Source organism: Semicossyphus pulcher, unplaced genomic scaffold, assembly GCF_022749685.1.
Source record: "Semicossyphus pulcher isolate SPU_LCO1_2020_fin unplaced genomic scaffold, fSemPul1.0.p SCAF_2, whole genome shotgun sequence".
In the NCBI taxonomy this organism is placed as follows: Eukaryota; Metazoa; Chordata; class Actinopteri; order Labriformes; family Labridae; genus Semicossyphus; species Semicossyphus pulcher.
In genome coordinates this window covers 5,205,351-5,349,529 of record NW_027211693.1, presented here as the reverse complement: position 1 = coordinate 5,349,529, position 144,179 = coordinate 5,205,351, and the positions used below count along the sequence as shown (strand labels likewise).

The 144,179-nt window shown below is 42.0% G+C and overlaps 2 protein-coding genes and 2 pseudogenes across 2 annotated transcripts; 1 reads left to right on the top strand and 3 right to left on the bottom strand.

Moving 5' to 3' along the window:
* The first annotated feature begins 60,203 nt into the window (after positions 1-60,203).
* On the top strand, positions 60,204-73,014 carry slc25a48 (solute carrier family 25 member 48). Its single transcript, XM_069670489.1, has 7 exons — positions 60,204-60,258; positions 62,513-62,556; positions 63,253-63,324; positions 65,085-65,337; positions 68,203-68,490; positions 70,836-70,969; positions 72,910-73,014. Exons 1-7 carry the CDS (start codon positions 60,204-60,206, stop codon positions 73,012-73,014), a joined length of 951 nt encoding a protein of 316 aa, XP_069526590.1.
* A 13,462-nt stretch (positions 73,015-86,476) lies between these two features.
* On the bottom strand, positions 86,477-140,619 carry LOC138598364 (complexin-2). Its single transcript, XM_069670147.1, has 4 exons — positions 140,499-140,619; positions 99,508-99,687; positions 87,709-87,884; positions 86,477-87,599 (listed from the first exon to the last, which is right to left on the bottom strand). The coding sequence occupies exons 2-4, from the start codon at positions 99,536-99,538 to the stop codon at positions 87,402-87,404; spliced, it is 405 nt and encodes a 134-aa protein (XP_069526248.1). The 5' UTR covers positions 99,539-99,687; positions 140,499-140,619; the 3' UTR covers positions 86,477-87,401.
* On the bottom strand, positions 116,671-119,421 carry LOC138598093 (tripartite motif-containing protein 16-like; annotated as a pseudogene).
* On the bottom strand, positions 123,815-124,849 carry LOC138598094 (E3 ubiquitin/ISG15 ligase TRIM25-like; annotated as a pseudogene).
* Positions 140,620-144,179: the final 3,560 nt, after the last annotated feature.

Below are 144,179 nucleotides of genomic sequence, written 5' to 3'. Positions count from 1 at the left end.
AGCTTGCAACCTCTCCTCCTCCTCCTTTCTTACTTGTTTCCAGTCTTTTCTCCCCCCCACCTCATTATCCTTTCCAGTATCTCTTTTCCTTGCTCTTTTGTCCTCTTCTGTTTCTCTCTTTCCTCCTGTCCTCTCCAGTGCCTACATTTCTGTTTCCGTTTCATACATCTTTATTGCTCCTTCCTTTACTGTCCCCTCTTCCTCATCTCTCCTCCTCCTCTGCCCTTGCTTCTACGATCCTGCCGGCGTCTGCATCCTACGCAGCGTATAAATCACCTTTTACCACCGAGAGTCGCCGCTCCCTCCGCCCGCTGGCCTAACTCCGTCAGAGGACAGAGGAGGAGGAGCGATCGTGGTATGACCCATTTGGGAAAAACCTCAGAACAACCTGCTCGACTTTTTTTGCCTCTGTTTCTTTCGGTTTTGTGTGACTAATCTTTCTGTCTGTTGTGCGGGGACGTTTCCATGTCTTTGCACTAGCTCCTGTGACATCAACGACTTCACTCCCTCCTGCACTCTCAATATAAAGGGTTCTTTAGAGAACCACAGAGCGGTTCTTTTGGCTTCTCTAACAGCGAAAAGCTGCACGGTGCTGCAAAGAATTTCTAAATGCTTGCAACAAAGAATATCTGGTGTAACACAGAAGGTCCAGGAGGAGTTGGTCTCAATGGATGACCAAAGGCATCTTGAAATGTTTCAACCATGCAAACTAACATCTGATCAGCACCATTAGAAAAAACCTTTTTCTATATAATTATTATTTTAATATTAGAATATAAGCCTTTGTGGGTCATTAGTATGCTAATAGATGTTAAGCATGTATATGTCAAGGCACCAGTCAGTCAGTCAGTTTAGAACTGAAGAAGCCGTCAGAGTTATGTATATTAGAGTTGGCTTGACCTGGATGACTGAGAACCTTCAGACATGTTGATATGTAGGGAAATTGCAGTGTTTTAAACCGATTTAATCTGCGGTACAAAAGGTTTTGGAATTGTTCCAGTAGTTTGCTTCAGCCGGCAGCCTTTAAACAGGCTGTGACGGCTGCAACAGAATCTTTCACACTAAATTAATGTGCGTCCAGTAAAAGTATTTGACCCTTGACAGGCTGAACTAGTTTTTAGAACTGTCTGAAAACACTCCATAAAGGTTTGCTAAAGATATCACATTATAGAATGCTTAATAAGATGATGAATTTGCCGTGAAGCTCCAGCATGAGTGAGACACATAGCCTGTGTGATTGTGCAGAGTCAAGGATCCACTCGATAAAATACTGCTCTTCTCGTGGTCAAAACTTCATTGACACAAATATTACGTGGATAAGGAAGGAAAGGATTCACTTCATTGTTAAAAGCAGTAAAAATGTACTTTGAGGACCCAGAATCACCGTTTGTTGGTTAATTGACTTTCTCCCTTTGACTCTCATTAATCCTCCTCTTTTAACTAGAGCAGAACTTCTTAAAGAACTTAAAAGAATAAAAACAATCATGTGATTGTAATTTAATGATGTCACTCAGGCCTTGTTATTCTTGTTTTCAGTGTAGGACACATGTTTAATAATCACTCTGTAGAGACTCATTTTCGGAAGCCAAACCAAAGAGCGTTGGAGGAACCGTCCTTCTTAAGGGTGTAGGCTTGGCTCTGTCTTGTTGCCATGGCTATGCAGTATTTACGGGTGCAGCTCTCCACACCGATGCGTCTTGATGAGCTATGGTGCTTTAGCATAGGTCGTGTTTCGTCAACATATTGGAAATATGCCTCGCAGAAGAAGGCGGTTTATTAGTTAATGTAGTTTGCAGCTCAGGCGGGCTGGCGACACCAGTTCACAGCACCTCAGAGAGGCGTTAAGTGAAGCAATCGATCGGGCCAACTGGCAGCGGTGCTGTGAGGAGAGGGCGCCTTCAGTATGCATGGAGACCCCCCCCATTCCCCCTTCAGGACAGGACCAGGGGATGTGTACTAAATTGTTGTTTTTGTTATAAATCACAAACATCACGGACATTTATTTATAAACCCATTCTGTGTTTGGTTTGGTTTTAAAGAAGTACAAATGTTTGTTTACGTGTGTCTCTATGAGACCAACGTGGGACTCTATTTATCGTCATGTATGTAATGTGAAGTTCAGATCAACACCAGGATACATTTTTATTCTTTAACAAAGTCGGTATGGAGCCTACATATGTTGTGGACTTCTCATGTGGTGTTCATGGTTGTGGTAATTTGAAGTCACATAAAGGTTGTGTTGTTGTGGTGTGTTGCGATCTCAGCTACACGTTGTATCTTGGGTATTACAAATGTGTTGTTCTGTTCCTATCAGTTACCTCACCATTACTTCTGTTCTTTCCGTATCATGAATAACTGTTGTTTTGGCTCGGGGATCACCATCCTGTTTTCTTTTTTGAAAACATATTTTCAATCGCCCACCAGCTCCGTCCTCCTCCCCACATTAGGGAAGCATTTTGTAGCATTAATCACTCAGTGCTGACATCGCTTTCACACCCACACTGAAGATGAATCGCTCCAAAGACAAATGGCTGATCAAAGCAGCAAGAAAACTTCCATCTGGAGACTCAGGTGTAGTTCCACGTCCTCCTTTGGTTTCCCTCCTCCTCTGTCTGCCGAGTCACAAGTGGCCACCAAAGATGAATCCCCTGGAACTACAACACAGGATGCATACAGCCAGCAGCCTCGGCTGCAGAGGCAGCGATGGAGCTGGAGTACCTGAGAGAGATAGCGACTTGTGAGAGAAGGAAACATATTAAAACTGAGGTGTAGCTGAAAGTGCATGGAGACAAAGAAAGGAAAGAAAGAGGTGGTTAAAGAAATGAAAATGCTCAGCAGGAAGAGGAAGGGCACAAAAATGTGAAAGAAGATGATGAGGATGAGAAAAACAACAAGATGAAGTTTCTTAGATCCCTACAAGCACACTTTCAGTCACAGATAAATTCTGTTTGTACAAGTATGATTACGTGTAATATAAAAACGGGACTACATTGAAAACCTAAGAACATTTATTATCTATTTTTAAACATTGCAAAGCAGTTTCTCTTATTGTTCCCGAATCCAGAGGTTTAGCATGACCGTGTAATATCGTAGAAATACGACGGAAAAGTAGTCGCCCTCTGGACTGAAACCATCAGTGAACAGGACAACTTGCAAAATTACACCCTAGCCTCCAAAACGTTCTGAAAAGTGAGATGGGCTTTCTGCAAAAATGAAGGCAATTTGTGTCCCAACGTGGAGAAGAAAACTGTCGGCTACTGTTTTAGTTAAACATTAACATTTACCTTCAACTTACATCAGGAACATCATACTTCTCCAGAGATTTTAGAAGGCGTGTTGGGCCTTTCATGTTACAAAGAGGAACAAAGCACACATGGCTCTGTTTGCTGAGATGGTAACGACAGACTGATGAGCTCCCGCACTGAAGAGATTTTAAATTCATATCTCAACATCTTTGGGAAAACATGTATTTGCTTTCCTGCTTAGAGTATCAAGATCAAGATTGATCCCATCTGCACAGACAATATGAAGCTACCAGCAGTACTTTGCTGGCTATCCTTCACATTAAGACTGTAAGCAAGGGAAAACAGCTAGCCGCCTCCATCCAACTGTCAGAAAATACACCAACCAGCACCACTTGTTGTCGATCTATTTCTTGGTTGGGTGCGTTGACGTTCTGGATTCTTGTCAGGACGTCTGCTGTTGACCACAGCCCACTTGGAATCACTCTTTCACAACGTTACATCGCCTAACATTGCTTTTAATTTTCACATGCGAGTTGGAAGATGGTATTTAATTGGTTTGTGTTGTCGACATACTACCATCAAAGCCATTGGTACTGCAACTTTCAAGTTCTTTGTTGCCAATGCAGGACAGTGATTAAAACCATGTGACTGTGATCTCTCACAAACTCGTCTTCCTGTGTTTTATTATTATTTTCAAATCTACAGCTTAAAATGTCATCTTGGAATTCTACACCACCAGCACCGACATAGCACATCTCAGCCCCTCTGTTGCTGTTGTGTTAATAATTGAAGTTTATCTTTTATATTTTATTTTGTTGTACTGAGTTTTTATCGTCTATCAGAAAGAAAGCTGCTCTGAGCGTGCTCTGTGTGTATCTGACTCTTAGCAATCATTATTTCATACATTATATGAACTGGTTTATTTGCTTATACTGAAACTGGTTGCCCAAACTTCACTTCCATGTGACAAATACAAGCATGTCCCAGCTCATGCTCTGGTAGTAATTTCACATGGCATTATCATTTCATGGTGGTGGATGGAAACCTAATTCAAACCCGCACCACATAAGCTGCCTTTTGGGGCCATTTTTCCCACAAAATTTCATGACTGAGTTTAACCCACAGCTGTGTGGGAGATAAAGACCCAGTTTATCGGAGTTAGGAGAGAAATGAAACATTCAGAGAGATCTGTGGGAGCCATGGCCTGTAGCTCTGCTGCATACAGAGGATATAATAATACAATATTTAGATTCAGCGAGAGTCCGCTCTAACAGCAGATTATGAACTGTCTTTAGAAACCACGGGAGACTGTCGGCTTTGATTAGCTCAAACTTCACATTTTCTGAGCTGCAGCCAAAACTGGCCAGTAGCTATTAAACCATCACTGCTTTTAGTATTCCAGCTCCCACTCGACCCACAACCCAACCGCCCTTTAGTTCTAACTTGATGCGAGGCTGTATAATTGCATTGTATATCAGCAGTGAAAGCCGGGCAATCAGAAAAACCATGAAACGGGCCTCAGTTTCATTGTTTTTCCATTCAGATAGCTGCTTTTTGGTTTTCATTACTCTCCGGCAGGCCGCATGCTCGCTAATTACACAGAGGCTCAGTCTGAGGTCTCTGTTCGACTGTTACACTCATCTGGAAAAGACTTCGATAAAGAGTATTTGCTGGAGTTCAAGATAGCTTTGTCGCAGTACAATAAAGTCCAATAAAGACTCATTGCATGTAAATTGTCGTGGAAATCAAATTAAAAAGATGGCAGTGAACAGACTCTGTGATAACTTTTCAATCAGGAACAAATTTGCTCATGCTTATATTATGATGTTCTTTTTCCCCTTCATCTCTTCTATATCACTTTCATAACCTCTGTGAGCCAGTCATCTGTCCAATCAAATGTTCCTGCTTCTGCTGCTTTCAGCTGTGCTTTCAGTGCAGGTTGTTCTCATTCACTGTTCAGACTTATACCTCCTAAAGTAAACCCCTATAATTCTCATACAGCCCACATAATAGTGAGCTAATTTCCCGTCTGCTTGCCTTTGCAGACTTTTGAGTAACTCCAGTGTAAACCCATCTGTACCCTTATTAAACATTCAAAGCGACTGTGCCGGTCCTCAGGCATGTTGGAGTCAGGTGACGTAGTTTAAAAGTTGCTTGGTGTGATGGATGGCTCAAAACATGCAGGACTTGTGGCACTGGTTTAGCTCAGGTGGTAGAGAATGTGCCCCATATACAGAGGCTACAGTAGCGCCCACAGGTGCGACTCCAGCCCTCGGCCCTTAGCTGCATGTCATCCCCCACTCTCTTCTCCCCATATTTCCTGTCTCTCTTCAACTCGCCGATCTAATGAAGGAAAAAATAATTCAGGACTTTCAGCCTTCACCTGGGACCAGGATCAAGTCCCAAGTGAAGCAAAAAAAATCCATGCTAAGTCGCTATTTAACCCACACCACATTCCTAAACATGTTTTGTGCCTAAACACAACCCACCAGACAGTTTTTCACCAACAGAGCGTTGGTATTTAGCGTCCGGGGGTCAACAATGCTTTGGAGATTTGTAGGATTATGCCAAAAAAAAATATACAAACTGTTTCTCAGTCAGTTTTTCAGTGTCAGATCAATACGAGCAGCCTTTTCTGTTGGCTCTTGGTCACTCCACCCTCACCACCACCACCAGTGTCTACACTGCTTCAGGGGGATGTTCCTGTATCGCTCATGATGTGACTACTTTTTTATTACTCACGTTAGACTGCTCATGTTTGTCTCTTTTCCCCTGTAGTGTCACTGTTTCAATCAGTTGATCAAAACTATTCATTGAGCACATCCGAGACAATTCAAATTACATGATGGTCAAAACTAAGTTGGAGACTAATTAACACCAAAATAACCAAAAAAAGCTTAATTAAATATGACATAAATAAAAACAAACAAACTATAAAATCATGAAATACTACACACAATAAATAGATCATAATACAGTAGTCGTAACTCAGCACCAGCTTCAGTTACGAATTAAATTAATCAATTTGACAGGTGAAGTTTCAGATGCTTTGTCTGCTCTTTAAGAATTATTTGTGTTAAAGAATTCCAACCAACCTGAAGAATAAATTAAAGTCTTAAGTCAAGCCTGAAATTTTAAATAACAACTGCTTTTTGTGGCACCATTTCCCCAAAGTCCAAGTTTGTTACTGCAAAAAAACTGAACTGAAAGATGAGAAGAATTTGTGATGCAACATGAGGAATTCTACAAACAAGGTTAATAAAACATGTTACACATGAATGAGGAGAAAGCTGAGGGACGGTTCAAATCTTTTTAACCTATACGGTGACCTTGTTTTGTAAAGCAGTGAGCAGTTAGTGGACCAGCCCACGTACACACTGCCCAACAACAGGCCCAGAGAGAGCATAAAACAACAGGGACAGATAAGGAGGGAGATTTGTCGTCTTATAGCCAGAATAGTATTTTTTAAAAGCTCAAGAGGGGCAAGGAGGAGACACGCTGAGACATAAAGGACGGCACTGAAAGAGTCTGCAGGGGAAGGAAATGAGAAACATTCATTCACAGAAAAAGGCAAAGAAAGAGGGAGAGAGGGCTGGCAACAGATGGAGAGAGAAGGAGAGAGAGGATGGGAGGAAGACAAGAGGGGAAAAAATGGCAGAAGATTCAGGACATAGTGATGGAGGAGAGGAGAGGGGGAGATAAAAGTCGCTGAGGGGCCCGGCTCTTTCACCATCCATCTCCTCCGTGCTGCAGAGAGGGAGAGAGGCAGTCACAGGCTCGGCCGTCAAGCACTTATTGACAGTACTGCAGCAGCCACACACACTCACACACACATGCACACACAGTAGAACGGCAATTACGACAGGCTTAGAGCTCCCAGGCAGGCCGAAGGGAGGACAGGCCACTCTGCCAGTGGTGTAGCTGAGGGGAGCTCCCACACTTATCTTAGAAAAGGTCATTTTGACGTTTGTGAGTCCAAGATAATATATATTAATTTCCAAGCTGAAAAAGTTTTGTAAACAATTTGTCTTAGAAAAAGCTGTTAATGTCTTAACTTTGGCTTTTATGAGCAGCTGAATATATTCTGTTTTATCGTGCCATTAATCTTTATAATGTCCAGCTTTATGCAGTAAGACTGGATTGGACTGCAGACGTATGAGGACTAAAGTACAGAGTTCAGTACTTCAGAACAATAAACATTGTCATCTTGGGCTTCTACGTTCACTCTGGACCTTAACAAGAGCTTTCAACCACATGGCATGGTCTCCGTCAGGTGCTTTTTGGAGTTAGATCAGTTGCGGTGAGACCTATACCTCGATAACATCCAACCACAACTAAAGACACGGCTAAATAGAAGGGGAATTCAGAGAACCTGGGCCAACTCTACATGTTTTGGATTTGAAATGACTAATAGGTCCAAAAAGGTTTGAATTGCTCCAGTAGATTGCTTCAGCCAGCAGCCCCACATGCTATAATGGCTGCACTGTAATCCTTTGGGGCAATTGCACCTGATCAACGCGTTTCCACAGAATGTGCTTGTTTTTGGACCTGACAGGCTCAGATTGTTCTGAGTGTCTGACAACAATAAAGAAAGGATCCCTACAGAGATCGACCTTTGTTACAGAGGAAGATCCGGTTTTATTTCACCAGAAACAGACCTTGCATTGTTCTTTTCAAAGCAACCAAATCCATTGATTATTGTATTTTACCTTGCAGAACATGGATGTTTCTTGTCAACTGCTGCCTCGAACAGTTGGGGTTATACAAATCTATTACTCAGACCTGAAAATGTATTAAAATAGCACCCAGGTTGACACATGAAGAATTGTGCAGAACTTTTCCTCTTACAGATTGTTCTATGAGGATATGTTTCATTGCCCCCCCCCCAATAAGCCCTCTGGTATATAAAGCTTTCGTACACTCTCTCTCTCTCTCTCTCTCTCTCTCTCTCTCTCTCTCTCTCTCTTTCCTCTCCATTTCTTTCAAGCATTTTCTCTGATTTAATTCACTTGTTTACGTGCCTTTCACCTTTTGAAATGTTATTCATTCAGATTTTTTTGCTGTCGACCTCTGACTTGCTCCTTGACCAAGTTAAGTCAGTTTAACCTAATCTGCCACTGAGGCCTACATTTTGGTGTCAGCTCTTCGACCAGAAGCAGGCGCAGCCTGGCCTTCAGTCACTCTGAAGGACACTCCTTCATGGGCTGCGTCCTTTGACAGATCCAGCTCCTGAACTGGGACATGGCTTGTTCTGTTTCTCCTTGCTTGTCATTCTCACTCGATCGTCCTTTTATCTCTTATTGAGGGCAGAACACACACATGCCATGACGTAACTTTAGGTGGTGTTATCTCACTGCTAAATAGAACACCAGATGTGTGGTACAGACTGCTACAAGCTACAGCACACCAGAAACGTCAATCCAGGGAGTGAAATGAATGAAATCATGGCTTTTCTGGAGCTGGAAAATACAAAAATGATGATGCACGTCATGCTGCCTGGATGCCATGTGTGGGCTTCCGTATGAAAACAATATGCTCAGGTTTTTGAATGCACATTGTCTGCCAGCTGTGTTATTCCCTCTGGCTTTCTCTCCATTGATGTATTTGCATATTTTCTTTCTTTTTTCTCCCCGTCTCTGTAGTGTTTGGTATCGGTCCAGTGTTCCTCCTTCCTGTGGATCCCCCTCTCGCTCATTTCCCAACCTCATTCTGTCACTTGCCCCGCCCGCCCGGCCCGGCCCCACATATACATCAAAGCCGTACTATAAAGATGCGGTGCAGCCAGCATGGAGGAGGTGCTATTGGCAGAACTATAATGGAGACAACGATTTATGGTCAGAATCAGGTGTGTATACATTTTGGTGTGTGTGTGTACGTATGAGGAATCACACTCTATAATCTAATAGACTTTTCCTAATTTAGATAAGGGATGGGAGAGAAAGGGTGAGAGAGACAGTGGGGTGCAATGCTTTGTTAAAGTTGGAAAGTGAAAGGATAAAAAGCAGTGGCTCCCTTATCAAAGAACAATAGAGGTGGCGTGTTTACATTACTTCATCGATTTGATTTTGGGGGAAATAGTTGGAATGCTTTATAACTTCAAGGTGGTCTGACATTGCAGAGACCAAAAGTAGTGGCGCATTTTACGATGGAAGTGCCAACAAACTAAACATCAAGGTTTACGCGGACAGCTGTTATTCACGTCCTCCTGTGAACTCTCAGACGCCCCCTTTATGCAATCTGAGCTGTGGCTGATGATCACATAGCACAAACTATGAGGAAATGGGACATGGTCACACGGAAGTCTATTAGGTGTCGTATTTCAAAGGTTTTGAGTTTTGACAGCCACGTTGTCCTGTTATAACCTATTTAATCTTGATGTGTACTTCACCAGCCTAGGTCACTTCTTTTTAAATATGCAGAATTATGAATTTCAAAGTTATAGATAGAAAGATCCTTCGATTTTTTCTTTCAAAATTATCACGATATAATGTGTTTTGTTGTTGTTTAGCGTATTTATGTGTCTTTTTGCTAATTGCAATTGTGGTGCTCCTCAAGGCTCCATCCTTGGTCCTCTTTGGTTTTCATTAAGAGATACAGGTACCAGGCTAGCCACCGTGAAACAGTACCAGTCATGTAATGGTAATGATGAAGCTCAAGGAAATCTCCCAGACGTGGTCATTCTTTTCCCACCTGTACTACTTTAATGTAGCCTAGGCTGATATTAGTCAAAGCTCCTTTGACCTTCTCCAACCTGCGCAGAAAGCTGCTGCCTTAATGTTTACTGGCACCAAGAGATATTAACACACTCCACATTATATCAATGATTTATTGACTTTCTATGAGTCTGGGTCTCCCTAAAATCAGTGGATACCGCTTTGCTAGTTGTTCTACATCCCGGTTTGTTATCAAAGGTGACTGGGCCTGGGCTGCAAGAGTTCCCAGTCTGTGAAACACTTTCAGGATACGTCTTTAGCATCGTAACTAAACTAGCTAACTAATGAAAATCCAGGTGAGGGGAGGTGCCCAATTATAACCCTGTTGATGTGGCTCTTGCTGCCCATGTAACTACAAGTTTGAGTTGTGGGGGCCATTAGAAGCCATGTGGTAGGGTAGGTAGTATCAGCTTAGGGTTACCTCCTACCCTAACCTTAAACCCCCATCTTCCTTAATCTCTCTTCTCTCCTCTCTTCCCTCATGAGAGAGTAGGGGGAGGTGGAGCGTACGGCCCGATCCGCCGGGAGTGAGTGCAAGCCCCGTACAGGGCACCTCACCCTGGCTCTGCCTTCCCCGTCTTCTTTCTAACACACCTCTCTCTACAAACTCTTCTCTCTATCATTCTCGCTCTATTTTTCTCTAAGTCTCTGTAGTATCAGCATTGTCAATACCCGGAGCTCGCATGACACAGCCTGGGATTGTTGAAGATGACAATGCTGTTCATTGTAAGTATTGGGATGAGGGCACAAGAGGAGGGCTTTGAGCGCTTATTCTTATCATTAGGGCACAAGTATCTTGTGTTTAATTTAAAAAATCCCTTCCTAAAACATTCTCCTATAGGACAGATTTTCTGATTATTTTTATGGGTTTATTTTTAATTCCCTTTATCTTCCAATCAATAAAGTATGTTTACTCGCTTATCATTCAGATAAATATTTAATATGGACGTGGACAATTTCCTAAAAAGGTAAAAGTAATTTACAAATGTGTGACTAACAATCATAGTCCCTGAAGAAACACATTGGTAGTTATATATATGTTTGTGGAACTTTTAAATTGAGCAAACAGTCGCAGACCAGATGAGTTATAAAGGGAAGAGAGACGGATAGACAACTGTGAAAGAAGATAAGGAGAATTGGAAGGCAAAGGCTCTCAGACTCCCTGGTCAGTCAATCTTCTACTCGTTCCACAGTTCATCTGAAATGCGTGTCCCTCATATGTTCCGGCAGATTTTGTTTATTGTATGTACTGTGTGGCAGCCTTTGCTGCAAACCTAATTTCAAGGACAATAAAGTCTGAAACTAGATTTAGTGCAAGAGACAGCAGGAGAAGAGAGGTGCTAAAGGTGAATCGTTGAATAATGGAATACTTTGGGAGGCGAGAGAGAAATAGAGTGATGGACGGAAGCAGATAAAGGTAAGTGAAAGAGCAAAGGAGGTCAGTCTGGTTTCATGAAATGTTGGCAAATGAGTTTAAAATGTTGAAATGCAAAGAGCTAGGTGTGGGAAAATAGAGGAATATGTTTCCCCTACAAAAAAGGATTAGAAGGAGGAGAGTAGATTGAATTTAAAACAGGATATTGTGTGGAGTCCATAGGGAGCTTAGAAGTTTTATGCCTCATACCTTATATGAACTTTTTTAGCAGTTGTGGTTTCACAGAAACATGTGAAATGACCACAGCGTTCTGTCCTCACATTGACAAACGTATCCCCAAACGGTTGTTTAATACTTTGTGAGTGATCCTACAAATGTCCGAGCTTTTTCAACCCTCAGTCATAAAGTAGAGCGTCTTTTAAGCCTGCTTTTAGGCAGCCTTTAGTGTGTGTTTTCTTCCTTTCTTACAAAGTTATAACTATAACTAACCTCAACCATGGTCTCCTGGGTGACGTCTTTGACATTTTTGACCCATACATCTGCCCTGACCTCCAATCTGAGCAGACTTTATCTGTTGTTCTGCTGTCACCCGACTTCCCACCTCCTGGACAAGTTGCTCTGTGATCTAATATTGCCACGATGGGTTTACATTATGAAAGCCCAGTGCAGCTCATGAGCATGCTTAAGGGTAGCTTGTGCAACAGTATGAGGCGCTGAGTGGGAACTGGATTATGCAGGTTTATATATGCATTATATTTCATTAAGTTTAGTAGATATATAACGAACAGTGAAAGGGAGAAACCTGCATATACTTAAACTGGTCCTCCTAAAGAAACAAGCATATATACACGACTGAGCACGTGTGCACTCACACATGAACACAGGCATCAACAGATGCTCATATATGCTGTCTACACAGGTACAAGGGTAGGTACACACAACTACTCTCTGACACTCCAATTATACTATCCTTACACACACAAGTAATTCCATGGTTGTGCTGAAGCCACAATGGAACATGCATTTTCACTCACACGGGTATAATGTATGTACACGCACACACACAAAACATATGCTCTCACACACATTATACAGTATATTCCTACCAAGCCATGCATATACACACAAGCACCTACATCAAATGGAAACACACACACAAACTCAGTATATATGAATATACTGTACATACCCATAAAGGCATATAGTATCAGGAAATACACGAACACACATTCTCACACTCAGCGAGGGGCAGAGAGATGTGACACACAGGCGCTGATGCAGCTTAATGACCAGAATAATTTAAAATAAAGCTTCATACTTACACCCCCATCAAACACACACACACACACACTCAGCCCCCCTCTCACACTCCACCACCCACAGTGCTTAGCTTCCACACTCATCCGGCTCACATGAATTTTTAAAGGATCGCTTTTATTACGCTTTGGTTTTATTTGCGAACAATAACGGCGCGGTGAGTAATACGCCCGTCCGTCTCTGAGCAGATATTCCAACGGGGGAGTTTATGAGTGTGCACGCCGCAGCCCGCCGGAGATATTTGCTGGATGGCAATTAGATTTCAGCACGGTTGTTGGTTTGCATGTGAAGGTGCAGCCGTGATGCAGAGATCTGACAGCGAGGACGGTGTCCTGCAGTCAAATGTTGTGTTAGTGCTCTCGCTGCAGTGCTTTTCACCTCATCAGTGAACAGAGGCATGAGGTAGATAGTTTAGAGAGTGAACAAAATTACAAGAGCTGGAAAATTAACATTTTCCAGGACAGTGCCCGAACGGCTCTTAAAGGTTTTAATGGTTTGTTTTGCATCAGAGAGGGAGGGTGTCCGTTATAGGCGTTTTGTTATCATGTTATTGAGCCCTTTCCATATATGTGCAGGCGTGTCCTGACGTTGTGTTCAGACCATAGACTTTATAAATAGATGGACGATATGACAGCTCCCTAAAAGTGAAGCTAAACACATTTCAAGCGCCCCCTGCTGACTGGCTGCAGTATAGGTCATAAAGCCCGCCTCCTCCATGTTAACAGATGGGACATGGGTCAAACTATAAAATCAAAATACACGTCTAATACATTTTTCTCAAACATGGTTTCTGTCATCATAGTTAGTTCTTATCATGCTGATTTACGTCCATGTGTTCATTTTTCTGACAAGTTTATTTTTAATTAGTTATCTGATGCTATAAAAAGGATGATTGACAGCTCTGTTGACAAATCAGGCTCCTGCAGCCAATCTGTTCCGGATTAGCAGAGTGGAGGACGAACGGCGAGATGAGACTTAACTAAAACAATCACAGTCATTGAAGTTTCCATTCCTGTGAACGTTAACCTCAGACCAACACAGAGAAGCTGTTCTGCTGTTAAACACGCTGGCGAGCGAGATCCTTGCTGTTTTTCAGTAAGTTAAGTGTGTGTTTCGGTTAGCGGAAGTGGCTACGACGGCATCACTTTTGTACAATGGGAGCAGATGGAGACGCGTCGTCCATCTGTATATTCAGTCATTGGTTCAGACTAATTTTTGCCTCATGTTACTCTTGTTTGACAGCAGGATCGTTTGTGCTTTAGTGTTAGTTAAACACAATGGGCACATATTGAACCTTCTAGATATATCAGAAATCTAATCGTCCTCATGTCTGGATTCATTGCATCACCAGGAGGCACATTTTTCAGTCTGGTTTATTTCAGTGCTGTTTCAACTTGTGGTTGACCAGTGCCAGGTTTGAGGACCAGGATCAGTTACAGGATTTCCAACACTTTCCATCTGTCTCTGGCGAGTAGTATTGTCAGTGTATCTGTTACACTTTGGCTACAATCTGGTTTACTACAGGAACCCAAAATGAACAGATTTGGTGGTGTTTAAACAGGCCCAAAAGATGCCAAAATAAACCATTGCTATCAAAATATTTAGTTAATTTACATGTTTTTAAGGGCGGTAAAAACATGCCGAAGAATAGGGAACCTTCACACAGAAAGACCGAGCCCCAGCCAGGTTTGGAACCCACGATCTTCTTGCAGGAGCACTGAGCCACTGTGCTGCCAGGGAGGGGGGGCTTGCCATCATGAATAGCAACTTTTATGGTGGAAAACCCTTTGCATAAATCAATAATCAAATACTGGGCTCAATTCAAAATTCTGTTCATTTACACCTGGAGCCAGCCTAGTAAATCTATCTCCTCCAGAGTAGGGAGGAGGGGAAGAAGTGTCTGCCGTTCTCATCTAGTGTGCCCAGAGTTTTCCAGGTAGGATTCAAGGCAATTCACATATTTATAACCCAGGCCAAAGCAAACTGCAACACCTACCAGTCAGAGCCCAGAGATGTCATACTGTACGTCAGCGGCTTCCTGGTGAATGTTCAATTACTTTGCTCGGCATCCCCTGGAGTGCTGCATGATTGCTCCTTTAAGAGAAACAATTTGATACTGTACATTACACAGGGAGCCAAAGGCCATAGCTCTTAGCAGAAAGGAACACTTGGTAAACAGGATGCAGAGCGGTTATGGAGGAGAAGGGAGAAGTTAATTTACTGCTTCCAAACCAATGCAGCACTCGTAACTGCTGCATGACTGCACCAACAGGACGCAAATGCTTTCTGTTTCCAATATGATGAAATGATGGTGGTGTTGCTGACTGATCTGTCTCCATCGTTTATGATTCATGCGCTGTCAAGTATCATACACTGGAGACATTAAAACAGCATGGACAATGAGGTCACTTAGCCCTGCAAAAAAAGTACAATAAACCAATAAATATTATTATTATCATTTATTATTCTAAAACATTGATGTTGCCTTGAGTAACTAGAAAGAGCTAAACCATTGACTGTGGAGAAAAGCAAAGTCATCATCATCATTTTAGCATGGTTTAAAGCTTGACCAACAAGGGACCTCCAAAATGTCCCCTTATGGCTGCTTGGTCCCCTCTTGGCGAGTGGTTTACGAAACCAAAGTCCACTGTTTGATAGGTAGGTGAGAACACACACACAAGAGTAGACACAAATTGACTATTTTGACAATATTGCAACATAGTCCAACACAGTTTATTTTGACTGTCCACTGCTGCTCTGTTGTACCCAATATAATCTCCTGCTGGGCCCGCAAGCACCATGGGACCATAATCTTGTTCAATTATTTTTTTAAATTAGATGTTAGTCTCCAGTTGCAGAGAAACAAAAAGGCATCAGAAAAAGGGTGCATGGGATTTCAAGACAGTAAGAGTGAAAGTTCAAGACCTTCTGCACCAAAGTAGCGCTTAATAACGTTGATTGAGTCTTCACGCACCAGTGGGCAGCTGAAACCGGTCTTTTAGAGAAAGTCTGTGATGCAGTGAGTGGACGGACAGCATCAGAAGTAGAAGAGGAGGAGGGTGACATCATTTGTGGAAAGCCTGTCAAGGCGATCACATCACCAATCTCTCTGACCTTTGAGACCGTGCCTTAAAGAGTGAAGCTCAGGCTGTTTCCTCTCCTTCCCGTGTGATGGACGGCTGTCTAATCTGCTCTCAGATGACTCAGTCAGCCTCAGGTACCCGGCTTCAGACCAGAATTTCCCATCTATTCCGTGATTAACGTTGGCTGTCTTTGATTTCTTCACTGTTAAATGTTATAGTATTTCATTATAACTCAGTGTGATTAAATATGTTTGTCAGATCATGGCAAGTCAATGTACAAATTCCAGTGGCCACCTTCAGAAGAAATGAGGAGTGTGACTTTATTTACACCTTGTCAAATTGGAAATATGGTGACTGATGATATCACTGATGTTACCTCCAGCGCACCGATGCACTCTATGCAGAGCTATGCGCTGTCTTCTGGGTGTGCATAAAAACGCCCTAAAACTTGTTATTTCTGGTGACATGGGCTGGGAACCATGTGAGGGGCAGCATAAGGATGTTGTTGACTGTGGAACAGATTGATCAACATGTCGGGTAACAGACTAACTAAGCACATCTCGTGCTGTCAGTCAAATTAAAACAATACAATTGATCTGAAGAAGTCTTCTATAAACCAAAGTTAAGAACATGTTGTTTGATTAAAGAGATTTACCAACCACCCTGGACCTCACTCGAGCACAGAGGTCTGTCTGAGCCCAGCTGAGGTGTGGTGTCCTGCCTCTGGCTCTGGAAACAAGGCAAAGGATTGTTTTTCATACTTTATTTGTCCTTGCTTGACCTGTTTTGAGGTGTAACTGTTATTTTGTGCTGCTCTTGTTTGTAGTGTCTTGTAAGCCCATGTGGGCTGGGCACCTTTTTGTGCATGACAAGATGGAATAAACTAAATAACTAACTAACTTAAAGGGTAGTTACATTATTGCTCAATCTTGGCCCTGCTTGACATATTTCATGGTCTGAATGTCTTATTGTTACAAAAAGTGTTGGGAAAGCCAGAATACCTCTTTAACAAAACCCCTAAAACCATGTTTTCCACCTGTGTGTAACAAAGACCAGACGAGTTTCAGACCTTATTCATATTTTAACATTTTTTTAATCAGTATTTTCATGTTTTACATCTTGCAATCATCTTTCATCATGACCCTTTGAGTTGTATTCAGGGTATTTGTAATATTAAATGCAACAGGGGGCCGTGCTGTTTGGGTCTTTGAACTGCTTTGAATTTGAGGCGAACACGAAACCTGCTGGGAAACTCTTCCACTTTAACTCGAGAAGTCTATTTTCAGTCTGTGACGACGAGTGCACAGATGATTCTGTGATGAAACTTTGTTCTGTGTTCTTATGGTAAAACTGCTTTTACTCAGCCCTTGATGATTTTCAGTAACCTAAGAGAGAGCAGCTTTTCTATTCTTCTTGCGTTTCCATCACAGAGGTTGACACGAGTTATATAATAAAAGATTTCAAAAAGAAGTGTTTCTCCTTATCTCACAAACCCAACCTGGTTTGTAGCTGCATTGCATTCTGGTCTATTTCCTGCTCTCTGATCTCTCGTGTGAAAGCCTTGTTCTTTGAATGTGAGGGACTGACAGCCAAAGCTGATGTTTTCAGGTCACTGTGTCACAGCCTCTGCCTCCCCTCTTTAAATCTGGTTTATTTTAACACCTCCTGCCATTTTCCATCCGTGTTTTTCTTGCATTTTCCAGTCACATGATTGCACACCTAACCCATCAATCATTTATCTCAGTAGATCACTTACCCATGGCCCAGGTAAGTGATCTGTCCAGCCAGGTGTTGTTCTACATCGCTTTCTTGTACCTCCTGTCTGTCCCTCTGTCCTGGCCTAACATTCTGGTTCAATGATTTATATTGTATATTTTTTTATTTATATTGTTTCTGTTGATGTGTAACATTACCAATTCAAATCCCAAACAAACTAGGGCGATGTGCTGTTTTATTTGGTCTACTTAATGAAATTCCTAAAACACGCTTACTGGAGCCAAACAAGAAAAGATCGAGGACGACAGACGATGAAACCAAACCGAGGACGCTGTTTAGAGTGAGCAGCAACTAAGAGGTTGATGATCTGCTCATTTGGATATCATTCCGTCATTTTTGTGCTTCTACCATGGCTGAGTACACGACTTAATTATAAGTGTTCTTTTTCCAAGATTTCAGTGTGTTGTTGTTGTGAAAACTGAAAAAACAGGAGTCTGTACCGGTCTGTACATGGTGTTTTATTTTGAAATGACCGGATGCTCTATGCTGTTTTCATGTGTGACTTCCTGTTTGGAACGATCTGCTCTGTTCAGCTTGATGCGTACTTGAAGCGGCCTCCATCGAAAATAGACCCGGGGCAGAGCGGAGAGACGCTTCTGTCTCCGGCGCGTGCTGTGGAGTCACGAGCATTGACTTGAATGGGTATGATCGACTCCGGAGGTCGCGGGACACACGGAACACGCCGGAGACGGATCCTGTGGAATTTGAGGGTTCGGAGGACATACTTTGATCGGGGCATTTGCCTGCAGGGATTATGTTACAGCCATTACAGCCCGTTTCCTGGCTGCAGGCTTCAGTGATCCTGTGGAATTTGAGGGTTATTTGTGTGCTAACTTAAAAGAGAAGAAGTGGAAGTTAGCAGCTAACCTCCAGTGACATGTTGAACTGAGGGGACGACAAAGTAGTTTTCCTTACTCTCCAAGCGAAGGACAAGCTCAACGCTCATATAACAAAGACGGTAAAAGACCATAATTCTTTAGGAAGCAATGTCGACGATGGTGGTGTGACATTATGCACATTAACATGCCATCTTAAATCAAATACTGGGGCAGCAATACTTTGGTTCACTGTACCAAAGCGAAGCGGTCATAATGATGTCTTCTTCAGGCGTTATTGCAGGATGTCTGTGTATGGGTCAGCCCTGGAGCTCTTCTCTTCTTGCCCATTGTCCGATGTTATCTGCAGCAACTCCAAGCAACCATGAAAGACAAGCAGTTGTTGCTCATGGATGGAATGATAACAATATTTGTTTCTTAATTATAGTGGAGTAAAAGAAAATAGCAAAAACTGCAGTAAAGTGCAAGTTCCTTAAAAATGATATGTTCAGCTGATAAACAGTGGCATTAAAATGGATGTTTTTTGTCTACTAAACAAAAGTGCAAACTGGTTCAGCAGCTTCTCCACAGTTTTAATGCGCTATGAGTTAAAACCCAGGGTGATGATAAGACGTAGGGTTGCACCAGCATTATTATTATTAACACACACAAACACCCACACACACACACAGTTAACATCTCCTCAGAGAGTGCCCCCCCTGCAAAGAACAGTTGTAAGTACATGATAGACTGACTTTCATACTACTAATTAGTCCCTGCTTGTTTTCCAGTTGGTCCCGAGTGACTGACTGTGTTAGAATCACACAGCGCTTTCTTTACTTTCTCTCTCTCTCTCTTCTACTTACCTGCATCCAAGGGCATTTTCTAACGTCCAACTATCTACACAGATTTCAGCTTGTGTAAGAACAAAGAAAACAAACCGACAACAAGGATTTTAATGTTTGTTAAAGCAGTAACTACGCTCACAGCAGAGGCTGTAATAGCCGCCGATAACAAATTCTTATTGTGTCTTTGCCATCTGCTCTCAATAAACGAAGCGGAGGTCTGCCGGCGACGCCTCAGCCTTTCATTCCTCAAATCTGTCGGCACCAGCTGGCACGCCGGCCGCGTTTAGGTGTGCGATGAGAGCGGACCACCAAACTGGCAGTTTCAAGGTCACACAGGACCACAAATTAACAAGAACACAGAGCATGTATCTTTTTTCTTCCTGAGCTAATTCCAGATTTGTAAGAGTTTACATCCTAAGTGTTTGATGCTGAAATCAAACATCCTTTAAAGGGTGACGCAGAGAGATAACAGCACTCAGGAGGAGTTAGCTCAGTACTTGGTATTCAGCGAGGATTAGAGGTAGCTAATGCTGACCTTTAAAAGTCAAAACCACTTCAGTTATGAGTCACTCTGCTCTTTTTCTTTATATGGTCCATGACCTTGATGTTTCATTCAGCCTAATAAAGCAGAAGTAGTGATGGAGGCCGCAGGTCTGACACATTGTAGGAAATAAAAAGAGGGGAACAAAAGGCTGGGAAATGTTGGCTGTTAACGTTTTCCCTTTTGTATTTAATTCAAGTCAAAGCTGTCGGGTCTTGAAACGTGATGTTGTTACACTGGTTTAAGAATAATGACATTTTACAAAACTCCACATTTCACAAACTATCTGTTTCAGATAAAGAAATAAAAACAACACCCTCCTCAGTACTATTTTCCTGTAGTAGAGGAGGCTGCATGTTCAGGACCGTGTAATTAGTTGCAACAGGAAGTTATACTTATGTAGAATAAACCATTAAATTATAGGTAGGTGGAATACTACCTTGATTACTTGATTTGCAGTCATACAAATGCTACACTGTTGTGAAAAACTAGGGTCCTAGAAATAAGGGACTTTGGTTCTGTTCGATTACAAACATGAAGTGCTGTCCCATCTTTGCCGTAATCTGAAATGTCGCAGTGTTTTGACCTTTAGGGCCACCTGAAAGTGATATCTTGTGTTGATTTGACACCATATGGCTTCAGATAAAATACTTCATATTAAAAACATCCAGTTATGTCCAAGAACAAAGGCATTTGATTCTGCCTTCTTTGGAAATGGCTGCTCAGCTTCTCCCTTGTGAGTTAATGAAACAGTACAATGGGGTTTATTTTCTGATGATGAAGCAAAAGCTCCTGCACATTATTCACACTGTATGACCAAAGACATTCATCATGTGACGTTCAATATTGATCTGAGATTTCATTTATGAGCGCCTGAGAGATGAATAGCTGTTGCATCGAGTCACGCAGCTCCTCGTTCAGAACCCTGACGGACACTAAATGTTTAACTTCGACATTATATTTTTTACATGTATCTTAAGACAAGATAAGGATGGGAGGCAACATGTACAGCCCTCTTTGTGTGCAAACATGCATTCTTAGCTCCAGCTGCTATAAAGCTTCAAGGCTTCATTCTGACTGTGATAACTTTGTGCATAAAAACAACCTACAGCATATAATCAACTTCTTCTTTTGTCATGTCATCCCACAGGATGCAAACAAGTCACGACGTGCAGGCATCACAAAACCTGACAGGGGGTCGATCATAGCTTGACAAGGTGAGGGAAACTTTGATTGACCCTTGACCTGCGACTACAGTTTCCCTGTCCGTCATTATTGCATGTATGTAGATGGGTTATCATGGCGGTTTGTGAAAATACGTGAGGGTCTTCCCTGGTCTTTATACCTGCCAAGAGTTTACAATTTCCAAATGTTGGAATAAAATAAGAGTTTTTGAGTGAATTGAGACGAGCTCCTGTCGTCTTGGCGGCTGTAATGTCGTCATGGAATATTTTTTCCCGTCTTGACCTTCGGATAAAATCAAACATGTTTTTAAAAAACTGGGTCATGTCTTGGCTAATGCAAACAGAAGCTCATGACGTGAACATTGTCGAAAACCAATAGAAGCGCTCTATCTTTAGCGCATCACAAAAAAGCATCAGACCAGTTGGACAGCGTACCTGGAGGAGGCGAAGCCGTGCGTATTTAAAGGCTGCTGTCACTAAAAGGTATGGTTGGACACTCACTTGCTGTTGGGTCACGATTGTAGCGCAGCAGCGACTAGCTCTGGTGAACCAGTGAAAGTCTGAAGAGGAGGAAGGAAATGCCTTCTAGCTCATAATGCTAACCAAGCTAACGTTAACAGTTGCTTCTGTTATCCTATATTATTGTTTTTCTTCGAGGACATTTCCACCAGGAGCATGATGGGAAATAATCTCAACAGGAATCTAGTTGTAGGCTTGTAAATAGTGACACTGAAGCCGTGGTTCTCAACTAGTGGGTCGGGACTCAAAAGTGGGTTGCAGATGTGAACTTTTTTTTTTCCCAATCTATATCACAATCAGCCTTAATACATCAAAATGGAGAGAGAAAGAAAGAAGGAAAGAAAGAAAGAGAGTATGAGGGGACGAATAAATAAATAAAATGAAATAAAAATTAACGATATATTGACAAATAAGATCAAATTTAGAAATATCTGTATGATATTAGCTGCATACAAATAATCGAGTAGGGTCTATGACTAAGTGCGTGTGCAAAGAAGATCTTTCACTTTGTCAGTAAAGGACGCCCAGGCACTGATGGGAGATCGTTTGGCATTATGCATTCTTACCACTGACATCTCCATATACGAGATCCAATAAAGATTGTAGCCAATGATTACGGGACAGAGAATGTGGAGGCTGCCAGCGAAGGGCTAACATTTTTTTGCTGCTGTCAGACAAACAAATAGCACAAGCTTCTGATGAAATGAGAGAGCTAAAGCGGATGTGACCTTTAATATGTACACTTTTATTTTGAAGGACATGGGTTTCCTATGACGTGCGTGCAGTGGTAGTGCAGTTTATGTGTAGCTACAGTTCCCTTTACATTCTTGAGACTGGATGAGCCTGACAGTAGTTGCAGCTCTGCAACCTGCTGGTCATTCTGGTTGATTATACTCGAGTGTTGTGATGCTGACATACTGTGATGTTTAGCTCTGTCTCAGATCCAAACTGCACCTTTTTTTGTTAAATAAATTTGGGTCGCGATTTGTCATCAAGGAGTCGGTGGGTCCTGAGGCTAGACCAGCTGAGAACCACTGCCCTAAAGGAAACCCGGTCTTTGAAAAATCTTAAAGGCAGGGACCAAAATGTCTTAAGGTACAGGTGTCAGTCTTCCAACATCCTTTCAAAGTCTTCTAAAACTACTGTACTGTTTGGTAGACAACAGTTCGTCCTCAATACAACATGCAACTAGTCATGTTGGTGGTACATCTAAGTCAAAGATGAGTACATGATGATGACACAAACCAGCACAAATGCCCGGATCTCTTTACTGGAGGTTCATTCATTTCCGACACCTACTGTTGTTTTTGCTCCTCTGTGTTGGCTCTCTTATTGCTCCACACCGACCGATGAATTAAAATCTTCCAGGCCTCCCCGGCAGATTTAATTTCCTGACTATCTCTGAGAATATTTTGTCTTCTCTCTGTGTGTCGGTCGTTTTGCCTGCAGTCACATTTCTTAATCAGACTCTCAGATGTGACGGTGAGCTGCATCAGGATTTGGTGTTTTGGTTCTGTTGTGCCGCTGCCACTTCCTTAGGATGGGAAAGTGGACGAGACCTGACAAGGTGGGGGAGTAAGAGAGAACAAACACACATGTGAACTGCATACATGTGCATACAACTGCATACAGGACACTGGTCCTCAGAAGTATAGAAGAAGAGCATGCACACAATAAGCAACTTACACATGATGAAGACAGAGTGATTAATGGACACATAACAAGGACACAAATGTATGCACGGACACACACACACCCTTTTGGTCCTGGCTTAGAGCCAGAGTGACCATATCCTCCCCCTCTGAGGACTGACAGGACATTAACACCTGAACACCTCTGGCAGATGGAGAGGAGGACATTTTGTTCACGAGAGAGGGGACAGGGCAGACTATTTAAGGCTCTTTATCTTTTTATTTTGGTCTTCAGCCCTTTAATTGTAACCCAGAGAGATAGGAAAGTATCAGTGTGACCAGGAGGACATCACAAATCATGCGTGCACACGTTCTTGACATTATAAAAGCTGTTTTCTGATATCATCTCTGGGCAGCATTCGGTGATTTGGTCCTGAACATTTTGCAGAGTCGCTTTTTCACACATGCAGCAAACAGGAAACTTTGTCACCTACTGGAAACACTGGTTTACGCCAGGGCTTCACCTCGGTAGGGCTTAAAGGAGGAGGAGGAGGTGTTCAACTACACTGTGAGGAGCTGCATAACAGTTTAGGTTACATGAATGATGAAATTAAACTGTTAAGGCAGCAAAGAAATAATAAGATTAGGCTTGTATATAAATAAGAATGTGATTGAACACGTTAAAAAAAGAAAGAAGCATTTAGCCTTCAGCTCCAAACATTACAACAGGAGCAATGAGAGAAAAGGAGAGGAGCTGCTGCTGCATCTGTCCCACTGTCCCCCAGTGAATCATTTTTACTGTCCAGATGACAGAATGAAATTAGTGACGTTCGTGCTTTTGAGTTTATCTGCAGGCTAAATCAAATTACCAGCCTCCCGTGGAGACGGCTGTTTGTTTCATAAAACTCCTGCGGTCCTGGAGTTAAAATTATAATGCTAATTACTTGAGCTCTTCCATCAATACTAATGCCATCTGCAGAGGACTGAAGGACGGTAGTAAAGTTGGGACAGCATAAATTACAACTTGTTGCTGGAGGCAGAAAAAGTGAGCGACATCATCAAAAACAGAGATCCAAATGAGTTCAGAGAGCAAAATGTCCCTGCGTGAGAAAAGGTACAACTGCTGAGGCACCTCGCTCCAGGCTTCAGTCTCAAAAGTTTCATGATTTTTTTTACTGCTTTAGGGCTCCGACTCTGCAGTCAGAGGCACACAGCATTAACAACTCTTTTAAAGGCCACAAATTGACATGTTAGAAAGTCGAAGATAAATAAGCACCTTGTTGTTATATGACTCACTTATTATCTCACCTGTTCTCACTCACAACTCGTCAAATAAGGAGTCTTGGTCAGTGCTTGATCCAGGTGCCCCTCTAGCATCATTTCAGGATGCTTTCAGATATGACGTAAGACCAGTGCAAATGTCCGCTCAGGGTGGCAGCTGGGCCGATGAATGGATCGAACAAACACCTGGAACACCTCCTGGAATTTAATCCTGGAGGTCAGGGTTGTAAAATGTTGATGTTTTGCAGAAGTGAACCTTACCACGTCACTTCGCCTACACAGGGATGTACTGACGCCTAACCATGATCTCGTCCTAAACAAAACTAAACTGCTACATCGTTGAACACGTCAATTTTCACACATGCAAAAAATGAAGCTTTTATTATGAAAGCTTGATAATCAAGCTTTGCTTATTTATTGGTACTAACTTGACTGATTTATTTTGAAAGTCTAACCATTCATTGAATATGTAGGCTGCAGCGTATCATCCGCTCTGTGGGGTGATTGGCTGCAATCTGCCACCTCTCAAGGACCTGTACACCTCCAGGACCCTGAGGCGTGCAGGTAAGACCGAGGCCGACCCCTCTCGCCCCGGACACAGTCTCTGGCAAGAGGCTGCGCTCCATCAGGACCAGAACCTCCCGACACAGGAACAGGTTCTTCCCTTCTGCTGCCCCCCCCCCCCCCACGTGACATGGACTCTCATCCAGCCCCTCAGTCACTCACCACTTAACGAGTGTTAAGTCTGTAATTCGGACCATGCGTTACACTAACGCACACTGAACTCTTACATTGTCTGTACACTGAACTTTTAATTTTATACTGTAAGCTCTTTGCACTGCTACTCTGATTGCTAACTTGTTTGCAGAGTCGTGCATGTGCAAAACTCACATTAAAATGATGCCTAGAGCTTCAGAGTTAGACGCCTTGGGCCACTGAACGAGCTGCTTTAACGAGTAGGAGTGAAACCATGTTGTGTTAGCATACAAGACAACTACAGCCTGTGCATACCTGTGTCTTAAATAGGCTTATTCCATTTTTAAGGACACAGACTTTGGACACAGAGAAGATAATTTTTTAGTGAATTGCAATCCTTCAAATGTCTTTAAAGAAACTGGATTCATTTTGACTTTGTGTCTTTGTGTTTGGTCGCTGCTTTAGCCCTGTTGTGACGTCTTACTGTCCTCAGCACTGCTTGAATAGAACCCGATGAAGCTAAAACACGGTGGTTTAAAAATAAAGAAATATTAAAACAGCCGGAGCTAAAGGCAGAAAACCTCTGACACATTCTGCTGTCACTTATTCCTTTAGACACGTTTGACATTTGAGGGTGGGAGGGTTATATACTCTGCATGCATATATTCGCACATATTATACAGTTGGAGCCGCTCAGTACGACCACAGGCTTCACTGCTGCAGCTCCATTAGGAGTTTAAACGACTCGTTCAAGGACACTTTGATGGCGGCCATTAAAGGAGAGACGGAGAGGCTCATTCTGTTTCCATAATCAGGTTCTACATTTTGGAATGGAAAGAACCAAAAAGCCGTATTACCACACACACACACACACACACACACACACACACACACACACACACACACACACACGCACACACGCACACACAGAGAGAGCACAAATCTGAAATGGGAACACTAAGGACTATTTAATGTCCTGCATTAGGAGAGCATAGCTGCAGGGGGAGACATTATACAGCAAAACAGAGGCAGCACACACACACACACACACACACACACTAACACACCAACTCTTCCTCTCACTTATAGCTCCTCTACTTGAGCTATAAGAATTAACTTTTGATTGATTGTATTAAAAGTAAGAAATCTGCACAACATGCAGAAAAGAAGAGGATTGCATACACATAAAAAAGAGTAAAGTATAAAGTCAGGGTCACACGCAAAAACATGCTCGAAAAAGTGTATATCAAATTTGCAGACGTTGTGTTGCACAAACACAAAGTGCACAAACACACTTGTTCATAGAGTGACTCAACTCTGATCGTTATCTGACTCCTTTGTGACACAGTGGCCTTTGTGTGGTTGAAGAGTGTGTTGCTCCACAGATTATATTCATCTTTAAATGCATCAGAAAGAGGCTGTGAGAGGCTGTGAGGGGCTGTGAGAGGCTAGGATGCAACGCAACGCAGTAGTTCGGCCTCTGTGCTAATATGTCAGGAGCCAGAGCAGCGCTTTAGTCAATCTGAGCTGAATCGTTTCAGAGTCAAAGTGTTGTCACATCTCGTCCTGCTCCTCTGCTCATGTGTTTCATTATTAAGTCATTCCCTGTTTTATTTTGTCATCTCGCCTCTCCTCTTGATTTTGACGCTCCTCGTCCTGCTCTTGTGCCCCTCCTGCCGGTGTGAGTGTCTGCCACGCCCTGACTGGTTTCACCTGAGCCTGGTAAGCCAGGTGAGAGTGTGCTCATTCCTGGTTTTTTAAAGAGTCATTTTGAGTGATTTCACAGCCTTTTATTGTGTAACAACTCTGATAGGAAAAGTCTTGTTGTGCATCATGTGATCCTGCAGTATCATCTGTGGTAACCAAGTCTGCCCAGCGTTGTTCCTGGGTTCAAGAAGTTCATGTTTACCTTGACAATGCTCAGGGTACTGATGGTAGACGTCTAGCCGTGAATGGACATAAAAAGCTATTGGTTCAATCATTAGCCCAAACAATGTACAAACTATAGGCTTCTTTATCTAAATGTGCAAAGCTGCATGCCTGTGCACATAAAACTTGAGTAGACAAGGCAAGAAGCAAGCCGCATCCCAGTAAGAAACAACCAGTCCTAGTGCTAAAAATGCTGTTTTAGATGCAACTTAAAACTGACATCCCAAACACTTAGTGATGTATATATAGTTAAACCATCCAAAGGACTCTTGTGTTTCTATATTAGAATAACTAACACTTTTGATTCAGGTTATCAAAGTGGAAATTCCGAAAGGAAAATCTTATCTGCATTAATTCGTTCCCCTCTCATCCCGTCTCATAAATCTGTAATCTGCTGCAGTTTGGTCCAGAATATAAAGACGAGCTTTGCAGTAACAGAAGCCATTTGGCAGACACATTCTCTGAAGGTGCCCCACAGGACCGTGACAGCAAACGTATTAGGCACGCCTGACCTCAGCGGACAGCGAACCTCTAACCCGGGCAGTGTTAGTGCCTTGCTCTCCTCTCTGCCTTCAGCAGCACAGGCGCATATGAGCTGATACTCAGCAGATGCTCTGGGAGGCTTCAAATCGCCCTGATTCACGGCTCCTAAACCCTCAGACCCCCACTCCTCTGTCTCAGGAGTGTCCTGTATTCCCTGACAGGTGTATGAAGTTGGCTCCTGTTTGCTGCTCAAATAGAGGCAACTGTGCCACACGTCATTTATAACAAAGATGTTGTGTTTTCTGATGGATTAAGGCCAGAAGAGGAGGAGGAATGAGCAGGACTCGTTTACACTGGACAAATGTACTGGACCCTCTCCTGAATCAGGTAATGGATATGCTAATTGTAGAAGATTTCAGTAATTACATGAAGCCTAATAAGTGAAAATAGAAATTCAACTCAAACTAGATTATGAAGAAAAACAATTCTCAGAGATAGACTTGTTTTTTTAACCTAGCGCTCGTGTACACAACCGGCTGTGATTCTGGCTGGACAGACGGTGGACAGAACATACCGTCGGCACTGCTTTCACTCCGTCTCTCCAACATGTTCCTCCGTGCACGGACGTAACGGTCCCGGACTTGTTTCCATTCAGTTTTGCAGGTTTCCACGTCGACTTCTAAAACAGAACTTATCTGTCTGCAGCTTTCTGACGGGCATGTTCGTCTCTGTGCAGTGGCAATGACACATCGAACAGATGTGGATCATTGACGGCGCAATCTGTCAGCTTGTCTTGACAACTTTCTGCCATCATTGTCCCTGCTGCTGTGTTGACCCTGTCACATCCCCTCTGCCTCTACACTGCCCCTACTGTTCATGGGCATACTGCATCTTGCGACCATGTAGCGTTCATTGTTAAAGACGTGCACACCCAACGCTCCGAACAGTCAAAGCAACTATATATTGTATCTATGATTCAAAATCACACACTGGAAACAAACATCAACAATCACTGTAGCCACAAATTTAAGGGCTGTAGCAAAAACACAAATATGTTACGGATCAGATCACGCCTGATATCAAAGCGTTCAAGCTAACTACCAGTTTAAAATAAAGAAAACCTAAAACAGGGTCCCTTGAATTAACCACTAAACAGACATTAACTTGTGCATCTGTGTGAGAAACCAAATGGGGACGGTGACAAAGCTGCGGTATTAGACTACCAGGGATGACGTTTACGTTCTCAGGTCTCCAAACCTGTCCGATCGATGACTGTATAAACTGAGCTGTATGATGGACTGGAAGTTTCATCACGTTACTAAAGCAGCCCTCTCAAATTCTGCTCTTATATGTATTGGTTGAAGGGATTGTCTTTCAACAAGTACTTCGGTTGAAGCAAACTAAACCTCAGCTCTGCTCTTATGCCTTTACATGCCTTTACAGAGATGGTATAGAGACGCCTTACGAACAATCATCCAAAGCTTTCAATCATGATCCAGGGAAACTCTGCAACAAAAAGACAGACCCTGCTGATCTTTAACCCGAACAGAAGCTGTCACACATCTCCATCATCCTGGTTGGCTGGAGAATCTTGGCAGAGCGGACCCCTGGGTGCGTGTGGATTTATTTTAGCCCCACTCACACACATAGTTCAGTCACATCAAGCAAAGATAACACAATGTGCATCTGTCACAAGCTATCAGTCCAGCTGTGTGATTGATGTGTGATATTGATGAACGTTGTCTTAAAGCCAAAAAGAAGAGATACGCTCCGTCTTCTCCATTTACCTTGTCGTGTGACTGCTGACCGAAATGAACTGGAGCTGACGAAGGCTGAAAGATCGATTACCTCGTGCCAAATCATGTCTCCTTTCAAATGTTGCTCTTTAACAGGAAGCAAACCTCTCTGACAGGCACGTATGCTCTGGACCTGACAGACAGGCTGCTACAGGACATGAGGTGTGGGTAAGCGGTTACCAAAAGGGGAGTCATGCCCCTCATGTTACCTAGTAGTAGCTTGGTGAGCAAGGAGCATTTCTTACCCATGTTAACTGTGAAATATTTTTCTAAATATTTTTTGGCCTCTTTTGACAGAGAGCAGTGGATAGTGTCGGAAACAGGGGAAGAGAGAGTGGAGGATGACACGCAGCAAAGGGCCGAGGGCGGGAGCTGAACCTGGGGCCGCCACATCGAGGACTATAGCCTCTGTATATGGTCGGCAAAGTAACCGCTAAGCTAAACAGGCGCACTGTGTCATATTTTTAACAAAACGTACTTACCGATAATTTGCCTCAATGTGTCTTTAAGTACAACCTACCTGCTGGGGTAACACTTGTCAGTCACAGGTAGCAACGACCCAAAGCATACCCTGCTTCATCGTCTGTTTTTCTTTAAATGCGACCATAATTGGTCATGACCATAATTTACTAAATGTTGTGTTTGGTGAGACTTGAATCTAGAGATTGAGACCATAAACTCATTAGGAAAATGTTTACTGAGGTAATAAGTCAAATGAGAAGTAGACATTTTTGTTTATTTATTCAAACACAGTTGGACTTCTTCGTCGCTCTCGCCATTACATCCAGTTCTTATAGTGTGGTCCTTTCTAACAGCAAACTGTCTGCTCATTAAAATGTCTTATTTTATCTACTCACATGTTCTGAGCAAGAAAAGTAAAAGATAAGCTTCATTCAAACATTTGAAGAGTCCTCAGAAAACCATGTAGGACGTTTGGTTGCTGGTGTTGACCATCTGTAGAACATTGGTAAATGAAAAGGAATGAAAACCTGCAGTGAATGGGTGAATCCGTTGCTGATTCAACATGCTTAATCAGCTAAGCTGCTGTTGATAAGAGTCAACCAGAGCCAACCGTGCCAGACACTGACAAGAACTGCAGCCGAAGGTCACGCCTGATGGCTTACTGTGATGGTGTGTCAGGGCCATTAAGGTCACAAGTGGGAAACTTTGGACCGCAGTGTGAAAACAGCCGGGAGCTTAATTTATGCTTGAAGGCTCAACACTCTGTTCGTCTCATCTCTTGACAGAAACTTCGTATTTTCAGCTGGAAAAATTGTCACAGTGCATGATCGTCAATGACTCGTACACATGAAGTTCTGTCATGTCGTAGGCAGCGTCAACATCTCTCAGCACAATCCAAGTGAACATCAGACATGGCGGGAAGGGAGAGGCTGTCAGGAGCTGAAAAATCATCACTTACATGACGAACATGAGTGAAAAGACAGCAGTCTGCCGGAGCCGGCGTCTCAGGAGAGGTTAATTGTGTGATCACCTCACTATGTAGCTTGTCTTTTCCATCTCATTCTTCTTTCTGTCTTCGTCTCTCTTTCAGACTTCCGATGTGAGTAGCAGCTTCCTGGCAGCGGAGTAAAGGAGCGTCAGAGATTTCCAGACAAACTGCAGCAGACGGGCAGGTCTGAGCTGGAGGGTCAGAGCTATTCAGATTAACCAAGAGGTGAATGAACCCTCTGATTCAGATTGATAAACCACTTCGTCACAACTTTGCAGTTTATCAGGTTTTGCCCAATCAGAGAAATAATATGTGACACACAATATGTAAGCGATTACAGACGACATGTAGACACATGAAATGTGACATGACATGACATGATTTAAAGAGACACGGAGTGACATTTCCTCAACTGAACCCATTTTTTCAGTATGAGAACACCTCGGTGTGTTCACCATGAGCGCCAAGAATGTTAAAGAAAATATTTTTGGATTCAGTTAAACCCAGAAGTTTAATATTTTTATTCCTGCAAGTAATGGGCAACTAGTATTTTGTCTTATTTGTCCGTTTTGAGTGGTTGTGTAACATGGCCTTGTGTGAACTGCTGCTGTGCACAGTGGCAGGGAAGTCAACTAACTTTCACCAAACACAAGACTCGTTTTCTTTTCATAGCTGCGCTATTCCATTAAATGGAACATATTCTTAATGCATCTGGGTCCTCTCCCTTTTGTTAAACAGTAATAAACAAGTTGACAGTCTGTAACTGATCTGTTGTCATGACTGATACTGGAAGTTTGAGGTCAAAATGATACCATATTTTGAAGAAGAAACACAGTGGGTGTTACGTTTCTGGTTGAAACAAAAAGGGAGGAGAGGACCCAGATGCAGACAAAAGGCAAAGAACAAAAGCTTACTAATTCCAGGTTACCAAAATCCAACAGAAGGTCTAACTGTAAACCCAAAACAAGGGAGAACACGAGGAGAACACAGAAGAGTCCCAAAATCAAACTAAGAAAATCCACAAGAGAGAAAAACAACTAGAGTAAGGGTCTTACAAAGTTTCCGGACAAAAGACGACAATGAACTGACAATGAGACATAATAAACTTGGGAGGTGATGCTAGTTACAGACAGGTGAGACAATCAAGAGGCAGGTGAAAGCAATCAGGGCAGGGCACATAATCATCCATCCATCCATCCATTATCTATACCGCTTATCCTGTTCAGGGTCGCGCGGCAGCTGGAGCCTATCCCAGCTGTCATTGGGCGAAAGGCGGGGTACACCCTGGACTGGTCGCCAGTCAATCACAGGGATCACATACTCAAACAAGCAGGAAAACACACAAAGGCAGGAAGTGGATTATCACAGGAGACAAGGACTGCTTCTCATGTCTCTTTGGCCCAGTCCCAATCTCCACACTCACGGACTCACAGACTTTGAGGCGCGTTCCCGGTGAGTGTGTGAGTGCTTGGTGCTGTCCCACTGTGAGATCACAGAGTGTGTGAGGGCTCTGATGCAGACTTCTTTTCAATGCATGTCGGAAATGGAAGTAGTTCAATAAAGTTTGAACAAATGTAAACAATGCGAGCGTGGACGGTGACGGGAACCGCAAATATGTTTATCTGTAAGTGACAACAATTAAATATTTGCAAACGATTAACATTAAGGCCTTTCTGACTTTTGATATTTTGTTAGATAATGTTTATCTTATCTTAAAATAAATACTGTCAGACACACACACATGCTGCAGGTCGGCTTTGTTTCTTATTAGATTTAATGGCCCACCTGGTTTCCAGGCAACGTGCGATGCCATGATCGTGCGTCCCATTCCTCATTTTAATTCAGTTCTCAAACCCTCACTGACTCGCGCACTGCACGCCTGAGGCCAGTGAAGTCCGTTAGGGTTCAGCACTTAGGCTGTAGGGTGGAGATTGGGATTGGGCCCCTAATTGCATCCATGCTTCCTTCACTTGCGTCTTTCAACCCTCCCACCAGAGATGCATGGAGAGACGCGAGGAAACCAAGAGAGGAGAGAGGAAACGAGGGAATGTTTTATACGAGACATGAGACGTCCTTAAGGTGTCTACGTAAAACAGGAAAAGCCTGAACCATGAATCACAAATGAAATGCAGAACTAAAGTAGACTAAATAATGACGAGAACATGGAACACGCTAAACACAAAAGTAAACAATAAGAATCCCGGTGAAATCAATATAAGTAGATGTTTTCCACTGATTGTTTTGTTCTTATTCAGATAACTATGTAACTCATATTTGCATAATTAATAGAATAATATAAAGCTATGAAATATCCAGTTTTACTTCATTTGGACTGTTTAAAATTGTTATATTACTTTATTGATTCTCCCATTTTTAGTCTTTCTTTTTTTTTTTTAAAGAAAAACCTCTCTATGATTATCTTTTATTATCTACTATTTCTGAAATACAAACTGTAGCCCAAGTCCACAACAATTTTATAGAGAGTGTACTCTGACTGCATATATATATATATGTATATATATATATATATATTTCTAGCTCTTTTCCCCTGAGTCATGCTATCACAAGTTTAGACAAGCCAGACATGACCACAGTTTGTCTCGGAGCGCTCGGGTCCGTCACTTGATCGCTATTCGGATGTCAGGTCCAAGGTTAGACTCTCTGTGCCCACGGGCCCCGAGTCAGCGAGGAAGCAGATCTGAAGACAGCTTAAAACACACACACACACACACACACAACAAATACAACACAACCCATAGGACAAGCTTTTCTTATTTATTTTTCATCCTGGTGACACTCGGGGCACAGGGAAAAGACGAGAGAGAAAGGGATGGATGGAGGAAAGAAAAGGGACGAGAGGGGAAAGGACTACAGAAAAAGAAAAGGGGAAGGTGGAGGAGAGAGAGGGGGAAAGAGGTGAAGTTAAGTCAGTGGAGAGAAACAGAGCTGACCTGTCAGTAAATCTTGCTCAAAGAGAGACAAAGAGATTCAAAGTTTTCTTACTGATTAACTGTAAAGAACAAAAAGAAAAGGTGTGGTTGGTTGGTTGGTATTTTTATCCGTCTGAAACTATGATAATCAGTGTTTTACATCTATTCTCTAATCAGTTTCAGTTCGCCTTCAAGAACTGCAGCCCTGAACTGTGACTGACAGGTCAAGTCTATTCCACACGACACTATTTTTCTTTGACCCTTGACCTTGAGAGTGAATTAAAAGAAAACACGTTGGGAACAAGCTGCAACCTCCAGCGCTGAACACTGAGCCAACGAGGAAGTGCCAACAACTGCAGCTCCAAAGCCGATCCCACTGACAGTATAAATAATAGAGGTAGCCTCTGTGACTTTGAGTTTGGCTTTATGGCTATCACCATGTTGTTTTTTTGGAGCCAGAAGTGACCACATTTAGGCGAGAGAGAGGAGCTGGAGAGAATCAAGGGGTTGGCAAATGCTTAAAGTTATCAGAGTCTGTGTCTGTAGCTAATTCATCTGCTGGCTCATTAGATGAGCGAGGTGCACACTACACGCATCAGGCAACTCTTCTTTTGGCACTTCTGTTTTGTCTTCATTTTACAGCCCTGAATAACGCTAAAAAATTGGCCAGTTGAGGCTACAAAAAGCTTGTAATGCACAGATACGCGGGTGTCTGCTTTTTGTGACAGATGGGTGCTGCTCGATGTCTGCTAGAAGTCACCTTAGCTAATTCAGCAACCAAACTTAACCTTTAACCCTCTAAGGTTTTTATGCAAATATCTCACATATTGCTCTTTGGGTGGTTAAATGCATTAGCAGACCATCCTCCTGCATGATTTTTATTTACACGTTAGCACTAATTAGCAGGTATTGGTGTCTGCGTTCTCTGTATCTGGCCTGTTACATACATTTATTAATGTGTAGAGGCCTGTGCATGGGAGTCAGGATTGTTGTTGGCTTTTACCTGCAGAAGATGGGGGGGCTAAAGCCAGGTTTGTTTTCTTGGACATGATCCCAAAGCTCTCTCAGCTTCTTCAGTCTGATATATTAACAACTACAGTTAGAGTCTCATTCTGTGGGGAACACAATGGTTAACTAGCTGTATGACTTTGGTAACTTTGTATTTGCTAACTCCTCTTTCCTTTCCTAATTTGAACCGTTATCAGTTAAGATGGTGACAACCAGAATGCTGAATTTAAGGCTTGGGCCCTGTGCAGTCCACGACCCAGTGGGTGACGTCATCATAGCTACATCCACAATACAGTCTTAGGAAGGGAAACAATTAGTCAAAGCCTGCAGTTTGAGCAGCGTGCATCGATACGTTTTAAAAGTGTAGCAACCTATCGAACATATATTCAGACCTTGAAGTATTATTGTTTTTACTGATTAGTAATATTGATGTCATCATTGTCAACACCTGACTTAAAATGGGCTCAGAGGAACTGATCAAATGTTACATGAATATTCATCAATTCGTAGATTAAACAACAAATTAAACTTAAACTAACCCAAAGCTTTCAATAAAGCAGTATAGAATGCTGTTTTTAAAACATCCACCAAACAGTCTCATTCTTTTCACTTACAACAGCCATAAACCTTTGAAAGCGTAGACTTTTAAGCAATTTCCCGTTTTGTTTGGGCTCCGTCGAGCCTGTAAACACCGTGAGAGGAGGGAACGTCCTCCTGTATTTAACCTTTCAGCACAAACAGCTCACAAAAAACACCAGAGTGGCAAAAAGTAAACTTTGTTCCACTTCCTTTTTTCTTTTCTCCTCATCAAAACGGCTCCTTTCCAACCTCGCGGGCCAACATCGCAGAGTCGACACATTACCCGGTCTGCCAACACACACACACAAGCACACACACACACACACACACACACACACACACACTCACGCCACAGGACAGGAAGCCCATTCTCTTTTACTACTGTCACTCCACATTAAGGATGCTCACCCTCAAACGACCTGCTGGAGGCTGCAGCAGCAACCTTGTTTTACATAAGCACCTCACCCACATTCACACACATACACACACCTACAACACACTCACACTCACACATAGACAGTAGGACTTCTGTTCTTGTGAGGACGCTATTGCCTGTCCTTTAACCCTACTCTTAAATTAATCCAGAACTTCCAGAAACACCATGTTCACCGCAAATCCGAACTTTCCAAAGCTAATACCTGTTATACAGTAATATCAGCACTTCTCAAAATGTCCTCACCTTCTAAAGTTGTTAAAAAATTACCAAAAACTTCCTCAATACCAGAAATGTGTTTATTTTCTCTGGCGAACTTTTGATCCTCAACTCAGTCCTGACAAAGGAAAACTCTCAGCAGTTCATGAGGTACTATAATGTACTGAACATCACCCCGACTCCTCTCAGCAGGTGGTGGTAGAGCACCACCTATCGTAGTCATGCTTTCTGTGTTCCTCGAGTGTTGTTAACATGTTGTGAATATGTTTGCAGTGTATGTATGTATGGCAGTATTTTATGTAAGGGATCATGTGTAGTGAGCAGGTTGATATAGCGTTTTGGAGCCCCCACAGGGTGAGCAGGGTCTCACCCTGAAGGGGTTCCTCCGCTATAACAACCTGCTCACTACAGATGAACCCGCTGATTACACAGCTGTTTATATACGAAATCAATAATTAGACACAAAATACGGATTTGCAAAATGATTGTATTAATTTAGAAATGATTATATTTCTGTTTAAAAATAGTCCATTACACTCACAGTGAGAGCTGCAACCATAGCAACGGCTAACTCAAGCCTTCTTAAAATGAGCGGAACTGTTTTTACTCACGTTAAATGGAAACTCTTCCTCTGATGGTGAAGTGAGCAGTGAACGGGATTCCTGTCTCGTCTCTGTCAGTCTGTTGACATCTTCTTTTCCATTCACCGTCTTTAAACCCCGCCGTGTCCCGTACTGTGTTCTGTTTAATGTTTATTTCATGTGCCGTCTTCAGTTTTGTACATCTCTCTGTCGTAGCTTCAGTTTATTGCTTTCTCTCTGCTGTTTTTCCCTCTGTGAACAGGCCGACGTCAAACTTACCGGACTTCTTTCGGCGGATTAATATGATAACAATAAGTCCTCCAGATTGTGTGATTAGAGCCGAATCCCTAGCAACGGTCTGTTATTGAGAAATTATGGACCTCAGAATACCATAATTAACCAATCAGAATCAAGTATCTAACACAGCCGTATAATAACCCTTCATAGTGGTTGCACTACGACATCAGGGTTACATTTTAGTTAGCATTTTATCTGTGGTTACGTGATGCAGAAAAGGAGCTTTTGATGTGTTTTCTCGTGCATTTGTTCGACACAGGTGAAAGGTTATGATCCGGGCTGGTTTTTATTCAGTTGGGCATGTTTTATGTTCTGAACGCGTGAGTGTGAGAGGAACCCTGTGAATGTTTCCGTTGTAGGTATGTGGGTTTATAAATGGGTGCATGCACTTCTTTTATTTAAAGCACAGTAATTCATTTTTTGGACGTGCTGCAGAGAACGTGTGTGTGTGAGAGAAACCATTTCAAAGTTTGTTTCTTCCAAACTACAGTTGCTGTTGCTGCTGGTTGGAAAAATAAACCGTCTTTGTCCTCTACACAACACAACAACACGACACAGAGTCAGTCCCGCTACATCTGCAGAGCTCCTGCTAAAGTTCTCAGATAAGTCACGTCTCTGCTCTCCTCTTTGTTGTTTGGAAGAAAAAGAAAGCAGCACCAGGTTTATTGTGCTGTGTTGTACAAACCTGAAATGCACGGCCCTGAAAAAACACCAGAGTCAACTTTCCCTCTCTAGTAAAGATTAAAGAGCACCATCTCGAGGTGTGATCACACCTTAAAGCCACCTAATGTGACCTCGCTGTGAGGCAGCTCTGTGGCTCTGTATTCTGCCTGCAGCGACTCTTTTCTGTGTAACATCTCCTGGCTGAGGGGATTAACAGCTGCTTCAAGAGAAGACCTCACAAACACTCGTCCTCGCTGACACTTCACAGGCAAGGTCTGTCGTCTTTGAAGGCGCTGGGCTGCGAGTCAAGAACATTTTAAACCCCTGACACTGAGAATGCTTCAGTCTGTCCTCTGCAGCTCTCTGCTCACAGGAGGCTGGATTAAAGGCGTTTCTATTGGGTCTTCTCTTCTCGTATTCTTTGTTCTTTGTTTGATTTCCCTTTATCCTTTCTGTTGGGAAAAATGTTGCATATTAATAATTCATTTCAACACTTCTTTTTCTTTTGTGACGAACTTTAAGCTTCACACTGAGTGAAATTGTTGCTTGTGTCACAGCAGCAAAACAGAAAGTATCTGGAGTTCAGTTTAGAGGGCAGGAGTCGACTCATTTTCTGTCTTTGATTTCTACATTAAAAAAATCCTCTAATATTTCCTGTCTGGTGAGTTAATGATCAGTTGGAGAGCAGTTAAATGAATCTGCTTGGACTGATCATTTACTAGAACAGAAAAAAGAAATGTGGGGGATGTTGTGCTTCATGAGTCGCCCTTCAGTGATTTCATGAGATGCCTTGTAGCTGTGATTAAAGCGAAACTCTGCAGGACTACAAATTCATTCACCCACCTGCCCGCTCTGGTGCTGCTGGCCTTGACTTGTAACTGAGAGTAAACACATTAAATCGGTTGTGTATGAAAGTTTCAGGTTATAAAACGACCAGCCTGACTGCTGCCTCCACTCCCAGAAACACATCAGAAATACACGCAGATAACGTGCCGACATTCATCCAAAGTAAGGATGTTTCAACCTCTTTCTTATGAAACGTTTGATAGAAACATTTCTCCTTTATAATTAAAAACAAACGACGTGATTTCCTCCTGTAAGAGGAAAAACTGTGTGACTGGAACATGCTCAGTGTTGTTTTGGAGGGGTCCTGGCTAAACGGATGAAAAATGTTCATTAGAAGAACAATCCCAACACTCTCCCAGTTCTCCAAGCTCCAGCAGAAGGCTGAAGGCTGCATGAGGCTGGATGAGAAAGTGTTGGACACTGTAAACACGGTTTGTCTTTTCTTCAGCAAGAACAGAAGGTGATATTGTACCTGTGAGGTTTCTGTCAACAGCAGTATGCTAGCTAACGTTAGCCTCAGGGGCTAATATTTTATCGGTTACATATAAAAATTGTCATCAGCTCTGTTTCCTTCTCTCTCTCAGTAGTCCCACTCGGAACGTACAGACCCAACGTATCTGATATCCTGGCTGCCCTGATGAGGCTGCAATCCACTCTGGAGGTTTAAAAATTGATCTGTTAACCCGTCGCAATCCCAGATAATCTCAACTAAACATGTTTTTTCCTCTATTTGTGGTGAGGGGAAGAATCTGCCCAATCCTCCTCTAGACTGAGCTCAGCCTCAGTGCTCCCCCTAGAGGCCCGGAGGCTTTGAGGACTGCATATGCAGCATTTTTTTCCGTTGCTTTTGTTTTCTGAGTTTATGTTTTTCACTTTGCATCTTTTCTAAATTTGAAGGCATTTGCTGTTAATGATCAGATGTAGTGGGCCTTTCCGTGTGGAGTTTGCATGTTCTCCCTGTGCATGCGTGGGTTCCTTGCGGGTACTCCGGCTTCCTCCCACAGTCCAAAGACTTGTTAGGTTCACTGGTGACTCTAAAATTGGTGTGAATGTGAGAGTGAATGGTTGTCTGTCTCTATGTGTCAGCCCTGTGATTGACTGGCAATTAGTCCAGGTGTATCTCAGTGGGGCTCTCCTGATGACAGCTGATGACAGCTGATAGGCTCCAGCCCCCGTGACCCTGAACAGGATAAGCAGTGTAGATAATGGATGGATGGATTTGCTGTTAATGTGTTTATTTCGACCTTTTGCATCTTGTTTTTCATTTGCAGGATGTTTCTGTCGTTGTATTTGTTTTTGCATGTGTTTAAGAATTTGCAACATTTCTGAATTTGCAGCCCTTTTCTACTAAGGAAAAGTCATCTGTGCTGTTTGCTCTTGTACATTTCACCCCTTATACAACATTTGTTTGGCATTTTCCAGTAACCCAAAACAGAAATAAATTCCCACATATTACCACAGATGACCCACAGGGGGCAGTGTTTGCATCCATGTGGCTTTTTTGTCATCTGTTTCAACGTTCCACAGCACGTTTCTGCAGCGATATACAACTAATGAATTATTGATAATATTTCTCCCAAGGGATTATTAAATATTAATCTAATTAATGCAAACGAGCAGTCGTACTGGGAGTGTAATATACCGCACAGCCGTGTGTTAGGACATGTTGCAGCTGAACAACAAACCGCTCTGAGTTATGTTGAAATGTGCAGACGTGTGCAGACGTTCTGTGTGTGTAAGAGTCAGCTGGTAATAAATATTGTGAAGAAGACAGATGTGGGATTGCAGTGAGCTCCAGCAGCAGAATACTCATACACATATATCATTATTAGGCTATCACACACATGGCTGAGGATGACTGAATATTTAAATGCATTTGTGTATTTCACGGAGCGAGGCACGTGTCTGTGTTTATCGGTGTGTGGCGGGTTGGCAGATAATCAACTCTGGCCTTTGGAGCGTAGATGAGTTAAGTCGTAAAATGTGCTATATACAGCCTGAGACCCACATTCCATACGAACAGTAAACATGTAGGGGTTACTGTGCACCAAACAATATCACAAATCATCACTCAGCGCATGTTCAGGAGTCACAGGATTACTGTTCTTTAAAAGCAACGATTTATCAAAGTTTACCAGCAAATTTAAAACCTGACAAACCAGTCGGTAGCAGCAAGGTAGCAACATCCACCGCTTACATACACTCCATCGCGTGGGCTCATTCCTGTTCGTCCACAGGATGTAGGATTCCATTTATTTCAGGATAAAATAGTAGCTGGCTTTGTGAACGGGGACGTTGTCATTGAAACAGGAAAGAGACTGTTGACACAAAGCTTCAAGAACGCTCTTCCCTTTAATACCATTGGCTGTTACAGCATTAAGGCCTGTGTCCACCAACAGCGTCTTTTTGTTTTTGTGCTGGCTGCGCCAACGACCTCAATTTCAGAGCGCTTCTCACCGGCGCTTACTGTTGCTAGGTTACGAGGTTGTCTGGCGGCACTTCCGCTTTTACAAAGAAAAGATAAAAACAATGGAAAGGAATCGTGTCCTGGTGTTAGCAGCAGCTCTACACTTGGATATTGGACTCTCGAAAGAATTAAAGTCTTAGCTTTCCTTTCCGCCGTTGTTGACAAAATTGATATCGTAAGTCCCACCCCTTCTTGATGTTGATTGGTCGTGAGGGAAAAGTGACATTGACAAGCGCAGCAGTGTTCCAAAAGTTGAACTATTTTCAACTGAGATTGCAGCTACAAAAAACAGCTGGCGTCTAGGGCGTATTTGCGCCGAGGACGCTGAACTACATAGTGGACACAGGCCCTAAAGTCTTCCCTTCATTGTTACAAAGTAGCCTCCAGATAAGTATGTGACCATAAAGTGTAGAGGGTAAATGGACTTTACTTATATAGCACTTTTTTAGTCTTTAAGACCACTCAAGCTGCTTTTACACTACATGTCACATTTACCCATTCACACACACATTCATACATTGATGGCAGAGGCCATCACAGCAAATTTAAAACCAGACAAAGTTCCCGACTGTCAATCAGTCATCACATTCAGACAACGTTGGCTATGCCACCGGGAGCAATTTGGGGTTCAGTGTCTTGTAGACTGAGGGAGCCAGGAATCGAACCTCCGACCTTCCAATTGAAAGACAACCAACTCTACCACTGAGCCACAGCCTTCCTTGACATTGACTTTGAGACAATATTCATCATGATGAGTTTTTCTCGTCTACCTAACAGTGGCAGTCTTTTTTGGGAAATCCTTAAGCTTTCCACATTCTTGCTCTTATTACATTTTTTTTGTTTTTGGCTCTTACCTTTTTTTATAGGAAACCTATATATAGGAAACCTGAAGAGAGACACGAAGTGTGTGTGTGTGTGGTGGTGGGGGGGATGGCATGCGCTGAATGATCAGCTGACCGGGAGTTGAGCCTGCGACGAGGAGCCTCTGTACATGGGGCGCCTGCTCTACCAACTGAGCTAAACCAGCACCCCACTTATCCTTTTGTCACAAATGTGCAGCCACCACAGAAAACATGTGCAACATAGACGTTAGACAAAGTAGCTTCCACTTCAGCAGTCTCCCTCTACATGAGCCGATGCCTTTGTTCTTCTGCATGTTTATTATAGAAATAAATGTTGGACCTTTGCATTAAAACATGCAAAGTGAAAGAAATGATTAGTAGTTATCATTCAAAACAAACACAATATAAGACCTCTTGTACCTGTTTCTGATAAAGCATACTTTGACATCATAATCAAGCAGAACTTACAGACGTGTGCAGAGTCAAACAGGTGAAAACACTGTACAAATCAGTGCAGACTTTGTTCTCCAAACAGGCTCTAAATGATCACACAGACTAATGAATTAATCTCTTGCAGTGTGGTTAATGATGAGGTCAGTTTTTGTCTGCTCTTTAATGGAAATTGAAAATGAGTCTCATTTCATGTCCTATTGTATGTGATGAGCTGAAAGAGGAGCCTCGCTGCATAATTGCCTCAATTTCTGCTAATTTCTCTCCCATGGATGATAATGAAAGAGTTCTGTGATCTAAATTTGGAAGTGTGGGGGACGAATGGAAACACGCTCCATTCCACTGACGTGAATATCGGAGAACAGCGCGGACACCTCGAGCGCAAGACACTAAAACAATTAAAGTAGTAATCAACAGCTGCTGAGTTTGCATTGTGACATCCTTCTTGTTGTGTGAGGTCGTCTGTCTGGGTTACATTTCTGGAGATGAACAGCACCTTTGGTCAGTCTGGGCCTTCTAGACCAGGAGTCTCCAATAGTTAGCTCGCGAGCTACCGGAAGCTTGCGGCCTGGATTTTAGTAGCTCGCCAAGAGGTTCACAGACTCTGTACAAAAATCAGACTATAGACAATAAATGCACCTTGAAAGCCTCTCCCCACTGCCGATCAGCTGTCTATAAAAAACAGTGATGCTCTTGGCAAGTTAATCACCGTCTGAGCCTAACCAATCACAGCAATGTTGCAGCAACCTCCATCGACAGGTCGGGTCAGTTATGCTGTACGCTGGTTGAGCTAAAGTGAGGAGTTTGGTGCTGTTAGCCTGTTTAGCCAGATTCATGATGGACAGTGAAGGTGGCCACGCCAAGAAAAAGCAGGAAACGTGCTATTTCCACGGGGAGGGGGAAAGTTTTTATTCACGAATGTGAAGGACAAGTGTGTGTGCCTCATCTGTGGCACCAACGCTTTAGTCGACAAAACAATCAACATGGGGCGCCACCAGCAATTACAGCGATGTAATGCCAGTAGCTCTTGGCCACTTTCATTTTGACAAAGTAGCTCTCAGATGAAAAAAGGTTGGAGACCTCTGTTTTAGACTAAAGAAGGAATGTTTGTTTACAATAATTTTGAGGTAGTTCAGGTTCACCTGCACTTGATTGCCGAGCAAACAGGGCCGAGGAATAAAGAGAAAATGAATCAGTCTTGTTGTGTTTGGGTTGCTGGGTGGAGAAGGGTCAGAGTTTCCTGTTTGTTTCTGCAGAGAGAAAACAGGCTTTGGGTTCAGTGAGGATTTAGCGAGCCTTATGTTACTTACTTACTTAGCCTGAAGAGCTACCATTTCACATTTAAAATTATAATTGTACTTCCTAAAACACTGCAACACCAATAAGTAGTACTATAAGGTCATTTTTAGGACATCATCTTGAAGCAGTTGCCAATATTTTCACACCCAGCAGACGAGGAGCTGGAATGAGTCCTGATGTAGTCCAGTGTTTGTCCTCCCTTTTGCACAGTTTGGGTCTCCAAACAAGTGCTTTGAAAAACAAAGCTTTAACAGGAAGCTCAGTATGCAACACATCATTTATCATGAATGTAAATATATTGATTAGTGCAGCTCTGAGTTTATAATTCAAATGAATAGATTGTCATCTGTAATTTTCCAGGAGGGGCTGACAGTGTGAAGGAGTCAGCAGTCCTCACTCATTTAAAATCTTCAATCCTCCCTTCCTTCACTATTTGACCTTTGACTTCTCCCTGAGAGCCTTTCCGTGACCCAGCTCATCCCTGAGGCATTCCTCATCCTCCCCTCTGCACAGCCTCGGTTACAGGTCACAGGGGTCAGTGCTCTCTGACTAACGGTCCATTACTTCGACGGGTCAGTTGCTTCCCTTTTTCAGGGTCTGTTACGCAACTGATCCGACGTTTGGTGACTCAGACGGCTCAGATGCTCCAGCTGCATCCTCCGACTTCAAAGGAGAAAGTAGCATCATGTGCTGCTTTTTAGAGGTCAAGTCAAAACTATCACTGCAGATCTATCACTGAGATTTAAGACTTTAAGACCATATTACTGTTAGACTGAAGCAGGACACAGGCTCTTTCCAAGAGCCCCTTTCGCACTAGCACTCCTGACAATTTGCAGAAATTTTCAAGACAATCCACCCCTGGAATTCTCAGGAGTTGCTCTTTTTCCCTCACAGCGGGAGATTTCCCCTGTCAGACGGGTACGGGTTCTCATGAGGTAGGACATGACGTAAAAGCTAAGTTGCGAAAGTACGAAGCAGCGCAGTCATTTGGTCATAATGTCCTTTGCCGTTCACTACAACTGGCCCTCACAGAGGATCCCAAATCTCTTCACCTCCAGTCTGCAGACATCTTTGCTGTCGTCTTGTAACGATCCTTCCTCTTCAACCTCGGATGTTTTTACTCATCCTGTTATTTGTGTCACACTAGTTACATGATATAAACCCCGCCCAGTCGCTTGCTATGAATGTTCCTGAGTATTACCTGCAGTGTTCACTCATCGGCTCACCCTGACTTCTTGCAGGCGTTTTACGCGGAGGCTGGCAGGAAAAAGTCGGCATAAAGTCGAGGTGAAAAATGTGGGTTTGTTTGCGTTCACAGTGCAGAGCATGTGTGAAAGGAGCTCTACAGAACAGTCAGTGTGTTTAGTGGAACATAAAGGAAAGCCAAAGTGTGATGCACTTTTGTGGGATTTAAATGGTCCTTTATGAAGTAGTTTTGCTAATTTAGTCTTCACATTAACCGTCATGAATATCATCCACCCGTCCATCCTCACAAAGCTGAACTGTTACTGGTTGAATGAAACCTGCTGAGCTGAGGCTTTCTGTTCATGCTGAGGACTGAGCTGTTGATTTTTGTTTCAGATTTCAGGTTCTTTAAAAATCTAATATTTTTGATAATGCATTAACTTTAAACATGAAAAATCAGGTAACACGTCTAAATATATAATACATATATATAATATATAACAATACTGTCATTGAACAACAGTTAATTGTATTTTTACAGTTGGAAACAAAATCATCCTAATTAGTCCTCCTGTAATTAAAACATAAAGCTGAAGCATTTATTTGACTCATTTTAAAAACCACAGTTCTGAAATGTATCAACGGCTGCAAAACAAAATGTGAACAATTTCCCCATAAATAACCTGAAAGAAGACCTGAGTAACATACAATATAATTAAATACTTTAAATACTAAATTAATGACTTTTATTCAATAATATTTCCTCTTAAATTTGACCAGGAAAAAATAATTCTATATTTACAAAAACTAAGAAATCTTCATAGGATCTGTTAAATAAGTGGATCGACCCATTCCTTCTGACCTGACTAAAATACAGTGAGGGGAGGTGAATTTTAGTCATTTGTTCATGACATTTCGGTCTTACTGGGGCACACCTGTGAGCTTAAGCCTGCTGTCTGAGGCCAGAGGTTCACCAATAACTTCTCAACCCTCTGAGGACCATGAACCTCCACAGCTAATTTCAGAGAGGCAGTATATAACAATTAACAAGGCATGATTTGACTCGTCCACACAAAGATAGCAAAATGTGGTTTTGGTGTACGTGCTCTTTCCGTGACATGAACTGTGGATGTTCATGGTCCTCAGAGATTGAATCCTAAGGTTATCAGTTAACCTCTGACCTTTCCTTTTGGTCAGCCATCAGGCCAAAGCTCACACTAATGCACATATCAATTTAATGGACAAATACATTTAAAATGTACTCACCACATTTATGCTCCCCAGAAGATAAACCATTTCTTTTTTGACATTGTAAGCTTGCTCTGGTGGGAAAATGTGGCTATTTAAAACCAGATATGTGTCAATGTAACAGACTAGAAATCTGTCAACAATATTCATGTTCCCCAGAGGATGAATCATGTTTTTTTGTAACCTCTTCACCTTTTTCTCATGTGCCACCGTGACAACAAACTTTACACTGTGGCCACAAAACTTGTTAGGCTCCTCATCTTTTATTTATTCACATGTATTGTGGGTTCCAATGACCTCGTCAGCCTCTAGGGGGCAGAAAAAGTCAACTTTGTCTTGTTTCTGTTGGACGTTATCTCAACAGCTGGAGAGTCTTTTTCTTCTCACCTGCACAATTTCCATTTTTTCCACCTCTTTTTTTGTGTTTTCATATTTAAAACAATATTACCTCTTCTCTATCCATTCTTAAAGTCTCACAGCCTTGGCCTTCAAATAAAAGATTTACTCTGTCAGCTCAGGTGTCGGGCTCATTAAAGCATATTCCTATCCTTGTCATGTAGGGCCCTCACAGCAATGAGCTGCACCTCATTCAGGGTCCTGGTCTGCAGAAACTAGATGTTAATAGAATTCATGAAAAGAGCCTTCTCCTGATTCTGCCGGACGATTAGTCGGAGCGGTCGGTCCACAGGAGAGTCCGCGCTGCATTTATTTAGCATCCATCCCAGACTGAAATTACATTTGGTTCTGGACTGATGCCAGCAATTTTTGTGTAAAGAAAGAGAGTCTGGATTCAGCCTGCTTTACAGTCGCATCAATCATTCAATTAACATTTGCTCCTTTCCACAAAAAGCCCTGAACTTGTATCATGCACTTGAGGGATAAACAAAGCAGTGAAGGACAAAGAATAATGGAGCCTCAAGCAGCTACAAACAGAGTGCAGGCCCTGTAACAGTCTGACATGAATACTGATAAATTCTACTAAAAGAAATAGTTACTGTATGTACTAGTAAATATTTTTGGGATTCATACATTTGCTATAAAGCTGCTGCCAGTAAAGTGCATGTGTTTTTGATGTGAATGTTTGGTAGTACCTCTGGAGAGCAGAAGTTTAAGGCCACATGTTGTTGTAAATGTTTGTGTAAATGTTTTCTGACATTAGGCAGGTTTTGGTTTGCGCATGATCATAAACAGATCTCAATCAATCAATCAAACAATCAATTGCGTTCGTTTCTGACAAAACAGCGAAACCATTATTTTAATCATGATTCATTTTATCATATTTCACACGAGCACACAAACTTTTTATTCAGGTTTAAATCATAGACTGTATAAATGATGGACGTAGCCACCGTGATGTCACCCATTGGTTTCTCGACTGCGTAAATATGGCTGAAATATGTCCGCCGCCATGTCGGTTTACTGGAGCCCGAAGTGGCCGAATTTGGATGAGAGGGGGTTGAGCTGCAGAGAAGCGAGGGGTTAGCAAACACCAAGTCATCAAAGCTAAACAGTCTGTGTCTGTGGCTGATTCATTACCTGGTGAATGAGCTCGTTTAACTTCATGTTTCTCACAGCGGAGATTCTGTTTGTGGTGGCGACTGACTGCAGGTGTTTATTTATCAGACTAAAGAAGTTGCAGACTTGCCCGGGAGAGCCCCCCCCCCCCCCCCCCCCCCCCCCCCCCGTACAGTTATCTTGAACAATAAAATTAGCTATTTATAACAAAGCAGTTTTTTCTACCAGGCTGTAAACACGTTGATGCCGCTGTAATGTTATTTCTTGATTTCTGGAGCCTCAAGTGGTCACTCGAGGAACTGCAGTTTTTTGCACTCCAACATTGGAGGTTACCGCTTGGTTTAAATACACATTACTGCTGGTTGAGTAAAACCTCTGACACACCCACCAGAGGAGAGAAAACCTCCCTCAAATCCAGTCGCACACCGTTTCACAACTTGACATTTAATCTGGACACCCGAGTAAAACATTGCTCCTGTTTTCACGTACATGTTGGGTATGGGAAGCAGTTGTTTGACCTCCTACTGGCTTCTGCAGGTGATTGGCTCCTTTTGGATGACAGCCAGATAAGCAGCCTGTCATCTGAATCATCCAAACATAAAAGAAGAATATATTTAACGTATATTTAAAAGGCAAAACTGTATAGTAGCAAAAGAAGGGGGAAGACTGTTGATACAGCTCCACACAATCATCCAGAGACAGCGATCCTCTCCATGAACATTCACTCTAGTATGTTTTACTACAGGACATGAAGGAAGTCCGTGTTTACAGGTAGAAATCCTCTTACCAATGCAGGTGGTTAAAGACTGAATGAGCTTTAACTGAAAACAGATCGGAAGGAGAAACTCAGGCAGGTAAATATTTGCAGCACAGGTGGTTCACTCAGTCTTCTGGTTTTCATTCATATTTGATGATAAACATTTATTTTGTTCAATCCCGGACACGTTTCCTGTGAGACCGAGCTGAGCTGTGGTGCTGATCCTCAGATAAACATACTACAGGTTTAACAACGGACTCCACTCAGCTGTTAATGCCATCCACACACTTTCTAAGCAGCAATATGCCAATATGTGCTACGTGATGCTCTTATGATTTAAAACACATGAAGTCGATGAAGATAAACAGTCCAGATGTATTTTTCCACTTTCCCTTCATTGCAGAAATCTTTTTATAATTATTTTAACTAAAACTTTCTGCTTTCATCATCATCTCAGATTGGACCCTTCCTTTCTACTAAAGATCTTTTGTCTGTGCCTCCATCACTGTTTGATCAGACTCCTGTGATCTTCTGCTCTCCAGCCTCCAGCTCATCCAAAGCTCTGCTGCCAGGCTTTTCTCCTCCGGCTGGGAAACAGGATCCCAGTTCACCAATCCTGGTTTCCTCACACTGGTTACCAGTTGATTTACTCTACAGGATTATAATTCCCCTATGCCCCTCCTGAGAACGTCGGATGAATCCCTCCTTGTTGCTCTAAAGGTCTAAAGTTTCGCACAAATGTGATGGAGCCTTTGCAGTCAGGGCTCCGTAGTGTCGTCTTTTAATTCACTTTTAACAAACCACATTTTATGGCTAGGCTATCGTTTTTTTTTCTCTCTTTATTTTAAAGGGCCAGTTTGCCAATTTTCCAGTGTCTCTCCGTTCCTTTCAGAGGGAGGGGCGTAATGCATGCTGGGTGTTGTAGGAATGTAGAATGGGCGAAAACATGAGCTGTTTGCACAACTTTCTCAACAGCTCTGGCGCCAATTTCAAATATAATTGCTTCTATCCATTACAGAGAACACCAGCTTTGACTGACAGGGGCTTTTTACAGGGGCGAACTGCTCCTTTAAATGTAGATAATTTCCTCATAGACCACTTTGTAACTTTGTCATGAAATGTGCTGTATGAATCATTTTAATCATTATTATTTCATCCATTTCCTTCTTATAATCCCTTGTGATTTGTTTCCTGCAAGTGGAAGGATTATGCTCCCCCCCACCTAATGAAACACATCACACCTGTCTTGTTAGCAGGTTGCAACATGCTTGTTGTGAACGCAACTTAATGCAGAGTGTAGCCGAGGTTCCAACATCCTTGCATCCTGTTTGTAACCACTGAAACCTAAAGTCAAAAACCCCAAACCGTACTGTATATGATGCTGTTATGGAACATCCCTTAGTGTTTTAAACTACTGTTCACTACCTATGCAGCATCAACTGAGCAAAATCTATTTCTTTTTTTAACAACACGTTAAAGTTGTTAAAAACAAGCACAAACAAACACAACAACACAAAAATATGTGAAAACAGGAGAGAAAGAAAGAACAAAAATAGAAGAGGTTAATAAAGAAAAGAAGCATGTGCTCAGGTCAGTCCAAACGATGAGTACAATGTCCATCTATGGTTTGAAGATCAGGGATAGAGTCCATAAAAACAAGACAGAACAAGGTTAATGGAGGCCCAAGATAAAGGCAACAGAGCCAAGAGCTGCATGGGTTGGAACACAGTGCAGTTCAATCCAATACAGTCAGTTCACAGGTTGGCGTCTCTCCTTCTTAAGAAACTTGGGATAGGTGTTGGACAGTGTGTACTGAACTTCTTCAGGTATAGGCAGGAAACCCTGTTGTTTAACCATGTTTTAAAGCAGGGAGGGGAAGCTGATTTCCTCTGTCTTTGCTATACACAAACCTCAGGGCTTGTTGTAAAGCAGAGGGAAGGGTCGAAAAGTTGTTACAGCAACTACATATTACAGAGAGGCTGTCAGGAATTAGTCTGTTACATATATGTCACTGAACAATTGGAAAAATGTCGTTTAGGACAAGACCAGGAAAGATGATCTACGATCCCATCATCCGCCTTTTCACTGAAATCCAAATCCAGAAATAATAAATGAACAGTTTCATAGTTTGCATTCAATGCTTTTATGTATTCCATATGCATACATCTGCATGTGCAGCAAAGTATCGTAAACATGTTCTGCACATTTCAATCAATAAAGTAACTCCTACACAATCAGCACATTACATATTCTGCACACGACTACTTCACAGGCAGAATGGATGAAGCCACGAACACTCAGGCAGCTGAGACCTTTTGAATCCGTGTTTGCAGGACTGCAGCCTCAGTGCATTTCCTCATGGCGTGTATCTGAGCTGAGGTCAGATTTATTTACTGGGCTGCTTTAGGAATTCCATCAGATTCGCATGTTCCGTGACATGAATGCAGCCACGTGAGGCGAAAAGGTCGACCGTAATTGAAACTGTGACATTGAAAAGGCGGCACGGAGGCAGAATTAATGGTCCGGTCCTCGATACTCAAACATGAACTTATTCTGCCCCCTAGTGTCAGCAGGCGGGCCATGCTCTGGGTGTGTGTTTCATTCCCTTTCATTTATTCAGCTTCATGATTCCTTTTATAATAATATAATATAATATTTTCGTCATATTTTTACTATAATGACTTTATTTTTATACTATTTATATTCCATAAAGCAACAATACAACAACAATAAAAGAAACGGAACAGTCAGAGACACGAATTAAGAATCTTTAAACACATATCAATAATAAATTCATATTATAAAAAGTCTAACTGAACGATTATATGGTAAAGGTTTCTAAATATCCCCTGTAGGTTATCACAGGAGGGATAGTCTTCCTATTTGCCCTTTGACCCCCTTACTGGTGGTTTCCTGTAATATTAATGGCTTAGATATTAAGGCTTAAGGTAATGCTGTGTACAGCATGGTTTTCCCTGCAGGGGAGCATCTCTTGCTGCTTTTTCTGCTGTTGTTTGAAATGTCAACTGGATTGTGAAATCCAAATGACCTAAATAACTGCTTTTATGAGCAGAGGAGGTTCAGGATCCGGTCGCCAGCTCAGCGTCTTTGCACTCTCTGACTTTCTGGATCCATTTCAGACACTTTTCCTGAGATGTTTCACCACTTTGCAGTGACAACAAATGTATTGGTTTCTAGGTTGAGGAACTTTTAAAACAGTTGCTTTTATGTGATGTTGTCTGATGTTGCCTCTCTACTGTCATTTTGAGTCTTTTGTCTTCTTGCTTTAAACTTCATCTTAACTTTATCTTTAAAAAACACATTCAGGAAGGCTTTACTTTATTTCATAATTAGACTGCAAGTTTGTGGGGCGCTGGTTTAGCTCAGTTGGTAGAGCAGGCGCCCCATGTGCAGTAGTCCTTGACTCACCGAGTAAAGGTTCGACTCACGGTCTGCCGATTATCTGGTTCATGTCATCCCCCGCTCTCCCCACATTTCCTGTCTCATAATGCCGTTTTTAAACGGATTAGTTTGTTAGAGAGAGAAATGGTCGGTGGTATCCCAATGCAGTGACGGTTTCTTGCCAGGGTTTTTGAGTTGGATTTGGTCGGTGCTGCAATTTTCAAGGTGTGTTTCTTTCTCTAAATAAAGCCGAATTAAACTAGTCAAAAAAGAATAATAAATGAGCACTATCTGGTTACAGTTTGTAAATAAAGCTTGTTGACAATCATGAACATGCGGTTACTGCTGCAAAACAGTCGCGGTTTAAATGTTTAATCATCAAAGAAAACTTGGTTAAGTTAAGAAAAAACATTATGGTTCTGGGTTCAAATAGTAACTCACTCACGTTAAACTAGTAACTATCGCAGTGTATATGTCCTAAATTATGTAACTTGGGTTCATTACGTATCTCATGATACGTCATGTCAACTACCGTGTTACAAAAGCATCTACAAAAACACATAATGTTCGGGCTCATGTTTGGACCCAGCAGTGTTCCTGTGCAAATACAGACAGTGTGCACTTTTGTCGGTCGATACTTCTCCACAAACAGATTCATGCGCACGTTCTGCAGGTCAGTACACTTTACACAGGACCTTAAAAAACAGGATATGCAACAAAGCAAGAGAGACTGTTTCTGAGAAGAAGTCTAACTGGTTCAATTAGTATCTTATATCATTTGTTAAAGGATAGTGAGATCCTGGAGAAAAATCAGTGACCATAAAAAAACTGTGAGTTTAAACGTCTATAATCAATGTTCCCTTGAGTGAAGCAGCTTTCTATAGAAGACTGTGGCAGCTCCAACGTCTGAATAAAACAAAGTGTATTTATTTGAGTCTGACAGAGACAGAAGCTGCAAGTGGAAGAAGATATTCAGAAGCACAGCGGGCCTCTTTCAGCTGACACAAAACTCTTTTCACACGAGAAGAAAACCTCCTGGTTTTGTTTCAGATATTAGATCCAAGCCAAAGATCTGGAAGTAAAAGTGAAACCTCTGCAGAGAATCATCCTGAGGTTCTGTTCTGAATGATCTCTCAACAGAAAAGCATCGAAAGGAAACGCTGTGTCTCATTTTAATAAATGGTGCTGTAGCTTTTCATATAGACCAATTATTCACGAGAGAATATCACACATTAAGAGAAAAAAACGAAATCTAATCAGCTGACCTTTGAGGTCAGAGTATCCATGTGTGTCTGGAAGAGTGAGAAACTTGCAGTTGAGTTTCTTGCAGGAAAAACGTAACAATGAAACTCTGTTCTGAAACAAAGGTTGATGAATGTTTTTCATCGTTATGTAATTAACTGATCTGTCTTTGCTCTTTCCACCAAGGTCAGTACTATTTCAGCCTGTTGGTTTTTCTTGATTATTTCTAAGCAGAATAAGTGAAAAACTCCTCGACAGACTTGAAGGAAATTTCAGTAAAACTGTGAAAAGTTTCAGCCGGGGGTGAAGTAGAAATAAATCAGTATTTGCTGCAAACAGCGCCTGAGAGAGCACTTTCTGTCTTCACCTTTACAGCTCTGAAAATGTGTGATGAAAAAACCTGCACTGTTATGACCCTTGAGCACAACATTCCTCACTGTAATTGTGATATAAATGCCATATTATGCAAACTGTTCGATGACTCTGGGCGACTTTTCTTTGGGTGTTTGTCTTTTTGTGTTAAATAAGTGTGATTTATTTGTCATAAATTACATTTATCTCTGAATACATTGTGGAATTGTAGAAGGCGCGCTCATACGTCAGTGCTACAGTAAATAAAGTTCACTTACTTTAGACCTTTGTTTAGCAGGTGAGACATGTAAACCGCCACAAATCACTGGTCATAAATCTGCCTCACTCATCTGTGAACAAAGTTTTAATATTGTCTAAATATAGTTTTGAATATTTTCAGGATGAACTTTAAGTTTCGAGTTTTCGACATTTCGAGGAAACCTTGACTGTGTTCTGCGTTCTCTGAGTGCGTTCTTGTTTTGTTTATCTTTGGATGAGATGTTTTTATATATTATTTAGTTTTGTAACTAACATACATTCATCCTTTGGTTATATTTATAAACTTTCATTGCATATTGCTGTAGTAATGTTTGTTAAAGATCTTTCCTGGCTGCTATGCAGTGTTGTTGTGCTCAGAGGTCATCAGGACGGACGAAACAGCAGCAGAACATCGTTTCACCTCTTCTCTAACGTGGCGACCTCTCCCTTGTCTCATGAAGACTGCTGTTGTCCTCTGCACGTGGTCACTGTCCACTGTTGGTCTCTCTGCTTCCTCTATGAGAGGCTAAACTCAACTTCACATGCACCATCCATGTCACCCACACCTGTCCACACGGACCAATCAGAAGACAGACACACAGAGTTCATGGACACACAGAGCAGTTGGTCTTGTTTTGCAGACATGTTTGCTGTTAACATGCACATACATGTTAATATTAACATGTGAACTTTGCACAGCTGATAACATATGTTGCAAATAACTATGATAATAAATGCTTGCTCTTAAATGCTTAGTAGATTTTTATATAATGTACTCATATAGTTTTCAAATGAACACACCTACTGCACGACTGATAAATACAACACATAGAAACCTAAATGTTCTACTTTATATCAGCGTCGCCTTTACGGGTTACAGGCTGATTTCAGCCAATTTTAACAATGAAAAGTCAATAATATACGTACATTATCGTTAATGTGTCAGTGTTAACAATATGACTTAGTTTAGAGCTCAAAAAACCTGTTTATCATTTCGTCATTATGTCAAAGGATACTTCATCTGACTTACGTTACATTTCCCTCAAAACATATCTCCTGTTGCAAATGAGTTGTATGAGACACAAATGTTAAAGTCAAGGTTCAAGTTTTATTTTAAAAAGGAACATTTTGTGCATCCAACATTTTATTTTATGCAATCTGCTGAACTTGTATGCACCACTGTGTGCCTTTTATGCATCCACTTCATGCATATATGAGTCGTGTTCCAGCAGCACGTCAAAGTCCTCTGCTACTTTGATTTTTGACTGGAGGGGACAAAAGCACATGTCTTTAACTCTGAAGGGATGTGTGTTTCACTTGTTTGAGGTTTATGGCACACTTGTTGATTTGAATTCATGCCACTTCTCATAGGAATGAAGAAAGTAATTAGAGGTAATGATTCTAAAAATCTTTCCTCCATTTTCACTTTAACCTGCACAGAGAGATCTTCACACTGGACTGAATCCTCTCCACATGAACTCTTTGATTGAAGGTGTAGTAACATGAAGGTGAAGGTGAACGCAGGTCACACCCGATGTCAACAAATGTGACCTCAGTAAGTCAGTGCAGTCAGCAGTCTGCTGGAGTGATTGAAGCACTCACTGACATGTGAGATGCATCATCAGCACACACACTCACACACACACACACACACACACACACAGTGACACATGGTGTGTGTGTATAGATACACATAGATTTTGTGAACCTCCGTATGTTTGAAATGTGTCTCTCTTGTTGTTAAAATAATGAATTGATTATTAGTGTTTTCCTCCTGCCTGTCACAGTTTTCATTTACCACTGCTGATTGATTAGCTGATGTCGCAGGCCTCATGGTGTCTGCTGGAAGCCTGCATGTCCATGTTTGCGTCTATGTTTAGCAGAAGAGACCAGCTGTGGTGTAGATTACATCTCCATGATGAGGACACCCCACCAAACATGACGTTTAGGGTTTCAGTGTGTAAGTATAGTTTTTAATCTATACTCTGGTTGTTCTGTGGCGCTACAGCAGAGGAAGCACAAATACAAATGTCTTTACTGCCCACCAAACTGCATGGACACAACAAAGATTGCCTTAGTGACCTTTTTAAACAAATAACTACAAAAACTACACATTGAAAAATCTGTTTCGTCTTTTTGTCCCTCCCTTTAGTTACTTTTAAAAGCTGGTTTCTTAGTTTTAGTTGAGTTTTTATTAGTTTTGTGTTAGTTTTAGTTTTGTTTTTGTGTTGTTGTTTTTTTATATATATATTCAAATACAAAAGTTACAACCATCAAGTTACAACCATCCACAAAAGACAAAGCAGTGTTCCTGTGTTATCAACCAGAACAACAGCACAGTAATTGTAGATGTGGCCACATACTCTGCATATGTATGAAATAATGATTTTTATATCAGTTGACAAAAATGTTTTTCTGTTAGTTTTAGTTAACTATAATAACTTTGCAGGTAAGTGAGAAAAAAGAGGTGGGATGTTTTGCCAGGTGGAAAAAAAGGTCCTCGCATCATTTCTGTTAGAGAAATGACCGAGGCAAACATCGATTTAACCTGATTACATTTTTTTTTTTAAAGTTCCTTTCTTTGTAGAGAGAGGATCCAAAAAAAAAGAACATTTTCCCTGACATGTGCCTCGTGTGTTCTCCTCCAAAAGTTTTAATTAACACAAATAAGTCCCTTAAAGGACGTGAGGAGAGGAAGGTAGGACAGGTAAAGGGTGGAGAACAGAGAGGGAACAGTTAGAAGTTGTTGCTACCTTTTAAAGTATGTGTCTGAAATGAAACACAACGTTAGGAAGTTTAAATGTGAAGAATGAGTGATGTTTGTTGATGTTTTAACTTCCACTCGCTCAGAAGGGGAGGACACGAAGCCTTACACCTTCTTATGAAACTGTAAGTACTTCCTGTTTCGGTGCTGTTGTTGGCTATCCTCACACGACCTTGAATGTGGACAATATCAATAATATTAACATCAAAGCTGGGACTGTTGGCAAGATGGTGACATTAAAATGAAATCCTAGATCACTACAGAATAACACACACACTACTGCAGTTAAACTACATGTTTTAAAAGTGTTAATTATGTAGATCAAGGTACAATGTATCTAGTGTTCATTTTAAGGTGCAAACAGAATCTGAGACTTTTGTTTGTTCTGAAGAAGAAGAAACACAGAGCCGTGATGAGGAGAGGAATAAAACTCAAGGAGAGGTTTGTCTTTTTTTTCTTGCTGCCTGCTGAAGGTCAGACTCTCTCCCTCGTGCCTTTCTCTGGTAATTTTCCACAAAGTGTGAAAAAGTTGCGTTTCTGTTATCAGCGTCTTATCACAGGGTGGAGCTGGCCTGTAGGAGGAGGAGGCGTCCTCCACAACAACTGTCAAACATTAACCTGCTCTAGAGAGAGAGACTATATGTGTGTTTACATCCAGTTTCCCTTTTATTTCCCCTTAAGCAGCTTTAAGGTCTGAAAATCCTCTTATTCTGCAGTTATGTCATCGTGTTAGCTCAAGCTTGTGATGTTTACACTGAGGGATATATTCAAAACAAAGACTGCAGGTTTCTTTAAGACTCTACCGTTCACTTACACACATATTCTTTAAATACCACAAGTGTTTGGAATATTCTGATACTCTGGGTCCTCCAGAGAAAGTTCTGTGAACATGATTGGCTGCACAGCATGAGCTTGTAGATCCTAAACCACCCCGGTGGAGTTTTAGATGTTACTAGATAATTACCGTCCAATAAGGAGACTTTTTTTTTTACAGTTTCCTGGCTTCAGAGTGACGTTAAATAAAGTCAAACATCCTTAAAGTGGTCATCTTGAAGATCTCGGTTTCGCGGCCTGTGGAGATAAGTTATAATTGCGGGAGCACACTTCCCAGATATCCAGACAGTGCTGCATGTGTGACGTCCACGGTTGGCTCCGGTTGTAACTCTTGATTTTCCTGGCTGACGGTCGCTTTCCTTTTCAGACTGTTTGCTTCATCTGAGCGTCGAGTTTGTTTCTTCTTCTTTGGATTTTCACTTCTTGTTGAAGTTGTATCTGTAGTCATCCATCTTTTCTTTGTTTGTTCAGCCATAGTAGATTACTGTTTACTCGCAACACTTGCAGAGAGCGGAGAAGCAGCCGCTTAGCTCCGCCTACCCTCTCTGGCAGACCAACCACTGCTGGCTGATGGGAAACGCGTCACTAACTGGGCTTGTCCAGATTAAAAAAGGTGCTGAACTGTGGCCTGGGTTAGAAGATTTGATGCAGGCTGTTAAAACAATAGATAACCTCCTCGTGCTGGGCAAACATTAGAAATACAAAGGAACGTGGGAGAGCAGCACGGAGTAAAAGAATCACTTTGAGAACATGTTGCACTTTTTAGCTACTGGTTACTTTGCAGATTATTGAATATTCCCTGTAGTTTACTGAATTGTTTGGAGAAGTGCTTTGGTGATACAGTTTGTATTGTTTTGTTGTCACAGATTATCTCTGTTTCGTCCTTCAGCTGGCCGCAGCTGATTTATAATAACAGGATGACTCGACACAGATATAAAAGAAGAAGTTGGGCCTCAGGGGGAGCGTCCTGAGTTTGAATCTGTTTGCTCTCCTCGTGCTTCAGCAGGTGTTCTGGTTTAAGTATTAGCTGCATGTTACACATTATGTGAGCTATCAGGAATCCTCCTCCCGCTGCCCTTGACCACAGCGCTGACCTCAGAGGTGGACTTCTTCATGATAGTCGGATGGCGACAAAACAACACGAAAGGGACAAATAATGAAGCTTAACTTTAAAACGATGGTTATTGGTCATAAAAACAAAGAGAGAGACCAAAGCAGTTTGTAGTTTAGCAGTTTAAAACAATCAAAGATTATGCTCCATTTTAAAACTGTCCTTCGCTTTCAGTCACATCAGTTTTCTCCAGTCGACAACTAAAACTATTGAAGCACTGGCTAATAAACAGACCATGACGTGAGATCAGAAGATATTAAACCTAGGCCCTATTCTAACACACTTTGGGCAATAAATAACTAATAGTTATCCCATGAGGGTAATTTCCCCGATCAAAGTGCGTCCACTAAAAGTTCTTGTTGTTTCCACTGACAGGCTCAGATTGTTATTCAAAGCGCCTGACAACATTACATTACATTACTTATTTTTAACAAGAAACAGATGTTACATCGCTCTCCTCAAAGCCACCAGTCTCCACTGACAAAATAATCGTCTTAGTTTAGAGTTGTTTGTCTGCTGCTGCTTCAGTCAGTTAGTTTTTGTATGTTATTGTGTGTTACACAAATATTACTTTTGATCCGTACTTGCCATTTAAAACACAAACTTCACACAACAACACAAACAAACTGATCGATGAAGGCAGCAAAGACCAGCAACTCCCTTCTTCTGCCAGGTTAAATGACTGTTTTTGTCAGTGGAGTCTGGTGGCTTTGAAGAGAGCGGTGTATCAGCCATTTCTAGTTTTCAATCCTGACAGAAATAGACCATTTTATTAGAGAGGAAATGCTTTCTTCTCAACTCGAAACAGGCGTTACAATGCTCTCTTCAAACCCACCAAACTCCACTAACAAAAGAATCTCTTTCCTTCTTATTTGACCTCAAAGAAGTCGAGAGTTGTTTGTTTGCTTTGTCAGTTTTTGTATTTGCCATTTAAAACAAAAAGGTCACACAATTACACAAACAAACTAATCCATCAAGGCAGTAACAGAACAGCAACTCCCTTGTTCTGCAAGATGAAATTTTCTCAATGGAGTCTGGTGGCTCTGAAGGGAGAGGTAGCAGCCATCTCTAGCTTTGGATCCCTACAGAGATAGATAAAAACAGCCGTTATATCACTCTCTTCAAATCCACCAGACTCTGTTCATAAAAACGCTCGTTAGAGTGTTTTATTGTGCGGGTCAAAATTAACCATTCAAGACAAACAAATTAGCCAATCAAGGCTTTGTTAGACCCGTGTTCTGTCCTGGTAAAATTACTGTTTTTGTCAATAGAGTCTGGTGGCTCAGAAGACCTCGATGTAACAGTTTCAGGTTAAATAAAAAAGGTCGATCTCTGCAGGAATCCTTTCTGTAATGTTGTCAGACACTTAGAATAACAATCTGAGCCTGTCAGTGGAAGAAACAAGAACTTTTAATGGACATACTTTGATCAGCAGGAGTTAGGTCACAGCCATTACTGCATGTTTTGCATCCACTGGAGCAAATCCAAAACCTTTTGAATGCATTCATTTGGACCCAGATAGAAAACAGAAGGGCTTATGTTTGTAAGAAATGGTGAGATTGTTTTGTCAGCTGTACAGAACTTCATAACCAAAAAACTACTACATCATTTGTATCGAAGGTTTGTTTCAAATTGTTCGGTTTCAGTAAGAGACTGAATTCAGATGTTTTCTTTGTTCAACTAAAATTAGAATTGTTAGTTTTCTGAAAGTACTGTGGGCATTAAAATGTTTGTGTTAATGACACAGTTAATGTAGAAGCACTACATATGTTGTAGAAGAAATGCATGCATAATAAGATGTGACTAAAACGTAACTGAACCTAAGTGTTTAACGCCACAGGCTCCGTGTGTCTGCGGGTGCAAGTTAACACTAACAGTACAGTCTCTTCTGTATTTCTTTTTCCCTCATGGCTCATTTCCATGAGCGTCTCTCTATTGGCTGTGTTGCCTTGTAAAACTCGCACCTGATTGGCCTAAAGAGCTGTCCTGAAAATCAAATCTTTGTTCTGATTGGCTGCTCGTGAAACGCTGCTGTTTGTAGCTTTTCTTATCAAAGCACACTCTCCAGAAGATCTTATTCTCTCCTCACTCACGGATCACACCGCTACGTGATCAATACAAACCGAGGCGTGTGTTTTTCTTCAATACCGCTGCACCGGAGGAGATTTGCACAGTTTGTGTTTGTTAGTGTTTTGACTGATGAGAGGAGATCGGCTGAAGTTTGAGGCTCTGAGTTGAAGATGCAGAACTCAAAGAGCTTTATGATGGATGATTTTCTCGCAGGATGGATCGGCGGTGAGTGATTCAGTTTTTTCCAGCCTTTATGTCGGAAAGGGCTTCTTTCCAGTTGCCTGGCGTTCACTGGGTCAGCTTGGGGGGGTTGTGGGGGGAGGGGGTCCATGCTCTCTGCTTCTGCAGGTTTGTTTGGACTAAAGCAGAAAGAAAACACAGACACAAACTGCTATTTTTATACAATTGCAACCGTTTTGCAGGAACAAAAAGGCTGCAGCCTCCTCCTGCATCCACATCCAGTGTAAACAATGGAGGGTCTGCAGAGAACCCCCCTCCACTCCCTCCTTTTCCTACACTGATAAATAAACAGCCTCTCCTCCTGTGTTTTACCAATGAACTGAGATAAAGCCGGTAGTTAAAGGCGTTATCGCCTCTCAGCATGCTTTCACCGAAGCTGTGGCTGCAGGACAGTTTATGTACAACTTTTAATTCTACTGAAAAAAACCGCTTTTTAAGTGGAATGCTGCTGTGACAGGCTGTGGCCGCTAGGGGCGCTGCCGCATCTATTTTAGTAGAACAAACAAAAACAGTAGGCCTCTAAATTCCCAGATACCAACATCATGTTCTGTTTATCCACACAAGTTGATGAAGAAGGATGTAGATTATTAACTAATTAATATTTTCTTTTACATTTCAAAGTTAATGAAGCATGAGGAGAATAGAGCTGTGATTTTTCTTCTTCTTCATCTTTTTTAAGGCAGGTTTGGAGGGTTGCATGTTCAGGTCAGACACGTCCAAAAGAAATAAAACAACCCAGCAAAAAAAACAAAAACATAACTCATTTGAACAAAAATGTACAACTTTTTTGCACCAAAAAATTGAAAGACAGAAATCACAACAATCAAATGACTAAATGTAAACTTTAGTCTATAACTTCACTGCAAATTAAAAGCCTTTTCAAAGAGATAGGTTTTAAATTTCCTTTTACGAAGTCAAGTTTTTGGTCAATTTAAACTTAAACAAAAAAAGAGTATTTAGACGTTCACAAATGAAGTTGATTTGTTGGAAACTTAAGAACTTTTCTGTTATCAATCTTATAAAACCAAACTTTGGAAAAACGGGGGGAAAATGAGCAAAAGTCCATAAAGCTTATTTAAAAGAAAATCAATTTTAACCTGATAAAAAAAAGTCAAAAAAACTGTCAGATTCTAAACAACTTTAAACGGACTTTCTGTGTCACTGTTCTGACCTGTAGTCTTAAATAGGGCAAACTCAGTGTGTGATAAGAAGCAGTTAGAGCAACAACAGTCATTCTCTCTGTGAAAAAAATAACACCTGTAGGTGAGTTAACGCAAGACGACGTCTGAGTGTCTCTGTAAAGGACTCAAGTTTGACTGAGGGGACAGCAGCATTAGAACTGTAGCCTAAGGAGCCACATCTCATTCAGTCTACACGTCTGTCTCCTAGCTATATGACTGTTTCATTGAAAGCAGATAAATGCAGCTGCCCAGTCTTCTGTTCAAAGTGTGGCTGAACAAAACATCACTTCATGTGAGTGTTAGTAAGATTACAGCTAATCTGTAGCAGATTAGATGCACAAATATTTGACTGATTCTAAGTTGAGGATCCCTACAGATATAGACCCTTTTGTTAAAGAGGAAGATGCTTTTTTTCCAAACCAGAAATGTCTGCTACACCGCTCTCTCCAAAGCCACCAGACTCCAATGATAAAAACAGTCATTTTACCTTGCAGAAGAAGAGTTGCTGGTCTAAAGCTGCTCTGATCGGTTAATTTGTTTTAGTTATTGTGTGAGTTTGCTGAACTAGTTTGGATCCAAAACAATATTTGTATAACGCAAGATAATACACAAAAACTAACCGATTGAAGCAGGAGCAGACAAACAATGCTGAACTTCTTTATGGTTAAAAAAAGCTTCTTTTGTCAATGGAGTCTGGTGACTTTGAAGAGAGAGATTCAACAGCCTTTTCTGGTTAAAATAACAAGCATCATCCCCTAAATAAAAAAGGTCTGTCTCTGTAGGAATCCTTTCTTAAATGTTGATAGACTTCTCACCGAGTTTCCTTTACTTTCAGTATGTTGTCTTATCTATAGAAGGAATAAAAAGTGTCACAAGTCAATCCAATAAATAAGAGATGCACTGCACTCATTCAACCTTTTGTAGCTGAGTTTCACTTAACAGGAAAACAGTCGTTTCCTTTTCACAGTTACTAAGATTTATCTCCTTGTTTTTCCCTCTGGTATTCTTTGCCCTCATTTCTTTTCTTCCCTCTGTTTGTGTTTCTGTTTTGGCTGCAGGAGCCTCCAGTGTGGTCGTGGGCCATCCGCTGGACACAGTGAAGGTATAAGATCTCTGGCATGACTTTACCACACCATTCCTAAACTTGAGAGGAAAACAAAAGAACAAATATCTGCAGCTGAGCAGGAGTTCTGGTTTTTATGTGCACTTTTTTGATGCGTTCTGGTTTAATTGTTTCTGTGGAAGAGGAATTAAGGCTAATTAGCCATCTTGAACATATTTCTACACTCTGCTGAACATTGTTTATTTGGAAGAACTTGCATCTGTGAAGTGACGTGCAGCTGCAAAGTTTTCCATAAAGAAATGGATATTTTTTTGATAAATGACGCACACAGCAGTTTTGGCTCCATTTGGTAGTTTGAGGCAGTATTTGAATTCTTTAAGAAGCATCTGCTTTAAGTTTCTAAGTCTTCTGTGTCTGGTAACCAGCTGAAAGCTATCCTGAAAGCCTCTCTCACTTTAAGCTGCTTTTCTGTTCGATGCAATTTGCCTGCATCCTTAGCAAAATACTATGTTACAAGACAAAAGAACTTTTAGTAGTCATATTTAAAAGTCATGTAGTAGATAGTTATTGTACAAGTTTTGACAGACTCCTTGCAAAAAACATGCTCAGTCCTTGATGCTAACTGTCCCTCTGATGCTAATGAAACAGGGCCTGGCTTACAAAAGGCACATCCGCTCTCTATTCTATTTTCTTTGTTGTGTTTTTATATGAATTGTTTTGTTTTCTGTTCTCCAGACGCGGCTCCAGGCAGGAAAAGGCTACAAGAACACTCTCCACTGTGTCCTCACCATCTACAGGAAGGAAACGGTAAACATTCAGACTTTGTAAACCTCCACGCTAAAGCTGCTTTCCCACTAATCAAAAAACCCGCTAACACCCGGCTTTTTGGCCTAATGGGAAAGGCCCGGGTCAAATGACACTGCAGTATCACCTCGGCTCCGATCGGCACTGATGAGAACACAAAACCGTTGGCGCCGAGTTTGATACACAGACTGAATGAGTGATAGATACAATAAAGACTTAACCAGGTGAAACATGCTTTGCCTGACAAAGGTTCGGCATTTCAAACTTCCAATGCTTTCAGAACAGAATCTGGTTTATATACATACATATATATATGTGTGTATATATATATATATATATATATGTGTGTATATATGTAGATGTGTGTATATATGTATATGTATATATATAATTTTTGCAAGTAAGAAGCAGTTCTCTTACTGTCAAGAAACGTAGATAAAATAAAATAAGCAACACAAATCTGAACTTATCGTTAACAGCCGTGACTCTTTGTTTCATGCACTGAACACCTCTGAGTGGCACGTGTGAAGAGTTCAGTGACAGAAAACAACCGGCTTTATTTTCAGCTGCAGGAAGACAAAACAGGGTCAAAAATGTAGCAGGCAGCAGCGAAAACGTCCTCAGTTTGTGTCAGACCCTTTGTTAAAGAGTAAGATACTTCTTTTGAAGTCAGAATCAGCCGTTACATCGCCCTCTTCTCCTGCTGCCTTCAGCTGTTTGTCATTTTGTGACTTTAATTTGGATGCAACACAGTGTTTTTGTGTAACTCACAATAACACACATACACACACACACACACACACACACACACACACAAAAAGGCTGTTTCTGGTTTAAAATGAAGGATCGTACCTGATCGCAAAGGTCTTTTTCTATAGGAATCCTACAGAACAATCTGAGCCTTTCAGCAACAAAAACAAGACGTACTTTGAAGAGGTGTATTTAACGACAGGGATTAGGTTGAGGCCATTACAGCCTGTTTCGAGGCTGCTTGCTGAAACATTTTACTGAAACAATCCAAAACTTTCTACCTATTAGTCATTTAGACTTTAAAATATGGCCCTTAAACACACAAAGCTTTGTTATTCTCCTTCTTCAGTCTTGTTTGTGTCACTTTGCACGGAATAATTTTGTGTTTCTCGTCGGTTTTTCATTCTCAGAGTATTTATAACTCAACCAAACACTCTAATTATTGGTTACAGTCCACAGTTGCTCAAAGCTTTGTTTCTATTGAAGTCAGGTGTTAAAGCCTCAAATGATCAGTGCAGCCTGATCATTCGTGCAATGTAAATGATTATGTTTCCAGTAAAGAGACAATGAGTCAAGTCGAATTGTGCAACAGGTCTGATTCAACCTGCATTTAGTTAGTGAGAACTGAAACAAAGTGTGGTATGCATCTTTGTGGTTTTTTAAAATTTAAACCATAGTGAACTCCTCCAAACATGTCAGCTTCAGCCCCACACGCCTCTCTCACCGGTCAGATGATCTGTTGAGCCAGTGGACAGCTGTGTTTGAATTTCAACATGTGTCTCCCAAATTCCACCCTCCCCCCTGCTAGGAGAGAACGCTTTCCACTGAGAGAACACTCAAAGTATTTGGCAGCAACTTCCCTCCATTTTTCATGTGTGCATTGTTGGCAAAGGCCAGACTAATCAGAGCCTACTTCTGAGGTTAAAATGTGTACTGCAGGTTTCACTTTCTAACATGTCACCTTTGTTTATCGTGGGTAAGTGATCACTTCCTGTTTGTGTGGTTTTTTTCAGGTCGCGGGGTTCTTTAAGGGCATGTCGTTCCCGCTGGCCAGCATCACCGTCTACAACTCGGTGGTGTTTGGCTTCTTCAGTAACACACAGAGACTTATAAGCAAGTATCGCTATGGCAATGAGAGGCATCCCTGCAGCATGCTGGACCTGACTGTGGCCAGCATGCTGACGGGGCTGATGTCAGTGGGGCTGGGAGCCCCCGTGGATCTGGTCAAGATCAGACTGCAAATGCAGACGCAGACGGTTCTAGCAGGTAAATGAGGGTGAGCTTGTTTTTAGGCTTGGGATTTTAGTTTTTTTCCCCTGAGAAGTTAATTGGCATAAGAATAACAACAATCTAATGTTTTTTATTATTTTTTCTTTGGTTTTCTGGCACATAATCGGCAAACGAGTTCCAAAAAAGAAGGAAAATCAAAGAAAACTCTGGGGAATAAAACAAAAAATGAGATAAAGATTAAAAAAAACAACCTGTGCCTCTTGTGAAGAACGTTATGTCATATTTCCAGTGAAACTGTCAGTCATGATGAAGCAGTTCATGGTCATCATATAACCAAATATCACTGACACAACACACGTCACTGATTCTATCAAAGACTAACCGTGTGGGACGCAGTTCCCGTTGGTAATTGGGAAGCATTTCGGTCTTACTGCACTGTTAACTTGCTTTTTTTTAATAAACTTGATTTAAACATCATTAAGGGCTGCACAGTGGTGTAGTGGTTAGTGCTGTTGTTGGCCTTTCTGTGCAGAGTTTGCATGTTCTCCTCGTGAATGTGTGGGTTCTCTCCAGCTTCTTCCCACAGTCCAAAGACATGCTCGCCAGGTTCATTGGTGACTCTAAATTGCCCGTAGGTGTGGGTGGGAGGTTGTCTGTCTCTATGTGTCGGCCCTGTGATTGACTGGCGACCAGTCCAAATCAAGAATCTTGATTAGTAGATACTAAAAAGTATAAAAGGGGGCACTGGTTTATCTGAGTACAGTCCTTGACGCACTGATTGCAGGTTCATTTACTGGTCTGCTGATCATTTGATGCATGTCATCCCCCACTCTCTACTCACCCACATTTCCTGTCTCTCTTCAGCTGGCAAAGGCCAAACACATAAAACAATCTTAAGGGGTAGAAGTACCTATGGTGAGAAAATCTCTGTGTTGTTTCCACTTTAATGCAGCTGAACAAAAATAAGTACTTGAAGTTTAAGTTGTAGTTATAGAGTCGTAGATGTGCCTCTAAAAAGAATGAGCCTGCGACATTTACAGCAAAAAATGTGCAAATATAAAGACAAAGAATCTAAAAATAATTTATTTTCAAATGTATTGTACGTTTATTTTTTATATTTTCATTTATGCATTATTTTTCTGAATGATTTCATTGTTTTGTGTGTAATGCCGTTCTTTTATTTTCCCTTACTTCTTGTTGTTTTTTAGTGCCACGCATTAGTAGGTGAGCTTGAAGCACACCTGTAAATTGAAATAGAAGTCAATATGTGCAAATTGAAGAGGTTAAGAGGTCGCAAACTGGATCTGCTGAAGTGTAAATGCTGAATGAAGTTGACGAGTGCTGTTAAAATCTAAACCGTGAATTCATACAGTGAACATACTGTAGTTGTTAAACAGTTGCTTGGTGTTTGAATCATAGGCTTTTTAAACCGTGTGCAGTTTGACTGAAGGGAAGTTGGTTATGTTCTGTATCTTTCCGTTGCACCAATAAACCTGAGGTCAGTTGGGTTTAATTACAGGATGAAACCGCACGTGAAACATTTATTGCTGATTGTTTGTCGACACCGTCTGCAGAGCTCACGCCCTTCACACCCGTCATCATGTGATTGCTCACATTTATTTCAATCAATCAATCAATCAATCAATCAAATTTTATTTGTATAGCGCCAAATCATAACCAGGGTTATCTCGAGACACTTTACAGAAAGAGCAGGTCTAGACCGACTCTTTGTTAAGTTATTTAAAGAGAGGCCCAACATCAATCCACCATGAGTAGCACTTAGCAATTCGGCACATTGGCAAGGAAAAACTTCCTTTTAACAGGCAGAAACCTCGAGCAGAACCAGACTCATGTTGAACAGCCATCTGCCTCGACTGGATGGGCCGAAAATGGGATAGAAGGAGATGCAGGATAGAGACAGGCAAAGAGAGCAACAACAACATATGTTCTTGTTACCACAACAACATATGTCCTTGTTACATGAACAACAACAGACACATACTTATGGTTACAATGCCAATAATAGTGGTAGACTAGGGTGAAGATTGGCTAAATAAATAAATAAATAAATAAATTAGCGAGAGAAGCAGAGTAATGATAAAGGCTGAGGTAATCGTAATTGTAACAGTTGAAGTCAACAGGTCTACTATTAGCATTAGCAGCAACAATAATGATACTATGGGGAAGGCTGATGTTAGTAGGTGTTGCAGTCGAGCAGGTCCACAGCAGCAGGTGGTCTGCAGCAACGATCCTCAGGAACCTTCAAGACAAGGGAGCACAAGAACTCCCGGGAAGATATGTGGTTAGTAATGTTAATGGGACCAGAAGATACAGAGTTAATGAGCTGCATTAATATGACAGAGAGAGAGAGAGAGTCAGAGAGAGAGGAAGAGAGAGAGAGAGTCAGAGAGTCAGAGAGAGAGAGAGAGAGAGAGAGAGAGAGAGAGAGAGAAGCTTGGTGTGTCAGATCCCCCCGGCAGTCTAAACCTATAGCAGCATAACTATGGGCTAGTCCAAGCCTGAGCCAGCCCTAACTATAAGCTTTATCAAAGAGGAAAGTTTTAAGTCTACTCTTAAAAGAAGAGATTGACTTGATCATTGACTTCCTCAAACACACTTTGGCACATCAGGACTCATTGATGACGGTGCAAAATGACAAAGTTAATTCTGTCACTTCAATACACTCTTGTAATGAATGATCATAGATTTTCCTGATTTGATGACCCTGATATTTATTATGTGAAAGAGTTGAGCCATAACATTTTTTAACTACTAATTTCAACCACCAACCTCAGTGCATTCGTCCTGATAATGGCAGGAAATACAATGTCATGTTTTCTTTAATGTGAACACCAACTCAACGCTGAATAACCCGTCATTCTATCTAATCCCTCTCTACAGAGAACTTGCACCTTGCCGGCAACGTATCAAACGGCACCAACATCCCTCTGCGCTCCGTCGACATCCCCAGCCAGAGACTCTACAGAGGCCCCATCCACTGCATCAGCAGCATCCTGCAGACCGAGGGCCTGCAGGGTCTGTACCGGGGGGGCGGGGCCATGGTCCTCAGGGACGTTCCTGGATACATGCTCTACTTCATCCCTTACACCCTCATCTGTGACCTGCTGAAGCCGGACGCCACGTCGAGCCTTCATCCCTGTTCCATCTGGCTGGCTGGAGGACTGGCAGGTAACTACAACAGTCCATGTCCAGCTTTAGAATACAGTTTTATATAGTATGGTTCAGTTTGCATGAAGTTGTCCAGTCCCTCATGATGGACATATGTTTAATTGAGGCCAACAGAGACAGAACCCATGAAGAAAACACAATAGAAGCTGATGTCTCATGTTGACTGACAAGTATTGGACAGGACGGTGACCAAATAAGGAAGAAGGAAGTGGTCATACAGTTGCACTGATTCATTCATGGCCGAACGTTGGATGATCTACTGTCTGTGGGTTGGATCTGATGTAATAGCTACAGTATGTCCCAATCAATAATGTTGCAACGTGGGTTTGGCTTTGACCGTGTAAAATAAGTGCTGCTAAATGTTTGAATCTTTGAATCCACCAAGGGTAACTATGTGAGACAGGGTTGTTCATGTGTTCAGAGTAGATTTGGAGCTTATTTAGTCACAGAATGGCTGTTTGGATGGAGCATCAGTCAAAATACTTGTAATGTTTTATGATATGCAGACAGAGAGACCATCTGACTAGAGGAATGGAATTTCCCCAAGCAGGTTTAACATACTTCTTCTTCTCTTCTGTTCCTCTTCCTCCTCTGTTCTTCTTCTTCTCCTTCCAGATGTTGTCTTCTTATTCCTGTACAGTATACGTGTTTCAGAAAGTTGAGATTTCCTGAACTGATCTAAAGATTGATGTTGGTGCCCATCGAGGCATTTTTAACTGATTGGTATCAGCCATTGAACTACTCCTGAAGCTTGCATGCAGAGCAATGAACGAGTGCCAAGATTATTTGTCCTCCAACTCAACATGTAACTCTAATATAAATGGTGGACGATGAGCCTCAGCAGATACTGACTATAATGAATATAAGAGACTTATTTTAGGAATGAGGGGCAATTAAACTCATCAGTAACAATGTGGTACTCCTCTAAGCCTTTCTTTGACTTTGACACACCTGGCACTTGAAGTTATCTTGTTGCTGTGTCACACACCTTTTCCTTGTTTTCTGAGCAGCTACAAACCTCTTTCCTGTTTAAATTACAACCCAGATTGGCCTTTATCTGATCTGTCAGCAGTCTGTGTGGATTCTGTTTGTGTTTCAGGCCTTTTATTGCTGCTTTACTGCATGGAGTATGTCTGTTTTTACTGCCCTGTGAATCACTTTATGATGCTGTTTTGAACCATAGAGTCCGGATGTAAACACATGTGAACTCATCTTACCTCTGGTAAGCATTTTCTAGGTGTTTAAGCCGGTGACCTCATTTTTAGGAAGATATCATGAAGCGTATCTCTTCTTCTAACATGTTGAAACATCACACCTCCAGCTCCAAAAGTCCTGAACGCGTCTTTCTTTTGTGTGCCAGTTTTAGAAGAACTAAAACTGCTCGGATTTGCTGAGCAGGATGGGGTGTGTGAACTTACAGCCAACCACATGGTTCGGCCCGAGTGAACGAGCAATGTGTGCTGTGGGTAAACACAGTGCAGCCTTCGGGAAATGTGTGGTCTCCGCGGTTAGAGCAGACTTGCTTCCAGATGCAGGCTGGACTCCTACGAACACGTGACATGAGTCAACACGTGGAGGACGGAAAGCTGAAATCAGATGTATGCCATAAATCTGTGGGGTTTGGCCGTCATGCCTGCCATCATCGTGAACATAACTGAACCAAGCAACAAAGAAAATATGCTCAGTTAAAGAAGGCTTTGATGCTCTAATATCTGGAGGTGGCTAGTTGGCGGTTGAGATTTTCTCCAAGTGGAATTTAATTGTGGATCACTTCCTGCTTATGTCATACTTGTACACGTTAATTAGCAGGTGAAGGAGGTCGTCTATAAAAACATTAGCTGATGCAACTTCCGATGGCACTGTTGGCAAGTCTTCCTCTGATACTTTTCCACTTGGTCAGCTGTCTGGATAACTCTATGACTTAGCAGGTTTTATGAGAAGCACCTGAATGCATCATTAGCTTTGGTCTGTATGAAGTTGGATTGTTTTATATGTGGAGTTGGAGCAGGGTGCGCTGAGCGTTCAGTTCTTTTGAAGGATCCACACCGTGAATTGTTTTATTCAAAGACAAAAAAAAGTTCCCAGTTAAATTTCCAACTTCTTAATTCTCTTTGTACAAGTGAAAAGATAGTTATTTGGATTTTTGAATATCTTCTGCCCTGGTTTCCTCGTTGGGTTTTTTGTGCCATTTGCAGCTCTCCTTGTTTGATGCATTATAATCTGACTTTCTGAGTGACCTTAAATGCTGCTTTTTCTGCTCCTATCTATTGAACCCATAAACCCTGGAAGCAGTTGAACCGTCAATGTTTAAGGCAGAAACTAAAGGTTGTTCTTCTCTACTTCAGGCTCCATTTCCTGGGTCACAGCCACGCCGGCCGATGTGGTGAAGAGTCGGATGCAGGCGGACGCTCAGCTGCAGAGGAAGTACAGGGGAATCTTACACTGCATCATCCACAGCTACAAGACAGAGGGAGCACAGGTGAGTTGTAACTTGGCTTTGACATTTTTCTGCTTGGATACTTCAAACTCTAGCTAAGTTTCCTTCTCTTGCACCAACCCTAACTGGCCATGTCTTTTAGGGGCCTGCCTCCCTGCACTGTACTAGCTGCTGTAAATGAAACAGATGGTTTCATCGTTTGGAGGTGAAACCAAGATTAGGTTACAGTCGGGCTGCGTTCTCAGAACTTGAATCTTCCGAAGTGTGCTGCAGCTCGTGATTCAGTCAGTTCATAAACAACCTGGTTACAGCAGGGCTTCTCGGCTACGTAGGTAACATAAAATACAAACTTCAGACTACAACTCATCTGACAGTTAATAATAACATTGATGTAATTGGGAGAGTTACTTCAAGGGAAACCTGGGTGGAGTCTTTCTTCACAGACAATACATTTAAAGGGACTTGATACAGAAAAATACACAAAACATGCAGCTGTCATGAAATGTTGTAGACATCTGTAGGTGATGAAGCTGTTAGGTGTTATATGAAACTACCAACAGTAGACAGTAGACCCTGGGGGTCACATCAGGTGAGGAATTGCAACATGGCCGCTTTCTTGGCCTGAAATCAACAACACATCTGTTGCCAAACGCTGCGTTCAAGTGCTCATACTGTCAATAACATCTGAGGTTGCAAAATGTAGACAAACTGTTTAGACGTCCAACATGGAAAGCTTCAGTCAACACACCAGTCCTGTGATCAATAACAGAAGGTCATTGGTGTTGTGAGAAAGTGAACCAGACTGCCCTGAAGGCCACAGATCAATGAGGGGTGTTATTACAGGACAGTGTCCCCTAAAGTACGACAACCTGTAACACTTTGTTCCCACAGACCTTGAGTTAATTAGTTCATACATTACGTAAAAGCAAATTTTGTCATTTATATGCCTTTGTACATATTTTGGGGTCTACATGACTAGTAGGTGCACAGAGTTTTGGAATTGCTCCAGTAGATTGCTTCAGTCAGCAGCCGTGACATGGGCTGTAATGGCTGCAACGGTATCAGAGTATGATCCATAAAAGTGCTTGTTTTTACCACTGACGGGGTTAGATTGTATTTTTTGTGTCTGAAACATTACAGGATTAATCACTACAAATATAGATTTTTTTATGTAAGAGTAAGAAGTACTTTCGAAACCAGAAACAGCCGTTAAATCGCTCCCTTCAAAGCCACCAGACTCCATTGACAAGAAATTAATTATCTCACAGGACATGGGAGTTGCTGGTCTACTAGTTACTAATTAGTTTGTTGTTATTGTGGTACTTTGGTGTATAAAATGTCAAGTTTGGATCTAACAGAAAATTAGGAAAACACACAATATCACAGAAACACAAATAAAAACTAATTTGCATTGGAAACAGCAACTCTTGTGTTCCGCTAGCTTAAATTACCCTTTTTGTCAATGGAGTCTGGTTGCCTTGAAGAGAACGATGTAACGGCTGTTACTCTTAATCAAAAAGGGTCTGTCTCTAAAGGGATTCTTTCTGTAATGCTGTCAGACACTTAGAATAACAATCTGAGCCTGTCGGTAGCACTTTTAGTAAACTTACTTTGATTGGACTCACTTGCCCCAACATTAACATTACAAGTCACACAATAAACCAAATTAACTAACCGACCGTGGCAGCGCTAGAACTAATAAATAAGCTACACCTGTTGTTACAATGTGTTTGAGAAATCTGCTGGTCAATCTTTTTACTCAACTTTATTTTAAACTCCTTTAAACTCCTTCAGATATACTGTACATATAAGCTTCAAGGTTGTAGCTATGCCTTGTGAACATTACGCAGAGTGCTGCTTTAATGCTACTTCAGACCAGTTCATCCGTTGTACCCCTACTACAGTCAGAATGGGTAATGTTCAACACTTTCTGCAAAACAAGAAAATAAAGTGTCACTGAAACCGTTCATTCTTGTGTGCAGGTTTTCTTCCGCGGGACGTCGGTCAACGCCATCCGAGGCTTCCCGATGAGCGCCACCATGTTCCTGACCTACGAACTCTCCCTGCAGTTCTTCAGGAGCCTCTAGGACAAAGGAAACATTTTGTCGGTGAAAGGAAGCACACTCAATTTTTTAGCAAGTGAGCAATGTATCAAAAAGACCCCAGATATTTGGCCAAAACCCGCAGCTTTTTCGCGTCTTCTGCGAGAGCCAGAGAAGAAAAGGTTACTGTGTTATTACTCACAACCAAAGAGCGTTGATTTTGTGATTTCGGGTTGAGACCAGGCAAAATGTAGCTACAAAGTAAAGGTTTCGAGTTTATGTAACAATAATTTCAATAATTAATTTCAATACAACTTTATTTTTCCCAGTAAATGAAATATCTGGTAAGTTAACAGTCATATCTCAACCGTACGTTTTTAACCTGCAAATCAGCAAACCAATGCTTTAAGATGTTATCATTAACTTATCAGAAAAAGAATGGAGCTGTGCACTTTGATCTCAGTGTGATGTAGAAGTATGAATTAATGCTGAAAATATAGATAGATAAATATTTTTATATATGGATGTGACGTTTTCAACATAACAGACGAGTCTTAATATAGCTTTTTCTGCTGCTCTGTCTCAGTTTACTTTCAGTTGTTTGTTTACGAATTATAAAAATATAAACAAATACATTTTAGTTTTAGATTTCTTAAACAGTTGTTGAAGATGACGCATCCATTCATTGCCTTCCAGTGCACATGGACTGCATGTGCATCACATCATGTTACCGTCCTCTTGTACATATTATATTTGTGTGTTTCTTATATTAAGAAAATTGTTCAAGTTAATTGTAACTTCATATTAACATTTCAGGACAGTTACATTTTTTCTTTTTATACAGTCTACAGCAAAAATGTAGAATCACTAACACGAACAGTTACATACATATATATATGTATTTACAGCTCATGATGCACTAAAGAACATTTATTCTAAAGGGAAATATGAGAAGTGAGACATCTGGGAAAAAGACATGACTTACTGGATTTAAAAAAAACACATTTTACTTTAACATGTAAGGATTTTTTAGATATTGAGAGGTTCTAAATGGCTAATAGGTACAGATAGGTTAAGAATTGGTCCATAGCAGTGGGCAGCTGCAAAACGCGCTGTAGTGACTGCAATGTAATCCCTCCCTTCACCACAAAGTCATGTTTTTTTAATATGTTCTCACGACATGCAGTCTCTTCATAGACAGGATATTTCTCATTTCAGTGTGAATGCTTCAAAGAAGTGCCTTTGCCTGCCTAATAGTTATACTTTTAAATAGCTTTTTTCATCATGTAAATACTTGTATACATTTTAAATGCCATTACAGACTTTGGAGAGCCAGAAGTGTCTTATAAATAAACAAAGCTTTTAAACGCATCAGCCCTCCTGCTTCTTCTCTGAATCTGCTCTTCTGAGAATAATGCTCAACTCATGTGACAGTGCGTCACGTGGCCGTCTTCTTAATAAAGATGAGTCGCTTCCACTTAAACACTTTATGTTTACGGGTGTTACAGGAAAGAGTTGGTGTTGTTGTTGTAGCTGAGCCTGATGGGAACGGCGAGGCGTCGGCCCTGTGCCTGCAGACCGCTGATAACAGTCCGAAGTCTGAGGTCACTGTCAGAACTACTGTGAACTGTTGCCTCTGTGTTCGTCATCTACTTTCAGTACCTGTGATGTTACAGTGTCCACAAGATGGCAGCATTTCAACACAAATCAGCGACGTGTCTCTGAGTTCAGACTGCTTTTCAACAGTTCAGTGTGCAAGGAAACCTGCAGAACAGCAAAAATAATGACATTTAATCACACTGTTTAAGGTTAATTACAAATTAATCATTGTGTTGGAATTAAAAGGCTACATTTTCTGCCAATGTCTTTAGCTCAGACTACACCAGGAGAAATTAAAGGATCTCACCTATGACAGAATAAATGAACAGTACAGGAGAGCAGAAAAATACAGGCATATTACATTATTAGCATTGTTATTAGCAATACTATTATTATGATGCCTCTGTTTGGAATATGTTGGACTTGTGAAGACACTAAAAAAATATTTCATATTTTTGCATGGAAAAGGAGTTATAGTTAAATGTTTTTTAAGCAAATATTTTGGTTTGTCAGGACTTTATTGGCTGTATTCTCTAATAAGCCCTTTTCTGTCTATCAGTCAATCAGACTTTATTTGTTTAGCACTTTTCATACAGACATGTAACAAAGTGCTTCACAAAAACAGAAAATCAGTAAAGACAATACAATCATCCCCCTCCCCACAAAAAGAATGAAAAAATGGACTCGATAAAACGGGAAACTGACAAACCGAGGAAACGGCATCATGTATTTGTACTGAGGAAACACAGGAGGTAGAAAAAGTGTTAAAGGCTACATAGCAAAATAATAAAATAAAATAAAAAGGAAGAAATAAATAAGCTTATAAAACTAAAAGATAATCAGGAATAATAAAACAGAATAAAACAACATGTTTTTTTAAATCAATAAAACAGCCTGAAATGTAAAATAAAAAAGTTACATAAGATAAAAATACAATTTGATTAAAAACCCGGATAAAAAGGTAGCTCAGGTTATTGTATCTAATAAAATACCTTAAACTGGTTTTCAAGAAAATGTATCTCCATATACATTTGTATACTGACATTACAATAAATCAAATTACAATCATTAACGTGATTATGGCTGCAGCTAAATAATACTTTATTACAGACAGAAACACTTGTTTATTTCCTGGACTGAAAAATGTTGCTTAATTACTTCAACATCAGAATGTGTGCCCTAAAAATTTAATTCAACGATAAAAATCGAATTCTATGAGCTTAACCAAATTCTCCTTAAGGGATTTTCTTTCTACACAAAGAAACTATTTGACACAACTTGAGTGCATCCTGATGAGTGTGGGCTTAGAGCAGAAGAGAGAGCACTTTAAATGTAAATGAGACGCTCTGATGTGGAGGCCAACACTGCAGCAGCTGGGATCAGGATGGAGGTCTGCTCAGGCCAAAGATCAACCACAGCACTGACCTGCTGTAAACTCTCACAGCACCTAGGAGGTCAGCTGACCCCTCTGTCTGACCTTTGATGTGTTAATGTGCTCGCTTTTAATAAACCAAGATGCTGTACAGAAGCCAGGAGCAGTACGACCTTACTGATGTGGTTGCATGCTTTTCTAAACCTTTGACATCTTGGAAGCATTGGACATATCTTTTAGATCAACTTAACTGTGGTTCAGCAAAGCTGTCTATAAATACATATTCTTTCTTTTCCCATGTTGAAACATGTTTTGGTTTCTTCAAGACAAAAAAAATGCTTTCATCCTGAAGAAGAATCAATCCAAATTGCTGAATGTTTCGTATAAAAGATAAAAAGGTAAAAATGTATGACAGTGTTTTTCTATGCTGGTCTCAAAATACATGAATTATGGCGTATGAAGATGTGTCTTTAGACGCCTGTGCATTGGAGAAATGCTCCTTTCTATATGTCAACTTTCCATTTCTTCCTGCCTGCAACTCTCACCTTCACTTTCTGTCCACTCAAAAACACTGCCTTGACCTCCCTCCTCCATCTTTAGTCAATCTCCTCCATTCTCCCCCGCAGACCTCCTCCAGACCTCCTCCATCCCTCCATTTCCTTCCTCCTTTCTGCCTTCATTTTCAGGTCAAATGTCTGTGATTTTCCCTCCTGGCTGTGTCCCAGAACAGCTGAGGGTCCCACCCACCACTGCACATAAAATACAGAGACCAGCACTGAAACACACACAGTACAACACAAAGCCCATCGTCTGTGGCTCCATGTGTTGGCTGATGAATTCAGCTCAGACGTGAAGCAGCAAAAATTGGACTAATTTCTCATCCAGAAACTTTTTAAATTGTTACAATGTTACAATTTAATTTAGCAGACACTTTTGTCCAAAGCGACGTACATCTGAGAGTTAATACAACACAAGCAACAATCAAGACAGGAGGGAACGAGGTCAGTAAGAGCCAACAGCTTCAAGTGCGATCAGACACTGGTGCTTTTTTCCCCTAATTATCATCATCAGCAACATCAGCAAGATCAGTATAGTCATCATCATCCTCATCATGAAAATCCTAGTCAGCATAAACTACATCCTCGATGTAATCGTCATCAATAGCATCAATATCATTAAGGTCAGAGGTGTTCATAAAGAGCTGGGTCTTTAGCTTCTTCTTAAAGGTGAAAGGGACTCTGCGGATCGAAAGGAGTTTGGTAGCTCGTTCCACCATCGGGGGACGACTGAGAAGAGTCTAGTCAGAGACTTAGGACCCTGTTGTGATGGGAGTACCAGGCGCCTTTCATTGGCAGAGCGTAGTGGGCGGGACGGAGTGTAGACCTGGATGAGGGGTTCAGGTAGGCAGGAGACGTTTTTGCTGCTGTTTTGTAAGCGAGCAACAGGGTTTGAATTTGATGCGAGGGGCGACTCGGAGCCTGTGGAGGGATACGAACAGTGGAGTGACGTGCTGTTTTGGGTTGGTTGAAGACCAGTCGCGCTTCTGCGTTCTGGATCATCTGCGGAGGTTTGAATGTGCATGCAGGAAGTCCTGCCAGGAGGGAGTTGCAGTAATCTTTGCATGATATCGCGAGAGCCTGTAGCAGCAGCTGCGTTGCATGCTCTGACAGGTAGGGTCTGATCTTCCTGATGTTGTACAGGGCAAATCAACATGACCGAGCAATCGAGGTCAGCGTGCAAACTGATCATTTCTACATTTTTTTAAAATCTACTTTAAATATAAACAGTTAAAAATATGGAACGCAAACCAAACTATCCAGCGCTCTGTTAGTCATCTCACAGCTTTGGTCCCAAGAAGATGATTCCAAACGACCTCTTCTCTAACACCTCCATCTGGTCAGAATTACTACCACAGAAGTCTTTCTCTGAAATGTACTAAATATATTTAGTACAAAGAAAGTTTCTTCAGACTCGGCTACTGAGAAAATGCTGATCTGCTTGTCAGCCTGCACCTGTTCTGTTTAACACAGAGCCAGAACTTTGTCATCCACACAGTTCACACTGTTCCTCATGCACTCAGATCAACAACAGAAGCTCATTAACATCACACTCTGATTGTTTTTTTAGGCTGATTCAAATGAACAACAGGCGTCAACAGAGACTCTGCCAACCGTTACCGACAACTGCTGAAGAAGAAAACTTTTATAGATTTCAGTTTTTAGTCCTGCAAACAGAACCTTGTGTTTGACGTGGCAATTTGATTTTATCTGACTGTAAAATTTCCTTTTAAGTGATTATCCCTTAAATGTATTAACCCCTATATTTATCCTAATGATGTAAATGTTCTTTTTTATTTAAAACCTTCTATAACGTTGTATAAAGTACCTAGTATTTGTTTTTTCAATCGTTCCCCTTATTACATTTGTTTTTTAAATCTTTGTCTTTTTTAAATCTTATAAGTTTATGTAAAATTTGTTTTCCAGATATTATTTTCATCCCACGAGTTCTCCTTCTAAGATCTGAATCAGAGCCATGGTCATTTTAAATAAGATATGTCTCCCCTAATTTTACGTGTCTCAGTTTACCCGTGTTCTGGACATTTAGCTTTTTTGATACAGAGACTATCTTAATACATTGTATTACCTTTACCTTTATATCATAAGTACTGTGCTTTTTTTAACTGTTTATTCTGGTTAGTATATTTAGTAAGCAGTTGAGAGTGTAAGAATAAACACAACTTCAGTTTTATAATTACTAAGAGTATTGCTACCACAAGTCCTTGTGTGTTTTTGCTACTGTAACATACATGATAAACCCCTAACATGCACACACACTGAACATACACTGAACATCTGAGGGGGTTTGTGGGATTAGTGAACGTTTGTTGGCCGCGCCTTTGGTGATTAATTTATTTACCAGGAGCTTTATTAATACCCTGCAACACGCAGCAGACTAATTATAGTAGAGATTTATTTAAGTACAAAAGACAGTCACTGAGGGAAAACTAGTTTTCTTGGCCAACAGTTTTATTACTACGGTTTGGACTAAAAGGTTTTGCAGATATGATTTATGAATCACTTTATAACGGTGTGTTTAAAAGGTGCCACAGAAATAAAGCTTTACTTAGGCTACTTTCTTATGTTTGTTTAGGAGGTATGGACATGTATTACCCCTGAAAAACGTAAATAATTTATAACACCTTTCCTTAGAAAAGACTGGAAACGAGACTATTGATTACCAGCTGGCTTGTCAATAGCAAAATAATTAGGAGCATCCGAATTTTCATCCGAATAAGTCGTCTTCCTGCATATAAACCAGCTTTGTAAGAGTCTTACCTGACAGGACATTAGCCGACTCCAGGGACAGAACGACCGTTGCTGTTTCACAGTGACTTTTTGTTGATGATTCAGTGGTGATTTGTCTCCGTGTGAAGTAAAATGTACCAAAGCAAACCTCTGACATGCTACTGGAGGACGCAAACCAACCCCACCATGGCTGTTTGGGGTCCTTCTCTGACAGGTGAGAGCGCGCCATTTTGCTTTGAGTAGTGGGAGGAGGGATTTCAGACGGTTCCGGAAGTAAAAGTCGAATTACATTTTCCAATTACCAACTTACTAGACATTTGAAGATCTTTCGCTGCCTGGGTGAGCATGAAACGCAAACGTTTAATCATTTTTGAAGGACCAAATCAAGTTCTTTTATAAAAAATTAAGTCTACAAGCGTATAAACTTTAACTACGACTGTCGCTGTGCATCCAATCACTACAATTATTAGTGCTCCAGCAGTGCTTGACGCCTGATGGTATGTTATTTCTTCATTCAGCATGGTATTATTGTTTCCTGTAGATATTTCCTGTACACATCAGTGACTTATTATTTTAGCATTATTTTCTCAGTAGTTTTGACACTTGTACAATGATTCTAACAAGCTGTAAATGTCGTGAATCCGTAAGATATCAAATGCACTCTAACCCGAGCCACATTCAAATCTAAGTTGAAAAACCCTGTGCTTTTGATAGTATTTTTTCCCCTGTAATTTACATTTATTTTCTTTGTCTGCCTTGTTTTGTCTATCTTAATCAGTTATATTGTGTATTTTTATGGCTCTGAAATAATCTTGATTTGCCTTGTGTTTGAAAAGTGACATAAATAAAGCTGCCTTGCCTTGCCTTGCCAAGCAGCAGTTTTGTTGTTGACAGTTGGTTTTATATGGGGCAGTAACATGGGACAGAGTTTCTAAATCAATAGTTAACAGCTACACTCAACCACTAGCAGTTGTTGGTGTTGTTACCTCTTGATTTAAGCCTCTGATTGGCTTCCTCTCCATTGCAAATGGCAGCCATGTTTATACTGCCAAAATTACAGGCAAAATAATTATAAATAATTTTCACAAAGGTAGTTGAATAAATTAAAATGCTAGTTAAGTAATGTTATAATACCCCGTGGTCTTGAGGTGGTAGGCCTTTGCTAATTAGCCTACGATTCTAACATTAACTTCAGACATGAACATACAGTATGATACAGATTTTAAAGATTTGAAGTTATTATAATAATTAACATCGAGCAATTAAACAATGTAGTTTGTGAAAAAAACACACTGAACAAAAGGAAAGCAGAACATAAAATAAAGAGACGAGGAGCTTTTTACAAAACTTTTTTTATTTGTGTAATGCATTAAATGTCCAAAAAGAATGATTCAGTTTTATCGATGAGACAGTTTTACAGTGATTGGGCTCCACATAGAATATATGACATGCAATTAAGGAAACGATAGCATAATAACTCATATTTTACATTCTTAACCTCTGGACCCTGAAATGATTTCACCCTGAATTAAATAAGAAACACCCTCTCGGTCCACTCGTAGGAAATTGTTTCCCTTTATTGGAATCTTTTTTTTCTTCTGAATTTTGTTATTTGTCACTGTCTCCCAGAATCCTTGTGAATCCCAGCTTTTCTCCATACAGTAAAGTGAGCGAATGCAGTGACATGGAGAAGGTCACATCATCTGCAAACTCGCGAACATTTCCAAATGTAGCACAATTGGCCAAATAAAGGGATTGCTGCCACAGTCAGTTCTGTGGTGGCTAAGTTTTTTAATCTCTCGTACCTTTGAACTTCTAGAGGGCTGGTGGACTAAAGAAAAAACAGGTAGTTGATAGTTGCAACTCTTTTGATGCCATAACTGTTGTTAGAGTAACATTTGAACGTATTTCTAGTGCAAATGCCAAAAAGACTGGAATGTATTCAGAGAGTTTCTCTTCACAGTAACAGTTGTGCTAACGAGCTAAGCTAACGAAAGATCGGCGAAATCTCAACTTCCACGACAGGGAAAGTAAACATGGCGAGAAGACGAGCTTCTGAACTTGAAGTCTTGGTAAAACATTCACCAAGAAAGACACGTTTACTTCCTCTTGAGGATCTACTGGCAGGAATCAGCAGGGCAGTTACAATAATATAAAGTGTACGTAAAAATGTTACGAAAAAGACAAATGTTATGACATCATTACAGTGTTCAGAAAAATCAAGTCAAGCTTTGTTTGGAGTTGGATGAAGTTAAGTTTTTACTTTGCATTTCATAAAGGTTCTATTTAAGAAGTAAACATGTACGGCGTGTCTTTCACACGCCTCCCTTTTAAAGTCGTTTGTGTTGTAATATTCATGAGAAATATCACCAAGGCTAATAGATCTTTGTAAACGATGGTTTTGAAAGGCAGTTCCAAGCTAAGCCTGTTTCTCAGTTCTCTCTGGGCTCCTGACAACAGAAGATGCTTTGACAATCCAGTTTTTCAGTTGCATAATCTGAAGCTCGAGTTTCCACCGTTTGAAAGAAACACAAGCCAAGATTCGATGTGGTTGTTTAACGTCTTTGAGGCCTTTCATGTCAACATCTACACCTGCAGTTTTCAACTCTCATTCAGCCATTTCTCTTTCTTTTAGGAAAATATACAGTTTCTATTCTCAGTAAAATAATTGTTTAATTTTTAAGACCTCCTACTTACACTATTGTCTATCAACCCAAGGATTTGCCTACACTGAAAAGCTGCAGCTCCACAAACACTGACGTTTCTCATGCAACCAGAATGAAGCAAAACAACACTTCACGGCAAGACAAGCACAGATTGGACAGATGAGTTAGCACTAACCCACAGACACATGACGCGGTAATAGCCCTTTTCAAAGGCAGTTCACATGCTGTGACGCCTTGAGATGAGTCCCGCTAAGAGACTGTTTTACATACAGAGGATGCATGGCTGTAGTTTCCGTGAAGGGGCCCATGAATTAAGCCTCCTGCAGGATTAATGTCCACGTGTGTCTAACAGATGCACGGCTTGAATAAATGTAATTCTCGTGCTGAAGGTGGAACTGGCCTGGCCTCGGGTGCAGCAGGAATTGTGGCAATCCCTGTCTTAATGTAAAAAATAAAAATCAGTCTACATTCTGCACTTTATCTAAACTTACGTGGCTGACACTCATGCATACAGCAACTAGGGTGGTAAGTTTATGAGGATGAGCAAAGCAACTGCATTCAAATAAATGTGTGACGGTTGATCTCTTCTTTAAAGACATGACACTTCAAAATGATTTTTACATTGAAATCCAAATGTGAGTGATGAGGAAGTGAGAGAGTCCAAATGGAGTTTCAACAAAAAAAGTTACAGTATCTATTCTTTTTTTAAATTGCACGTCCCCTATTTCCTTTCACAAAGCCGTCAGTTAATGTCAGAGTTTGTCTTAAAGCCGTGATCACAGAGGATTCATTTAAGTCCTGCTTGTACAAGTGTTGACCAGTTGGAATAATGTTAGGAAAATAAATTTGAACCAACAACAGGCTGGAACTCCATCTATTAATTCAGTTGAAAGTACTCTAACTTTGAGTTGAAAAGCTGCCATAATTTAACAGAGCCAGTGTAGATACTGAAGGAGGGTTTCGACTGCTGTTGAAAGACCGATTGGTTCTAACCACTTTGTAAACGTTAAGCTGACTCTTTTTTTGTGATTTTGCAAGATGTGTGCATATTACTGATTAAGGAAGTCTAGAACAATCTAGGTCTTGAAGCGCTTCTGCTTTTATCCCATCAAATCATTTGGTTATTTGAACCAAACTCCTACATCAGCCTTCACAAGTCTCATGTTTTTCCTGTAAAATACATGTTTATGGATGTTTTCCATAAGTGCTGACTGATGCCAAAAGAGATCTTGACCTCAATGGCAGTTTAAAATTTAAAAACCTTCAACATCTAAAAAACCAAGAGAATTTATTCTGAAATCTGACATCTTTGAATATACTTAATTATACAACAGTTAGTTCTGACCAAGTAATCTGATTGGACAAGAGGCCTTCCATGAGTGGTGATAAACAGTTCACAGTTCACAACATCACTGGGACTTTTCACTCTATGTATCACTCCGCCTCAGCCAGGTGTTCTGAATACTGTTACATTACAGCAGACTGTGTGTGTCTACATTGATCAAGCTGGTTCCTCTGAATCACACAGCGGACTCTTACTGGTTGATGATACATTAAAACATACAGATAAACGTACATGATAAATACAGCTGATCTGTGGTCAGTGCAGGAGAATGTTTGTGTTGCTTGGCAACAACAGTCCAGTTTCAGTTAAGTTGTGGAACTAGTTGAGTTAGTGGAGCAAAAAATTGTTTGTTAACGTTTATTACTATTTGCCACTTGTATAACTGTTGTATAAAAGTAAAATCACATGAGAGGGAGTGATGTTGTACTGAATATCATCACGGCTGTGATTCGGTCGTGGGCACGAGACCCCAGGTTTAATATTTTCACATTTCTTGTGTGAACACAGCTAGCTACTTCTACTAGTACAAACTTAAAGAATAGAAGTGGAACAGCTTGATTTAGTTTCTTCTTTGCAGCTGAATAAAACAACTTCTGTGTGATCACGGCTTTAAGCTTCTCCAAAGCTCAGACAACAAAGAACATCGAACACTCAACAAGCCCATCACACAGCCGATCTTTCTGGATCCAACGCACACATTCTGTTGCCTGGAGACTCCGACAGAAACAGGAAATTGTCTAGTTTTTTTTTCTTTTTGACAACTGTTGTATTGTCTTCTCTACCCAACATGTGCATGCTCAACATTTGAAAGGAATGTGTTAAGTTGTTTTTTTTTTTATAGACGTGGCACGACCGGGGAGCAGCCCCAGTTTCTGCCTGTGCACAAAATAGATCAAAGACACGTTTACATAGAATAAACCAGGACTATATGAGTCAACGACATGGTCTCACATCACATACACGTAGAAGGACACACATATAAACACACACTTACAGTACACATGTAGTACACTGAGACGGTTATAACAATGGCTTCTTTTTTCTACATACACTCTCTGTGTATACGTTAGTATACATGTTAAAATATATAAGAATGGTGAGGATTTACAAACAGATATGCATTTTTTTTTTAGATTTTCGTATTCAGACAACAAACAAGAGACACTCGACTTTTGAAATATTCTTTTTTATAATTTTAAGTAATTATTGCAATCTAAACAATATGGCTTAGTCTAGTGAAAAGTCCTATCTGAGCTAGAAAATAAAAATGTTTTTATAGTGCTTATGAAAACTTAGTCATATTAATCCTTAAAGTTACAAACTCATGAGCCACCGGATCATTCAGGAACAACCAACATGCTTTGTTTTATTAATAAATGACCATATATTAAGGTAGTATCACTAAATACTGTTTCCATTCACGTCCTACTTAAATGCTAAATGACAAATCACAATGATATTTCAACATTTTGTCACTCCCACCTTGTCATATACTGGGGCTTTGTAAGTGGCCCCTATGCTTCAAAATAGGACTGTCTAGGTACCCCACTAGCCACAGTTTTACATGGGCAACAAATCAGACGTGCGTGGTACGGTTAGATGATCAAAACAAAGCTCACGTTAACAATAACAAATAAGCAACGTTCAGTTAGGGCCTTTAAAGGCATTTTTATCACTGGCAGAAACCACAACCCCAATTTCAGAGCGCTTCTCACCAGCGCTGACTGTTACGAAAGTTTCCTCGTGGCACTTCAGCTTCCCTTGGTAGTGACGTGATGTCTGTTTTTAATTGCTCTGTGTGCTAAATATTTGCTTTTATTCAAGGAGATTTACCAAAGAAACGTAAAAAAAACCAGCTGATGCTGAGGTTGCTTAGTATTCAGACACTGCGCGCAGAATAAAAAAAAAATAAAGCTTGCTGAGAAACGTCACATTTATAAGTTTTGGATTTGCAAACATTTGGTTAACGTAGTGAACCCATATGGTTATTTTTAGGTATCAAACGTGATTATGTTTAGTCTCATCAAACCCCAGTCTCCTGGATTAGACTCCCACGTTTTTATGACGCATCAATCTCCCCTGACATCCACCCTGAGCAGACTTTCCGAACTGGATACCACGTCACCTGACTTTAATGGAAAATCAAAACAATAAGCCACAAGACAGAGTCCAGAAATGACGCTAGAGGGGTACCTAACTTGTCATACTTTGAAGCATTGGGCCATTGACCAAGCTGCCTCATCTGAAGAGCTGGGAGAGAACAGGCTGGATATTAAGTTTGATTAAGAAGATGCAGGGCGCAGAATATTCTCCGCTCTGAGTGAGCTCTTCAGGCAGTGAGGTGAGACACGTCACACAACGGGTTTCTAAGGCTCAGTCTACAGTGTTTGAGTTTTATTTAGCCATGGAATACTCTTTAGGAAATAGGATCATCTTTATAGTTAACCGGTGTTCTTTGGGATTCATGCACACACTGAACAGGCTGCAGGGTTTCTCCAGCAGGCCTCGCGCGTACGATAAAAACCAGCATGCAGGTCTTTGTTTTGGTGGTGACAAAAGAAATAGTAAGGTCTCACCAGTATTTCTTTGGTCTCAATGTTGATGAACTTAGATCAAGGTAAACTTACAAGTTAAATAGATGAGCGGTTGCACAATATCAGTTGCATTGAAACAAATTGCAAACACAAAAAGTCAAATAAAGTATGTAAAAAAAAAAACAGACATTACCCGGTATTTGCATTCACGTGTGAAGAAGAAGAAGAAGAAAGAAAAAAGTGAAAAAACAATTTAAATAAAAGTCTCTTAATAACAATCAGTTAATGAAGCGCTAAATGTAGAACCCACTTTTAACCGATCATAGATGGTTTGACAGGAAATGACGACACGTACAGTACCGCCTAAACCCACTTTTTCCAACTGTTCATTGCCTTTGATTGTCTATGGGGACCACACTAACCTAAAATCACCATGACTTGGTGGGAGATTTGTGTAGATCTGGATTTATTTTGGATTCAAACCTGGTAAAATGAGTCATGTTTGCTTGGATGGATGAAACCTTGAGCTAAATTGAATCTGTTCCAAAATCCTTGTGATTGAAAATTCATACTTTGACAGAAATTCTCGACTCGTCCAAGAGCTTAAATTTGACTTCTCTTGCAGGATGGCAGTCTCACTAGCTGACAGGTTAAGAAAGAGTAGCGTTTTACAACTAGAGGTCGGAGGGAAATAAAAATGTTTCTTCAGCAAACAGTTCTTCTGAAGAAGTGTAAGTAATATATTTTATAGTCTTATGGACTGTCAGGGCTTTAGTACTTGGTCTTGGATTTCCAGAAGTACCTGGTTTGAACACTGGCTTCTGGAAATCCAAAAATATGCCAACTAACCAACTTTAAATCAAATCCAGAATTCCAAGAGTGTCCGATTTTGCATCCTTGAACGCTTGCCTGCATGCTTCCAACATCTGTACAACTGTTTGACTCCAAATGAAACCCTCATTGACAATTCCTCTGCTGGAGGAGATGATATGAAGGCACATGTCCTAAAAACTCAAACGTTGATTAATTTTTTTTCAAACTTTTTTACAATATAAAGACCTACAGCAGGTTCATAAAAGTAGAAAACACCCATTGAAGTAAACAACATGCTCCATCTACTGGAAAACATGGTGGCAGTGCCATTTGAAAAACCAAAGATGCAGGAGGACAGAAGCGTCCTCTGCCCTTCTTTAAGGGAATACTGTGTTTCATCGGCCACCATTGCTTGGCAACAGATGATGGCCAACCAATCAAAATGTCTGTGTACGAATAGGAAAAGGACAAAAAGGGTACTTATTGTAAGAAATGTGCTAAGTGGCAGTAAAGAGGTTGTACAGCAACTGTGGCAAATAAAAGGGGTAAGAATCGTCGAGGAGTAGAAAAGAAAGTAAAAGATTTCTAGAAAGGCAGTGTGTAGCCTCTAACAGTTTGGCAAGAAACCCTCCCGCCCGAAATAACTTCTACACTCAAACCGTACCCCAGTCTCTCTTTCCCCCAAACCTTCACGCCACCCTGTCCACCCAAAGATCCCCGCCTCCCTTCGCCCCGCAGCCTGGCCCCGGCCAAACTGGACCCTGACTTTAGGGTTTGTTTGGTTACTAGGTGGGTTTTTTACTTCTTGAACATGTCCTGTAGAGGTCCGGGCAGAAACTTAAGGACAGTGTCGAGGATGCTCTCCTCATCCTCCTCATCATCGTCTCCACACCCCCGTGGGATGGCCTTCTTGGGGCGTGTCAGTGACCCCTCGCAGGCCTGCTCCATGGCTGCTTTTTCTTCTGCCTCCTTCTCCTCCTTCTTCTTCAGCCCATACTGAACACAGAGAGGACAGAAGGTGATATGACCCAACAGAAAATTAGGTATGATGGTATTGAGCAAAAGATCTGGTGTGTAATAGTAATCTCGGCGGAGAGTCTCCTACCTTGTCCCTGATGGTCTGCCGTACTTTTTCCCTCTCTGCCTCCATGCGGGCGTGTTTGGCCTTCCTCTCCTCCTCCTGCTGCCTCAGAGCCTCCTGCCGCTCCTCCTCCTTCTTGGCTGCATCCGGGTCCTTCTCCTCCTCCCCGCCCAGCATCTTACCCATGTCTTTGGTGGCCCCTGGACAGAAAACAAACATGCAGATATTTGAGGTAAACACATGCTGATTCTGCTCTTTTACCGTCTTTTCTTCCCTGATATCAGAGTCATCACTGTGACACGAGTAAAGCTTGGAACCACAGGCTGCATGACACCCTGAACGTCTCTGATATTCAAATACAAACTCTGTGCGTTAGCAGTTCTGAGGATTATGTGGCGACGGGGGCCCTGAAGATCCTTGAAGCCTCTTGGAAAACAAGAGAGAAGAAGAAGAGCCAGCTGGAAAGGCTTCAAAGGACCGCTGAGACAGAGGAAGACACTTTCTTCCATCTGGTGTCGGCCATCTGTCTGCAGGACCTGTGCCTCCAGATCCAGGTACTCACCATCACCATGAAATAAACCCAATTATTTAACATTGATTGAAGTATTTGATGTTTTTCTATGTTTTTGATCTGTTTTAAGTTCAAGATTAATAGTCCTGGGTTTGGATTTGGAGGGAAATCTGCTAAATCGCTTTATAACAGGAGGAAGAAAGATTAAAGAGGTAAGGCTTCTTTACTTCATAGCACACAAAGGAAACGTCATTTTCAACATGACAGTGAGAGGCAGTGTGGGTTATCTTCATTAGTGAGGAAATAACTTATAATGAAGCTTTTAAGAGGATCAATTTTTGTTGTAATTTGGAGGGAACAATGGATAGAGTTGGAAATGTGGGAGGAGAGAGTGGGGCAGCAAAAGGGCCGAGGGTCAGAGTCGAGCCCGGGGCTGCTGCGTCGAGGGCTGAGCCTCAGCTGAGCTGAGCTGAGCTTCACCGGCGCCTCAGGTTTTTGGACTCTTGGTTAGACAATACAAGCACTTTGAAGATGTACCTTGGACAATAAAAAAATGTGTGGAAATTGAACACTTATTTGTCACATTGAGACTCGTTTTGTAGAGGTTAGAGCCTGCCATATTACTCATGCTGTGCTCTGTGTACAATGTTGTAGATAAAGACAAAAGTGTAGAGATTCAAAAGACAAAAAGTTCACTCGGTCTGTTCTTGTTTGACAATCTGAATCGCCAACCTTTCACTGATGATGAACCTAAAATTAAATCTAAGCAGAGGTCTCTTGTTCTTTTGTCATCAGTTACTGGAAGTTTTCTTTAAAAACTTCAGTATGTTTTTCCACTGATCTTTATTTTTGTTTATTTGACTTTGGTGCTGTTTTCTGCTAAAACACAAGTGTATGGACCGTGTGTTTCATAACTGGAATAACAACTAAAACAGGATGCTTTGGGGTTAAGGGCAGCTCTATGTCCCTCGGTTCCACCTCCTCTTTCTCTCCCTCTCCTCCTAAAACAGGCTCTCCTCTTTACCCGTGACAGGAGCTGCTCTGTAGACGAGAAAGCGACTCCCTCGGGCCCATCGATACTGCTGCTGTTACCTCCGTCTGATCGATAGTAAATACAGGACCACCTGAGCGTGTATGAATTATGGATCCTCCAGGAGAGAGAAAACTTCATCTGGGTATTGATCTGCCTCCGAGGCGCTAGTGAGAGGAGAGCCTGGCTGGTGGACTGGTTTGCCATCTAATGCCTTTCTTAACCAGAGCCAGAATAAGAGCTAAATATGTTTCACTGCTGAGGAGATTATTTCAGGAAAGGAGAGGTCATGAACGATAGAAAGCTGGGTATGTTCTGCACTGTATCCGAAAGATTGAATGTCTTGTTAGATAATGGTAGATATAGATATACATTATAGTGCTTCAGTAGGTAACAGTAGGAAGGTTAATATATGCAAATAAACAAATAATTAACTTCAGTGCAGAATGCTAAAGACAAACACATCATCAACAAAGTTTTTCTGCTGTGTCTTTATGGAGCTGTACTTCTCATCACTACGGCCTGCCGTCGTCTCTGCAGCAACAGTCCTGTCTCCAGTGCACGGGGCCGCCACACAGAAATCAATGCTATTGCTAACTAGTGAGTACATATCAATAATATGATACTACTAATAAGACTTTTTCTTCAACAAACCGCACAGCAAGCCATAAAGTTTGTCTGATATTTGCATGAAAAGATCCCCAACACCACAAACGGAGATGAAGCTCAGTGACTGAGGTGACACCTAGCAGACAGCTAGCAGCTCCCACCTGTCACTCAAAGCAGTCGTGCTCCTAAACGCAGCATTAAGCCTCTTTATGGTTCAAACAATTGAGTTAAATAAACATGTACAGTCGTCTAAATGTTTGCACATTAGTATACCAATGATCGCAGTGAGTCTGAGCTGTACTAAAATGTCCACTTTACAGTTAACAAAAATGTGCACACATATTTGTCACCACTGACTGATCATCATTGACAAATTGCTGATCAAATCAATAGTTAATTTGACAGTTACACTGCTTTTCTGGCTCAGCTGTAGTAGGCGTGTGATGTTTGTAGTTCTCAGTGTGGAGGTTTTTATGAGACTGAATGTTACTTCTGGAAGCCCAGAAGGTCATTAAACATTAATGGTGCCGTCATCGCTATTGATTACCAACCTATCAACCTATATATCGTGGTCATTTACTGTTATGTGGCAATAAAAGCCTGCCATTTTACAGAGCCATACAAGAACTGTTCTGTAGAGTAAATTTCTCAGCAGAAATGTGGCTTTGAGGACTGGTTCCCTCTCGGGTTGGTGAACCCAGCGGTGGCCGGTCCTGTCGGACTCAAACAGCGGTCCTAATTGCCCTGCAGCGCTGTGTGGTGGCAGCAAATCTGAGGATGACAAATTAGTGCTCAGCTGGTGGGAGGGGGGGTCGGTGAAATGTTCCCTAGGACTCGCTGGGGAGTCGGGTTAAGGTCAGACTGTCCGCTGTGTGTGCTACAGTGTGTGAAAACACCCAGATACACAACATATGTACTGGAGATGTGTGCATGTATGTGTGAAAACACCTTCGGACCAAGTTACACACATACATATAATGCTAAGTGTTTCGTTGCTCATGCAAATACAAGTGAAAAATAAGATCAAATACATGTACAGAGAGAAAACATAAAACACTGTAAAGAGAAATGTATTCCTAGTATTAGTATTATTGTTATCAACGCAGAAAAAGCACAACATGCTGCCTGTAGTAAAGAAAGTTCAACTTTGTCTGCCTCTTTTGAATCTAGCGTTGGCCGTCCTGGACAGCCAGTATTAGGAACATGGTTTTCAGCTGTCTCTACTGGGGAAGGGCAATTATGATATTTTTAAACCTGGCCCATCATTTTTTAGTTTTTCTTTTACAAATTTTGGTCTCTTAAGTTTTGGAATTGCTCCAGTAGATCTGATCAAAGTACGTCTTTTAAAAGAGCTTGATTTTGTTTTTAAGTGTCCCTCCAAAGACAGACGTTTTTTGTGGAGGTAAGATCCTTTGATTAACTACAAAAAGAATTTACATCGTTCCATTCAAACCCACCAGACTCCAATGACAAAAACATCAATTCTAGTTGCTGCCTTGATCTGTTTTATTTAGGAACAATAACACACACACACACACACAAACGAATCGAGGCAGCAGTAAACAAGCAACTACCTCTACTGAGCACCATGAATATGTTAAAAAAGAGTCATTGCCATTGGATAGTTGGTGAGATAATACAAGTGTTGTCCAAGTGAAAAAACTCGTCCTTAAAGCCAGACCGCTTGCAAGAGAAATGATGTAATACGTGTAATTATGAAATATTCAGCCCAACCCAGACTCAAGCTCTCTGATGACAAACTACTGTACCAACCAGACTCAGGACCAGAAAGTGATCCTGTTAACCCGATGAGCACAAGCTGAAAATGAAATGGGATAGCCATGTTAACTCGGCCATCCAGAGAACGTTTTCTATTTGACCTATTGGTGTCTTTACCCTTCACTTGTCCCCTCCCTTCATCCATCCATCCCCCTCCTCTGTCTTTCTTATAGGTCCTCTACGGTTCCTCTTCCCTCCCCCTCTGTCTCTGCCCTCCTTTACCTGTAATTCTCTCCCCTTGGACGTACAGCATAATGCAAAGACATGGTGTCTTATTTCATCGTATGCCGATGATACACAGATTTACCTGCCTGTTAGATCCACAGACTCCGGTACGTTGAGTTTTCCAAACAGCTGTCTTTGTGATATCAAGCGAGCTGGATGTCAAGACATTTAAGCTGCATGCAGACAAACAAAGATCCCTCTCATTGGGTGATAAACATGACAAAAAAGTATTCGCTGACTGCTTTACTTTGCTGCTTTTGTGAAGCACTTTGTAACTGTGATTTTAGAAAGTGCTCCAAGGCTAAACTTTAATGAGGCCGTTTTCCTCTTTGAAACCAGAATTTCTTTGAATTGTCACTTAACATCCATCACACACACATCACATGACTATTCTTCCTCTTTTATTCCTTCCTTCTCGACCTCCCCTTCCTCCCTCAGTCCATTAGAGGCCGACTCACAGTTTTCCACAGAACACAAACCGGCTTTGAGATTGTGCATGCAATCGCTTATTACTTCACTCAATCTTCCCACAGGGCAGCTCTCTTTGTCACAGGGGATTTACCGCACAAAAGCTCTAAATTAAAGTAGGCTGAGATTCAGTGACACGATGGCTCCTTAATCGCTTCAACAGACGCCCAAACAGTCAAAATATGAGCAGCTCAGAGCCACTGTGGATGAGATAGGATTGAGTTAGTAGGTTTGGTCGAAGTTGATTAAGTGTTTCTGCTGTATGTGAGAAACAATAGCAGAGTCAGAGTTGTGATTACATCTTTCTGATCAGTTCAAGGCTAAAAAGCTTTTAAAAGGAGGCGTTAAAGATGTTCCTCCTGCAGGTAACCTCCAACCTCGCCGGCAGCTTCGGTGATCTAGTTTGCCCGCTAGTGTCAGGTTTTTTAGAAATATAAAAAGTTGAATTATTTTTGGACATGCATCAATAGTAACCTTAACATATATTAAACAACCTCAAACTAAGTCAACATTGTCCCATCCATCATGGCAAACTGCAGGCCTTCACCGCTGGCCTTCACCGCCGGTTCTTCTTCTTTGATGTCATGTTAGGGTGTCTGAGGACACAGCTAATCACTTTTTGCTTCTCTGAGAACTGCATGGAAACTTTTCTTGGAAGAGCAACTGTTAAAAAATGAAAAAGGAAGAGGCAAAGAAGAAAGCCTGAGCTGAAAAATGAACGAGAACAAGGAGGAGAGCATGAGACAGAGGAAGTCAGGGAGACAAAGCGTGGACCACCGCCTCCCGCCTCCAGCCGGGCAGATGGATGACGGTGCAGCTGGATAATTTGTTCAGGGTGGAGGATTTTGAAAAATGAAGCTCATTTTAATAATAAATGACCTCCAACATCAAATTACGCCTTCATAAGTCACATGAAAATTCGGCTACATCAATCAGATATTTGGGAGGCAGGGCGGCCTCGTGGTTACATCATTACTCAAATCCTAACGTGAGCGCTACAAACTGTCTGGTTCTGTTCAGAGTCTCAGGTCAGCTTATCAACCTGCCTGTGGCTTCCTGTTATCGCAGCGTCCTCGCCTGCTTGCATCATCCCGCCTCCACAGGAAATGAAACGGTGAGCTCGACCTGCCTGGTCGGGACCAGATCACGCTGATTACTCAGAGATTATCTGAACGCTATCTTTAATATGGGCTTCTTTATGAGAAAAGGCGAGAGATTCACAGGTTTGATATCGAGGCAAAGGCAGGATGTACATGTCAGGAACAAAACATTTGATGGCACCTTTCTGGAGACAAGGCGTGGGCTTCACAGAGACTCTGTGATCCCATCTAATCACCTGCGGAAATTTCAAGTACAGCATGAAGAACATTTTTCACCTTATCCTTGCAAAGGACTGAATTAGTCATCTCTGGAAAGTCCCTGCACATTATCTCCAATCCAAATGTACCTTCGTGTAAGAGGAAGCACGAGAGACAGGACATATGCTAAGGTGTATTTTCTCTTTGACGTAATTTCTTGGAGTGAATTCAAATATTCTTCATATCACTAGAATCAGGAAAACCGAAGCTAAAGAGTGGAAAGAACACAAATGCACTTCGATCCGACACATTTGCCCACAAAGATCGGCTGAAGAACTTCTAAAACTTTTAGCACCTAGCATCCCAAGTCATAAGACACCAAAGTACGTAAAGAGCTTGTTCACAGTGATTGGTGTCGACACAATGGTGAGGTTCACACCCTGTCCTGATTAATCTAACACAACACGGAAACTGATGAGTCCGATTTCTAATTAAACAACAAGCAAATACAATCTGTGGCCCGCAGCTGAAATCTATACCTCAAGCTGAGCCGATGAAATGTTCAGGAGGTGTCCAACATCTAATTACATTAGTGAGGCCCTCTGTGTGTGTGTGTGTGTGTGTGTGTGTGTGTGTGTGTCAGGATAATTAGATAAAAGTTCAGTGCAGCTGAATTTGACAGAGTGAATGGGTTTGTGTGTACGGCAGTATGTGTTATGTTCCTGTTTTGTGTTTGACTGCTTGTGCCTAAATGAAATTAGACTGCTGTGAACTATAAGAGAAAAGTCAGTGTTGAACACAATGACTGTATATCATATAGATGGACGACGCGTCTCCATCTGCTCTCATTGTAAGAAACTGAAGCCAAAATAGCCTGTGGCGGGCGCTGCCATCTTGCCATGGTGATGTAATTTGGAGCCGGAGTCTGCGCAGTAGAGATCGGCGGGGAAACAGTTAAAGCATTATCAGCTGCCGTAGCCACTTCCGTTAATCGAAACACACACTTAACTTACCAGGAAAAAAAACAGCGAGGATCATCTTCTTTTTGCCCTCAGTTTTGTCTCTGAGGCTACATCGGCCTCCAGGCTGTTCTAACCTTCTACCATCAGAGATTATTTTTGTTGATAAAACTTTTTATTATGCTGTATTTTCTTGAAAAATAAAGAAAAAAATGCATCACATACTTCTATCTGGTTAAGTTTTTCACTACTTCTGAAAGCAGTCCTACGGCCTAACCTAGGGATAAGGCGAGGACAGGTCTACTCACAATTATCTCTTTTAATCAACATTTTTTAAACTAATAAAAAAGTGTATCATTTCCCCAAAAATTTACTTTTTACAAGATTCAATTGCTACACAAAAATGAATCCCAAATATCAGTTCCACCAGCGTCCATTGAAAAAAGCAGCTAATTTACCTCTCAGACAACAGGAGATACTGACCTGCTGCTCCCTTTTGTTTCTTTGTGTTATTGTGTCACTTTGGTGTTTTACATGCTTATTGGAACCAACACTTTATTTGTGCATAACAAAATAAGACAAGTAAAGGACTGGATAGAGCCAGTAGTGGACCAGCATCTCCAGTGTACTACGAGTTAAAATGACTCTTTTTGTCAATGGAGTCTGGTGGCTTTGAAGAGGGCTATTCTATGGCTATTTCTGCTTTAAAAAAAAGCATCTTACCGAAAGCAAAAGATGCATTTCTGCTGGGACCCTTTCCTAAATGTTGTCAGACACTCAGAATAACAATCTGAGCCTGTCAGTGGCAAACACAAGCGTCTTGTTCATCAACATTTACATAACTTTAAATGGAAGTTTATATTCGAGGAAGCTCCTATTTCCCTTGAATTAATACTGCAGATCCATAAAGAAAAGGCTTTACATATGAATGAATACACATTTATATCAACAAAATCAATGTTGGCCACTCAGATCATTTGTATGCATGAGAAACACTTCAGGTTTGTTGTTGGATTGATGTCCTGACTCGCCCACCTCATCACAGCGCTCCCATTCAGTGGAAAAGGCTTCATCTCAAAATGGTATCATTCCCCCCGGGACTAAAACTAGGGCCGAGACCTCATCTCTGTGTGTGAGTGTGTGTGTTTGTGTGTGTGTATTCATGGACTGCCAGCTGTGTCCCAATGAAATAAATGCCAGGAGAAAAGGTCACAGCACTATAAGACAGAACCTCTATGGGAGGTAAATTACAACGCTTCAGTCTGGGCTGGATGGACGGAGGAGTGAATGGAAGGATGGATGGAGGAAGAGAGATAAGTTAGGATGCTCTGCTCAAAATAATGGATGAAGGGATGGAACAGTAGATGGAAAAGGGAATAAAAATGCTAACAAGCTAATCTCCATTGCTCCCAGCAGGAGGGACAAAAGGATGGATGGAAGGAGAGGCAGCTGAATGGGAAAAGATGGAGGAGAGTGAATTGCATCAAGCCCATGGGAGGGAATGGATGAGTGAATTAGAATAGAAAGAGGGATCAAGCAATGGAGGGAAGGGAAATTGCCCCGTCCCATTCCTGCACCAGGCCCAGAGGAACAGGAAAGAAGGATGGATGTAGACAGAGATGGATGGACTGTGGTAGCCTAATAGTGGTCAGTCCTAATGAGACAAAGATATTGTGTCCTTGAATGCAGTTTGATTGCATAACCTGGACCTGACAAGTCCAGTAAGGTGTCAGGGTATGGTCGGAGTTCTGGCCATTCGTTGCCTAAAGCCTTGGGTCACGTTTAGATTTGATTATTCTCAAATGTAATTTATTTGAAAATTTCTTTCTTTTTCTCCCCGACTGAGCCAAATGAGTGGCTATGTATTGCAAGTAGGTAAAAAGCACCCTGGGGGAAAAGAGATGCAGCCTAGCCAATGTGTTGGATTAGCCCGGCAAGCTAGCAGTCAGCTAAAACAGCTAATATGTTCTGGTTTGAGAATCACAGTTGGCAGCACCCGTTAGTTTAATTTGTACTGTTGTGGTTGCGGTCTTAGTTCTATGTGAAAGCACCAACTATTTTCATGTATAAAGTAAAATGGGGAAATAGGTAACAGCACAAGAACACAACATTGAAAAATAGCATTGTCACTGTTAAACGTAAGCAGTTGCTAATAAGTGCTAACATATAAATAAAATAATGCTGGAATTTCACTCAACGAAAAAGCTGGAGCACACACACTTCTTGGACGGTCTGTTAGTACAATTAAACTCACAGTGAGTCATATTATATCTTACCACACACACTAAGAGAGACTAAGGTCAGTGACTGAATCAGCTGAGGTGACACCTCGCAGACACCTAGCAGCTCCCACCTGCCACTCAGAGCTACCACGTCCCTGATTAAGCAGAACTTTGAGCCTCAATATTATCTAAAGGGGTGAGTTATATAAAGACAAGTTGAATGTGCGTTTTAATATGGAGGTCTATGGGAATTTACTCATTTTGTGAGCCAGCCTCAAGTGGCCACTGGAGGAACTGCAACCATGGTCTATTCAATTCTTCACTGAGGCTGAGAAGAGTTCTCCTTCAAGAAGGAAAGCCCAGTTTGTCTCCCCATCTTCATCAAGAATATTTTACTGCACACATATCTGAGAGTGGACGAGTTGTGTTTGTCTTGGAAAAGTGTGCAGCCACTCGTCTCCATTATTTCTGTACTGCAGAGTTCAACAAAACAAGTTTTTAAAGCTCTGGTGGTCTTACTCCACACGTGCACCTGAGCATGTGTATTTCATTAGCAGCTGAGCTTGAAATTACACCTGTAATGTTGGAAATTTGTCAGCCTTGGATAAAGGTAAATACTGAACAGCACAGTCTGTGATCTGCTTCCTTTGGGTTAGTAGTAGCAAGAAATTCACTTTTAATATTTTAACAAAAGTCTCTTTATGTCCTCTCTGTCTGAAGCGATTTCAAGAAGTCCTAATTAGAGGTGCAAATCAGGCTCACGATTCACGATTAAGAAGAGAGTGTCAATCTTTAGGCTGACAATATAGATCACTTATCAGTATGTGATGTGGTCTAATTTTAAAGCCATGACTGTAAATGAGACGTTGATAGCCTCCTTGTTTCAAAAGTGAAGCCATGGCGTAAGTATCTTAAACCTGCATTCTGTCTAATAACCAGCAGTGGCGACTCTGATCGTTGCAAAAAGAAGCCTGTTTCTTAAAAGATTGATTTCCTGAGCATGGACCTGTCAGGCTGGTTAGAAGCTTATCAATGAGTATCCACCATCTGACTGCCAAAATGCCTCACTCGAGAACTCGTCAGCTACATCCATCCACCCACTAATCCATTTTCTTCTGCTTATCCAGGGTCGGGTTGCGGTGGCACCAGGTTAAGCAAGTTAGTCCAGACGTCTGTCTCCCGAGCAACACTTTCCAGCTCCTCCTGGGGGATCCCGAGGCGGAGGTCAGCTGGGCTCTAGGTCTACCCCGAGGTCCTCTCCTAGTTGGACGTGCCCGGAAAACCTCCATAGGGAGGCAACCAGGAGGCATCCTGATCAGATGCCCAAACCACCTCAACCGACTCCTTTTGATGTAGAGGAGTAGCGGCTCTACTTCGAGCTCCCTCCGGATGTCTGAGCCCCTTACCTCTAAGGCTGAGCCCAGACACCCTGCAGAGGAGACTCATTTCGGCCTCTTGTATCCGCGACCTCATTCTTTCTGTCACTACCCAAAGCTTGTGACCACAGGTGAGGGAATGGAGAGCTTCGCCTCACGGGTCAGCTCCTTCTTCACCACGACGGTAGGTACAATACTGCTGACACTGCACCATCCTGTCTGTCAATCTCACAATCTATTTTACCCCACCCCACTTCTTGTATACAGTCTATGTCCAAAAGCTTTCAGTTCAATCTCTTTGCTTACTTTCTTCTACATTCTTTCAATTTCCGTCTCGTCTCTGTACATTCACAAAAGTCTTTTATAAAGATGAGAGGCATGTTCAGACAATTTTCACCTTTTTTACTGCAAAGTGGGAGTCTGCATCTATGAAAGCCACTTTATATTGATGGGTATGGCAGGAAGAAGAACCCCTGAGTGACCCCTCAGCACCACAGATCTCTAAATGTGTGGTCCTGCAGCTACATGTTGGAGGATTTTAGTGGTACAAAATGTTAAACCTGAAACAAAGAAGAATGATAAAAAACTTATGATAACACGGCCAATATTAAGAGAGGGAACAGAAACACCCAGACCCTGAATTTAATTTGGCCCGGTTGGGTTTCAGACATTAGAGCAGCACAGCTCCAGAAGCAATCAATCAAGCAGCAGCATAACCACGCTCTGATGAAAGAAGAAATGAGGGAAAGGAGTAAATTTAAGAGAAAGATTTAGGTGTGTAAAGAGAACAGGGGAATAAAGCACGGGAGGACTGATAGAGGGATAAATGAGAAAGTGGGGATGTGAGGTAGAGGAAGGGGGGAGAAGGAGAAAGAGAGCGAGGGCAGGCTGAGCTATAAAGGAATAAATCTCATTTCACTCTGGCTGCTGGTCACTGAGCTGATGAAACCAGATGAGAGAGTTGATTTAAAGAGACGTTGACCTGTGGCCCCCGGGGGCCCCTCACACAGCCTTTTTTATACGGCTCTTACGGAATGAGTCAAACCTCAGCCAGCGTACAAGTCACACAGACGGTAAATGAAAGCCAGGGCAAGGCTATGAGCTCATAAAAGTAATACACACACAGTCAGTAGTCCACATTTCACTCTTCTCCTTCTAATCTTTTCATGGACTTTGGTCGATGCCAGCAAGAAACTCAGCACAGATAAACCTCTGAATGTCACTTTGTATTTGCAAGCCGAAGTTTCCACTCAAACTGAACACATGAAAACACATCTCTAAGAGGCAGAAAATGATCTCTTGTTCACACTTGGAAAGCATATGGACGATTTCATTTGAGTACTTACCACCTAAAGCTTGTTTCATTACAAAATCCATGGTTCCTGATCGGTATGGTTGTTCTTCTCAAAACCAAAGACAAGTGAGCATGTAGCCGCCGAGCCTGGGGTCTGTGTGCGTCTGGGTCCTCCTCACTTTCCTCTCTCTCTGTCGGGGTGCTGAGCGTCTTCACTGACTCTCCTCTGGACCTGAGGAAGAGAAGACAAACGATTTAAGCAAAAGCAACCTCTGGGCTTTTTGGTTTTTAAATACAAATGAAGACAAATGAATAATTAAGTGCTGGGTTTACAATTTCATCTCCAGTACGTCAATAAAGACACAAAATACAGCGATAGATCTCCAATACGGCAAGCATCAGAGCGTGCGCAGCAGCGGATCATGCGGATGTTAAAACAACAGATAATGAGATCTTCTTAACACGCTCGACCCCGCGACAGGAATCCCATTCTGGGAAGCAGAAAATCAATACTGAGGCCATTTGCTCAAAGTCACTTATCTGTGTGTAACTCAATTCCAGCATCAGTCATCTTTTATCGCTGACTGGTTTTAAACATCTCATGGACAATAAAACTGTGTTTCTGATAAATCCGTCAAACTCATACGTGACACACATCCAGCATGGATGGAAGGAGCTTTTGTCTTGTGAGGCGACAGAGCTAACCACTGCAGCACCATGCAGCCCCAGAGTTGTTATGTATGTTATATATTTTTAATCTATCTACATTTCTGTCACATTGACCGTCCACACATTGATGTCTCCCAGCTCCGTCTGCAGCCCAAAGCTTCAAACGTTGACGCTCTAGTTTCCGCTCAGTGTTGTTTTGGTCTTTGCAGGGCTACACCGACAAGAAAGCCGTTTCACGATCAAGCAGTCTATCAAGTGATTAAAAATAAGCAGTCTTTCCAAAATAAAGCTTGCTCACAATCATTTCACATTTTGGACGTCATTAACACGAGGCTGAGCGTGCACAAAGGTCGCAGTTTGGTTATTATGAGGTTAGGTTCAGGAAAAAGGTCATGGCTGAGGTTTAAATAAATATCAATCTATGTATGCAATCTATGCGAGTTATGGACATTGCTAACACATTGTGTTCATGTTCTGATATGTGGCTTAAAAAGAAGTCAGTATTTTTTTGTTGTCTATTTAATGGTTTTATTGGGAGGGAATTATGTGCAGCACAGACTGTAGATTCCCTTGAAGCCAATTTTGATCGTTGGCTTTATAAATATACTTAACTTGACTTTACTATCAAGAATCTACGGTGGCTGACAAGGGCAAAGGCGTGCAATGTGCATGACATTCAGAAAAAGCTCACAAAACCCCAAAGTCCAAAACAAGTAACAAAAGAATCAGCTTCATGAAAAACCTGCTGCAGAAACCAAAACAAACCTGCTGAAATTACACAAATAATGCAAAGTCAAAAAGACGCCTGAGTCTATCGACTGCAGCTGCCTTCATCTCTTCAACCTGATTTGCTTATGTTGAATATGTTGTCCCTGTATCGTGTGCCTGTTTCCTCTGTATCTGATAAACTGTTCTTCTGCACCGCCGTCAGCCGGCATGAGATCCTCCACATTTGTTGCACCTGGTGAACCAGAACAACATTTCCATTTCCAAGCAGACCCCTCCTGCTCCCCTCTCCGAGCGCCCCCGTGTCATTTCGCTTCACCAATATTTGCCGGAGCTGAATGGAGTCGGGATGAGATGAGATGGGACGGGACGGCAGATTGAGCTGCGCAGCTTTATTGTGGGAGGCGACAGGGCGGAGACGAGGCCGAGCGGGACGACAACCCATTCATAACTGAGACCGAGCGCTTCAGGAGGGTAACAGCCTCATTTCAATAAACACACACACACACACACAGGATTTCATTTACAGAAACCCAAAGTTACGCTGACACACATTACAGGAAACACAAACGCGGCACACTTAACCTTGTGTGTGGAGGGTAAGCTGTGTGTTTGCATACAGAAGAACAGGTGATCACTTAAATGTGTGTCAGCGTGAGTACAAGAGTGTCCTTCACGTGAGCTTATTGAAACGTCGGGCAAGAATGGACTCAGTTTAGAGACTAAATCACACACACACACACACACACACACACACACACACACACACACACACACACACACACACACACTTTGGACAGGACAGGGTGTGTTCACAGATTTTTGTGAGGGCCTGAATTTCTGTGTGTGTGTGTGTGTGTGTGTACTGAAGGACTATCACTGCATGGAGGGAGCCAATGACCTAAAATTGAACTGATAATTATCAAAAAATACTGTGAAGAGTAAAAAATCCAAATTTGGAAGCACGTTGCTCAGAGTCCTTGGAGCACCAAAAACACAAATAAATCCGTAAAAGAATAACCAATCAATAAATACATAAGTTAAAATGCAGACGGACAAATGACAAATAACGAGACCTTTTTATCTTCATGAAAACAGAAGAACGACAGAAAGAGTGCAATGGAGTAAAAAACAAAAGAGTCTTCGGGTGGATAAAATCAAGAAGCTTCTTTCTGAACGTTGTTTTAAGTTTCTCTTACGGCTGCTTTAAGTTTCTTCTTCACTGCAACAAATGAGCGAAACAGGAGCGACGCCTGCCAGCTGGTTCAGACAGGCGACTCGAGCTGCACCGATTCCACACTCGACATGCGCCACAATCACCTGACAAACACTTCCTCCCAATGCGGCGTCTATTTAAGCCGCAAGATCTCCGGTCTATAGTGGGGTTTAAGATCATCTCATCACTCCTCAAATTTCTGCGTGTAAAATACACCTGCTAGGAGTGGCGCCGAAACACAAGCTATGTTCTGCTGCTGCAACAAACATTCTAAACTATTTTAATGTGAGTTGTCTGACTGAAACGCAGTACTGTCCAAAGCGGTGAAACACTTGTACACTGCATCTTTGACAGGTTATTTTTTGAATTAGCCAAAATGTGGATGTTTTTTTAATCTTTTCATATTTTAAGTGCATTCATGATGCTATTGGGGAAAAGATTTACAGGTCTATCTAGGAGAAGCCTGTACCTTACCCTGCAAGTTTGCATCTGCAATATACATCTGAAATAATAATATAGTATAACTTGATATAATATAATATGATATATAATCATAATACAATATAATATAATATGATATAATGTATGTACAACCCTATAATGTAAAACAATATAATTTCGTATATTATGATAATGAGCATTATGATAAATAATAATAACTTTATGCAGCAGTGAGGGGTGAGACGGGACCGGGGCATCGGAGAGGCGAGCAGAAACCCCCCCTTTCAGCCCCCAGTGGTATCAACCCAAAGCCCCGACAGGAGACAGGCAGGACAGGTCAACAAAGAACCCCCCCCCCCCCCCCCAGACAAGTGCGTTCAGATGCAGCATTAAACATCAGGATGTGAGATCATCACATTTCTTTGTGCATTTGCCTAAAAATTCAGTGAAGTGATTGTGCCAGACCTGTGGTACATAAATCAGGCGTTAGAGAACTCATTTAAATCATGTGAGACGGATCAGTTCTCCCTCTGTCCTCTCCGTAAACATTGTTTATATGTGACAGCTCCACAAACCAGTCCGGATACAGGTCCGCTGCTCTCTGCTGTTTTTACTAATTTACAGACGAGATTTGATTTATTTTATGTGGCTGTTTTCTTTGCTGCATCTTATCGCTCATTATTTTCATGCTGTTCAGTCTTAAATCAATACATCCCAGGACAACAGGCTGGCAGTACAGCTGGGTTATATACACTGTGTGTGTGTGTGTGTGTGTGTGTGTGTGTGTGTGTGGCCTCTGGTGTTTTCGGTCTGGCAGCAGAACATTTCTCTTATCGTTACAGAAACAGACTCAAGGACACACTAATGGAATAAAGGAGAGATGCAGCTGTCAGACAAGGACATCTGGAAGAACAGGACACACACACACACACACACACAGAATACACCCTTATTGTATTGAGGCTCTTCGTCCTAACCTTGACATTAAAGTCATAATCCTTGAAAATACATGAACATGAATAAATAAACAACCTCTCTGTTGAGCTGAACGTTTATTTGCTCTCTTCTGAAGAACGAAACGTTTTCTGGTTTCAAAAAGTAGAAAATACGGACGACTGCATTCTTCTTCTCCTCTTTTATTGCTGGTTCGACTCCCTCTCCCTTTTTCTCTCTGTTTCGTACAAGTCCACACACAACGCCCCCCACAGCACACAAAATAAACACACACCTCCTATCCACACCGACTATTTCAGCGACTGAATCATTCCCTTTTTCTTTCTCACACACATCTTACATCACACACCCAACGAACGGTTTTATAAGAGCCTCTAACACACACACACACACACACACACACACACACACACTCATCTTGTAGCTTCCACATCAGCACCACCTGACGCTTAGTCTGCTTTATGAAGTTGTGCAGAACAACGTCACAGCTCGTCCTCTCACACGCTTCACTTCTACATTCTGATCTCTTGTAGGAAGAAATCTTCATGTCAGTATCAGAAACATTAATAAAACAGTAAAAAGCTGCATTTCAAAAAAAAAAATTGCGATAACTTTATGGGACTTTTCAGTGAGCACGCCCTGAACATTGACAGGGCTGCAAGAAAATGTTAGATAGATATATGTATAACAGACATTTATTTACATGCAAATCTTCAAGATTATTTATATTCTTTTGTTTTAGACATTAATGTGTCTGTAATCTCGACGGCATCAGAAATAAGGGAGACCTCAACGTCCTTTTGAGAAGCATTACAAACAAATGAATTCGGCATACACAAGTTTGTGGAACACAAACAGTCTCCGCTTGCAACCTCTCCAACACGACAGAACCAGGATGACAACCTGAGAGAACCCTTCATCTGAGGAGGACACCAACAATTCATCACTGCGTTATCGTGTGAAAGGAGCGTCCCTCTACCTGCCTCCATTTACATCCCCATCAGGAACCTGAGGCCTGAACGGCTCGTTATGTAAGCGCTTATCAGTGGGCGTTTGGTGTTGGACTGAAGCGCTCCAGCAGACTGAACTTCTCCGTGGTGGTGATGGTGGAGGGGCTTTAAAACCTTACATAACCCTCCTTTTCTTTCATACAGGGCCAGATATAACATACAATCACTGAAGACAGCACCCAAGGGCATCCACCCCCTCCCCGCTCTGCTCATCTCCATCCCCCTGCACCCAGCCATTCTTCCTTCCATCCTACACCACCCTTTCTTCTTCCTCTTCTCCTTCTTTTTTTTATTTCATAATCCAGGCGCTGGCAGTGGTGCGTGTCGTGGGATAATGTTATCAGGGCCGGGCAGGACGGCACGCTGATCCTATCCAGTTAATTGGAAGTTGTTTCCGAGTTTCACGGCCGGAGACGAGGATGAGAGCGGCTCGGGAGGGCGAACACGAGCCTGTCAACGGAACATGTTTGTGACAGGCGAAGGAAATGTGTTAGAGGAAGAGAAAGAGACGAATAAAGGAGAGAAAAGCTTTAAATGCGTGAGAGTTTGGTTCAAAGATGACAGGTCCATTACAGGAGGTACAACCAGTATGTAGAGACACATAGTGTTGCCGGTAGCATTTCTAATGGTACACATATTGATGTTAAACTCATTCCTCCAGTTTTGCTGATGTTTGTTTTTACCTTTAACAATTTGAAAATGCACCTTTTCCATGATCCTGTTTAAATCGATGAAGAGTAAAAACTATAATACCTAAAGACGTCATTGTTTTTGCAACTGGAAGCCAAGAGCGTGGTCGTTTGCACCATCACATTGTACAGTTATCGATGAACTCACTACCTCACGTCACATGAGAGAAAAACATGGTGAAAGCATGCAGGGGGCAGCAATCTGCTGATAATGTTTGCATAATCATAACTGCAGATGTTACTAAACCATCAACATTTCATATAATGAGATATGAGATTTTAACCCCACAAAGTGTTCGCACGTCTCACACTGATGCTCAAAGCGGTCAAAACAGTCCCACATCCTGTTTCTGCTGCAGTAATAAAGTAATGCAATGTCTTAATCGTTGTTTAAACACTCGCATGAATCTGTCTCTATAGGCATACAGAGGTCAGCACTGAACAGAAGCAAATTACAAGCTGACACATACAAACCTTATTGACTACTCAAATGTTTTCCTTTGCCCCCATTTCAACCCCAGAAGCTGCTCCTAACTCCCCTTAAAAAATCATCGGACAAAAAACAAACCCAAACGTCTGACGAGCTGTCGAGTGTGGAGACAGTGTTTCTTTAGAGACCAAATGAATCATGTGTGAGATGCTCCTGTCGCCTTTAACCAGTTTCAAGGACAGATGTTAAAAAACAAAAGTCATTGTAGTGGTCAGTACACACACACACACACACACACACACACACACAGCTCCCAGCTAGCCTTTCACCCTGCGTTTGATGAGCTGAGCCTTGGGACACTCGACTGGACCTGAATGGATAAATCAATGCAGCGATCTGGACGAACGCGCTCAGACGGTTCCCCGACAGGAGCTGTGTTCACACCAGGTTAGCAGGTGTCCTCCACGACTCTACATCTGTCAGCAGTCAGTGAACACTGCAAGTACTCTGGTTTAGGAGAACTTTTTTGCTCATTCGATCTGAAACATGCCTACAAATCTTTATACTTACTAATGACTGTGATACATCATAGTAACTTAATCTATGTACATACAGTTTCAAGAGTTAATTATGCGGCTTAGTTAAAATAGTCGATTCTGATTGGGCGACTACAGCATTCTACAGCCCGCTGCTGTGAAGAACAGACCTCTTCTTTGGAGGCAGTTCTGATCGCAGGAGAACGACGACTAATCATATCCATCTGCAAGTGGAGAATTAAAATCATGTTAAAATCAATGCACTAATTTCTGAAACAATATTTCATGTCAAATGATGTATTTCTTTAGTAAGTAGCCGTGTAATAAGCGAGATAATGGAGAGGGGTCTGACTGCAGACCTGCACTCTCAGGCCGGTTCCTTCGCAGGCTCCACTGTCATGCCTTTCATATATCGTTAAGTTTCTTCCTGTGTTTTATGTCACATGAGCTCTTTTCACACATGCACTGCACTTCTGAAAACATCCCGACATTATCTGAGTGGGCTGCATGTGTGAACGCAAATGGCCAGAGTTTATGCAGACTTTTTTTCCTGCCAGTTGCACCTGCTTGTCCACTATTGTTGCAGTTAGAAGCGGGGTGTCCAGAGTCCGAGCAAATATTTGCAAAACATTAAAATGTCCAGTTTTCACCACAATTAAAATATTTGTTTTCAGCGCTTTCGGCGTTTAATTATGTTCTGTCCCACTCATTACTAGCCTACCTAAGCCAATCAAAAAACACCACGCATCTGAATTCTATTTGTGTGTCAATCAATCAATGTGTCGTTGTCAGGGCCGTTGCTATGATGCTTGTCCAGTGTGAGATGTGCGTGAGAGTGTGTGTATACAGTTGATCTGGCAGTGAAAGTGTGTACAGTTTAGGCTATTTGTCAGATGATTTCAATTGTTTACAAGAGCACAAAGTTCTTCGTACATCTGGGCTCTTCATTTTGCTCTCAGAGTGCCCCAGATAGATGCATTTAACACAGCACCCCTCCCAGAAAATGTAACATAACAGGATGATTAAAAACCTCCAAGGTTGAAGAAGAAGAGTCATTTACAAGACGACAGCAAAGATGTCTGCAGACTGGAGAGATGAAGAGATACAGGAGCTTCTGGCTGTAAGGGCGGTGGCAAAGGACTCAGTCGTGTATGACCAAATGACCACGCTGCTTCGTACTTCAGCAGCGTACTTTTTAAATCATGCCCGTCCCCGTCCGACAGGGAAAATCTCCCACAGTGAGGGACATGTTTGAAAGTGTAACTCAGGAATTTCTCAGGGATCGACTGTCTTGATATTTTCTGGAAATTGTCATGTGTGAAAGGGGCTATTGATTTAACATGTCTTGTAGTTAGCAGGTACTCTCTGCAGTGGAAAAGAAGCAGAGAAAGTACTAGAACCAGATCCAAGCAAGAAAGGCTAGTGGAGCCGATACTGTGCTAATTGGAAACACAATTTACATTTAGGTGAAGTCACTGATGAGCCAAAAACTCTACTTTAATAGACTCATATGTGACGGCAAATAAGCTCCCTATCCTCCATTAAAACTAGCTTTAAATCCAAATCATCAGTCGAAATCTAAAGCAGAAGAAGAAGAAGGAAACAAAACTTGTTTTGAGTCACGTGACTTTTGGTGAAGAAAATAAAGTCTTCTCTCTCCCTGAAACTGTGACTGGACTACAAATCACACAAGCACACACAGTAAACAAGAAGGACAAGCATTGTTCATGTTGTGTATCCTGAATGTAAAAGTGCTGTTCTCTGTACAAAACAACACATTCATGGAGCCACAAAGACACAAGATAAATCCTGCAGACGTCTGTGAATGAATTAATGATGAGGTGCTAATGCCGGGCCTCGCTCTCAGACCTGCCAGGCAGCGACTTCAGCGCCCGGCCGCATCATTTATTCATGTGACTGCGTGGTGATAAATGATTCCCTCAGCACGGACTGGAAGGCAGAGGAGGGATACATGACTGCATTTCATTTCTCCTTTAAAAGTGAGCGACCCGCCTCGGATGTTAGACGACATCCTGTGGAATGATGTCGCAATGAGGAAGCTAATTTAAACGTGCATATTTTATATTCTAATAATACTTAATATGGTTTATTATAGCACTCATTTCCTGTAATTTAGACATTATGGCAGATTAAATATTACACCATTTCTTCACATGCCATTCTATTTCTGCTCTGGGTCTGGAAGTTTTAATCATTAGTGCCAGTAAATGCATGTCATGTCATTTGTAACTAAATGAATAAGACTTTCTGCCTTTGTTTGTTTTCCTGCTGGTTTGTTCGGTCATGTGTTTGTTCCTCTCACTTCTTCTTGTGCATTTCGGCATGTTTTTTTCCTTTGGTAATGTATCTACAGTTTGCTTGTTTGGCGGGAATAAAACCATCTGAGGGTACATGGATGATTTTCTAATGCTTCTGTGGTTTCCATTTGTTTACACGTTATCTTGGACAGTGTCTTCCACCCACTCCATGATGTGCTGGTTAAGCACAGGAGCATGTTCAGTGACTCATTCCCCTGAGATGCAGCACGGAACGCTACAGGAAGTCATTCCTGCCTGTGGCCATCAGATTCTACAACTCCTCCCTCTGAGTGTCTGACATACACGCACCTGTTCTGAACTCTTACGCTGGATAATTGTGCAATAATTCAACTGTGCAGTATGTTGACATAAATACTGCCTATACTGTCCAGGTGTCAGACGAAGCGATTAACTGCATGCTGCCTTTGTTTACAATTTCCAGGACAAAATCAGCAAAGAGATAAGAGGTACGGCTTTGTCCACAGGGGGCGCCACAATCAACACAAACCCAAAGTTCCTCACATGAGCTTTAAGGACTACCATAACAGTTAGAAAATGTAACATTCATTAGTTGCATTAAAAACATAAACATAGAAGTTTTGGTGTCTATACCAAACCAAAGAAGTTTCTAACATGAACAGTATTTTATTTATTTATTATTATCTTATTATTTGTGTTTGAGTAAAATGAACTTTAGTTTTATCGTAAATAGGGTTGCACAATATTGGAGTTTTTGCCAACCCGTTTTGCTGATTTTGATACAGATATATTCAGCCAATTTTTTCCCACCTAATTGCAGAGAACATGGAGTCTCCCCTGTAGTGGAACTGATATCATGCCTACTCTTATTGTAGTGGCCAAAAACTGCCATAAAGCAGACATCGTGCACCCTTCTTCTCGCTTGACTGAAGAGGCGTTTTACGAAAGGTCACATGTCTGAGCAGTTGTATCTCTAACTTGACAACTTTATTTTGAAAGTGCAACAGGAAGTTGCATATCAATTCTTGCTCTCCTGCACGTGCAAAACAGACTCTGGAGGGGTACTCTGAGCGGCATATTTTGAGGAGTTGGACTGCTGACCGAGCTTTTAATTTAGACAAAGAGAAAAATATCTCAGTAAGGAAAGATAAATGTCGAATAAAAGCCGTACAGTAGACACTATGAAAAACTCACCTGAACAAATGACATACAAACTTATAATTTATACTTAAACAGGTATATGAGACATCCTTCAATGATATATGCAGACTTCATCAGCTATAAGACGACACAGGTAAGTCCTTACACACAGACCTCCTGCAGGTTTTACTCAGACTCTCACACAAACATAAGAGGAGAGAAAGGATGAATGGAACCAGTGTTCATGTTGAATCACGCTCTCTGTGGTACTCCTCGCTCCGTCTGCTTCTGTCTCTCTTCCTGCACTTTGTTCCTCACTGCCAGCATCTTTTTCCTCCTCTTTTGTTTCAGTCTCTCGCTGTGTCATTTCTTTCCTCTCTCTTCATTCTCTTTTCCTCATTTCACTTCCTTTAGAGGAGTGTATCCCTGTGTCAGGAACGTGATCTGTTGGTGCTGGAACTACTCTTCATACACACTTTTATTTTTACTTAAAGCAGAATCACACCTTACAGCTGCTCATGATTTTCCTGTTGCCTCATGTAGTATAGTTGTTTTTGTATCATATGTGTTATAATTAAGAATAGATAAGCCATATATACGTGCAGTCCATTTAAGTTATAATCTGTAAGATTTTCATGTAAATAAATGTCTGCTAAGTCACTGTGTATCACCGAATGAGGTAACACAATGGTGACTGAGCCGATGGCCCACTGATGAAAGCCTTTGCATTTGCAGTATTTAGTAGAACTACAGGGTGTCTGTGGCACAAGCGGCGCCCAGTTAGTGACGCGTTTTCCATCAGCCAGCAGTGGTTGGTCTGCCAGAGAGGGTAGGTGGAGCTAAGCGGCCGCTCTCTGCAAGTGTTGCGAGTAAACAGTAATCTTCTATGGCTGAACAAACAAAGAAAAGATGGATGACTACAGATACAACTTCAACAAGAAGTGAAAATCCAAAGAAAAAGAAACAAACTCGACGCTCAGATGAAGCAAACAGTCTGAAAAGGAAAGCGACCGTCAGCCAGGAAAATCAAGAGTTACAACCTGAGCCGACCGTGGACGTCACACATGCAGCACTGTCTGGATATCTGGGAAGTGTGCTTACAAAGAGTTTACAAAGTGCTTTAACAAAACTCGAACACAGAAGGCAACAAAAGAATCAACAACATGGCCGACATAGCGAGACAATATGAAGGACAGGTAGAGAGGAAACAGAGTATAAAGGGTAAAAGGATTCAAATAATAAAAGAAAATGAAAGATGCAATAGACAGTATCAGAGGGTTTAAGAAGTGATTGAAAAGATGTCACTGATTGTGCAGCCATATCTCCTCAGGACGGTCGTTCCAAAGCCGGGGGGCCCTGATGGCAAAAGCACGGCCCCCTTTGGAACGATCAAGGGCCTCACCTGAGGATCTAAGGCTGGGAGCTGGCTCATAAGGTGTCAGCATTCCTAAAAACACACAAAGCAGCAGTTTCCACTGTGTAGTGCTAACCATGAAAATTAAACTAATATAGTTAAAAAATCTGTGGAATGTACTTTAAATATCTGCAAAGTGAGACACAGTATGAATAACAATTACACTTCAGAGAATAAAACACATTGATTTGTGCAGGAAACAATACTTTACCAGCTCAAACACACAAGGCGGTGGACATGATGGAGATGAATGGTGATCGTGTTGTGTGTTTGTCTCACAGAGAGACAGAGAAGCAGACGTACAGAGGCAGGTTCTCTGCTTTTGCAGCTGAAACTCACTGAAGCAGTGTGTTGAATATTATGTAATTATTGTGGCAATTATCTGCGACAGCACGGAGCCGCGCTCAGCCATCTGTTCAGATGACAAACAACGAAATCGATACGGCGCCGAGCCCCGGCGCTCAGCCGCTGTTCAGGCTGTCAACCATTAAACAAACCACTCAGAGCCAATCTGAGGAGGCCGGAACAACAACCCGGCCGTCATTTACACGAGCTCAGCCTTTTTTAAACCTGGATTTATCAGGTTCTTTCTTATGATCTCTTCACCTCATCCCGCTCTCAGTCACAGCTCCGCCTTCAAGCTGACTGTTTAATAACAGAATTAGAGTCATATGCAGGTGTCGCGTTTAAAGCTTAAGCAGTTCATCATAGTTTAATGAGGGCTCAGGATGGAGTGAACATAACCGGAACAGCAGAGCTGCTTGTTTGTCTGTTGATTTATTAAATGTGATTTTATAATGTCATCAAGCCTGCAACACATTTGTAGAGGAACATGCTCCATGAGTGCTGATATAGAGTAGAACACCACAGGGACTTTTCACTCTGTGTATCACTCCGCCTCAGGCAGGTGTTCTAAATACTGTTGATTAACATTACTGCAGACCGTGTACATTGATCAAGCTGGTACCTCTGAATCACAGCAGACTCTTATGTCACTGGTTGATGATAAATTAAAACAAACAGCTGATCTGTGGTAAGAGTGCAGGAGGATGTTTGGGTTGCTTGGCAACAACAGTCCAGTTTCAGTTAAGTTGTGGAACTAGTTGAGTTAGTGGCAAAAAAAAAATGTGTTGTTGATTATAAGTTTTTATTCGCCGCCTGTTTAACTGCTGTATAAAAGCGTTATCATCTTCGGCACTGCAGTTCTGGTATTCCTACATCAAGTTTAAGAGCAGATTGTTAGCTGGACGTGCATGCAGATGTCTGTTGACTGATATGAGTTAAAGCTAATTTGTCATCAGATGACCGCTGATGGGAGCCAGGATGGCACTATGGCGGATGGTTTTTCCTGCATGCAGCCACAGCCTGCTGTTACGTGATTGGTCAATACTACTGACGCACTGCAAACAGAAACTTGAACACTTGTGACACGAAAATCTGGTCCAGCAGCTACAGATTCTGCTTCTGCATTTGTATGTAGAATCTGTAAATAGACCTTCTGGGTAATGTATGCATGTGATGTCTGCATGCTTCCCATGAGTTCTTCAGTTACAGCAGTCAGCAGAAAGTGTCCACATTACTCTTCAAGTACCTCGAGTACAGTGGTTGTGAAAAGGCTGCGTGTTGTGTTCACTGCACTGTGAATAACGCTCCAGTTTTATGCAACTGCTCCCGACCACTCTTAACTGGTTAGTTGGTTAGATATAAATTCAAGGTTGGCAGTAAACGGATGAACGAATGAATACAAATGTAAAGGAGTGTGATTTGCATGAATCATGTAACACAGAAACAAACGGGCGTTCAGCGAGCAAAAACAACCAGAGAAAAGGGGACTGGTGATGAAGTGATCTCACACAGCCGGTGACATTTTCAGGGGGAACTCGTTCAGCCTGAAGACAAAGGATTAAAAACACAAAAGACCCTCGAACACAGACACAGAGAGATGTGTGCTCATTTGCTGACATTTAAATATCTGCTGATATTTATCTGTTTGCATTGATCCAGAAGGTCATCCATCCATCCAACACACTCCTCCGTTCCTTCGTGCAGTTGCCATCCATTCTATCACTGCTATCCATTTTGCCCTTCATCTACAGCTCCATTAATTATCTCTCCATCCATCCATCCATCCATCCATCCATTAGACCTGCAGCCATTTTCGGCTAATTTTCTCCAACATTCATCACTCCGTTCTTGTGCACCTGTCATGTCCTCCAGTTGTCCACCTAATCATTTCATCTATCATCCACTTTTCTTCCTGTTCATTCTTTATGCAGCTATTTTGTTAGCCACTTTATCATCCCATCGCTCCATTTATCATCCACTCTTCTGCCAATTTATCCCTCAAACTACTTCATCCACTGATTTTATTTATCCATAAATCGGCCTATTCATCTTGCAGTTTACCTCTGCCTCGTCATCCATCAATCAACCCGCAGCGTCGTTGCTCCCATTAAGTTGCCCTTCAGTTAAGTGCACCATTCACCATTCATCTCATCCATCCGCCTACGTTAGCATCTGTCATGTTGGCCAGTCATTAGCCGAGTCTTTCATCTATCAACCGCTCTTCTGCCAATTAATTATCACATTCATACACAGATTATGCAATTCATTCATCCAGCAGTCGTCTTGTTTTAGTCAACAGAAATTGTTGTTAAGAGGGAATTGAGAGCAGATTTAACAGTATGTTTGTGCGTCAACTGTTTTCAACCAACTCACAGTGTTAGCATTAATCAGCTAACCAGCTAAAACTGTCGCATCCGTCATCATTTCCTTCAACAAAGCATATATTACTAAACAACATCACTATACTCTAATGAAACATTTTGGAAGATATTTTTGAAGTATGTTTGTCTGCATGGTGTTGCCTCACAGCTGAAAGGTCGCTGGTTTGAATCCTGGTTCGTATATAGTGGGCCTTTCAGTGTGGAGTTTGCATGTTCTCCCCGGGCATGCGTGAGTTCCCTCCGGGTACTTCCTCCTACAGTCCAAAGACATGCTCGTTAGGTTTACTGGCGACTCTAAATTGCCCATAGGTGTGAGTGTGAGCATGAAAGGCTGTCTGTCTCTGTGTGTCAGCCCTGTGACCCCGCCTCTCGCCCAATGACAGCTGGGATAGGCTCCAGCCCCCCGTGACCCTCAACAGGATAAGCTGTATAGATAACGGATGGATGTTTGTCTGCTAATATTAGCATGTTTGGCTAATTCATATATTCAGTAGTTGTAGCTTACAATAATAATTAACAAAGAGATAACCTTTAAAAGAGCTTTATTCAATACCCACACATGCTCGCCTCATAATGTTGTAGTTAAAAGCATCAACTGTTTATTTTTGATACAATTTTAAAGTATTTTATTTAAAAAATATGAAATTGGCTGGAAACAGTCATTCCAAAACAATCTACAATCGCGGGCTATAAGGAGGCTAGCTTTTGTTTATATGAACTAACTCATTAACGTTAACTGACACAAAGTGTCACGCATGAATATAAAGCTTCAGAAGTTACTTTATATGTCAATGCTGCCAGGGTTCAGCACGCCGATTTAGCTTTCACAGCCCTCATCACCAGTCGATCTACGTTCCAACCCTCACCTGTGGTCAGGAGCTTTCAGTAGTGACCGAAAGAATGAGGTCGCAGATACAAGCGGCCAAAATGAGTTTCCTCTCAGGGGAGACCCCGGGGGAGACCCAGGGCGGAAGAGTCGGTTGTCTTTCAATAGGAAGGTCGGAGGTTCGATCACCAGCTCTCTCAGGCTACATGTCGAAGTGCCCTTGGGCAAATTGAATGTCAAAACTGATTGACAGTTGGTCACTTTACGTAGCAGCCTCTGCCATCAGTGTATGAATGTGTGCGAATGGGTGAATGTGATATGTAGTGTAAAAGCAAAGTGGTCGCAAAGACTAGAAAAGCGCTATATAAGTACAGTCCATTTACCATTTACCAGAGCTCTCTGGAGGGATTATATATCCCCATGACATCGTGGTTGCAGTCACAAAATGCACAGTTTTAATATGTTTCCATGGTAACCTGTTTCTACGTTGCTAAAACTTAAACTCAACTGCCAACATCAGTAATTTCTTCAAACAAAATCTTTTGTACGGTTGTAAAATAAGAAGCGTTTATTTGTTTATAGACTAATGACTCTGATTTTAAGTCTAAATAACAATAATGCATCATGTGGGAATGAAACGATAGTGAAGTTATTTTGCACAGTTTAATTAATGAGTGATTTGTTCTTCTACAGTGAATCCCGAAAGAACAAGACCAAAGTATCTGCTAGCATCAACCGCAGAACGTGTTGTCACTGAAAATCACAACACTAATGCATGGAAATGGAGCCAATCATGCCACACAAACATACTCCACTGACGCTGGCTACTTTTCTAGTCTTATATATGTTGCTGCGAATACATCCCCCCCTCCTCCCCTCAGGCGGTGGAGGATGGAGGGGGAGGAAGCAGGCTATATATCACCAACGAGGCATTTGTCCATTTGTCTTGCGGTTGGGTGGCTGAAGGAGGAGAAAGAGGAAAAGAACGAAAGGATGGGAGAGGGTGCTGGGGGAGGGGAGGGGGGGCAAAGAGAAGAGGGAGGATAACCAAGAGAAATGAGGGCATAGGAAGGGGGCGAAAAGGGGGGAAGGTGGGAAAGACAGAGGAGGAAGATGATTGGGTAGAAAGAATAAAGGACAAAAACATCCAGAAAGGAGGGAGATGAAGAGAGGAGTTGGGAGTAAACGAGTGGGAGGTAAATGAACCAGAAGGAGACAATGACAGAGTGAGGGAGAGGACATGATAGATGGAGGGAAAGAGACAGACTGAGAGAGGGAAGAGGAAGGAAGTGAAAGAGCGAGGAGGCCTTCGTGAGGAAATGGAGAACAGAAAAGGAGAGAGGGATGAAAGAAAGTGAACTGGGCCAAAAGTAAAAAGACCGAAGAAAATGTTTCTAAAGAAAATCTCTCTAAAGGAAGAAAAATGGCTGAAAGGACATAACAAGGGAAAACCAGGGACAGTTTCAAACACTGGAGCATTGATCCTAAATCTGTAGATGGAGCGAGATCAGCGAGATGCAAAGGAGATCATTTCAGTTCAACGTGCAGACTTTGTTGACACTTCGAGAAAAAAAGAATTCTATAAAATGTTGCTATATTTTATTTATTCTTAAAACCTCAGAGACCAAACCGTGCAGGATGCCGAGAAATAACTAACATCTTAAAAAAGCTTCTAACTTTGCCGACTTGGTTTACACTTGAATGATACCCTGGAATAAAGACAGGAAGGAAATACTTTATACTGATTTAAGATTTATTCATCATGAAACCTGAAGTTTATACAAACATGCATCAGTAAAGTCTGTTAAACGACTCTTGTTCAATGATTTGATGCACAGATTCACTTCATCCACACAATCAGAATCTCAGCTGTACAAGAACATAATGAACGACCTGCTAACTGATGTGATAATTATAATTACAGTTTGATTACACCTCATAGAATCTCATCTGTACGTTGATTTGTACATTTGGTCTGCCGCACGAATTAAAGCAAATCTGATTTTCGACGTCTTTACGAAAGAGAACAAAACGTACGATAAAGAAACATCTGGTGCTTTCTCTCTGAAGAGCCGATGCAGCGGAAGAGAAACAACGTTATACATCGGTGAATAAGAGTCATCATGAGCATCGATAGCCTCCGTGGATAAACACACACAGGAAGGAGCGCCATTTAAAGCAACAGAACAACAAACGAGAGGACGCCAAACTCCCGCCCATCATGTTTGATTGACAGGTGATCTGTTTGCTGCGATAAACGCCAAAACAATCAGCAACAAACATGAAGACAAACTCAGTTTAACACTGAATCACAAACAGACAAAACCCTTTTAACCCTTTAAACTCTCCACCAGCACATACACTGGTACTTCTGCTTATTGTGACATCGTTTCTGTGATTATTCTAAACACTTCATATCCCTAGAATCTGTACAGCCTCACCTAAAAGTTGATGGAAGTCAGTATTTTCACTACATTTAGCAAAGAAACAAACAATAACATATTGATAAACAAAACTCTAAATGTAGAAACATGAACAAAACATTCTTAGAATCAGATCTTAGCTCCTTTTTTCAGTTACTTCTAAAGATTCATATCTGCAGAACCTGCCCAACCTGAAGGTCATTTCTGGAAGTTATCCTCTGGTTGTTTCATCTTATTGGATCATTTTCAACAGGATTATACAAACAACACTCACATACAACAGCGTCTCATGCAGACGCCCCAAGTATCGCCTGTTATCTTCATCTCTAGTCATGCTTATCAGAGGTGACACCATCTCCTCTAAACGTCGCAACTGCTTCAGAAGAAGACGAGAGAGATGGACAAAGCTGGGACGATCTCTTGTCTAAATAAATTGGTGTTATATTTCGTCTTATCCGTGTTACAGCGGGTGTTCAGTTGAAGCACCCATGGACGGCTCCAAATACCTGGACACACTTTATTGTTTTCCTGCTTCATCAAAACTAGAGATGCAACGTTTGCACGTAATTCCCGATCACTGTCCTCGTTCCTTTTTACAGCTGCTGCAAAGAAAGAGACAAAAAGCCGGCAGTAACATCAGAGAGGTCTCGCTACGGAAATGATCAACGATAAAGAAGTTTTGCAGACCGGCACGTTGCAAACAGTTGAAGGTCAGAATTTATTTGAGTTTACAGAACTCAGCAGTGTCTCCGAAATTGTACAAAAGCCTAAGTCCTGCATAGAGCGGCTGAGTGAATGTGGTCTGGACTCTGTGGAGGAGAGTCATGGTTTCAGAGATGCTGTAGAAGGACAGAACACCTGCTCTGTGATCCAGGTACACTCCTACTCTGGAGGACAGAGGACCTGAGACAGGAGTTTTCACTTTGTTGTACCAATATGTATAACTGTTGTTGAAACAATCTAACATCCAAGATTTGTTGTTTTGTCCAAATCTACTTTCACCCCCTGCTCTGCTGATATTCTTGTATGCGACTGCTACATAAACTCCGTCTCCTGTCCACTCCACCTCCCAGTAACAACGTCCAGTCAGACTCTCTCTACTCAGGACCTGATAACATCCAGTGAATCTGTCTGGGTGACTAGAATAAGACTGTTGTTGTGGTGTTAATGTTACTTTTCTGTCTCCATCAGATAATAACAGCTGTGTGTTTACTGTGTTTGGATCCAGTGTGATGTCACATGAGTACTGTAAGAACTCAGCTCTGGTCTTGGGCTCTGGTTGTGGCAGTAAAACATCCACTTCAGTCACTGTCTGTGAGATGTTTGTCCAGTTCTCCCTCAGAACGTCCTGTAGTTTACCTCTGACCTCTGACACAGCCGCTGTCACAGCCTCAAAGTACCTCAGAGGACGGATCTTGATGCTGGATGAGTCTGTAGATTCACCGAGTGGTGACAGTGAGGGGTAGTCGTGTAGAAACTGGTTGTGATCCTCTGTGAGTGACAGCTCCTCCAGGTCAGCGTCTCTCCTCTTCAGCTCGGTGATCTCCTGCTCCAGCTTCTCCTGAAGCTCTCTGACTCGACTCACTTCAGCTTCCTGCTGGGATCTGACCTGCTGCTTCACATCAGAGCGTCTTTTCTTCATGAGACGGATCAGCTGAGTGAAGATCTTCTCACTGTCCTTCACTGCTTTATCAGCAGAGTGATTGATAGCCTCCACCTGCTGTTGAAGCAGCTTCACATCTTTGTCTCTGTCCTGGATTCTCTGCTGGATGTTTTGTCGACTCACCCCGAGCTCTCTCTGCCTCTCGCTCCTTTCTGCTGCAGCTGAGACTGTGTCGTGGCCTTTATGTTCGTCCGCGGAGCAGAGATAACAGATCGACTGCTGATCAGTACGGCAGAACATCTTCATCAGCTCATCATGACGAGAGCAGACGTTCTCCTGGAGCTTCTTGGAGGGCTCCACCAGCTTGTGTTTCTTTAACAGAGCTACTTCATAATGAGGCTGCAGGTGTTTCTCACAAAATGAGACCAGACACTGCCGACAGGACTTGAGGGCTTTCAGTTTTCTCCCAGTGCAGAAATCACAGGCCACATCTTCAGGTCCAGCATACCAGTGATCAGCAGGAGCAGCCTTGAGTCCAGTCTTCTTCAGCTCCTTGAGTACAACTGCTAACATGGTGTTTTTCACCAGGACAGGCCTCGGTGTGAAGGTCTGCCTACACTCAGGGCAGCTGTAAACCTTCTTCCCATCCTCTTTATCCCAGTGGGTTTTGATACACTTCATGCAGTAGCTGTGTCCACAGGGAATAGCGACCGGCTTCTTCAGGAGATCCAGACAGATCGAACAAGAGAAAGATTCCCGGTCCAGCTGAACTCCTTTCTGCGCCATTTCCCCTCTCAGTGTCAACGACCGTCTGAGTTTCACTGACTTAGAAATGAAACTAGTTTGAGCTCAGATCTGCACAGCATGTGTTTCTGCAGGACATGGGGCCTGACTGCTCGCCACATGTTGGTTACACCCATCTTCAAACTGTAGATCTAAAGGGGAGGGAACCAGGAAACATGTGGGCAGAGTGGAGCTGGCTGTGTGAGAGACGAGGGAGGGGTTATCAAGCTTTTCCACATTCCAGGAAGAGGAGCAGCGCTGTGAGTTTGACCTTTGTGCCTTCATTTACACTGAAGCAGCAGTTACAATTATTAAATAACAACTTGATCTAATCCCCAAAGTCGACAGCGGGGGCTGAAGTTGGTCCTAAACTGTATCATGTTGGATAAATGTGTCACCATCTGGAGGAGAAGCAAGAGGAAACACTGAACTTGTAACAACAAGCTGTGTATCTCTACTGTATTTATGTTTTATCTTTCAGGTCGCTCAGCGGCATCTAACAGTTCGATGACCCCAGCAGTGACAAATCTAGCTGTAGCCACAAGTCACCTGCTAACAGCTGCAAGAAACACCTTCACGTTCAGCAGGTGAACACCCCCCTCCACCCATCCCTCCTCGAGCCTTGAGACTAGCAGGACTCTCAGTGTCAGCTGTACCGATTGCTGCTGCAGGATGGAGGAGTTCAGGCAGTCATGATCAGTGAACGGAAAACTGATGGATGTGTTGTGGTTGGAAATCTTAAAGGCTTAATATGTGACATTTTACACATTAATATATCTGAAATCAAGTCTGTCCTATGTTAATATATCCTCGAAAAATCACTTCCTCCAAAGAGAGTGAAGTCAAACTCCCTCTGTGCGTGTTGTTCTCAGCTCTTTGTTCACATGGACGGGACGGCTCCGCGTTCCTGTTTCATGCGAGTTCATGTTCGCGGACTAGAGTAACATTAGGGACGATAACTAACTCACTGTTGATCTGAATGTTACGCCTGCTTGCTTAGTGTTCTGTAGCGTTATCATGTCACGGTCAGTCTGTGTAATTAACCACACTAGGGGGCTGCAGCAACATGCATAGTAAGCTAAAGTGTGCTAACGTTAGCCTGCAGCAGCGCAACGCTGGCTGCAGCTCAAGCTGTAACATGCATTCTGCCTGGATCAGCCTGTACAGGCCGACCAACCAATGTCCATTGTTTGCTCTGTTATAATTATGTTCACTAGCTGCTACATAGTAGAACGTAACACTTAGAGATGTCTCAGAAACGGTACAGCAGAATAGGCCAGGTGGAAGAAGTAGCAGGTTGTAGTTTGGGGGGGGTGGAGTGTTTGTTTTGGTTTCATGCAGGTGCTCAAGTGCGCCATCTACTGGACATAACAGTCACATATTAAGCCTTTAAAGTAAAGAAGGTGTTCGTAAAGTGGAATTCAGGTGTTTTATAGCTGGACTCTGTCATTGCCATGTCTGTGTGTGTTCATCACAAATAGGTACAAACATTGTTTAAAGATGCTCCAGTAAAATGCTTCAGCCAGCAGCTGCCAACAGGCTGTAATGGCTGCAATGTGATCTGTCAGGGCAAAGTCAGCCGATCAAAGCAGGTCCACTTTGTGTTTTTCAGATTGTTTTTCTAAGTGTCTGACAACATTACAGAAAGGATCCCTACAGAGATCCACCTTTTTGTTACAGAGGAAGATGCTTGTTTTGGAACAAGAACCAGCCGTGACGTCGCTCTCTTTGAAGCCACCAGACTCCATTGATAAAAACAGTCATTTTACCTCGGGGAACACACAAGCTGCTGGTCTTCCTCTCTCATTCGGAGTTATTCACCATGTTTGTGATTCAGCAGCTCTGACAAACATTTCAGTGATATTCTCTCACAACTGTTAGAGATGCTTTTCTTTGTTGCCTTTTCAGGTGAAATCACAAAAACTCTTCAGCAAGGCAGACTGATGTGTCAACTGACAGATCACGCCTCGGGAGAAATAAATTACAAGAAGTTTGAATCAAGTCTGGTTTCAAACTTCACCACTCAGGATCGTCTGTGTGAGAGCTGGATACAGATAAAATATACAATATACATACAAGTATTTAGATTATGGTTACTATAGCTTTAATTACAACATTTTAATAAAACATATTTTATTATGTTAAATATAAACAGAAATATGATATAAAATTAATGAATGTTAAAAAAGTGAAAATAATGAGAAATGTTTATAAAAATATTCTTTTCTTTTATTTGTCTTTATTTCCACATTAATTTATCTTGAATTATTTCTCTTTATATTTACACGTTTTTAGTTATTTATTTATTCTTTCATATTTTTCATTTCATTTGGACATTTAAAAAATAAACTTAATCTGTTTCTCTTTTTATTTCCATGTTTATTTTCTTCTTCTTTTACACAATGATACCCTGGAATAAGACATGAAGAAAATACTCGTTCTTAAAAATGTATTCATCATGAAACCTGAAGTTTATACAAACATGCATCAGTAAAGTCTGTTAAACGACTCTTGTTCAATGATTTGATGCACAGATTCACTTCATCCACACAATCAGAATCTCAGCTGTACAAGAACATAATGAACGACCTGCTAACTGATGTGATAATTATAATTACAGTTTGATTACACCTCATAGAATCTCATCTGTACGTTGATTTGTACATTTGGTCTGCCGCACGAATTAAAGCAAATCTGATTTTCGACGTCTTTACGAAAGAGAACAAAACGTACGATAAAGAAACATCTGGTGCTTTCTCTCTGAAGAGCCGATGCAGCGGAAGAGAAACAACGTTATACATCGGTGAATAAGAGTCATCATGAGCATCGATAGCCTCCGTGGATAAACACACACAGGAAGGAGCGCCATTTAAAGCAACAGAACAACAAATGAGAGGACGCCAAAGTCCCGCCCATCATGTTTGATTGACAGGTGATCTGTTTGCTGCGATAAACGCCAAAACAATCAGCAACAAACATGAAGACAAACTCAGTTTAACACTGAATCACAAACAGACAAAACCCTTTTAACCCTTTAAACTCTCCACCAGCACATACACTGGTACTTCTGCTTATTGTGACATCGTTTCTGTGATTATTCTAAACACTTCATATCCCTAGAATCTGTACAGCCTCACCTAAAAGTTGATGGAAGTCAGTATTTTCATTACATTTAGCAAAGAAACAAACAAGAACATATTGATAAACAAAACTCTAAATGTAGAAACATGAACAAAACATTCTTAGAATCAGATCTTAGCTCCTTTTTTCAGTTACTTCTAAAGATTCATATCTGCAGAACCTGCCCAACCTGAAGGTCATTTCTGGAAGTTATCCTCTGGTTGTTTCATCTTATTGGATCATTTTCAACAGGATTATACAAACAACACTCACATACAACAGCGTCTCATGCAGACGCCCCAAGTATCGCCTGTTATCTTCATCTCTAGTCATGCTTATCAGAGGTGACACCATCTCCTCTAAACGTCGCAACTGCTTCAGAAGAAGACGAGAGAGATGGACAAAGCTGGGACGATCTCTTGTCTAAATAAATTGGTGTTATATTTCGTCTTATCCGTGTTACAGCGGGTGTTCAGTTGAAGCACCCATGGACGGCTCCAAATACCTGGACACACTTTATTGTTTTCCTGCTTCGTCAAAACTAGAGATGCAACGTTTGCACGTAATTCCCGATCACTGTCCTCGTTCCTTTTTACAGCTGCTGCAAAGAAAGAGACAAAAAGCCGGCAGTAACATCAGAGAGGACTCGCTACGGAAATGATCAACGATAAAGACGTTTTGCAGACCGGCACGTTGCAAACAGTTGAAGGTCAGAATTTATTTGAGTTTACAGAACTCAGCAGTGTCTCCGTAACTGTAATAAAACGTCAGTCCAGCATAGAGCGGCTGAGTGAATGTGGTCTGGACTCTGTGGAGGAGAGTCATGGTTTCAGAGACGCTGTAGAAGGACAGAACACCTGCTCTGTGATCCAGGTACACTCCTACTCTGGAGGACCGAGGACCTGAGACAGGACTGTTCACTTTGTTGGACCAAAATGTATAACTGTTGTTGTCACAATATAACGCCCAAGATTTGTCGTTTTGTCCAAATCTACTTTCATCCCAGCCCCCTGCTCTGCTGATATTCTTGTATGCGACTGCTACATGAAGTCCTCCTGTCCACTCCACCTCCCAGTAACAACGTCCAGTCAGACTCTCTCTACTCAGGACCTGATAACATACAGTGAATCTGTCTGGGTAAACAAAATAAGACTGATGTTGTTGTGTTAATGTTGCTTTTCTGTCTCCATCAGATAATAACAGCTGTGTGTGTGCTGTGTTTGGATCCAGTGTGATGTCACATGAGTACTGTAAGAACTCAGCTCTGGTCTTGGGCTCTGGTTGTGGCAGTAAAACATCCACTTCAGTCACTGTCTGTGAGATGTTTGTCCATGTCTCCCTCAGAACGTCCTGTAGTTTACCTCTGACCTTCAACACAGCCGCTGTCACAGCCTCAAAGTACCTCAGAGGACGGATCTTGATGCTGGATGAGTCTGTAGATTCACCGAGTGGTGACAGTGAGGGGTAGTCGTGTAGAAACTGGTTGTGATCCTCTGTGAGTGACAGCTCCTCCAGGTCAGCGTCTCTCCTCTTCAGCTCAGTGATCTCCTGCTCCAGCTTCTCCTGAAGCTCTCTGACTCGACTCACTTCAGCTTCCTGCTGGGATCTGACCTGCTGCTTCACATCAGAGCGTCTTTTCTCCATGAGACGGATCAGCTGAGTGAAGATCTTCTCACTGTCCTCCACTGCTTTATCAGCAGAGCGATTGACAGCCTCCACCTCCTGTTGAAGCAGCTTCACATATTTCTCTCTGTCCTGGATTCTCTGCTGGATGTTTTGTCGACTCACCCCGAGCTCTCTCTGCCTCTCGGTCCTTTCTGCTGCAGCTGAGACTGTGTCGTGGCCTTTATGTTCGTCCACAGAGCAGAGATAACAGATCGACTGCTGATCAGTACGGCAGAACATCTTCATCAGCTCATCATGACGAGAGCAGACGTTCTCCTGGAGCTTCTTGGAGGGCTCCACCAGCTTGTGTTTCTTTAATGGATCTGCATCAAAATGAGGCTGCAGGTGTTTCTCACAGTAAGAAGCCAGACACTGCAGACAGGACTTGAGGGCTTTCAGTTTTCTCCCGCTGCAGAAATCACAGGCCACATCTTCAGGTCCAGCATAGCAGTGATCAGCAGGAGCAGCCTGGAGTCCAGTCTTCTTCAGCTCCTCGAGTACAACTGCTAACATGGTGCTTTTCACCAGGACAGGCCTCGGTGTGAAGGTCTGCCTACACTCAGGGCAGCTGTAAACCTTCTTCCCAACCTCTTTATCCCAGTGGGTTTTGATACACTTCATGCAGTAGCTGTGTCCACAGGGAATAGTGACCGGCTCCTTCAGGAGATCCAGACAGATCGAACAAGAGAAAGATTCCCGGTCCAGCTGAACTCCTTTCTGCGCCATTTCCCCTCTCAGTGTCAACGACCGTCTGAGTTTCACTGACTTAGAAATGAAACTAGTTTGAGCTCAGATCTGCACAGCATGTGTTTCTGCAGGACATGGGGCCTGACTGCTCGCCACATGTTGGTTACACCCATCTTCAAACTGTAGATCTAAAGGGGAGGGAACCAGGAAACATGTGGGCAGAGTGGAGCTGGCTGTGTGAGAGACGAGGGAGGGGTTATCAAGCTTTTCCACATTCCCGGAAGAGGACCAGCGCTGTGAGTTTGACCTTCGTGCCTTCATTTACACTGAAGCAGCAGTACCAGATATAAATAGAGTGAACAGTTTGTTGACAACAGGAGCTCTCCTGCTGTCAAACAAGTGTTGCATATATTAATGTTTTACTTTGAAGCATTTGTGACACAACAGTTGAAGTTCAGAATATCATCCTGAGCCAAACCAGCATTAGAAGCTTCAGATGGGTTTAAACAACAATTATGTAACATATAACTCCTGATATAGACGGACCCAAATGAACCAGACCGGCTGCTCTTGCATTTCATTACTTGATTAAGAAATATCATAATTATATTAGTTTGATTTATGCCTTTTCTTGATTCTATGGTCTTTCCGTTCGGAGCATGATTTCATGTTCAGATCTTGTGACACGTTCTCCCTGCGAGCGCTCCGATTGCTCCGCTGTTTGCTTGAGCTCAGATTTACTTTTAAAACGTCTTCTCTCAGATTTTTGCTCTCTTATTGATTTTTTAAACAACAACTTGATCTCATCCCCCGAGTTGTGCAGTGGGCGCTGAGGTTGCACTGCTTGTGCTCTTTTTAAGCTTACTTCTGCTGAAATGCAATAACAGGATGGATTTCATAAAACATAACCTTGGAGGAAACTTATGTAAGAAATCTAAACAAGAGTAGGTCAAAACCTCGTCTGCTGCGGGACGTGTTCAATTTCAATGCATGAAAACAGATGAGAGTCCTCACACTGCTGCCGTGACATGCGCAGAGAATGTAGAGAATAGGAGGCTCGCGTTCTCGGCCAAAATACACGGTGAAAAAGAATTGTGAGGCGTCCTATTGATCTCTGACAGCAACATTAACATGTCTTCCTGTAGTAAAGGCATGGAGAGTAAAGTAGGTCCACACTTCCGGTTTGCTTTTTCAAAGTTAAAGCCCGATCTGGAATTCCGACTCCCCTCGTTTGTACACAATGCTTTTATTTTGAAGTGTTTCCTGGCCGGTGTTGTTGTTATTTTTTGTTACTTTATTTGTAACTTTTCCAGGAAGTTATTTGATGGATAAAGTCACTCACAGGCTCCTTATTGTGGCTCCTGCTTAATTTTCTTTGAAATAAAAACGTAGTCAGAAGTCTCCCGCAGGCCAGAAGTATTTCTGTTAGTTAAAATAATTAAATGTTACAGACGTCACCCGGGTGCGATCTGTCCCTCTCTCCCCCTCGCTCGCTCTCCGTCTTGGCTCATACGGTTGTTTTCGCCGTGTGTTCATTAAGTTCCCGTTTCTAAAGTAAATAAGACGGTTTTCTGTTCAGACCAACCCACGGAAACCTTTCAAACAAAGACTCAAAACTACCCCTGGATATGTCCAGGTGTAGGTGAGGTCAGCCATGTCCGCAGACCAGCAGCAGAGGAACTCCCCAAACAAAGAATGCAGAGCCATATAGACAGAGAGTCACATCAGTGGAGGTCCAATATGCTCCATGTGATGTAGCAACTCTCTTTCTCTCTCTCTCTCTATGGCTCTAAAAGCACCGTCACTCACTCACTCACATACAGACCCATGTGTAGGGCTGACCCCGGCAGTCAGCCAAAGAGTTAGACTCTAAGCTTACATAGACTGTATCATGTTGGATGAACATGTCCACCATCTGGAGGAGAAGCAAGAGGAAATGCTGAATTAGTAATGACAAGCTGTGTATGTCAGTGTTTGTTCTTCCTCCTCTGTGTGTGGACGACAGAAGTCCTCAGAGAGACAAACACTTCATAATGCATGGAGGGCTGAGTGCTCCGCCTGCTCCTCTGTGTCAGATCTGGGTTATAGGGACTTCACAGAGTCACGGCAGACACGTCGTGTTTCTGCGACACCAGCGAGGTCATGACACCATCAGTCTACACGAGTCATACGGAGGATTTCTGCAAGGTGTGATCCTTTGATTAACCGGAAACAGCTGTTAGATCGCTCTCTTCAAAGGTAAGTCTACGGACCGGCTGACAGACAGTAATTCTGTCATTTGGCTCCTTCCTTCGTCTGCTCAGTCGTGGTTTTTCTATTTATTCCAGCTGGTAGGTTGAAACACGTCACAAAGAGTTGGATTGGATCTGTTGGACAGCAGATACAGGAAGTGGATCAAAACACGTCTGTTGGTTTTCTGATGACGTGTAGTTGTTTTATACCTCCAGACATCAGCAGAGCCACTCCGTACACATAGCATCGACCAAAACAAGCAATCACCATAAGAGGTGTATAAACAGAAGGAGCACTGCTTTCATCGACGCAGAAACAACCTGGTTTGAGATCTGGAATATTGTCAAAGGAGCCCTGGACAAAGTTAATCAGAGACATTCAGTACTAACATTCACTTTGATGTAAAATTGGTGAAAATAAATGCAATCGTTTTTTTCTTTCAGCTATTTTTTCCGGTCAGTAAGCGCTCTCTGAGCCTCTCCTTCACTCCATCAGGGTTAGGAGGGCTGTGGTAAGTGGCCAGCAGCACGCTGGGATGGTGGGCGGCGATGCTGTGTGGGTGGGAGCTTTGCTACGCCTGCCAACTGCTCGAGTACGGTGATGAATGTTGCCGGGAGATGGAGAGCTGCACTGTAAATAACAACCCAAAGAAAAACAGAAAAACAAAGGTGCAGAAAACCCTGAAACAGGTTTTACCTTTGTTTTACATCTATTTATCTGTTGAGCTGCAACTTGTATTTATTTTCACTGTCTTCTCATCTGTGGTGTATTTTAGCACGGCTGTAAGGACGGCAATGTTGGTTGTTCCATCACTTTGGTTTAGACTGAAATATCTCATCAGCTACAGGAAGGATTGAAACTAAATCTTCAACCACTCCAAATGTTCCTAACATCAGCATCTCTCTCTACATGTCATGTCCAGCCCAATCCAGCTGTGAAGCCCACTGAAAACCTCCTGAATGTGATCCAGAGGAAGATGGACGGTCACAAGCCAGCAAACAAGATGAATAATACGTTTGATGATCCTCTGACTGTTCAACACTCACAACAACTTAAATAACGTTGTGTTTTGTGCTGAGCAGCAGCTGTTAAAATGCTGAACTAACATGGTGCAGGTGTGGAACGTTACACCAGCTGATCATGAGGATGAAGGAGAATATGTTTGGTATTGCACTTTATTGTTTGATGCTTTTTGATTCTTAAAATGGCTGCATCGATTTTTTACTAAAAGCTGTAATTATTTAAAGTTCTATTACAGATGCAGAGATTTTATATGTGGTGGTGTGTTCTTTACGACGGTTTTCCTGAAATTTAATCGCAGTATTTCGCCCCAATAACAATGTTACAATGCACCGTATTTGTGCTTTCACACCTGAGCTGTTTGGTCCGTTTGAACCGAACCCTGGTGCATTTAGCTGGATAGTCCGGTCGGTTCGGGGTGGTGTGAAAGCAATCTCGAACTTTGGTGTGGACCAAACAAACAAACTCTGGTCCACTTGAAATCGGGGGCCTCGGTTCACTTCCAAGTGGTCCAGTGGAATTGATCGAACTGTGGAACAACGTCAGATAAAAGTAAAAAAAACTCTTTGTTTACTTCAGGGAGTTTTCCCACGTGGAAATTCTGACCAATCAGAGAGCAGTTTCCTTGTGCATCAAAACTTGCGATCCGCTGGTAAAAGCTGCCGTGTGAACACAAACCAAACTCGAGGCAAAATCAAACATTGTCACAGTTTGGTCAAACAAACGGACTTTAGGTGTGAAAGCAGCCTTAAATGCTGACATACGTTCACAACAGTCGACGGCGCCACTTATGTGTAAAGCCAGTGTGGCCCTCATGACTGAGGCCAGCCGTCACAGAGAGGGCGAGAGGGATGAAAGGGGAGACACGTTGATTGTCTGGAACAAAGTGGCTCAGAAGTGGGCCAAGTTAACCAACAACTGAGGCGGAGTTATGATGCTGATTTAAGTCATCAAACAGCTGTCAAGCAGCCAAGAAATACGGTGTCACAGAGGGTAATGCTAGCATTGTTGTCGACTCTTGTTTACCATTAAAATTCATAATGAAAATATAGTTTAATAGACAGATCACACGCTGATCTTAAAAAGCTTTGGAGTCTAAATTCACAATAATATGAGAAAGAGAACAGCAGTGAGCAGAACACGAGATGATGCAATGATCTGAATTAGAGTTCTGTTTTTGCACATGGTTGTTCAGTCCTCTTTTATCGCTGCTCCAAACGTTTGACGGCGTCTGAGCCTCATTCAACTCTTGTAATTCACTTCAGATGAGAGCTTCATTTAAATGCTGGAACTGTGAAGTCGTCCACATCCGGCTGGAGTGATAAAAAGTGTGTGTTTGTGTCTGTGTTTGAGCATCAAGGGTGGAGGGGCATGGGGTTGCTGTGGGTGGAGGGGAGTATATAATCAAGTTACGCTCGATATAGCTCTTCCTCCTCGACAAAGTGGATGTGACAGCAGGAACAATGGATGATTAGCATTAAACACAGAGCTCTGGAGCTCACAGTGGGTCGCTCACTGCCCCACGCAGACAGGAAGATCTGCAGAGAGTTAAAAATACTGAGCGATCTCAGAGAAGCCTCGCATACAATAAGACTATTATCAGACAGTATTTTAGCCAAGTACAGAGCTTATTGCACACTACACTAACAGCACCGGAGACACAAGGCGGCAATGCTCATTAGACAGCAGAAGAAGGAAAGCTACATTGTTGAATGAATGAAATATGGAGAGTTTTTTTCCTTTTTTTAAAGGAGCAATTTGCCCCGGAAAAAGCCGTCAGTCACAGCTGGTGTTCTCTGTAATCGATAGAAACAACAATATTTGAAATTGGCGCCATAGCTGTGGAGAAAGTTGTACAAACAGCTCGTGTTTTCGCCCATTCTACATTCCTACAACACGCAGCATGCATTGCGCCACTCCCTCTGAAAGGAATGGCCCAGAGAGAGATGCTGCTGAAATACTACCGTTTCACTGCAGGCAACGGCTCAGAGCGGGACAGAATCCAAAATACGATGAGAAAATACCGGGGGATCGTCTAAAAAATCTTCAGGTCTGCAGTTTACATTTCAAACCTGACGATTTTGAACGAGACATGACGTTGGTAGCATCCTCCAAAGGCACAATTTTTTTTCTACCATAATGGCATTAGCTCCCCGTGATAGCATGATAGGACTGAGGGTGAAAATCAGCGAACTGGCCCTTTAAGACAGACTGGGGAAAGTTTTGGGCTTAACTTCAGGCCGTGTTCAGACTGTTTCTAACACTTATTTTCTGTTTGCTGTTGTCAGTTACTCGAGTCAAACCCACACGACTACATGCATGTTGGTTTCTACCCTCTCGTTATACCGACAGGACCTGCTCACAATTTAGCACCCCTAACTAAAGTTGGTAATCTCTTCTCATACCTACACGAATACTGGAACATGCATGTAGCAAACTTATCTTATAAACCCTTTTATAACTGATCCTGCAAAGATTCACTGATACACGGCATCAGCAGCGCAGACTTCACACTTGTTCTCCGTCTCTCACTTTGTTCATTGTCCATTTATAGCTTCTATCTAATCCTGATTCTAGTTCATGACCTGTTTCTGTTTCAGGCCTCGTTCAGTGAAATGAGACACTGCTGTCACGCTGCCAACATCGTGCTGAGCAGTGTAACAGGGCCAAGATTTGCCCCAGTTCCTGTCACTGGCTGACATTGTGAGGAGCTCCATGATAAGCGCAGTGACAGCCGGGTGTTGAGGACTTCAGAGGCCTCGGTGCAGTGGCAGCTCGCCAAACCAGCGTAATGCCCGGACATGTAAGGACTTAAACAAAGGAAGCCACGGCGTCAAAGTGAAACCATTTAAACTCCAAATTAAAAAAGTCAGCTTACAGTTTCAGCGGGATTGTCTCTTTGGTTTCTTTTAAATATGATGAATACATTTAGTGGAATTAAGAGAATTGGCTCTGCTTCAAGGCGGACACTGTGTGGGCCGTTATTTAACTCAGCCGAGGAACCTGCTGTGCAGTTAATTAGCTGGGGATTGTGGACGGTGGCGTTCATTACATGGCTGATTGAACAATAAATCCGTGTGTGTTCTGAGGGGTGACATGCGGGGCTCAGTGAGGCCGAGGATGAAGCGTAGAGGCACAGCTTTGTCCAAGGAGACCTGAAACACTAAACTATGACGTGTTTCTGGATTTCAAAGCTGAAATAGTTTGGGGACAGATTGTGGGGCTACAACACCAAGCCATGTCGCGTCAAACACACGTAATATATGAATCTGAATGGGTTACAGTATGTACCTTATAATCCCAAACACAAGCATGTTTTTTCACTCTGGACAACAAAAGGACAGAAAAGATGTGAATGGGTTGAGATGAAATCAGCCAGAACTACAGTGCTCAGAGGCATACACACAAGGTGGCTTCATTACACTGGAAATGGTCCGGGGTTCAACTCCCGCCCTAGGCCACTTGCTGCGTGTCATCCCCTACTCTCTTCCCCCATTTCCATCACTTTCCACTTTCCTCTCTCATAAAAGGCCAAAAATATAATCTTTAGAAAAAAAAATATATATATATGTGTATATATCAATAAATCAGAAGGAGGCACCCAAATATCCGTTTCATCAATTTCAGAAAATTCGAAACACGTTTCAAGATTGGAACATGCATGATCAGAGATTGATTGACAGTTCATTTAAAACTGTCACCAAATCCAGACAACAAACAAAACTTAGCTTCGGTACAAGAAGTATTGTACTGGAAGAATCCAATAAACACTGCTGCACAGGAAACACAAATACTCCGAGCTTCACCCGCTGATTATTCCTCTGATTTGTACTAAAAACTGTCTCTGTTAACAGAACAGAACTGAGAGTACGAAGTGCTGCTGTGATTTCATTTGCAGCAGGAAGTGAAGAGGTCACAGTGATGTCCTGTTATTCTGACCTTCAGCTCACTAAACGTCCGATTGGTCATTAAAAAGCGATAAACGTCTAAATATTTTACTGTGACTCATCTAATGGAAAACAAAAGTGAGATCTATCACAGGTGTGAGACACATAATGAGCCGAGGAGGCGCCGGTGACTCAGACAGGTTTTAGGATGAGTCATCAGTTCAGAGCTGATCAGTGAGACACTTTGTCTGCTGCACAGTGCAGGGCAGGTCGGGGGAGACAGACAGACAGACAGACAGACAGGTGGATGCTCAGAGTAGAGAAAGCAGCCGGCAGTCAAAGAACCGGGTTTAACTGTGTAACACAGGGTCTTCAAGTAGTTAGCATCTTAGAAAGTATCACATATTAATCACATTTGAAAGTTTCTGTCAACGTTCCTGATATTTGGGTTTGAATCGGGCGTGGTTATGTTTGAAAATGTATTACGTCATGAATCCCTCAATCCATCATAAGAACAGTCACACGGCAGCTTTTCGATACCCAGCGTTAGCGTCGTCCACGGGCCAAGTATTGACGTCTGCAGTCGTCTGTTCTCGGCTGCAGACGTTTAGTGCCGGCCGATGATTTCTTTTCAGCAGCGCGAGTTGAGCAAAGGGGGACGGAGGTTAGTTCTGCAATCATATAGCACTAGCTAACGTTACAGAGCAATGAGTTAGCTTTGCATTTATAAGGCCCTTTTACACTGCAAGGCCAAGGCGGGATTAGTACGCCTCTGTTAGGTCTCGTCTTCTAACACAGGGGTTCCCAAACTTTTCCATGCCAAGGCCCCCCAAACAGCATTAGCTTCTGGCCGGGGACCCCCAAACCCACAGACAACAGAGAGTGGGACAGCGTCGATTTTTTTGGCAGCATCCTCACCAAGCAATTCTCGGACAATGTCTTTGGTAGCTGGTTGAATCAAATCCTCTCCAATTGTGTGAGGTTTTTTAGCACGAGCAATGTGGTATGAGGCTAAAAATGATGCCTTCAGGGCCCGCTCGGCACGGTAGCTTGCTGTGTGAATGCAGCAGATTGCCTGACCAAATGCTCTTCTTTACGTCTGAAGAAGTCTACTGTTTTATCGGCCTCTGCCAGATGTTTTTGCATCAAGTGACGCTGAAGTTTCGAAGGCTTTAAACACTCGTTTGAGAGGGTCTCCAGACAGAGGACGCATTTCGGGCAATCATGGCCATTTTTCTGTATTGCTGAATTTGAGAATCTGAGATTACGGCAGTTTACGTGTTGTTAGGTTCAGGACAAATGGTTATTAAAAAAAAATAAAAAACAAAAAAATTATTATTTTATTCCTCCTATTTTCTGAGGCCCCCCTGGGGGCCGCGGCCCCCACTTTAAAAACCACTGTTCTAACACACGGAGGCGGAATGGTGGGCCGAAGTCGTTCCGCCTCTGAGCCGGCACCGTAGGTAGTAACAGAGGCGTCAGTGTAAACAGCGGAGCCGGCAGGAGCAGTACAGCTGTGTGTGTGTATTCGAAGCACGCGCTGTTTGTTTACACCTCGCTTACGTTTTGCTTCTGCAACCCAGAAACGCTGTAAAAACACACACTGGGGCGGCTTCACGGCGGCGTTTCTTTGTCCAATGCAAAATGGCAAAGGCGGCATGATGGCGGAGCTTCGTTACGGCGCTGAGGCGGAACCGTAAAAAGGGCTACAGCTTTGAGCACAAAAAGTGGAATCTCTCTACTATTTCAAACCAAATTTCCTGAGGCTTTAAATCCTTCTGTAAGTTTCTGTGTCATAACTTTAGGGCTGCAGTTAATGATAATCAGGTCTACTAATTAATTTGTATATTTGTCAAAGGATCTATTGGTTGTTAGGTCTGTAACATGTTAGAACATTGTGAAAAAATGACAATCAGTGTTTAACAGAGAATATTTAGTAAGATGGACTGATTTGAAATAAAAGGCAGGAAAAACACTCACATTCTCTTCTTAGGCACTCATCACTCATTACAACATAGAGTCAAAACAAAGAGTCTTCTGGATGCAGACTCCTGAATCATGAGGGAAGTAGATAACCAGGCTGCTGAAAAGGTCAGATTCCCCTAACAAGAGGACAGCGAGTTCACCTCTGAACTGAACTTTAGCCTTAAATTGCTGTGTATTTATATTTCTAATGTGTGAGTGTCCCTGTGTGCTACCCAGGTCGGGTTAGTTCCGAGTCAGCTCTCTCCTGGTGGTTCAGGCTCGCTCAGGCCGAGCTGGGCTGCAGGGGGAAGATAAAGGCGACAGTTGAGCGTCCTCACAGGGCAGCGTGAAGCTCGCAGAGCTTTTTCTGCTTCAAAATTTCAACCAGATTAAAGACTCAATCCAGCCGCGATGAGCTCCCTCTGACAACACTACTGCTTGATAAAGGAGCAGCCCTGATTCAACGTCTCAGATGTGTTTGTGGATGTGTCAGCATCACTCTTCTGGAGAATGGAGTTAAAGTCCACTCACAAACGTAGTGTGAAGTTCCTTATGTTACACATTACGTAACATAATGCACTGAGGTAACTAACTGGCAAAAGTACTTATTTTAATCCAAACAGGAATATCATTTACCGTCACCATGTGGTGAAAAATGTTTCCATCTTTGACCACGTCCACTTTGAACGGACATTTTTTGCATGGTGCCAACAAGTAATATTAACACACACAGGTTTTCCTGTCATTTAAGCCAATCCTCCACATCTGCCTGAGAGCTGTGGAGAGATGTAATCTGATACAGTGACTGCTCTGTTGCCCTGGGTGACCTTCATCAATGGAAACTAATCAACCAAAAACTGTCAGGGAAACGCTCTGAAACCTGAGGCCTGTCTCCAAATCAAAGACTCAATCTCCCATGAATCTTAGCCCCTCCTTAGCGACCCCCCTCCTCCTGTCGTGTCATAATTTCTGGATAATGGATGAGATGTTGAATTTTTTATATCGCCATGCGCAGACTGAATGTGGATGAATAAATAAAACAGTGAACCTGCCCTCACACGCAGACACAACCTCTTTCTGTTTCCAGACTGAACCTTTACAAAGTCACACTGAGAGTAGTGAGACGTCTCGCAGCAGGAAAACTGTGAGATCCTGTCTAAATAAAGAACTCCAGGCTGCCTTATTGAAGGTATTTCAGAGCACAGTATTAATAATGCATCTTTTATGAATTCTCTCTGACGTACAGTCGCTCCTGTAGCGAGGCTCCTGCAGAGTGAGAGCATGACGAAACACTCCTCACACACACTCACAGACACACAGCGTAATGTCAGCTACAGATGTTCTCTTCCAGAGCACGAGGGATCAGGGGAGGGTCCAGACTTTTTTGACTGGGGTGGCCAAACCGGGGCACTGACTTATGCAGGGGTGGCATACCCCTGTCCACAGACACACACCCATATGAATAGCATTTAATGAACCCTTCCTTCTAAGCTTAATTCTTTAAGGACTCAAACAGAAGATGTGTGGTCAGAGTAACAATATAAAGTACTAAAGGAAATGTGCCACATTGCAGCCTGTTGCAACACAGCCCAAATAGTTGATTTTAACACAAGGCCCACCTCTGACAAGGCAAATAGCCAATCCTAGTTTAGGGTGGGACTTGGGGTGGCCAATCAGATTCAAGGGGGGCCCAGGCCACCCCTCTGGATCCGCCCCTGTGCGGGATGTGTTCAAGAGAAACATTTTGCAACAGTTCGGAGTTTTCTTCTGGTTTCCGGTGTTTGTTTTCTGGTGAGGATACATCGGCTCAGGGATACACGAGGAAATAACGTGTTCTAAAGAGGGATGTCCCAATCTTGAGTCCCAATCAAAAAACCCTGCCTATTTGTATCCAAATGAAGGAGCAAAAAAAAAAACACTTCAGGTGTTGGAAGGTGGAACTTACTGCTAGCATGCATCTGCACTTTTATACCCTTTAAAAATTAGCACGTTGATGCGTCCTTTTCAGACCCGGGAAGACCCGCTTATAGATGCCGATTGTCTGTTTTCCCAGTGCCAGTGGAGTATCCTGCTTTCGGTCTCTTTCCTGCTGAGTCATCGTCTGAGGTCACAAACGTGCCCCAGACAGGGTTAGTAACCAGTGAAGATGTTACGGTGGTTAGGTCTTTATTGTATCTATCACTCATTCATTTCAGTCTGTTTATCAAACACAAAAACTGTAGCTGAGATGACAAGGAGTCGCAGAAGTTATCGACAGAGCATAGCATCGGGACAGAAAGGGGGGACTGATCGGAGCTGAGGCGATAATAACCCCGGTCTGAATGCCGATTGTAGCCTTTCCCAGTACGCAAAAAAGCCGGGTGTTAATGGGTGTTTTGTGGAAAAGCGGCTTTAGAGACACCGAGGTCACTGCCGGAGTCGGAGATAATCAAGAAGAAACATGCTGAACAGAACTTGAAAGTCCCTGAAGTTGCCTTTCCAGTGAAACTTAATAGCCCAACCGTAACGTTATAATAACTAAATTTATCTGCACTAAATATTGTTTCCTTGCAGCGATAAATACTACATTTAACCCCATGCTGCACACAGAGCTGACCAGTCTGTGTGTCGGATACTAACACAGACTAACATCTGCACTGAACGGGACATAAGGCCCGATTCGGGATATCCAAACATTAATTACGGGACAGGAGGAAAGGGCGAGGATAGTTTTTTCTTAATGAAAATTTACGAAGAAAAAAGAACAAACTTTCTTTCACCAAATTAGAAATTTTGAACTCCAAGAAATAAAAAACATGCTACTGAGAGGTTGTGATGATGTCACACAGCCTTCTTTTACATCTTGGACACACTGGATGAGGGGGGTCTCCTCTCTGCACACAGCTCACACTGTACAGAGACTGCGGTGGAGCTAACAGCGTATCAGTGCAGCGATAGCTCACATCTATAGGTCTGTTGATGGAAACAGCAGGGTGACAGACACAGCGAGAATGTCAGCATGTCGGGGGGATCTTTCAGTGCAGCTGTCACTCAAACGTCTCGCTGCTCCGGAGCACAAAGCCAGAGATTCAACCGGAGATGCTCCAGCTTTATTCATCAGTTCAGCACTGCCACATTATCTACAGAGAACAGAGGAAAGATGCAGCGCTGATAATCACCCTCACAGTGAGCCTGAAGTCAATGCAGCGACAACAGCAGACAATACGTGTCATCTGCTTCGGTTGCTGTGATATTGCAGCGTGATGAGTTATAGAGGCACTTGTGTTATTTGTTAGGTTGTCAGGAGAAACAGGATCCTCCGAGCAGCAGTGATACAAAGGTAGAGGGCCGTGACAAAAGGTCAACAGAAATTACACCCACACATCCTACCAGGAGCTTTAAGCAGAGCACGACATACGCTCTATTTTCAGCGTTCACATGAAGCTCCGGCTCTTTGACTCAGTGATTGACGCATGTAAACATTACAAAGTGTGCCCAGAAGTATGAACAAAATGTCAGAGCTTTAACCGCTTTTTTCTTACCAAAAACATGCAGTGGTAACAACAACTGTGGTTGATTCAAGGGGTTAATCAGCACTTCTAAATGTAGTTCATGAAATAGACCATCCATCTATTATCTATACCACTCACACTGTTCAGGGTTGCAGGAGCCAATCCCAGCTGTCTTTGGGCAAGAGGCGGGGCACACCCTGAACTGATCACTAGTCAATCACAGGGCTGACACATGCAGACTCACATTCACACCTACAGGCAATGTTAGAGTCACCAATGAACCCAGCGAGCATGTCTTTGGAGTGTGGGAGGAAGCCGGAGGGAGCCCACGCATGCACCTGGATAATATGCAAACTTCACCCTCTTTGTCCCAACCGGAACACAAACTAACAACCTTCTGCGCTAAGCAGTGCACCACCGTGGCGCTCCATGTAACTATCATTGTGTGTGCACGATCACACATTTTCCTTTTTTGTCAGTTTGCATGAATTTCAAACATCAGTGTTTTCACAGAAAGCACGATTTATGTCTGCAACATGAAAAACTTCAGACAGGCTGACTGGAAAGTTTGAATTCACACCACTGAGAACCATTTTAAAGTCTTGTATACGACTAAAACTTAAATTGTGTAAACTGACGGTTAAAAAGGGACTTCCTTCTTTTATAATTACCTTGATGTGACATCTTGTAAAGAAGCCAGACGCTCTTTTCTATCCCTTAATAAGTTGTTCAGGAGCGTAAATATAATCAAACTCTGACCACATTTTGTTCACAAAAACTACTTGGTTTTGGTGACAGAAGGTGAAAGAAAAGTTCATGGTTTGGGCTTCAATAATATTTCAATGTAGACTCGAGGGTGACAGAGAAGAGAGAGGAAAAAAAGAAGGTATTCTTGTCCATTTACACAAATTATATTTACATTACTAGAATTTGAGACAATTTAGATTCAGTGTCAATTTGGCCTGTTGATATCATCTCTACAACAATAAAAAGGTGCATCATATGGGATCACATTGTTCTTATATTCCCCACAGGCGCTTACAGAACTTGAGCTGCAGGTTACCTTTCATACTGACATGTCCACTGCAACATAAACACACCTGCACAGTAGATTTGCAGTTGCAGATTTTGTAGATGTTGAAACGTAGTTTAAAAAATCATGACAAAATCAACTTGTCACATTTAATAAATATCTTGTTAAAAAAAGAAAGAAAGAGCTGCATAAAAAAAACATCCTGCTCAGTTTTTCAGCCCATTTCCTTCACGTGATAAACTGGGAGCACTGGGAGCTCTTACATGTTCGCTGCACATTTTCAGATCACTGACTTTCAGCCCGGAGGAACGCTGAAGAGCACTTTACTGGACGCTCTCATTTCCATGAGCTGTTTCTGTCCAGATAGTGACGCTGTATTTTCTAATTACTGACTATTCTGTTTTAGGAGTTTATGAGGGAAAATCCATTAATTAGGGAAACTCATGTTCTGTCCATCCTGAGTGTTTCTGGAAAGAACAGACTAATAAACCGGAGAGGCAGATGAAAACCCCGTGATGGTGATGTTTGTTTGCAGAGATCCGACATGAACTCAGAGCTTCGACTGTCGACTGTTGATTACCTTCAACCAGTTTTATCCCCAGTGTCACATTCTTGCAATATCACAGCTACTTCTCAGACATTATTCTGAACAGTCTGCAAACTAGAAAAATCTCAACCTGTAGTTTTAGAGCTGCAGTGTGGCTCACTTTAAAATCTTTATAGACATCTTTTTGTAAAATAAAACAACCTGTCGGAGCTTTTTTTTCACTGTATACACACATTGATTAGTATTCTACAATATGTTTAAACATGGGCCCTTTTCTTTATATTTGGGGGGTCTAAATATCTAATAGGTAGGCTACTACTAATGTGCTCAAAGCAGGCTGTAAAGGCTGCATAATAATAAGCTGTGGTTCTGTGAGACCGGAGAAACTGACTGACACCAAAACATGACATGTAATGTTTTAAATCTCTGAAACACTGAAGCAGCTGGAAATATCTGTACATGCAGTCACACTGTGCACATGCGACCAGTTTACACCAACTCTACCACACAAAGCACTTTGTTTTGAAGGGATTTCCCTTTCAATGTGCAGTAAAGCTGTTTTATGGGTTACAATGATTCACTCTCTCTCTGCATGTGATTGGCTACGGAAAAACCTCACATCCATTCACACAAACAAGCACAATTATGCAAACATACACAACCTCTCAATCTGTGCACAGAAACACACACCTTTCAATTCCAACAGTTTCCTGGATGCACAAAACACAGACACCTCCACTATGTCAGCCCCCACACACAGCTCCCGGTGCATTACATAAAGCTAATCAATGCACTGGCAGCTATAAATAATTCAGGCTCTCCACCATCCATCACCAGCCGAGATGCTGCTGCTGCTGCAGCGGAGGGGGAGGAGGACCGGAGCCGGTGGTCAGGCCCACCTCATCCAGCAGCGCGGGAATACCGCCTCATCCTCCTCTATGCTTTCAGTGAAAACCCTCAGCTACAGCCTCCTCCTCCTCTCTTCCTCCTCTCGTGTCTCATCAGTCGCACCTACAGGCGAGATATGGCGGTGAAAAAGGCGAAAAGATCCGCCTTTACCTGGATGAAAAGATAACACGGAGCAGGAGGGGAGGAGGAGTACGCCTTGATGTTTGGTGCCAAACTGAAGCTTAAAACGTGATTTTCACTCAGAAAGCGCTTCTTCTCTCACGAGCCGCTCCCGCACGTTGTACTGAAAAGCACTATCTGGCTCTCTGGCATCCAGCCAGGTGCAGCTGGTGGATACCTGCAGCCTGCAGACCGCCTGCCGCCAGCGTGGACGAGCGTCCGTCTGTACAAACACTCACACACAGACACGCACACCAGCGGTTCACGCCTAAAACCTGTGCGCATCCTCCCGCTGTTCACCATCTCTCACACCGCTGAAATCATCCGAGCTGCACCCGTAATTCACTCACACGCCCCCTCCCAAAGACACAAACAAACAACACAAGATAACACCCGAGCATCCCCGCTTGGTATTTGACGCACAGAGCGCGTTGGTTTTACTGACCTGATGCGTCTGAAGCGACCGAGGTTGCGAAGGGATCCCGACCAGTCTGCAGCCAAACCTCCGTTTGATGCCCGTCCTATATCGTCTCTCTTCCTCACCCTCTCTCTCTCTCTGCCTCCACCACCACCCCCTCCTGCGCACTATTACCTCACAGCCTCCGTTACTCCAAGGCAGGAGAGAGAGCAGGGAAGCATATGGCGACAGATTCTCCACCAGCAAACCAGACACACAACAGGTCTCTGTGCTGCCTTTTTACTCTTACGTACAGAAACGTGTGAAAAACACTCAACTGAACCTGCGATGCTGTGAAACCTTTAAAAACCAGCATCAGGTGTGAAGACGATGATGTGTTGGGGAACTCTTTCACAATACATGAGGAAATTAGATTACATCCACCGGGAATACAAGCACACATAGGCCTACTAAACTTTTTATTATTTTTGTTGTTGTTTTTTTACATGTTTTAGGGTCTGAATGAATGGGTACAAAAAGTTCTTTAAATGCCCCAGTAGAGATAGCTTCAGCAGGCAGCCATGAAACAGGCTTAAATGGCTGCAGTAGTCTTTAAATGCAAAAGTGCTGATCAACGGAGGTCCAAAAAAAGTGCTCAGATTGTTATTCCGAATGTCTGACAACATTACAGAAAGGATCCCTACAGAGAGAGACCTATAACGAGTAAAGTTGCTTTTTAGAACCAGAAACAGCCGTTACATCGCTCTCTTCAAAGCCACCAAACTCCACTGACAAAAAGAGTCAGTTTAACTTTCAGAATATGGAAGTTGCCTTTGTCAGTTAGTTGCTTTGTGTCATTTTGTGCTACAGATGCAAACATTGTGCTGGATCTGAATTCAGCATTCAAAACACCAAAGTCACACAAAATCCTAACTGAGCTGACCAAACAAGGCAGAGATCGCCCAACGTCTCCTGCGTTCTTCCAGGTAAAATCACTGGTTTAGTCAGTGGAGTCTGGTGGCTTAAGAGAACAATGTTATCGCTGTTTCTTGTTTATTACCGTAACAATAAAAGCTTTATCTCCGTAGCGAAGCTTTCCATTATGTTTTTTAAGCAAGCATTTTGTGGATGTGCTTTGGATTGGGCTAATTTGCTGAGAAAGGTTATTTAGTAGCCATAACAGCCCATCTCAGCTGTAAGGTGAAGCCATTTACTTAAACTATTCAAAACCTTTTGTACCGAATCGTCATTTAGAAAAATATCTTTAAAGCTACTGTGAGAAGTTTTTTGATGGTTATGAAAGAAGCTGAAAATAATTCTGAGGACTCTATATGAGCTACAAAAGCAAACCAGACCATCAACAACATGACTGATTATTTCTATACAGTTATTTTATTGCCTGAAACTGCTGGCGGGGGGTAGGTGTCAGACGAAGCGAATAACTGCACGCTGCCTTTTAACGTGAGTGATACATGTGACTGTTAAAGAAAACAGTTACAGTTTTTTTGTTACAAACCACCACTTAAGCATGTAGAGGACAAAAATCAGCAGAGAGATAAGAGGTACGGCTTTGTCCACAGGGGGCGCCAAAATCAACACAAACTGAAAATTCCTCACAGGAGCTTTAAGTCTGGCTGAGGTTTTAAAATACGAGAATTCACCTTTAAAGTCTATAACTAAAATTCTTGTACGCCATATAATTATAAAAAAAAGATACATTTTGTGTACACATAAAACATCCAGATACTGTTTGTAAATTAGCGAGCTTTAGAGGTGCATTTTAAGCTGTTTTTCCTCCTATTTTACATGCTTAATGCTAAGCTAGGCTAACTACATCCTGAACCCCGACTTATCAGTCCTTTGATTTCACTCTTAAAGAAACCCAACAGACATGTTTCCCCAGATGTCAAACTGTTCCTTTAATTTGTGCCGTCTGTTAACATAAACATTTGGAGTGAGTCCATCTATCAGAAGGGAACCAATGAGTGTCAACGCTATTCTAATTATAGACAAACATTTGGAGCAGGTGGAATCACCTGACCAATTATCATGCTTTAAAAGCCTCATGGGAGATGTAGTGCTCAAATTCTTAGCACTTAATACAGCTGTAGAAACTCATTAGGTCTAGTAGATAATCAATAAAGGAGAAGAACATGATTCAAGTTTCAGAAAGATTGATTAAAAAACAGTTTAGGAGAAAATTACTGAGGCTGGAGGAACAGATGCGCGCTAAGAGAAGGGGGCGGGGCTTCAGTCCTTTATAAAACATAATAATGCTGCGTTCAGGTGTCATCAGCTGTCGGAGCAGCCGGTGGTGATGCCTGTCTGCTAATGTGAAGCCTTGTGTAACTCTAATGCACTCATTGTTAAAGTGTCATTACCAGCCTCATTTATGACTGAGCAAACACACACACACACAAATACAGACACTAAGCAAACAGACAGGACAGGTGCTGCCTGCTGCTCAACATCATGTCACGCAAGCAACATGGCCAATGAAAAACAATCTCATGTTCTGCCTCGGAGTGACAAACATACTGAAGACAAGAGGACTACACAGAAGAAGTTGGTTTTAGAGTCTAGACATGTTTTTAATATAAATGTTGAGCATGAATTTCATTTTTTAGAACTTAAATGTGTCCTGCTTCTGTTTCTGCGTCCTAAAAGGGTTTTAACTTCATAATGAAATCCATTGTAAGATGTCAGTGTGCAGCCTAAACGCAAAGAAAATGGAAGAGCTACCAGAAACATCTCCTTAGTCAAAAGACATTAATACCCCTGAGTGTCAGCTCCTGTCTCTGGGATAGAGATGTTTCTCTTCATAGCTAATTAATGGAATATCTTTAAAGGCACTTTGGGGCTCTGTTTGTGCTATTTGCCTGAAAGTTTGTAGCACAAAAGAGCACAGAGATCCCAATTAGCAAAAGCTTTGAAGGGAAATGTGGGTGTTTTTAAACCTGGGCCCCGTCTCTTACATTTTTTGGTATCTAAATATGAACACATGTAGGTCCAAAAAGTGTTGCAGTTGCTCCAGTAGATTTCATCATCCATCAGCAGTGAAACAGGATGTAGCGTAATCCTTGATCGATAAAAGTACGTCCAATAAAAGTTCCTGTTTTTGTCACTGAGATTTCTATTCCAAGTGTCTGACAACATTACAGAAAGGATCCCGACAGAGGTAGACTTTTTGTTTTAGAGTATGATGCCTTCTTTAACAAGAAACAGATGCTAAATCGCTCTCTTCACAGCCACCAGACGCCATTGACAAAAACAGTCATTTCACTGAGCAGAACATTTGAGTTACTTGTCTGCCGCTGCCTCGATCGGTTATTTTTTTGTGTTATTCTGTGTTAGAAAAATATTGACACACTTACCAAAGCCACACAATAACACAAACAAACTAATCAAACAGAGGCAGTAATAGAGCAGCTACTTCTTGTTCTTATACATAAAATTACTGTTTTGGTCAATGGAGTCTGGTGACTTTGAAGAGAGCGATGTAACGGCTGTTTCTGGTTCAAAAAAATCATCTTCCTCTTTAACAAGAAGGTCTATCTCTGTAGGGATCCCTTCTGTAATGTTGTCAGACACTTAGAATCTAGACAGAACAAAATCATAACTTTTATTGGACGTACTTTGATCGGGCAAATTTATGGACTTTCTGGCTCTATATACCGTCTCCAGACTTTCTTAAGGCTTTTGTATAACAACCATAAAAGATATGTTAAA

Excerpts from the sequence above, each read along its gene's own strand:
- slc25a48 (XM_069670489.1), top strand. The coding sequence starts at position 60,204 with ATGCAGAACTCAAAGAGCTTTATGATGGATGATTTTCTCGCAGGATGG. Across the intron at positions 60,259-62,512 it reads TCTCGCAGGATGGATCGGCG|GAGCCTCCAGTGTGGTCGTG; the intron begins GTGAGTGATTCA and ends TTTTGGCTGCAG. Across the intron at positions 70,970-72,909 it reads ACAAGACAGAGGGAGCACAG|GTTTTCTTCCGCGGGACGTC; the intron begins GTGAGTTGTAAC and ends TCTTGTGTGCAG.
- LOC138598364 (XM_069670147.1), bottom strand. The coding sequence starts at position 99,538 with ATGGATTTTGTAATGAAACAAGCTTTAGGTG. Across the intron at positions 87,885-99,507 it reads AATGAAACAAGCTTTAGGTG|GGGCCACCAAAGACATGGGT; the intron begins GTAAGTACTCAA and ends TTTTCTGTCCAG. Across the intron at positions 87,600-87,708 it reads GGCAGACCATCAGGGACAAG|TATGGGCTGAAGAAGAAGGA; the intron begins GTAGGAGACTCT and ends CTCTGTGTTCAG.